General features: G+C 40.4%; 1 protein-coding gene across 2 annotated transcripts; it reads right to left on the bottom strand.

Moving 5' to 3' along the window:
• Nucleotides 1-18,259: 18,259 nt before the first annotated feature.
• CTTNBP2NL (CTTNBP2 N-terminal like) lies at nucleotides 18,260-104,891 on the bottom strand. 2 transcript variants are annotated; one of them, XM_063444330.1, is made up of 5 exons: nucleotides 104,812-104,891; nucleotides 66,865-66,972; nucleotides 30,889-31,119; nucleotides 25,360-25,467; nucleotides 18,260-21,150 (listed from the first exon to the last, which is right to left on the bottom strand). In XM_063444330.1, the coding sequence occupies exons 2-5, from the start codon at nucleotides 66,961-66,963 to the stop codon at nucleotides 19,702-19,704; spliced, it is 1,887 nt and encodes a 628-aa protein (XP_063300400.1). In that variant the 5' UTR covers nucleotides 66,964-66,972; nucleotides 104,812-104,891; the 3' UTR covers nucleotides 18,260-19,701. The 2 variants fall into 2 exon arrangements, with proteins under 2 accessions (XP_063300400.1, XP_063300401.1); XM_063444331.1 differs by lacking the exon at nucleotides 104,812-104,891 and adding an exon at nucleotides 104,734-104,748.
• Between the last annotated feature and the right edge of the window lie 39,288 nt (nucleotides 104,892-144,179).

Here is a 144,179-nt window from a genome sequence, read left to right on the forward strand (position 1 = left end):
TGCTTTAAATGACAGGTCTACTGTGAAATGCTCCATACGGCTTGGTTTGGGGAGAACTTGTCACTGTGAAATGTTGCTATCTTTCCTTATGATTCAAAGATTTGGGTTCTGCTCTTGGGTCTTTTGTGGTGACCTATAATCAAATTTGCATACTCCCCAAGTACTCTTAGAAGAGTCCAGTCTAAATTGACTCATACAGAGTTTAAGATAATGAGTCAATGGTTATAACTGTAGCTGTATCTGAGGACATTTTACCAAAAAATAATCTTACTTTGATTATACCACAGGAGCAGAATAAATCTAAAAAATGATGGTCAACAATATATGACATTAACCATATGGTACAAAGTAATGCAAACACAAAGAACTGCTGGAAATATATTCCTGTTAAACAATGAGACACTGTGGTATAGACATTGATGGTATCAAAGACTCTTCTGAAGTACCTGCCATGTAATGCTGTAAATAACCAAAACCAGTATTTGTCTGTTCCTATTGCTAAACCACCTTGCATTCACTATTGTTAGGGCCACTTATCTGTACCTCTATGTAACACTCAATCACTCACTCCTCTCTCTCTGGAAAGTGACATATATAAGCCCCTCTGATAGCCTCCTTCACTAGAAATGTTACCTTCCCCAAGAAATCATTACTTCCCATTGCGGCAATGTTAATCCTTAGACTAAACATCCAAAGGGTGATCGTTTACACTTAGACCTCAAGCTGCCCCTTAGAGGAGAGATGGAGGATGTAGTGATGGCATTGACAAATTTACTGTTGGAGATGACAGCATACCTTTGGGACATGGGAAACAGGAGATGTCCATTCTTTGCTATCTTTATGATAATGGACCTACAATCTCACTTCAGTGTTACTATATCACCGTAAAACTGATTATTTGTTTGTAGGTACATATGAACATATATATATATATATATATATATATATATATAACTGAACAAGACATTTTAATCTAAGGATCATATTAAGTTTGGATTCCATTCCTATTCTTCAATAGGTTCTATTCACTAAATAATGAGTTGTGGTGGGATTATGATCTGTCTAGTTTCAAGGCTGGTTCTGAAAACAAGTGACTACCAAAGGAAACTCCATGAACGTTGACATTTTTCTTATTTTTTTTTTAAATAGTGAGTTCTGGGAAGAAGAAATAAGCCATAAACAATATTTGAGAATTCAGAGTGTTGGAGATCTAGCTTTTTGTTCAGAAAGGAATTTTATTGGTTCCTCTTGATGAACGATGAGGTGTAAGGTAAACCTCTTTCCATTATAACATTACAACCCAGGAAGTTTATTTGTCATTAAGGAGCTAAAAAATAAATACTATATAGCTTGTAGTTTTTTTTTTCTTTTCTTTAAACTACTACTTTCCCACTATTAGAATACATGCAAAGTGGCAATGGTCCAAGTGAATTTCAAACTTAATGCCAAAGTAGCCAAACTGGAAGGATAGCTGACTTGGATAATTTTTCCAGTTCGGCTATTTTTACCTTAAATTTGAATTCCTAATAATTCTCACTTTAGTAAATAAACCTGTCTAGTGTCATTCGAACTCATTTGTTCCAGTGCGGCCTTTTATCCATAACTCCCAAAGTGTGCACAACGTATACAGACAGAAAATGTGCACTGCAGGGAGTCTGATATTCATAACTTCATCTGGTTTCCAACCGCTCTCAAGTGAACATCACTCAAGGGACGTAAGTTACAATATCTAGTTCAAAGCGCCTGGCATCTCTTTGTTCCAGAATCATTTTATGAGCATCTTCTGTGTGGTCTCACTTGTTTAACAGCAACATCTTTGCAACATATTCACACCTAACAATTTAAAGCAACAGGATCAACAGGAAAAAGCTATGACAATACTGTTGCTTGTGATTTGTATCCAAGGAAGAAAAACGTTAACGGTATAACCTCTAATTTAACAGCAGTTTGAAGCAGTTTCTAGTGCTTACAGCAGGGTTGTGATCTTTATACTCCATATGGGATGAAGTACATGGAGAATACATGCAATACATTGCAACTTGGAAGATGTGTGAGGTCGTAGTGTCAAAGACTGTAAACCATTTCAATTTTAAAGTCAGGTATATCTGACTTCTAGAAAACATACAATGACCTCCATGTGGCTATGACACACTTGTTATTTATTAAAGGGACAATGTAGGCACCCAAACAACTTTAGCTTATTGAAGTGGTCTGGGTGCAATGTCTCATGTCACTTAACCTTACAGTGGTAATTATTGCAGTTTCTGAAAAACTGCAATAATTACCTTGCAGGGTTAAGTCCTCCTCTAGTTGTTGTCTACAAGACAGCCACTAGAGTGCCTACCGGGTGCTTAGAGGACTTTTGGTCGTTTAAACTATGCTGGACGTCCTCATGCTATGTATGAGGACTTCCAGCGTCAGCGGAATCACCATAGTAAAGTATTGAATAATGCCTTTCTATGAGGAAATCCTAATGCTAGCGCGGCCTGACCCAGCACCGAGGGACATCGGCGCTGGATTGAGGTAAGTGACTGAAGGGGTTTTAACCCCTTTCAGCGATGTGGGAGTGGGTGGTGGGGCACTGCAGGATTCTGCAGTGCCAGGAAATTGGTTTGTTTTGCTGGCACTAGAGAATCTCTTTAATCTGCACCTAAACATCATACAAGAGTCAAGGCTAAAACATTTAATGAAAATTTCTAAATGTACATGAAATCTGCAACATTTCAGTGGTCACTTGAAATTAATAACAACACTTTGACTGCCCCTGAATATTTAGCAAACACTTTGCTTATTTTTTAGCAGCTCATATAGTAATAAGCAACGTTTGATACATGACGTTCCAACGTGTACTTTTCAGTCTGTTAATGCCCCTGGATCCAGACATCACAGTAGGTGAAACACACTGCATGAAAATAGCGAATTCGGAGGAAAAAAGTGTTTATATGCGTGTGGGGAGTAGATCATCTGAGCCCAGAGCTCAAGCCAGAATCAGCAAGCTTGAAAAGTTAGATAGAAGAATTTCGTGTTTCTATAATCTTCCTGTGCTCAGTGAAAAATAATAAGTTACAATTAATGTCACTATTGTGATTTAACATTATTGATATCCAACAATAGGCAGCAGGAACCTCCCATCACTCCTCAGGCCAATGAAAGATATGTTTCCTTGGCCTTGTTTAAGATATGCCTGAAACCTGCTGAACAACGATCTATGCTCTGTACTGTGCTTACTGCACTTCTGATATATTTGTGTTATGCAATGCATTGTTACAGGTAGGTCTGCCGAGAAAATTATTGTCTACCCAGAAATGTATAAAAAGGAGTAACCCTAAAAGTACTAATGATTTAACTCATGTAACTATAGACACACGACAAGATATAATCTGTAGAGGAAGCAGCTTTGGTATTTTTGGTTTACTATACTTTATAGGGTTGCATATCAGATAATGAGTTATGCATAATAGTGCACAAAATATAGTTTGGAAATTAAACATATATATTACACATCTATACCACATGGTATACAACAGAATCTGAAGTAGGCATGTTTTATTGCAGGTGTGCCCAAAAGGTAGATCCCCAGATGTTGTAGAACTACAACTCCCATGATGCTTTGCATGCCTTTAGAATGACAAAGCTTTATGGAAGCTGTAGTTTTAAAACATATTGGAATCTACCTTTTGGGCACCCCTGTTTTATAGGCAATTCATAAATAATCTCATGACCTGTCTCTCTGCATGGGGTTTGGCAATGCCTGATATGAATATCCACAAATCATACTTTCATTTCAACATAGTTTAGTCATACCAAGCCCAACCATTAATATGTGCATTGATTTACCCCCCAAACACTTTAATGACTAACCCTGTAAGCAGTGGCGTACACACAACCCATGGGGCCCCGGTGCGAAAACTGATCCGGGCCCCCCCCCCCCTTCCCCCCGCGCGAGCGCTTACTCTGCGCAGGCTGGGGCCGCAACACATGGCGGCGGGCACCTGGTCGCAGGGCTGCGACCCGTGCGACCGCGGTATGTATGCCAGTGCATGCATAAACACACACACTTAAAGGACCACTACAGACACCCAGATCACATCAGCTCAATGAAGTGGTCTGGGTGCCAGGTCTCTCTAGTTTTAACCCTGCAGCTGAAAACATAGCAGTTTCAGAGAAACTGCTATGTTTCACTGAGGGTTAATCCAGCCTCTAGTGGCTGTCTCATTGACAGCCGCTAGAGCATTTTCTGCGATTCTCACTGTGAAAATCACAGTGAGAAGACGCTGAACGTCCATAGGAAAGCATTGAGTAATGCTTTCCTATGGGCGGTTTGAATGCGCGCGTGGCTCTTGCCACGCATGTGCATTCGGAGCTGAGAGGCGGATGGGGACAGACAGATCCCCAGCGTTAAGGGAGTCCAGCGCTGGAAAAAGGTAAGTGCTTAAGACACACACACACTCTCATGAACAGACGCACACATTTACTGACAGACACACACACACATACTCAGTAACACACACACACACACACACTCACTAACACACACACACACTCACTAACACACACACACACTCACTAACACACACACACACACTCACTAACACACACACACACACTCACTAACACACACACACACACTCACTAACACACACACACACTCACTAACACACACACACACTCACTAACACACACACTCACTAACACACACACACTCACTAACACACACACACTCACTCACTAACACTCACTAACACACACACTCACTAACACACACACTAACACTAACACACACACACTCACTAACACACACACTCACTAACACACACACTCACTAACACACACACTCACTAACACACACACTCACTAACACACACACTCACTAACACACACACACTCACTAACACACACACACTCACTAACACACACACACTCACTAACACACTCACTCACTAACACACACACACTCACTCACTAACACTAACACACACACTCACTAACACTAACACACACACTCACTAACACTAACACACACACTCACTAACACTAACACACACTCACTAACACACACACACTCACTAACACACACACTCACTAACACTCACACTCACTAACACTCACTAACACACACACTCACTCACACTAACACTCACTAACACTAACACACTCACTCACTAACACACACACTCACTAACACACACACTCACTAACACACACACTCACTAACACACACACTCACTAACACACACACTCACTAACACACACTCACTAACACACACTCACTAACACACACACTCACTAACACACACACTCACTAACACACACACTAACACTAACACACACACTCACTAACACACACACTAACACTAACACACACACTCACTAACACACACTAACACACACTCACTCTAACACACTCACTCACACTAACACACACTCACTCTAACACACTCACTCACACTAACACACTCACTCACACTAACACTCACTAACACTAACACACACACTCACACTAACACTAACTCACTCACTAACACTAACACACACTCACTAACACACACACACTCACTAACACACACACTCACTAACACTCACTCACTAACACACACACTCACTAACACACACACTCACTAACACACACTAACACACACACTCACTAACACACTCACTCACACTAACACACTCACTCACACTAACACTCACTAACACTAACACACTCACTCACTAACACTAACACACTCACTAACACTAACACACTCACTCACTAACACTAACACTAACACACACTCACTAACACACACACACACTCACTAACACTCACTAACACACACACACTCACTAACACTCACTAACACACACACACTCACTAACACTCACTAACACACACACACTCACTAACACTAACACTCACTAACACTAACACACTCACTAACACTAACACACACACACTCACTAACACACACACACTCACTAACACTAACACTCACTAACACTAACACACTCACTAACACTAACACACACACACTCACTAACACACACACACTCACTAACACACACACACTCACTAACACACACACTCACTAACACTCACACTCACTAACACTAACACACACTCACTAACACACACACACACTCACTAACACTAACACTCAAACGTTTTTTTATTATTTAATCCCCCCAGCCTCCTTACCTGTGGGAGAGCTGGGGGGATCCCCTGGGGTCCAGTGGTGTTGCTGGCCCTGCTGTCACCCGGCTGGCTGGCGGGCGCGCGAGGGAGCACTGTCCCCTGGGTGCTCCCTCTTCAGCTCCCTCGCGCGCCGCGTACTGATGCCGGAGCCGGAAGATGACGTCATCTTCCGGCTCCGGTTTCAGTGCGGTGCGCGAGAGAGCTGAAGAGGGAGCACCCAGGGGACAGTGCTCCCTCGCGCGCCCGCCAGCCAGCCGGGTGACAGCAGGGCCAGCCTCGGAGGGCCCGGAGGTGGCCGGCTCCTGGGCCCCCCAGCAGAAGAGGCTGGCCCTGTGGGTACATACCTGGGTCGCAGGGCGGCCGGGCCCCCTGGTGGGCCGGGCCCGGTCGCAGCCGCGACCCCTGCGACCCTGGTATGTACGCCACTGCCTGTAAGCCAGCATGCCTCCCTTGTTCGTACCAGTCGCATCACATCAAGCCACATGTCATAGTCTGGATTATTTTCCATGACAAACATTTTCAATTTAGCTTGGAGACAAATGTATTAATGCATGAGAACCTCCCTCACAGGCAGAGAAGGAAGAAGATCCCACAGAGCCAGGGGCGGACTGAGAGCCTTTGGAGGCCCCGGGCAAAATTAGAGGTGGTGATTGGTGACAGAGGGAGGGAGGGGGTGACTGGTGGCAGCGTGAGAGAGGGAGGGGGTGACTAGTGACAGAGTGAGAGAGGAGGTGACTGGTGACAGAGTGAGGGAGGGAGGGGGTGACTAGTGACAGAGGGAGGGGTGACTGGGACAGAGGGAGGGCTGGGGTGACTAGTGGCAGAGTGGGGGGGGGAGAGGGGGTGACTGGTGACAGAGGGAGGGGGTGACTGGTGACAGAGTGAGGGAGGGAGCCAGTGACTGGTGAGAGTGAGGGAGGGAGGGGGTGACTAGTGACAGAGGGAGGGAGGGGGTGACTAGTGACAGAGGGAGGGAGGGGGTGACTGAGGGAAGGAAGGGGTGACTAGTGACAGAAAGAGGGAGGGGGTGACAGATGGAAGAGTGTGGGAGGTGGTGATTGGTGGCAGAGTGAGGGGGAGACACTGGAGGGGGGTGACTGGTGACAGAGGGAGGAAGGGGGTGACTAGTGACAGGGTGAGTCCCCATTTTCCCCTTATTTCCTACCTGTCTCTCTGCTTCCTCTGGTCTCTCCCTGGCTGCTGTTCCTTCCCCTCGCTGGCTGTGAGAGGGCTCTGTGTGAGAGAAGAGTACAGGAAGTGCTGTCACTTCCTAGCCCCGCCTTTCCCATCACACAGAGCGCTGCGTGGGACAGGAAGAAGGCAAAGAGAGAGAGGAGGTAACTCTGCCAGGTCTAATTAAGTGGGAGGGAGGAGGGGGTTAATATGCAGAGGTAGGTTGCTGGGGCCCTGCGCTCCATCAGGAGCCCCAGCAACCTATTAAAGGAAGAGATATGTTTTATTTTTCCGTTCCAGTTGAAGAGATCTCAGATCTCTGCCGGTTGGAGCATGGCTATGTGGCCGGGCCCCTGGCTATCTCAGGCCCTCGGTCCATGACCGATGGGCCGGAGTGGTCAGTCCACCCCTGCACAGAGCTTTAGGCAGGTTAAAGGTTTGGGTCCCCCTTCACTCTTACCATACAGATGGTTAATGTAGCCAAACAAATTCATGGTTATACTGTCCCTTTATAAGTCTTGGGCAGGACCAGATTAATAGCCCTTGGTTATTAATCTGGTCCTGCCCAAGTCTTCGACAGGGACAGGGGCTATCGAAGTTTGGGTCCCCCTTCACTCTTCCCATATGGATTGTTAATGTAGCTAAGCAAATTCATGGTTATACTGTAACTTTCGAAGTCTTGGGCAGGACCAGATTAATAGCTCCTGCCCAAGACTTCGACAGGAACAGGGGCTGCCTGCCAATCTTGCAGACACTGCTGTTTCAACACCCTAACATGGCATGAACGCGTCTAATGGTGTACATTTCTCTGGTGTTTCCCAGCACCCACTTGTCCACTTCTCTCCTTCCCTCCTTACTAGCAGGTGAAAGCCGGACCCGTGAAAGAATTTCCGTCCCCCACCATGGAAAAATGTTTGTGCCCCAAATGCAGCACCTTTGGTGTGACATCAACTCAACCATGCCCCTGTATGCTCCACCTTAGAGGGGCGTCACAATGTCCCACCCATATAATCTAACACACTGTCATACACAAACAAGCTCACTAACACAAGCACAAACTCATTGATACACACAAGTTCACTACACACAAATTCGCAGACACATCAAAGCTCACTACAGACAAGCTCAGTGACGCACACACACACACTGTCACTCACTGCATTCTTGTCATTTTACACTTATTAGTACCTCGATGGTGGACTGTGAAAGGTTGCCTCATACTTCTGGTTGCCATTTCCCAGGGCTCTTCCATCACTTCTTGGTTGGATGGGGCTTGGGGGTGGAGTTGGGGGTACTGGTATTAGCCAGGCTGTAATCTGGAATGCATCATTTACTTGTGTCTGTGGCCAGTATACCATCTGTTATTGGATCTGCCTAAGTGGCCCAGACAGACACAAATGCTGTTAAAGCTGCCATGGGTCCCAGGAACTGGCACTCTTAGCCACTGCCCAAGAGGCCTATTAATGGAAGCGCCAGCCATGGGCAGTAGCTCCTGATATGTAGAAACTGACAGAGAAAATGGTGAGTATATTAAGTGTAGAAGAAAGGAGACATGCCACACTTTTAGAGAGACCAAAGCAGCAAGAGCATTTGCACAGTGTGCAAAGTCAGCCTTAACTAATTTATAGTCCGCCAATCTACACAAGATTTGTTCCCCTACATCCCTCATAAGTCATTCTTTCTAGACAAAGCAAGAGCAGATAATTAATGGCAAAAAAAATAAAATCAATCAATGGGCCTATTCTATGGGCATGTGCCTGGAGCTTCAGCGTGGTTTCTTAGAGGTGTATGAATATATTTTGCAACTTTACTATTTCACCAAGCTTTGGGAATTGATCAAATACGTATCTATTTACCCTCTATGGTAGCATAATTTAGAGCACAGAGTTGAGCAAATATAAATATGTTATACATGTTGATTTTGGTGTTCAGAAATGTTGAGTTATAGAGGTTTATATATTTAACCTATGTTGATAAGAAAGTGTCAGACTACAATAGAACAATGAATTGCATTTGCCACTTATGAAACAACCATTCTAAACATAGTGTGGATTGGAAATAACACTGGAATATTTCGGAAGAAGGCAAGACATTTTCCATTCCTTCAAGTAGTGACATTTTTAACCACCCAGGTTGGATAGATTTGTTAATGCTTAAAAACTTAGCTATACATGGGGTATCTCATTTGAAAACGTATTTAAAAATATCTTATCTTATGCACTAAAATAGTTTAAAATAAAAAAAAGAAGAGTAGCTTGAAGTGTATGTATAGTGTGTTTCACCAAGGGGATACTACCATCTAGTGGTTATGTTCCGGTACTGCCATCATTTGTTTCTGGAGCTGTAGTTATTATGGTGACAGGAGCACGGTCATTACCATTTGAGAGTAAATTTTGAATGGATTGACATTCACCAGGCTCTGTTGGGACCCTGCAGTACTGACAGCCTGAGCTGGTATGTTCCAGCCTGAGCTGGTATGTTTAAATATGAAGTTTGTATTGCTATAACAGCATGCAAAAGCCTCAATTCCAGCATTGTAGTCTCATAGGAGCCACTGCCAATGCTTCTGCATTGGTACTTCTGTCTACTGCGGATCCCTCAGCGCTACCATCAGCATTCTGATAAAACCTGGGTCATTGACACGGCCATTTTACCCTGCAGAGCTACAGCCCATTAGTTCCCTGAAGCCCTCCACATTTGTTAACTGAAATTGTCAAGGCCGGGACCTTCCAAGTTTGGCCTCAATCCATGCCTTATCCTTTTGTATATTATTTTCTGTTTTATTTTTGTTTAATTGTGGATTGGTAAAAAGCCTAGTTTATTTTAATGCCCTTGCATGATCTGAATTTGCACGATTCTTCCACTGAGCACTTAGCTCCCCCCATGCAGCATTTGGCTAAGCCATATTATTTGCATTTGTGTTTAACAATTATCTCACTGTCTGACATGCTCTGTGATTGAACGATATGGCAATCTTAATATTGTCAAGCATATTTTTCTTACTATCTGACGTACTGTAGAAATAAATATATTGATTTGAATACCATGATTGCTGTTTATATATTACTTATCTGCATACTATAATAAAAATATATAAATCAGAAAATATATTTAAAATATATAAACATATATCAAAATATTGAATTATATTTTTCAAAATAATAAATCATTAAATAAAAAATCTAAACATTTTAAAAGCTCATCCAAAATTATTACATCAAGTCCCAAGACTGAATTTCTGCTTTAACATATCCTATTAGCCTTAAAACTGTATGGTTAATAGGTGCATAATATGTGAGACGAGATTTTTTTTAATGTGGGTTATATTAGGCAAGTGTGCTTAATTTGTTACATAAGCATATGGGTTACACAGAAGTAACGAGAGAGTCTTAGTTTTATAAAGTCTAAATTGCAGCAAACGTACAACCAATTTGCTAAAGTAGGTTAAACAGCCAAACTGTGACTAGAAAAGAGTTGGACAATATCCCAAAATTATCACTTTTTGCATACATTTTCCAAATCAGTTTCCAGTTTAATACAGTTGGTATTTGGGGAGTTAAGCCTTTGTTGCATATCTTTATCAAGCATCCATATCGACAGTGTGCACAGTATACTCCCTGCTTAACATTATAGTTTGACATATATACATATTTTGGTTAAAATAAAAGCACTTACTTAGTTAGACAATATAAAATGTGTAATTATGAACTATATATGAGTTTTAACATTTTATTAATTGGAATCCAATTTGGTCTACAATATTGCCCATTTGCCATGTTTGCCAATAAAAATAAACACATTGCTAAGATGGAAAAAAAGAATCTTTATTGAATAATGATGGACATATTGCTGCGGAAACTTTGCATTTCTCTAATAGTGTTATATTTACATTGTGGCCATTACAAAAGGCACTTGACATAAGTCATCGCATTAAAGACCTGACAAAAATCACATTCCACCCAATGTTCACCTAGCAGAACCAATTCCTACTTAAACATTTGCTCTGTTACTAACTCCAATACTGCAAACAAGACAAATTATCGTAAGACTTTAATAAAAGCATTTCAATTCTTATTAACAATACTTTCATGTCACCCTTTAAAGCTAAAATTCCATCTAATAAATATTTTACGAATCAGAGTGAATATCTGCATTGGCAGTGGTATAATAAACTCAGGCTTGTAGGAAAATACTATGGTACATCCATAATCTCTAAATTACTAACATACCTTTATTGTCGAAATGCAGTAATGCTACATTATTCACAAAAGTTGGAATTGTGTGGAATTCAACCTAAATGTACATTTCTTGTCCAAAAAAAAAAAGATCAATTGAAAGTATAGCTGACAAAGATTTTTTTCCCCACCCATTTTGACTAATTTGGACTAAATGTTTACATTCATATTGAATTCACCACCAGTTCACATTTTACTGAATAACTCTGGGAGGTTTTTTTTCTGATCATACTTAAAGGGACACTATAGGCACCAAAACAACAATGAAGCAGTTTGAGTGTATATCATGCCTCTGCAGTCTCACTGCTTAATTATATGCCACACAGGAGTTAAATCACATTTGTTTCTGTCTATGCAGCCCTAGCCACACCTCCCCTGGCAACGACTCACAAAGCTTGAATGAAAATATAAATGGTTTTATTTTCAATCAGACTTCAACTTGCTAGCTTTTGTTTTATCTCCTGCTTTGTAAATTGAACGTAAATCACACACATGAAGCTCCTGTATGGTCTAGAAAGCCATTAACAGAGCTGGAGATAAGAAACTCTAAATGAAACAGACTATGCAATAGAGGAAGTATAAACATTAGATTTCACTTTACAGGAAGTGTTTAGGAAGGCTGTGTGGGGCACATGGAGGGAGGTGTGACTAGTACTTCAAAAACAATGTGATTAAACTACTAAATGGTAGAGAATTGAGCAGTGAGACTGCAGGGGTATGATATATACACCAAAACTACTTCATTGGGTTAAAGTTGTTTTGGTGACTATAGTGTCCCTTTAATCTGGTAAATTAAAATGTACATCTTATTTCAGATCATGTTGTTAGCTGACACATTGAAGGTAAAAAAAATTCATTTTACAACCAACAGTTATGTTTTTATCAACATCCAAATCATTAACAAGATATTTCAACAAGATATAACCTCTGCAACATATGTAGCATTTCATGATTGCTTTAAGAAAAGTCCTTCTTTGTTATCATATTACTATGGAAACAGTTGTGTTTACTATAAGTCATCAAATGTTAATGATGGGCTCGTAGTATTTATTGTTGTTTTATCTCGTAGTATGTCTACATATCAAACATGGAAGACTTGATCACTAAATTCCAAAATTATTTAATTTTTACAATAGTTTGTCTAACAGGGAAACCTGGAAGTTCACTCTGGTATAGATAGATTTAATATAAATATGGTTTATAAATTAAACTGCATTTGTGCTTAGAAGGTAGGTGAATATGTATCATCATTATCTACATTCACAAGGCATAAACATTGGGCATAGTAATACAACAAACAGACTTGGTTGTCAGGGAATCACAAGTCCTACAAGCCTTTCCCAGACATTTTGTTTTGCTTTCGGCTAGCAAATATTCATGAGAACTATTGATACAGACAAAGGTCTAATATTGGAATACTCCTATTGGGAATAACAGTGCAACATAATTAAAAGAACTCGTTTTGATGATAAGTTAACTATGCATTAAATGCATGTAAGGGAATGACCCAAGAACAGAGCAGTTTTCTACAGAAAGCAAAGAATCCCCAACTTATTCAGCAAATATGAACAATAAAACAGAAAAATATCATCTTTTATCCAATATATCCAAACCACTTAATGAAAAACAAGCTTTTTATATGCACCATAGAAATACATGGCATTCATGTGCGTGTCCTACATTAGAATATTCCTATATCCATATATATACACACATACGTTTATATCTAGGCAATAATTTGGTTTGAAAACATAGTAACCAAAGGTGGTGATGTCATAAAAAGCAGCAATTATACAGAAAAAAAGAAGTGCGATAAAACTAAATTTGATGCCTCCCCTATATAATAATGGGTACCAGATTACTGTAGATATTAAGAGTTTGAATTCTTAACTCTTAAAGTGCCGAAAGGAGTAACGTTTATCCAATTAATGAATAGTAACAGTTAGTGCCAAGGCAAGCACACACTTCTTTGATTATCGTGAGTTGAGAGTTAACCCCTTAAGGACCAAACTTCTGGAATAAAAGGGAATCATGACATGTCACACACGTCATGTGTCCTTAAGGGGTTAAGAAGAGCAGGGGTAGGACTTTCCTACGCTTCCTTTTTGAACGCTTTGATGAGAGTTGATTAACATATATACATGAGGCTGTCTAAACCTGTTATTTATGTATACAATCGAGTGTTTCTAAGGGAGGCAATATTTGTTTAATCTCAATAATTTTTTTTAATGAGTTTAATGGGAGGTATTTGGTTTAAATAAAAAATTTTTACATCTTATCTATATTGTATTATATGTAGAGCATTTACATGTATGCATTGAAGTGGGTTATACTTAACGCAGAGGGGTTCTTAATATACAGAGAATAGCACTCTAGAAGCATTTATTTAAAAAAAAAAAATGTATCTCTCAACGAAAATTGAATATATATAATATCACAAAGTTAAAAGAAAACAATAGCTAAATCTAAGAATGCCCTGTACAAAGAAAGGATTTCCTAACATTCACCAATACATTTACAACCCCTGATTGCATTTAAAATATTGGAAATTGCAGGTATTCCATTTTAAACTTTTTGCATTCAGAAAACAATGGACTTTATAAATCAAATTCCCTGTAATTTTTTTTTTTTCAATTGTATTTTGGAAATGTTTTGTTACATTTCTAATTGTTAAAAAAAAAAAAAAAAACTTGCTCTTTTACATAGGAACATATGTATTTCATCCACAGTTTCAATTTGAAACAGTATAATTATTAGTGCTCAGATAACTAATGATGCGCCATTGTTCAGGAAATGGCCTACACCTTGTCTTGGTGGTGCTGCAATTTCTTTATAGATTTAAGGAAACATTTACATTATGAACACTGTTCCCTTTAAGTTCCCTCGTGAAAGCTGTTCATTGTTTCTAATTGAATTTAGATAAAATTATTCATAAAAAACATAACAAAAAAACAAAAAACAAACGCATAGTTGAAATGAAGCAATCATGAATAGTCTATGGTTTGGGCCGCGTTAGGGCAATTTGTATTTATATAGCTGTTGCTGAATACAACTCACGTGATCCAACTAATAGTCGAGGATTAGGGAAATGCAATTCAACAACATTCTGAGTAGTAAACGTTGACTGATTTTATCCAGTGGATTTCAAACAACAGTATCTAACGTTTGGACCATTAGTGGACTAATTTCACAATGATTCTTGTTCAGTGCATAAATAAACACTTATTGGTTAACATAAAGTGAGTCACATGTGATTCACTTATACATGATCTGTAATGTATTTTGGCTAAAGGTAAGTAAGTAATGTTGCCAAGCAGAAGTTTTAACTTGGAGACAATGGTAATCGTGTAGTAAAGATAATATGACCAATATACTTCCATAAATAATTGATGTGTATAGACATAAGGTTAGGTAATATGCTTGTATGAATGTCAAGTTTGGAAAATATGAGTCATTTGAGGGTGAGCATAGGCTAACATAACTCTTTAAATACCAGGGGATATGGGTCACTTTGCAACAAAAACAGAGAATGTGAGAAATATGAGAAAGGGCAAACTCAGTAGCTTGCCCTTTGGTTCTCAGTATGAGAAACTCAGTAGCGTGCCCTTTGGTTAGTCTCTGCTCAGGTATGAGTATGGGTCACCTGTATGGTTTTCTACGAATGTTCAGTGTTTCCATTCAGAATTTGCAATATCAACTGGGAGGGATTTAAAAAGTTACTGACACAATTCTGAAATCATTATCATCATCTCAATTAACATTCCCTTTGCATGTATAGGTCAATGACGCTGCAATGTTAATAATTAAAAAACAGATGAGAGGTGTGCAAATCTCAAACTGCAAATAATTACTGCTAGGCAGTCACATTACTAGCCACCACGATTTACTCAGGCAAGTAAAGATCAAGACATGCTATCAGTCTGATCAGCTATGAAACATTGCCGATTGTAAATCTGACTGTATATGCATAGTATAGCGAAGGTCAAGCAAATTATTTCAATCAAATAAGCAAAAGTTCAACAATAAGCTAAAAACACAAACAATGTGAACACTATGCAAAACACATTGTTTAATTATAACTTGCAATATTCCACGAAATAGATTACTACCTCTAGTGCAGTGGACACTAAACTGACTGCCCTTGACAATTTGTTTTTATTTACCTTTGTCATTTTATTTCTATAAATCTAAAATAATGAAACTGCACACATCCAAATAATGGTAAGGCACTACACAATTAATGAAAAGATGTGATTAACATTCTGGCTACTATGGATTCTTTGACAACCAAAGGGATTGAGCATCATATTTTTGTCCATGATTAGTATTAATATAGCAAGATATGCATGTTTGCTTGTAACGTTGCCTCAATTATTCTACAACTAAGCTTACATGCTGATCATATCAATATGGAGTAAAATTAAATACTGGTGAGAGTAACATAGTCAGAGATAAAGTCATCAGCAGGTCACCTGCTTGAAGCCCTAAGGCAGTATACTTGTGTTTTACAAGTTTGAGATATTTTTCGTGATGACATTCTATAAAGGGTTAAAGAACAGAAACATGGTTAAAGGGTAGCAAAGTTAGATTAGGGATGATAATAGGTGAAACTTGCTACTTTTTGAACCACTATCAATTTAATTTTAAGAAACATGTACAACTATATATTTAAGGCACTTGGGAGGGCAGAAGAGAGATATTCAACCAATTTACACATTGGTATTGTAAGTACAGTAACCAAACAGGAATCCCATAAAACTATCCACTGATCTAAGGGTGCTATATTGTACACTGGATGACTCATTGTTAAAATAGGATTTCAATATCCTTCCTTAAAAGTACAAACTAATGATACATGCACTGTGTATCCTTTTATTGCTGGGTTTTTCACCAAGCAAAATGTATATCTGTCCTAGAGTTATTAAGAATGAAGGAGCATGGTTCATAATTGTCAAAGCTTTGACATAGGATGCATCTACAAGGTTTAATTTAGAGTTACCTTGCAAACCCTTGTAGAGCAATAACGAGTTAGAAGGGAAAATACAAGAAAGTTCCACAACCCTTTCGAAACAGGTTATATAGATAATGCATAAAAATATGCATTAAAAAAAGAAAAGAAAAAAATATATATGCACGCCTTTGAATATTCCTATTTTTGTAGTATTCCCAACATATTTGATTCTCATGATACTTACAGAAGTTAAGGAGTGAAACTCTGCTCATACCTGATCTCCCAGTGAACAGTACTTCTTATTTAGATTCTGAAACAGAGATTGTGGGATAGGGGCAGGTGACCATCTAGGGGTGAAACTTTAATATGCATCAGAGTTTCCGAGGAGTGTTCCATTTCCTTAACCCCTTAAGGACCAAACTTCTGGAATAAAAGGGAATCATGACATGTCCCACATGTCATGTGTCCTTAAGGGGTTAAAGGACCAATATAGTGCCAGGAAAACAAACTAGTTTTCCTGGCACTATAGGGTCTTTGGGTCCCCCCCCACACTCAGGGTCCCACTCCCGCCGGGCTGAAGGGGGAGGAAGGGGTTAATCACTTACCTTTCTCCAGCGCTCCCTCGGCGCTGGGGAAATCTCCTCCCTCTTCCGACGTCAGAGCTGAATGCGCATGAATTTGTTTCCATGTATAATGTCAATCAAAACAAATCACACTGATACATTGGTCTTTAAAGGAACTCTGTTAGGAATAGAAACATGCATTCCTAACACTATAGTGTTATACTGTTTAGCTCACCAGCCCCCCTGAGATCGCCTCTGAAAAAGTATTAAACTTACCTTTTATACCACACCTTAGTCAATCCAATGCAGGAATAGGTTATAGAAACCAGAAGCACTACATTAAAGGAGCACTATAGGGTCAGGAACACTAACATGTATTTCTAGCCACCTTGGTCTCCTCATGCCTTCCTAAATATAGTAAAATCTTACTTGTATTCAAGTATGCAGCTGCTTACTTTGTCCCTGTTTCCTTTCGACCTACCCACTGCCTGCTGACAGAAGTGGTGGCCTGATCCAATCACAATGCTTCCCCATAGGATTGGCTGAGACTGACAAAGAGGCAGATCAGGAGCAGAGCCAGCACAATTCAAACACAGCCCTGGCCAATCAGCATCTCCTCATAGAGATGAAATGAATCATTGAATCTCTATGAGGAAAGTTCAGTGTCTGCATGCAGAGAGAGGAGAGACTGAATGTTTGGATGCATTTTAGGCAGCCATGACCCAGGAATGATCTCTAACAGCTATCTGAGGAGTGGCCAGTGAAGTTATCACTAGGCTGTAATGTAAACACTGCATTTTCTCTGAAAAGACAGTGTTTACAGCAAAAAGCCTGAAGGTAATGATTCTACTCACCAGAACAAATTAAATAATCTGTAGTGGTTCTGGTGACAATAGTGTCCCTTTAACATATAAATATAATTTTGCATCCTATTTTCCAAAAAAATGGCCATTAAGGTTATTTGCACTTCGGAAACTTATTTAGTTAATCACTAAAAAGAAAAAACAACTTGAAAAAACAAATGTTATTCTGCTGGAGATTGTTTTAGGGTAAATACTATGTAATTTACAATTCCCTCATGTCTCAAAAAAAAGTCAGCATCCTATATATACACATGCTTTTATATTTTATAAAGGTTTGCCAAACCCAGTAGCCAGTCAGACATATGAAAGTTCTTATTTTTGGTCAATATGCACTTATCCTGCACTCATGGTTTTAAACTGGACTTTTAACCTACTATGAAACTCTCTCCACAGACCTAAATACCACTCATCAGTAAAATATTAATAAATGACAGCACATATGCTGTACCTATTAATTTTCCAATATGACTTCATATATTGACTTGATTATGATATATACGGAACCTTATATATGGGCTTATTCACTGCACAGTATGTTGTAGCAGAATTAGAGACTGCTCATCTGGTTTGAGATTGATTTTGAAACTCACCACAAGTCACTTATGTTAAAAAAGGACACACCAGGCTACCTTCAGGCATCAATCCAACTGAAATGCATGTGATAGGGGTTGACCTTGTAAACATACTCTGTTTCTCCACATTCATATCTTTTTAGTTTAGCTTAAAAAAAATAAATAAAGCTACTTAGTTATACTGATTTCAGAATGGCTGAGCTACAGTTAGAAAGAACCAATTTTAAAAAATGGTTTGTAAAAAGGAAGCAAGTAGCTATAGAACGTTAAAGTTTAGAAAAAAGAAAAAGATTACGAACAGGAATATAAAAAAAAAAATAATTATTAAATGCATTTAAGTAGTGTTGGTGCCTGGAGTGTTCCTGTAATAGATCCGTTCTACATGTTTTTTTGGTGCCTTCGTACTACACAGTTCTATGAAGACCCAATAAAGTAATATTATGCTAGTCAACAACACGATCTACAGTGACACCAAGTGGCCATCACCTAAAATGCAACCATTGCTCTTTGCCAAGGTTTATAAGCAATGCCAATGTCAGTGAAAAATAATATTGCATTTATAAAACTACAAATAAAAAGTGACCTTCTTTACAAAGCAAGTATTTTAATCCGATGATGTGACCTCTAATCTTGAGTGGATTCTAATTAATGAAACATGGTCATACTTTAAGAATCACAAGGGATTATTCAAATATTGTAATCTTAATAGACTTCATTTATGGATTGGAAAATTTGGCCACCAGATTTCTTACCATGATATCCAAAACAAATACAACTGAAAAATCAGTTTTCAGATTCTTCGAAAGATCACGTCTTGGGATTTTCAGGCACGAAGTCAAACTATTTTTTTCAACCTCACATTCCGCAAACATTTTCACACTTTTGATTTCTGTATGGTTGCGTGAAGAGCTGTTTCTTTATTTTGATTTAGTTTTAAGTAAGACTAAATGTTAATTTTCTGTTTTGAGATACAATTGGTTTGAAAATAGGGAAACAATACTCCTACATAAGTAGGCAAAGCAAATAGAAAGTAAATGTTCTATACAATGTTCCTTTACTACCAAAATAAATAGGTTTGCTCATCACATGTGTATGGAGCAATCTGACATGGAACTGGCTGAATTTGATAGTTTTTAAAGTATTTAATTCATGGCTAGGTTGATGTAACACTAGCTGCCAGATGGCAACATGACTTCTATTTCTTTCACATTTGTTAGTATGCCATTGTTAGAACAGTAATTATTTGAAACATCCCCTGAGGCAGGTTGGTTGGATGCTTTGGCTGGTGGGATTGGTGAAGCTGGCGACTGAGCAAGACCTGGTTTCTTAGGAGGTATAGGTGGTGGGTTCCCTCGTTCAACTCTCGATATGGTAGGAGATTTTATACCTGGAGATACTGGACTGAGAGGGCTGGAAACTTTGATAGGGTTTGGAGAGTGGCTTCCATCACTTTTCTGGTTAGATGTACTGGCAAGGGTTCTATAGTCTGTGCCAAAAGGAGAGCTATTGGGAGGCACAGATTTACTAGATGTCTGTTGACTAGTAAAGCGAGACAGAACCTGAGTGACTGTATTGCGCGCCAGCTGTTTGGCTGCAGAATTATCTGCCAAAGTTGGGGACAAATCCCTTGATGGTGGGCTTTGTAGACCTGTAACATGTTGATCCTGATCAGCCTGAGACTGGAACTTGTGACGGGCAGCATGGAAACGCTGGTTGATGCCAACTTGGTATGAGGACTGATATCCAGGGCTGCTAGCTGTTGCTCCAATTAGGCGCCTTGACAGTACTGGGGAAGAGCATGGAGAAGATGTTAAGGAGGAGGCTGCTGTGCTACTAGGAGAAGAGGATGCTCCACTGGAAGGGAGATGTGCCACCATGTGCAGAGGAGATTCTACTCTGACTGGGGAGCTCCCATTTTCAGAAACATTATCATGGGTTGTCAACTTCTCCCTTTGATTTTCTCCTACATTTAATTTTAAAGCATGTTCATTGATCTGTACAGTTGTGCTACAATGACCATTTACTTTAGAATACAGTTGTGGGATTTTAGTCTGAGTTGAGATTGGAACATGGGATTTTGTTGGCCCGTCCACCATACTTTTTTCAACTTGTACACTTTCTGTCTGGCATGAGATGGATCTAACCTCTGGCTTACTTGTTGATACATTTGATATTAGTTCTGGAGTATTTTTAGCAGACATTTCTTGAGCCTGAGGGACATCTTTTAATTCTTGGAAGGCTTTCTTTAAGGATTCAAGTTCTACTTTTAAGGACTTGGTTCGGTTTTCTTCCCGGTTTAGTTTAGCTCTCAGTTGTTCTCTTTCAATATCAAACTCCGAAAGCTGTTTTTCAACCTGGGCTTCCATTTGTAAGCTTCTCTTTTGTTCCAGTGCTATGTCATCTTCCAGCTGGTTCACTCTAGCCTTAACTTTTTCTAGTTTCAAGTTTACATCTTCAACCCTCTGCCCTTCCTCCACTGCACGATTGTTAGCTTTTGTGCACTCTTTCATGAGTACAGAAGACAGCTTCTTGTGACGCGATTTCTCTTCTTCAATCTGAGCAGAAAGTCGTTTCTGCTCCTTTTCAAGTTTCTTAACTTGTGACTTCTCAAATTCCAGCTTCAGGTGATTCATTGTTAGGGGGGGGGGGGGGGGGGGAGGTGAAAGAGAGAGAGATTTTCATGAGGATCTATGTGAGAATACAAAATGCTGACAAATTCTTTGACATACTTTTGCATTGCAGTAACAAATAATTAAAGAGCAGTACAACCTGAAAAAGTATAACAGATGATGTAATGTATTTTGACTACTTATTGCGCTGAGAAAACATACTAAAATTATCAACCTCTGCTTCTCTGCAGTAGCTATTGTGCGAGGAGTGCCTTGGCTCAATTCAAAGTAAGCAATCAAACTGTGTTACACCCAGTGGTGTATCCTGGTTTTGTGCTGCCCTAGGCAGGACAAAACTCAGGCGCCCCCCTCCCGCCCGCCCCACCCCCATCCAACCCTTCCCCCCGCCCGCACCACCCCCACCCTTCCCCCGCCCTCTAAATACACACACACACACATTCACTTACAGATACGCATACACTAGCTAACAGAAACACACACTCGCTAACAGAAACACACACACACTAACAGACACACTCACACTCACTAACAGACACACACTCACTAACAGACACACACTCACTAGCAGATACACACACTCACACTGACACACACTAACAGACATACATACACACACACTAACAGACATACACAGACACACACTAACAGACATACACTAACAGACATACACACACACACACACACTAACAGACACACACTGACATACACAGACACACACTGACATACACACACACACACTAATAGACATTCACACACACACACTAACAGACATACACAGACACACACTAACAGACATACACAGACACACTAACAGACATTCACACACACACACACATTAACAGACATACACAGACACACTAACAGACATACACAGACACACTAACAGACATTCACAGACACACTAACAGACATTCACAGACACACTAACAGACATTCACAGACACACTAACAGACATTCACACACACACACACACACACTAACAGACATTCACACACACACACACACACACACACACTAACAGACAGACACACACTAACAGACAGACACACACACACTAACAGACATACACACATACTCACTCACATATTTAACACTTTTTTTTTTTTTAAATTTACCCCCCCCCCAGCCTCCTTACCTTTGGGAATGCTGGGGGGTTCCTATTTCTCCCTGGTGGTCCAGTGGCTGCTGGGCAGTGCTGGCGGGCGGGCGGCCGGCGAGGGAGCACTTCCTCTGAGCTGTCTGCTCAGCTCCCTCGCGCGCCGCACAGTGAGGCTGGGAGGCGGAGACGGAATATGACGTCATATTCCGGCTCCCAGCCTCACTGTGCGGCACGCGAGGGAGCTGAGTAGACAGCTCAGGAAGTGCTCCCTCGCCGGCCGGCCGCCCGCCCGCCCGTCAGCACTGCCCAGACGGTATGTCAGTTAGCCGCAAGGCTAACAAGGCATTTGCCCTGGGCGTTTGGGGGCGGCTTTTTTTGCCGCCCCCTGGAAAATGCCACCCAAGGCAAATGCCTTGTTTGCCTCGCGGCTAATACGCCCCTGGTTACACCAACTGAGCACTTTCAAGCATCGGGATGATTGGCTGTGCTTTCTTCTACCTAGAAATTTGTCTACCTAGGTAATTTGTCCACCATCTAAAATGTTTTGATTGCTTATTGTCGGACAGTGCCAAGACACTACTGGCACTATAACCTACGCCTACCAACCTGTCAAATGGACAAAAAGTGACACTCAATTTTAGGGGTGTGAGTAGGGGTGTGGCCAAGGCCAGGGCGGTTCTGAGAAATTTTAGGTGCCATGTAAATACAATGTAAAACAAACAGTTAAAATATCCATACATATTAGTGGATATTTTAACTGTTTGTTTTACATTGCATTTTAATAAAGGCATTTGGCCTCTTTCCACTGTGAGTGTGCCATTTTACTTTTTTTATTATTTTCTACCTGGCATCCGATTTTAAGTTCCAGTGAGGACTACTCCAAAATAATCCACGGTGGGGATTATACCACTTACGTCTACACATATTCCTGGTACCTTTTATACTGTGAGCACTATTGTTATCTCTTTTATATTTTTTTTATCTTCATACCAATGATACCTCTGCCTACCAACACCGTCTCATGTATCCTATAAGTGGGGATTGTGCCACTGTATGCCATTCAGACTAGAGCTAGGTCAAGCTCTATCAATTATAAGTAGGCTTTTTGTATTGTAAGGCTTTTTTATATATTTTTTTTAAATTTTAAAATATATCTGTTTTTATAATTTCTGGCGCAACCTTTATCCCCCCCCTGTTTGACTTATTAAATTATGTCAGATACAGCTGAATATTTAAGTATTGGCAGGGATTTTACTGCTGCCATGCTTTGTGCCACAAATAACTAAATTATAAGCAGCCTAGTTGATGAACTGTTTATATTTCACATTATGACATGGAAAAGTGATTGGGAATGCACAAAGGGTGAATTGTAATGGGAGGAAAAAACCTTGTTAGTAAATTATATTATATTAAGTTATGTCATCAAGAGAGGACTGAGGAGAGTTTACAAGCTTTTAAATTAAATTGTATAAGCCTTGATTCTACGTACTTGATATACTTCAATTAAAACCTTACCTGAATCAGAACACATTACAATAGAAAAAAGATCCAAATTTGCTTTAAAGTGAATTGCAGTAGCCAACTAAAGGACGCTATAGTTGGTGCTAACATATTTTGTAAATTCTGACATTTCTCCATAAAGTGCCAAAGTGTGCAGGCGCATGGTCACAAAATCGTGGGGCAATGAAGTCACCACAACATGGAAATGCACTGGATGTAAGTAAATAGCATTATTTAGACTGTAAGCTCGTTTGAGCAGGGTCCTCTTCAACCTATTGTTCCTGTAAGTTTTCTTGTAATTGTCCTATTTATAGTTAAATCCCCCCTCTCATAATATTGTATGTTGGCGCTATATAAATGGCAATAATAATAATAATAATAATTACTCATCTCAGTCAATGCCATAATAGCTTTTAATGGTACAAAGGAACAAGCCCAGAGAAGTGACAGTTCTACTTTAAAAGAATTACGGACTTTCTACAAAGAAAACAGAAGCATAACAGTTTTTATTATATATATATATATATATATATATATATATATATATATATATATATATATATATATATATATATGTATATATATATATATATATATACACACACACACACACACATATATATATTATATATATATATATATATATATATATATATATTATATATAGATTTATAGATATATAAAGAAAAGAAAAGGATAGGCTAGCAACACTATTGACTACAATTTAAACTATAGTGAATTTACATTTTAGGTCCAATATACTGAATAACTTGACCCCCGAAATTTAGGTTAAAATAGTAAACTGTGAAGAGCTGGAGAATTTTTCAAAATCAAATATATTGGCTGCAAACTTGGCATATTAAATTTGCTACTATTCAGATTTGATGTAAACTATGCAAAAGAAGAACCACAACTGAACCTCTTTAATCACTGGCTTTGTACATAATAAATAACATCTTATTATAAAACATTTTCTGCTCTTTGGTTTGTCTATATTTTTATTTCTTTATTCTACATATGAATGCCAAGTTATCAGCAACATTACGCCAATTTTCTATTTTTATTTTTAATTCTTGGAACAGAAGATTTGTATTCTTGCTTGATGGAACACGTTCACTATGGATGCAATTGCACATTAACAATAATGCTGGTCTGTGATGTAAACTTTTTCTGTAATGCAAAAATCCTGTGATCAGATAGCTAAACTATAGCTACAGTATACAATAGACTGGAGCAGTCACTTCCTTCTGCTATTTATTCAGGCTAATCTATTTCCAAGTTATCAGCAGGTCAGAGATTAGAGTGCCCCTGCTGGGTTTTGCCAACTTCACATGCTCATTTAGGAAAAGTGACCATCATTCCTTTAAAGATACCAGCACTGGGTAAAAATGTAATCTGGCGTTTGTTATTTTTTTTCAGTGTCCAGATGTTTACATTTTGTTTCTAAAGCAGCAACTACTGTAATCGGGTTTATGTTGGTACTTAATCAATAAGTAAAGTATGTGCATAATGGACAGGCTTACTTGACACTAGTGTACACATGATCCAAGAGAGCAATGTGGTACACAACATTTGTACATGGCACAGTTTTATTTACCTGTTGCGCCAGTCTCTCCCTCTCTTTTTCCAACATGTAAGTAACATCGTCACCATCAGCTGCATCTTGTGCATGCCTTCTCCTCTCCTCCTCTAGGTCCAAAATAACCTGCAAAGAACACACACAGTGGGAGAAATTATGGCACAGAGGGACAGGGCAAGAATAAAACACAATATACCACTGCATCTAAAAGTGGAGCTTGGTGTGTACTCCTGGGTTTTAAAGGACCCGCTCACAGTCACCCAGATCATTTAATCTCAATGAAGTGGTTTATGTGCAGAAGCACATAGAAAAGCACTGGATTTAATGTTTTCCTTTTTTAGAAGCATTGGATGTGCACATGGTACTCGCCACACATGCACGTCAGGTTACCAATGCTCTTCTATGAGGAGTATTGAATGAACCATTGCCGTGGGAAGTCTTGATGATGCTGTGGAAGGCAGAAAGTTGAAAAGCGCTGAAGAAGTCTCAGCACTGGATAAAGGTAAGTAGAACTTTTACTTTATTTATTTTAAAGGGAGAGGAATGGAGCCTATATCTAATAAGGGACATGGGCACTATAGCATTCAGATTATAGGTTTCTGTTCCCAAAGCTTTAGTGGTTCTTTAAGAAACAAAGTCGTGCATTCATTTATATCAACATAGTAAAAAATATTTTTTTTTTTAAAAAGCATTACACATTGGTTATTTTTTTAAAAATAATTTTAGTATCTGTAAAGCTTACACCAATAGTAGAGAATACGCTGAGAATATGCTGCCTCTTGTCTCAAATCCCCACTGTATCCTTTGGATTGTAAGCTCACGAGCAATCTAGCTAAGCACTTTGTATAAAAAAAAAACTTCAATGGCAAGATGTCAGCTTATGGGCAGGGCCCTCTCTTCCTTTTGTATTTTTCTGTATATTGTACGTCCTCCACTAATTGTACAGTGCTGCGGAATCTGTTGGCGCTTTATAAATACCAATAATAAAATAAATATCTCACAGTAAGCTTTTCCTGCTCACATGTCCTTACCACTAGATGACATTGCACAGTTGCCGTGGGTGATTGGCAGTGCTATCCTGACCTTTATCCACTATATGACCATGTTGACACCAATTCTTAATGTAATTTATACCCTGCAAACCTCTCATGCCAATGCCATTCACTACACAAAAAAAAGAGTTATTTTACTGTTTGAAAAGCATGTCATTGAAAGTCGATGTAATGTGTGACAATGTCAATTAATGTGAGGAACTGGTCAAAACAAAATTGTAGGTTAAATAATAATAATAATAATAATGGCTGCTTGTACTGAAATCCTGAAAACACATATCAGCATGTGTAAAACTGTATTTTTAGATTTTGTTAGAGCAGAGCATTTTTCATTTTATTTTTTGAGAGCCCCTTAAGGCCTCAAGGCAACACTAAAACAATGTCAGTCCTTTCAAGTTACTATGATAATCCCAATAGACTCTATAAATTGAGCACAAAGAGACACTGTGGAGGGAAGCAGAATGCTTTCATTGGTTTCTATGAGTATTGCACTACCGATATAACTATGCCCTTCATATTGATATTCATATTATCCTCTACATACCAAAGGGTGAACCAGCATCTCTCAGCACAAATATATAAACAAGAAACCAGGCAGAATAAAATTCCTTCACATCTCTTCCATCAAACACATGAGAAGGAATTTAAAATGTCAATCCCTTTAGTCACACATTAAATAAGCGTAAAAAAATAAAATAAAACAGTCTCTAGGAACTTTGCCACTCCAAAAGAATGCAATACAGAACCCCCATTAAACAGAACACAGCTTTCCTTAGCAGCCTCCCTGCTCTTAAAGGTATGCTTCAAACCTCTGAAGCTTTTCAGCTTGATAAAGTGTTTTAAGGGTTAACTTGGTATTCCCAGTTTCTCACTCTGTCAAAACCCTTAGCAAAGTGTAACCCTTCTAAATGTCAGATTGAGGTAAAGGTTCTCTTTTGCCTCTGCAATTGCCACACATGCACCCTGCTTCCCAAAACTTTTCTATTAGTACTGATGACGTCCCTGAGGTAGAGCAGAATCTGTGACGTAATGCATTGTATATTTATGTAGTTGGAGTGTTTCTTTAACACAAATATGTGACTCTAGAGAAATTATATTAATCTTAATTTAAATGGTAACCCCTTATTTGTTCAGTATGCGGAATGAAAGGTTCCACTGAAATTAAGTTTTGCCCACTCTAGAGCCAGTGTTGTGGCATCAGAAACAATTACTGGGTTACTGAACTTCAGATCTGTAAAAATATCTCTGACTAAAATGTCCATCCCCACAAATTATACACTGAATAATTTGACCCCCAAAATAAATGTGCAAAGTCTGGGCCTAGGTTAGGCCTGTGGACTCATGCTTACAATTTGAGCCTAAGCTAAGAGACAGAAGTCAACAAATACTCCTGTTTCATATGAAATTATAAATGGTTTACTTATTGTATCCTGTTAAATGGTTTAATATGGTTCCCATTGTACAGCGCTACGGAATTTGCTGGCACCATATAAATAAATAATAAAAAAAAAGTGTTTAAATGTTAACAAACAGAACATTCGTGTGTAGTTTACATTTTTACCAATAGATGGCGAGGGTGTATCTCTCCAGCCAGTCAGCTGTATTTATAATACCATAAACAGTAATCATCTGCTAGCTCTCCTGGAATTTGTGAATAAAGAGTAGATAATGATAATATAAAATAATATAATAAGCATATTTGATTGAGTGATCGTGGTGATGGCAAGCACTCTAGAAATTCAATTGCTTTAAAAAAGGTGCTGGAAGTTATAAAGAGGTATGCAAAGGGTGAAGGCATTGCGTATATCAATAAAGAATTAAGCCAAAGCTTTATGTCAGTCTCGGCCATGTATCAACAACTTTATGTTCTACATATTAGTTGAACCCTAATTTTGGGGTGATATTTTTACATTGAAAATGTGGATTTATAATCTGGCATATATTGTAATACGGCAATTGTAAACTAATTATATGTATAATATAATATATGGAAATTGAGGAGTCTGAATCCAACCCCACTGCCCAATGTAGACTGCTGAGCTTGTCAATGCAAGTGTGTCATTCCATATCTTATTGATTTAATCTACAGAATTTCGAGCCTTCATGCATATTGTATTTTTTTACTCATAGCTTTACAAAACAATAGTTGTTTTATTACAATATATATTCCTGTAAAATGCATAACCTTTTTTCAAAGTTGACTTTGAATCTTTTTTTCTAAAATCCAAATAGGAACCAAACCCATCTGTGAAGAACAGGCACACCAAAACTCCTTTATTTTCACACTTACTTTAATGTTAAAAATAACAAATAAAACGAACCCCACTTTACTCCACTTTTACCTGTAAAGAGATACCGTCACTTTACTGAAAGGAACACTAACATTCGGAATACAAATCTGAATTCCTAAGGTTAGAGTGTTCCTGTCCCTAGTAGTATTAGATTCCCACCCCCATTAGTTCAGCAAAGAAAAGGTTCAAAACCTTTTTTTTTTTTTTTTTTTACACACCTTGATCCAGCACTAAGGGCACTGCTGATCTCTCCTCTCGGGCGACGGGTTAATCTAATGCTCCTTATAGAGGTGCATTGGGAACCTAATGCACAGGCTGGGCGAGTGCCACAAGTCTTCCACCTAATGTGCCAGTACAGAGAAAGGGTCTTTAGGGTCGTCATACTGACAACCTTTAGAGGAGGACGTAATGTTCTCATAAACTGCATTGTTTTACATAGTAGCATTAAGGACAGGGACACTGCCAACAGACCACTTCATTGAAATCATTTACATTATATGCCAGGGCAGCCTGGCATACTACATAACTACAAAAAAACTATTATTCATTTTATAATTATTTTTAGGGTTTTTTCACTATTTTTTTAATGTTTATTTATTTTTTATTTTTTACATACAATATCTGTGCTATACTACTGGGCTGTGACAAAATCAAAGATGCTTTCTTAAGTACATATGAGAAATGATCTACACTTCCAATAACCATTCTGTTTAGAAGGTAATGTGGAAAAAAAAATCATATAGATTCCTATGAAACAGCATGTTGCAAAAAACGCTTCATTGCTGGTCTTGTGTTTTCTACTGAGTGGCCATGTTAACTTTAAATTAAAGTGCAATACTAAAAAATGTCACAGGATGGAGCCCTCGTGATATTGTTTTTTGTTAGGTTGTACACAACCAAAGGCATGTATTGCTAGAAGAACATAACTAGATACAGTAACATAATTATCTCCATTGTACGTACAACAAAATCAAAAGAGCAATGTCTGTGCACAACTACAATAAAGAAATAAAAAAGCAACTTTAGTGTTCATATAAGACATAAATAGCTTGAATTGGAAAAACAAATCTATGTTTTTCTATAAAAGGGAAAACAAAACAAAAAACAAGGGCTCAATAGGTTTCAGAGAGCTAACCAGAGCTGTTACTGTGCTGTTATGTTCAGTAACCATCATAAATCATGAGATGATTGATATAGACCAACCACGTGTCATCATCATAACTAGTTTTTATAAGTTTTTACAAACTTAAGGTATGTACTAACGTGGACTATGAATGCAAGAATTATCATATACCTATAGCTAGCAATTTGGAATTGGGAGGTTACTGGATGCAAAAAGCTCTTCTCTGCTGAGTAGATAACATTTTAAAAGTTCACTTCCTCTTGTCTATCTTTATTGATAATGGTACAGGTAAGTTGCACATATTGTAGTCCACAGCACCTGGTGTGGAAAAGTATTCCACCATTGTTATCCACTACAAACTCCTAAATATTCCAGGAATGTTATTGCATGGGCACCTTTGTGTATATCCAACCACAGAGGAGACCCACACAAGTCATCTGAATTTCTGAACCACAGAACATCATGTGCAGACAGGGCCAGAGAGGTGACATCATAAAGTCTTTTAATCCTTTGCATTCTTTGTGAGTGAGACGCTGACCGTGTCAGCCTAAAGTATTCATAAACTCACAGGAGAATGGAGAATCTTGGTTTAAAAAAGGAAAAACATATAATAAGGCTATACGTGCCATTAAACAAATTTAATTAAGCTACATGCTATCCAACTCAACATTAACTGACTGAGTCATATTCCTTTATTGTTCCTTTCTTTGTTATAAACTAAAAATTGTGCTGTGTCCACCTGTTATTCTGTTGAATATTGTAAATTGCACTCAGAAGCTGGTGTAGCTTTGAGTAAATGTTGGAGATACATGCACGACAAAAATAAAGAATTTAAAAAAAATAAACAAATTTAATTGCAGCAGAAGTTGTACAATTGAATAAGGTAAGACACTAGATATAATGAACATGTGGTTATCCAAAACTGCATACCAAGCCCATGACCTGATTTCAGTGACGTGAACAGGGGGTAACGAGATGACCCTAGACTCTTGAGGATTGAATAAGCCATTTCACTCATTCAGTCAGATCAAAATTCTTCTGTAGATTCCAGAAACACTTTAGTACCAAATTAAATTTTTACCTTTCTATGTCGACTTTCCGCAGCTGCTAGCTGGGCCATCATTCTCTCCTGCATGGTCTTACATTGCTTCATCACTTCCTTCAAGATGTACAAGGGATTAGAACACACCGGAGGCCTCTGGCCATTGTTTTCCTCTTTAAGGGTCTCATAGTCTCGCTGCAGGGCAAGCAAGGGGTCACTGAGATTGTATTTCCCATATCGTTCTTCGATAAACCGATCTTTATGCTGTGCCTGGAAAAACAAAGATAAGTAATTAATTGTACCAACAACCGACCATTTTATATTTATAAAATGTTGGATTTCTCATACAACCAAAAACCATAATTCCCTTTAATAATGATGGCGCATTTAAAGTACTTTAAAACTTCACTACTACCACAATGATATCATTTCAAAATGATACTCAGAATTTTTAAAGCCGCTGACTTTACAATGACGCTTGCCTCAATACACAGCTGTTTTTAATATCCCTATTAAATAGAAGTCACTCTTTCATTTACTGAAACTAACCGGTATCTGCTGACAAAGTGAGTTTATAAGTGTGTTATAGCAGAGCCAATTAATTCCATAATCAAACATTTCCCAATTGTGGTATACTTTTACTTTTCAGCCAACTTTGTTTAGTTTTAAATGGTTATTCAATGTCAGAATTCAAATGGAGTTCAAAGTGAGCTTCAAATTTAAGGTCAAAATTGCTGAACTAGAATGAAAAAAAAAATATCTTTAAATCAACTATGCATTAGATTTGGCTACTTTGGCTTAAATTTGTAATTCACTTTGGTAAATAACCCTGTCTGTAATACTTATTGATGCTGGATGAAGTTGCAATTCTGAAAAGACTTGCTGATACAGTGATATGAAGTTACCACAATGTCTAAGTAAAGCAACCATGAATAAATCACTATTATAGATGTATCGCATAGCCAACATTCAGCCATTGCACTGCAAAATCTCAAAAGGTGATGGAGCAACTTTAAATAGGGGTCTGAATTGTTTCAGTGATAACAGATATTTATGTTGTTTCCCTCCCTGGCAGCATATGAATTCCACATACTGCCAATTAGCGCTTTTCATGTACCCGCCAGAAATATACCGGTACATGGACTCTACAGATGTTCAGGAAGGCATGCCCAAGGTTGCAACACGGTTTCCTTTGTTTTATGAAAACCAGCCCAGTGGTATTTCACACTCTCTTATCTCTAGTTATAAGAGTACATAGTTATTGGTTTAGGTAGCCGCCATCTTCAAAGCCTGCTGTACGACATATAGCACGTAGACCTTTGGAACAGTCAGTAATATATTGGTGGGAGTGCTGCATTCTCCTCTAACAACTATTTCCCAATAACCTCTATCCTAGAACTTTGCTGCAAATTCCAACCAATCCCATTTTAAACAGCACCTGTATACATAAATATCGTTGTGATAAAGTTGAACTGGGGCATATTTGCATAAAATTGCTACAACAAACGTAGATTTAAGGGAATATATTTTACAGATTAGAGTTAAAACATGAAATATATAGCCATTTACCACAAATGACCAAAACCAGGTTCTGGCTCATCTGTGGTAAATAATATTTTTGGACAGGATTATTACGGTACATTATCTTAGACAGGATGAGCAGCAAGTTGGGAGTTGCAGGCAAATATTTTTGCAGACAAATATTTGGCCCAAGAACACATGTACTGTCAACTGAAGTATGCAAAAATCAGAGATGTTATTCCACATGCTTGACCCGGAGTCTTTTTATTTTTTAGTTTGCAATCTGCACAGGTCTGGATCAATGGGCTTTTCACTTATAAAGGAATGACAAATAACGAACACATTGCCCACCCATAGCCTAGAGGTTTATTAACTAAACTCTTTTTCAAATCTTCTATTTTTGGCTAAAGTTTGCAATGTGGATATCAATTCACAATTATTCAGAAAATAATTGTATGATTTCAATAAACTCACAAACCTCACATATCTTTCCTAAAATATTCTATATCATTTTATATTTCATCAGTTTGGCCTTTGCAACGTAAGCACCTTATTTACTAAACAAGTAGTTTTAATGTTAAGAGTCGAGAGCTAACTTTTATGCTATAATTGCATGGAAAAAAAAATCTCGAAATTAACTGAAATAAAAAAAAAAAATTGACTGAATCATGAAATGGTTTTCAACTTGACTTTTTTTTCTGAACTTACCATGTCGGCTGTGAATTTACCAAAAATGCATTATTTAGTGAGCAAAGCCAAGATGGAGTTTTAAATGTTTCTTAGGGTCTGACACACTGTTTATTTCCTTTGCCAAAAAGGCATACCTTTATTAATCTTCCGCAGTGGAAGTTGTTGAGTTATGAGGGTACCCCTTGATACTACTTTATCACAAATATAAATATATGTAAACATATTTTATTATTTATTCATTATTTTTTATTTTTTTTACTGCATAGGTTCCTTTGTTGTCATTTTCTAAATCTCAAAATTGTTAAAAAAATAAATTAATAATAATAATAATAATAATATTAAAAGCCTACTGCATTAAGCTTCAAGCCAATTTCAGTACATAGAGCCCTATTACTGTGAGAAAAAAAATACACAACAGTACATGCACTGGTGCACATATAAAACACTAGTGATAACTCCAGTGATACATATAAAACTGTAGTGTTTTAACGGACAAGATAAAGGTCAAGCAAAGCAGGTGCACTTTATGACTTGAAGGTCAATGTGCACATGCCATGCTCTTAATATTCCCTTATCCCCAAAACATATTATTTATTCCTCCCACACACACATGCAATACAATAATGTGATTAAACTGCAGATGAAAATTGTGCGTCATGTGCAAGATGATATCATTTTGGCCCTGAACCAAAGGACCATGAAGTATTGCCAAACAAGAGAGACTCAGATGTAGCACAGCGATATTTACTTGGACACAGCCACAGAGCACCAGCTACTTGTTCTTGGTAGACACATACACACAGAACAGAAAATTGGAGAAATTCTCAGCTAAACTGAGCTAATCAGTTATGAAATTCAAATAACAATTTGCTACAATTCCTATTGCTATATTGCCCTAATTAGATTTAGATCTCCCCTCGTCCGCCTTAAAAATAGTTCACTCACTTTTCCCCGCAGTGCAGAGACTCCCTTGGTGTTGCTGCTTGCTCCACCTCCCGCATCATCATGGAGGTGTCACTTCTACGATGTGTCCAATCCAATGCTTCTCATTGAAGCATCGGCTACAATCACTGCTTGTGCATCCAATCAAATGCATCTCATGCATTGACTCACATGGTCACATGTTGCTAGTGGCTTTCTGGAAGACAGTGTTTAACCCTGCAATGTAAACATTGCCGTTTCTACAAATCTTTGCAGGGTAAAAATACAGGACTACTGCACTCAAACCAGTACATTAAGATGAAGTGGTCTGCGTGCATTTAGTGGTGGACCTTTATGACTATGGTTAAATCCAAATGTCTAAATATCAAAATCCAAATATCAAATTTTCTTGTAATTACAACAAATTTGTAAAATATTGAGCCCAGCAAGCTAAAAAGGTATTTTTTTTAAAAGTCTTATTTCCAGATATTGGGTGTAATGCATGCATGATATGTAGGGCTAGCTTACCTTTGTTGAACTAAGAGTTAATAAAAAAAAAAGAAAAAAAAATGTAATAATTCATGCCCTTCCCTTAACCTTACTTAAGCTTTTCCGTCTGATAATTGTCAACAAGACCGGCTGCTCCACATTCTGTAGACGCCCGGCTTTTGTTTCTGCAGGTTTTATTCAGAAATGGAAACAAATTCTGAGGCCGGAGTAATGTTACTAATCTGCTACCTCACTGGTTCTATAAAGCTTGTGTAATGAGTCAAGGGGTATTACATGTGCATCAGTAGTCTGTACATGTGGTAAATATGTCTGTTTGCATCATTGTTTGTATGCTCTATAGTCTATACTGTAAAAGTCTACATAGGAATCTGTACATATGATAAGCTTGTCTGCACGTCAGTCAAGTCACTGGAGTTTGCACCCATAATGTTTTTTTAATAACAGGCCATATCTACCAGTTTTGCCTGTATAGAAATACTGGTTGATAAAAAAAAAACATAAAATATAATGGTCTGTGTGTATGCATATAAATCTTTCAGTGTTGAAGGGCATTGTGGGCTGAATTGTCAAATACAGATAAATCATTGATTTTTTTGTCTACTACATTATTCATTCTTAGCATTTAGCAATGTGCTAGGTCTGACAGGGGTTCTTAACCCAGTCCTCAAGGACCCCTGAACTGTCCAGGATTTAACTGCATTGTAGGTGGCTGGCACTGCATTGTATTAGTTGGTTGAACTGTATACAAAGCATGGCAACTGGTCATATTGCCATTGAAAAGATGCCAAAAAGTGTTTCTGTGATACGCTGCTAAACAAGGCCATCTGCACATCTGTCAAGTACGCAGGATTACCTGTACCTGTTAAATTATGCCATTTGACGACTTTGTAAGAGAGATTTATTTTTTGAAAAGGTCATTTTAGTCATCCTTTTCTCCAGCACCGTGCCGGTCTCACTGCCTTCAATAGGAAAGCATTGGGAGGCTATTACGCATATGCGCCGAAAATAAATCTCTATGGTGAACTTCAGCATCATCATGCAGAGCATGAAGACACTTAACACCAGTGCTGCAGACTGTGCAGCAATGACACAAGAAGCGCCTCTAGCGACTGCCACTAGAGGTGTTCCTAGGCAGTAATGTAAAGTCTTCCCTTTTCTTTGAATAGACAGTGTTTACATTAAAAAGCCTGTAGGGACTGACTATAGACATCAGAACAACTACAATAAGCTGTAGCTGTTCTGGTGACTATAGTGTCCCTTTAAGCATATTTATATTAATTCTTGTGCTTCAAGCTGGCAAACAGCAGAGAAGAATGGGAGACTGGACAGTGCTCTGGGATACTGGACAGTGGTGTATCCTGTTGCCTGCCTGCTGCCCTAGGCATGACAAAACTCAAGCGACCCCCCCTTCTAAATACACACACATTCACTGACAGACACGCATACACTCTCACTAACAGACACACACACACACTCACATTTTTTATTTTATTTTTTAAATTCAATCCCCCCAGCCTCCTTATCTTTGGGAATGCTTGCGTGGATTCTCGTTTCCCTGGGGTCCAGTGGGGCTGCTGGGTGGCCGGTGACTGCAGGCGGCGAGGGATCACTGATTTTTCTGTTGAGCTCCCTCGCGCTCCGCAGAGGGATGCCGGGAGCCGGAATATGATGTCATATTCCAGCTCCCAGCATCACTCTGCGGTGCGTGAGGGAGCTGAGCAGAGAGCTCACTAATCAGCTCTCCCCCGTCTGGATTGTCAGTTAGCCGCCAGGCTAACAAGACATTTGCCTGGGCATATGGGGGGGCTTTTTTTGCCGCCCCCTGGAAAGTGCCGCGCAAGGCAAATGCCTTGTTTGCCTCATGGCTAATACGTCCCTGGCACTGGACAAATGGAGACACTCAAGGTGCACTGAATGGAGAAGAAAGTTAGGGAGAATTGAGTGAGCAGTGTGTGAGGGCAGCAATGTATTTACCGCGAGGCTAACAAGGCATTTGCGGCATTTTCCAGGGGGCAGCAAAAAAAGCCGCCCCCAAATGCCCTGGCGGATGCATTGCTAGCCTAGTGTCCTGGGGGGGCCCCAAGAGCTGGCCTTTGGGTCCCCAGAGGCGGCAGCAGCTTGTTTTGCGGGTAGGCGGCGAGGAAGTGCTGAGGTGTATTGCTTATAGGAATGATGTGCAGCAGGTGCCTGCTCTTGATTGGATTACTGCTGGGTTCTCCCTGTACTAGTTTCCAGCTCCCTGGGCACTCTGTACTGATACTGGGATCCGGGAAGTGAAGTCAACCCAATATCAGCAGAGAGCTGCGGGGAGCAAGCAAGGCAATCGGTAGGGAGGCATACCAGCATCAAACCAATGGAGCTCAGGGATAAGGTTTCACTTCTGCCCCCTTTCAAGGTAAGAAATGAGAGGCTGGATGTACCTCACTGTATTAAAAAAAAAACTGAAATACAAAGTGTGTGTGTGTGTGTATGAGTCTATATATGTGGTTAGAAATGTGTGTAAGTATTTGTGAATATAAATGTTGGCATGTGCGTGTCATTTCAGTAAAAGGACGTTGGGGGAGAGTGAGACACAAAAACAAATTGTACAACTCAAGGTGGTGGTGGCAAAATACACTTTTGACTCGGGGGCCATGTGCATTGGTGCCGTGTGCCTCTGCATTTAGTTATGCAAGTGCAACAACTTTAGAAACAGTAATGGTGATTATTTGTATATGCTTACATTTTGTAATGTTTCATTGATGTATGAAAACAAGGGGTATGGGGTTCCTTCTAGTTCTGCAACTTCCCATTAATTTTAACATAGGGTCTGTCATCAAGAAGTGAAGAATACATAAGGTATTTCTGTCAGAATCATATTTTCCCAAAGCACATATGTGAAAAAATAAAAAAGACAACTTAATGTTATGAAGCCGCATATTGAATCTGAGTTATTGCTTAGCATCACAAACACATGTGATCGAAGCTGACGCATCATATTTGCTTTCCAGGTTATAACCCATAGATTGTGTCATGCTGGTTTCCAAGTTCCAGAAATGTCAGTTCAGGTCAAAGCAAGAACAAAACAATAAATAACACCAAAAACTGCTCATATGTATTGTTATTTATATTTGATTTTTTTTTTATAAAAATTGTGAAGATCTGTACAGTACAGCATAACAATGTTACAGACAAAATCTCATAACAAAATTAAATCGTTTAACTATCTTATATATTTGTATAACTTGGGCTATACATTTAAAATTTGAGTTGTGGTATAAGAGACATGACAAATTGCCATTTCCGCGTGGTCAAATAGCACAGAATTTGACACAACAATGAGTTATATCGATTATGGCGCTTGGAGTGTTTCTTTAAAGAAACATATGGTAAACATTAAGAAAGTGTGTATATTTACTGGCCATTTGTTTTGACTTTTTGAGGCATTTGACACTGATAATCATACTTCCTTGTTGAAGCACTATAACCTCTATACCTCGGGCATCCATGGTTCTTCAGTGGCCAGTGACAGGCATCCAACTTGTACAGAGCTGCAGAAGCCATAAGCCATTTTCTGGGACGCTCAGCCAATGAATACAATTCTGTGCATAGGGATATGCACAAAACTATTTTAGCCACCAGAAACTATTGTTGTTAACAACATCCCAATGACACTGCTGGAGCAAAGGGGTTAAATGACTAGTAAAGGCTCCGACCACTTTATTTTAATGAACTGGTCTGGGTGCAGTGAACTTTTAGTTGTAACACCTCTAGAGCTTGTCTGCCCAACAGCCACTAGTGGAACTTCCCTTGGAGAACTTGGTTCTCAAACAGATGCTGCTCCTAGAGCATGGCATCTTGGCATGCATGCACACGTGCCGTAGAATGCTTACCTATGGAGAAGCATTGGATTTACTGAGATCATCATCTTGCAGTAGCAGCAGTAAGACCAGTGCAGTGTCAGAGTAAACTTAATACTCAGCTTTCAAAGCCTTTAAGGGAACCTACATACATAGATGAACAATATAGCGTTAGGAATATAAGTTTGTGTTCCTACCACTATAGTGTTCCTCTAAGCTCTGCATGTGCAGCGTTTCATAGCAAAATACTACACATACAGTCTTCAAGCACCATGGCTACTTCATATCAGTAAATAAACGTAAAGAATGGCATTTATCGACTAAAATGGGTCTTTTTGTGGCATCCTCCTATTCTCATTTACATGAGTTGTCCAACAAGATCTAATTCCCAGACTTCATTACCCCTTCCTATATAGCTGACTGTATGCAATGCTTCAGCTGCTCACATCTATGCAGGAAACAGCACAATCTATACTAAAAGAAGTGATGGCCACTTGGGGCTGTATTACAGGAATGGTTCTCAGATTCTCAAAGATGGATCAATACAAATATTTCCTAAATGCTAGCATGAGGGTATCAGTGCAGTTTGTATCATTTTACATATACCAATAACCTGGTATTGACACTTGGCCACAGTTATTTCCTCTAATTATCTTGGTATGTGGTTAGATCTCCATCTCTCCTTTGGCGGACACACTAAAAAGCCATTATTTCAAACAAGGATTTCTATACAGAAAATAATTTACATTTAGATTGTCTACAAAAAACATGTTGGGATATAAATGTTAATCCTCCCTAGGCTATACATTTGTGTCGCAAACCCATTTATAGAAGCTCAAACTGTGTATAATTGTTATGTTTCTCAGTACTCCAATTTAACTTGTGCATCTGCCATTGTGATAAGCTGACTTACCTAATCAGGTGAACTCTCAAACCAGATATACTCTTCACCTTTATGGCCTGGTTCCTAACCCTGTCTCTAGTAAGCTCCTATACTAGCTGAGCAATATGTTCACTTCAGCTGTCTCTACAACCCATAATATTTGGTCCACTGCCAGCACTTTCCTTTCTATCCCACATATTGAAAATTGAATGGGTTGAGAAGCATTTTCCTACAGAGCTCTTGAACTGTGAAATAATCTTCCTGAAAATTTGCCACCAGATTAATTTTCACTGCTTTTCCAATAAGAAAAATTACTCCAAACAAGGGCTGGCTTCATTTGACCAGGGGGACAACTATAACGAGGGGCCTGATCCTGATCTAAACCTGCCCAATGTATAGCTTCACTCCACTTATACCAATACTGCAAAAACTTCAATAGAATAATAAGAATATTAAAATAATGTAGTCTATAATATATTTAGTACTGAGCAGTGAAGCAGCAGCCCGCAATTCACTCTATACTAGTGGTCAGTGGTGCAAATGCCTTGCCAGCCATCACCTGACTATTTAAAGTTATATTTTGGATTCTCTAGGTAATATATTTGAAAACTAGAGGAATCTTAAAATAATCTTCCTAGTAAATCATATTATAAATAGGTGAATTCCTTCCTATTACCAACCATTTCTCCCAGATTTGATTTATTTCTCTCACATTATTCTTTTTGGGGACAGAACATTGAATCACTATGTGACACAAATCTCACCCCACCGGGTGGAACTTCTTATATTACTGCTAAACAAAGCCCAGTCGGTTGCTGCAGACCTTTAAGAGCCTGACCGAGCCCCTGAAGTGTTGGCAATCCAGGCAGGTATCTCCCAGGCAGATCTCTTCTGGGGCTGCAGCCCTTTAACAGCATTACCGGGCCCCTTTAATATTTGCAAAGAATGCTGTGAGGAAGTAACTATCCATCACTTCCTCCCAGCTTAGAGACCACAAAGACTGCAAGCACACACAGGAGGCACTAAGAGGGAGGAGGGAACACTGCAAGCAGTCATCTGCAGACTCCCATCAGTGGCAGCCAGCCCCAGTAAGTCCCTGCAACCAAAAGGTATGGAAGCAGGAGGGTGATACATATCTAAATAACAATATCTAAGTTGCAATTTGTGAGTGTCAGTGTGTATGCTTAGGTATGTGTATGTCAGTGTGTGCATATGTGAGTCTCAGTGTGTAAATGTGTGTGAACCAGTGTGTGTGTGTGTGTGTGTGTGTGTGTGTGTGTGTATCTGTGAGTGTAGGCCAGTATGTATGCGCAGATATGTATATCTGAGCATAACGGTCTGTGCATCTGTGAGTGTCAGTGTGTATCTCTGTGTGTGCCAGTGTGTGTATGTATTTGTGCCAGTGTGTGTATGTATTTGTGCCAGTGTGTGTGTGTGTATCTGTATTTGTGTGCCAGTGTGTTTGTGTAGGTATGTGTATCTGCGTGTGTGTGTGTGTGTGTGTTTGTGTGTGTGTGTGTGCCAGTGTGTTTGTGAAGGTATCAGGTGTATCTGTAGGTATGTCTGTTTGCCAGTATGTGTGTGTAGGTATATGTTTGTATCTGTGTGTGTGCCAATTTGTGTATCTGTGTGTGTAGGTGTGCATGTCTACTAGTATGTGCCTGTGTTGGTATGTGTGTATCTGTGTGTGTACCAGTGTGTGTATGTATATGTGCTACTGTGTGTGGCCACATTTGTTTATATGTGCATACATCCCAGCATTCAACCATCAAAACTACATGCCAACACTATACACAAATAGACCTATTCATTTTCACACACACTCCATAAAAAAACATGCTTACATCGCTGCGAATAATGTTGGCACCAGGGTGGCCAAAATAATTTTTTGCACCGGGGTTCTATCTGCATTAGTTCCACCACTGTACTCATGATCAGGTGATGGGCATTGGCAACGGGATATCATAAATAAAATATAAAAACATGAAATAATGAATGGTTGCTGCCTCAGGGATATATTATGAATATGCATAATGATCCTGCGTAGTGTAGTGTTGACAATTCCACCTAATCTAACCCAGATATTGTAATTAGCATCTTGCACTTATTCATACACAAATCTTACTGCAGTGCAGGCAGAACACATTATGTGAACCTTTTTGTGCTATATATGCATTTTGAGGTAAACAAACAAACAAAAAAAAAAAGAGAGAGAGAGAGAAAAATATATATATATATCCTGTGAATTTCTGTTAGTTTTTGCCTGAATGAATTGATCAATCGGGTAACCCATCATATTATACTTTTGCAAAATGGATTTAGAAAGAAAATGTATTTTTATGTTATATTAACCAGTTGGAATGAGGCAAAAAATAATGGAGATAGTATAACAGGAGTAATAAATATAGAAAAGTCAGAAGAAAGTATGGGGATAAACATAGTATGTCTAACATGTAATTATTTAGCATTAAAAGGGAAGTTCTATTCCTTGGTATGCCTTTAATAGCTTAGAAACGTTCTCATGCATTAAAGATATACACACATACCATGCATGGACAATAACAGGGGTGTTCTATCATACTGTGCTCAGTGAGTAAGTCTATCTGCAAGGACTAAATCAGATCTACTCCCCACGCAGAGCATATTCCCGACATTCCCCCAACAATATGTGCTGGAAGATGCTTTTGTTCCATAAATAAGAAGAGGGAAGGAAATGCAGAGCCCTGGAAATGGGAGCAGCGCAAGCTGCTGTGATTTTAGAGAATAACAGGAAACTACTCCTGAGATGAGAAGTGAGAAAGTACTTTCCAGGGCCTTGGAAAGCTTAATACAAAACTACAATAAAGTGAAAGCATGAGGATATAAAATATATATAAAAATTTCCACTAGCCATTGGTGATGAGTGTGCCATGGGCCCTTTTAGCCCTGACTAGTAGCATTGGATTTGAAATGTATATATACACATATACACACAGTGGCGTAACTACCACTGTCACAGGCCACTGCGACCGTGGGCCGCCAGCAGACCTTTAGGGCCAGTGCACAGCAGAAATGGAGGATCTGCTGGGGAATGGGGGGAAATAGGGGGTCAGAAGGGGGTGGAGAAATGGAGGGTCTGCAGGGGAAGGGGGGAATGGAGAAATGGAGGGTCTGCGGGGGAAGGGGGGAATGGAGAAATGGAGGGTCTGCGGGCGGGTAAGGGAGAAATGGAGGGTCTGTGGGCGGGGGAAGATTTATGGAGGGTCTGCAGGGTAAGGGAGGGAGAAATGGAGGGTCTGAGGGGAAGGGGGGAGAAATGGAGGGTCCGCAGGGGAAGGGGGTGGGTAATAGAGGGTCTTTGTCACGCTGCCTGATCGGCACCTCAGTGTGACCGCACCTGATCTGTATGGTCACACTATCGCAGTGCCATATTGGCACCACAGTGTGGCCGTGCCTGACTGGCGCGATCGCACTAAAGGAGGAAGAGGTTACTCACCCATGCTGTTTGTGAATCAGCGGCTGGGTCCAGCGTTGGGAGGGACGACGACCGCTGCAAGACGGCGCAAAATAACGCCGCCCACAATGACTTCACTAGTGACTTGAATGAGCGTGCAGTGTGATGTTTTTGCCGCGCACGCACGTTCTGGGGTCATGGGACCCAAATCAGCCAATAGCAGGATTTACTAGGTCAGTGATGGCGAACCTTTTTGAGCCCGAGTGCCCAAACCGCAATACATGCCAACTTTTTTTTCCTTAAAGTGCCAACACGGCAATTAAACCCAAATACTGAGGTTTAAGTTTAGAAAAAACAACTCGTACTGTTGTCCGAACTAATAACTTTTGTTTTAAAAGAACACAGAGAGTTCAATGATACAAATTTTAAATAATGATATACATTATGCTGGGTGGTAGGGGTACTGCTGTGGGTGGTAGGGGTACTGCTGTGGGTGGTAGGGGTACTGCTGGGGGGACAGGGGTGCTGGGGGGTAGGGGTACTGCTGTGGGGGGGGTAGGGGTACTGCTGTGGGGGGGTAGGGGTACTGCTGTGGGGGGGGTAGGGGTACTGCTGTGGGGGGGTAGGGGTACTGCTGTGGGGGGAGTAGGGGTACTGCTGTGGGGGGAGTAGGGGTACTGCTGTGGGGGGAGTAGGGGTACTGCTGTGGGGGGAGTAGGGGTACTGCTGTGGGGGGAGTAGGGGTACTGCTGTGGGGGGAGTAGGGGTACTGCTGTGGGGGGGGGGTAGGGGTACTGCTGTGGGGGGGGTAAGGGTACTTCGGGGGGGGTAAGGGTACTTCGGGGGGGGTAAGGGTACTTCGGGGGGGGTAAGGGTACTTCGGGGGGGGGTAAGGGTACTTCGGGGGGGGGTAAGGGTACTTCGGGGGGTAAGGGTACTTCGGGGGGGGTAAGGGTACTTCGGGGGGGGTAAGGGTACTTCGGGGGGGGTAAGGGTACTTCGGGGGGGGGGGGTAAGGGTACTTCGGGGGGGGGGGGTAAGGGTACTTCGGGGGGGGGGTAAGGGTACTTCGGGGGGGGGGTAAGGGTCCACACAGCCTCGCGCGGGAGGACAGGGGAGCTGCATCACAGATCCCTCCCCCTGCCTCCCGACACGGAAGCAGAGTAGGCGCCTGCCGTTTCGGGCAGGCAGGTGCCTACTCTGCATTGATTGCGAACCTGTGGCCACGTGCCCACAGAGAGGTTACAATACAAGTGGCAATTTATGAATACAATCCACATCAATCCGAGCAGAATCCGAAGGTCTCTGTACATTTCTGACTTCTATATGACTGGTAAGTGGTAACATCTATATGAACTTTTCCCGATATATATATATATATATATTTTAGCATATATACTTTTTTTTTATCATTTTTGCCTAATAAACTGGTTTTTAAACTTACATCCAGTTTTGAACCATTGCTTTTAACCATTTGTGATACACTGTATAACATTTTAGCATACAGTTCCATATACTGTATTGCTACAATATTTCATTATTTTATTTTTATTTTTATCTTTGCATGATACAAAGTATATAATTTGGAGCAAGCGCCAGCTACCCTGTTCTATAGCAGTAATAGAGGCACTTGCACTGCACATATTGTATAAGATATATATCACTTTGCTGTTTACCGATCTCCAATCCACTTTATCTGGTTACATTTTCTTCCTTTATACATTGGTCTCGCTTTTGCACTTTTACTTCCATTCATTTTTATTCATCTTTATTTATTTTTATTTCATTCTTGCACATCTTTTCTTACTTATATTTTTCCTCATGGATTTCGATCTTTTTGTTTTCCCTTAACCCCTTAAGGACCAAACTTCTGGAATAAAAGGGAATCATTACGTCACACATGTCATGTGTCCTTAAGGGGTTAAAGGCACAGTACCAATATTTTCATATTTTTGCATGCAGTTATTGTCATTTCAATATATATCTCTACACATTTTAGTCATATCTTAGGCCAGCTCCTGGTATCTGTACACATCTATAGTGTTCTCCCATACCATTTTAGTCAATACATGTTGGCTTGCGAAAGAAGGCTGGAAGATACAGTATGGATCATTTCGCCCAGGCCTTTCAGACATTGTTGGCACTGTACTGCTCACCTCCAACCGGAGGATCAATGACCTCCTCCAGCACCACCTATTGCTCTTGTACCCATAGTATACAAGGCTCCATCTATTTCCCTCTCACCACCCCCTCATTTCGGTAGTAATGCTCAGGAATGCCATGGTTTTCTTAACCAATTCAAGTACCACTTTGAGACCTCCCCCGGCTCCTTTCCTTCCGATAGATTCAAGATTAGTTATCTGATGAATCAATTGATAGGGAAGGCATTAACCTGGGCAAATCCTTTATGGGAGAGCAACAAGTCTATCGCATATGATTATGCAATATTTCCAGCTGGTTCAAGCTAACTTTTGAGCCAGTAGGTAAAAAAAGGATGCAGAAAAAGCCCTCATGCGCATAAGACAAGGCAATCGTTTTGGATTATGCAATTGAGTTCCATACCCTCACCTCAGAGGTGGATTGGACAAACCGTGGCATTGTCATCCTCTTGTCCCATTGTACTTGGTTTTCCATGGCTAATCAAACATGATCCACGTATAGATTAGAGGAAAGGGGAGATACTACAGTGGGGTGATGGATGTTGTAACAGATGTTTAAAACCTATAACAAACGCATTTGGTACAATCAATGTTCCTACTGCCTCTCCATTATCCACTATGGTTCCCTCCCAATATAGGGAGGTAATAGAGGTGTTTAACAAAGTACATGCCGATACACTTCCACCGCATAGATCTTATGATTGTCCGATAAATCTAATACCAGGTACTATACCCCGAAAGGGAGAGTTTATACCCTGTCTCCCCTGGAAAGTAAAATCATGGAGGAATATATACAGGATGCGTTAACTAAAGGTCATATACGCAGATCCTTTTCCCCAGCAGGAGCAGGGTTTTTCTTTGTTTCTAAAAAAGAGGGTGATCTGCAGCCTTGTATTGATTACAGGGCGCTTAATAAAATCACCATAAGGAATGCTTACCCTATACCATGTTTTTCAGAACTTTTTGACAGGTTAAAAGGGGCTAAGATATTTACTAAACTAGATTTAAGGAGCACTTACAATCTAGTTATAATCAAGGAAGACATGAATGGAAAACAGCGTTTATACCCATAATGGGCATTTCAATACCTAGTCATGCCTTTTGGGCTATGTAATGCCCCCGCTGTTTTCCAGGATCTCATAAATGATGTATTGAGAGATTTTATGTATTCCTTTGTGTTAGTATATCTAGATGATATACAGATATACTCACCTGAGATAGACATTTACCATGCACAAGTGAAACTAGTGCTACAGACCTTACTCAAGAATGGTCTGTATTGTAAACTGGAAAAATGTCTATTTGATCAGAAAGAGGTACAATTTCTTGGCTATACAATAACTGCCTCAGGATTCAAGATGGATCCCAAGAAACTAGAGGCAGTGTTGCAATGGCCTCTACATCATGGTTTAAAGGCTATCCAAAGGTTCATCGGGTTTTCCAATTATTATCGTAGATTTATTAAAAACTTTTCTACGATAATAGCCCCAATCACCAATTTGACACGTAAGATGGTTAAAATGTACATTATGGCCAAGAGAAGCTATTAGTGCCTTTGAACAACTCAAGGCTTCATTTGCTTCAGCCCCTAAAAATTGAGAGGCTGCAAGGGGGGAGAAATGGAGGGGCTGCAGAGAAAAGGGTGGGATAGAGAGAAATTGAGAAACTGCAGGGGAGGGGAGGATGGAGAGAAATGGAGTGACTGCAGGGAAAGGGAGGGGGGAAAGAAATGGAGGGGCTGCAAGGGGGAGAGAGACACAAGGAGGGGCAAGAGTGGAGGGGGGGGGAAAGACACTTGGAGTGGCGTGTGGGTGAAATGAGACACATGGAGGGTCTGGGGGGAGCAAATGAGACACTTGTGGGGGGATGAGACACATGGGGGAAATGAGACATATGGAGGGGTAAGAGTGGAGGGGGAGAAAGACACATGGGGGTGCCTGAGGGGAATGGCACACATAGAGGGGCTTTGGGGGGAGGGGGAGGGGGAGGAGACACATTAAGGGGGTTTTGGGGGGGGGAGCCCAGGGCAATTTTCGCACTGGGGCCCCGGGGTTTCTAGTTACACCTCTGTATATACACACATACAAAAAAAAAAAAAAAACACACACATCAAGGCAAACGTATTGCTGAACAAAATGACAAATAATCAAACCTGACCTTACAGCAGCATCAGAGCAATTAGCACAAAAAGTCTAATTAGGGCAGGGGGGAAAAGTAATATTCAATACTAAGTGGGAAAAATAACAAGGAAAATGGGGAGAGTGAAAAAAAAAATGAAAAAGTGATACAATAAATATGCATACAGGCAATATAATATAATAATATACTTGAATGTATAAATACACCCACATAATAACATACAACAATACACACATATACACATGCTTTAAATGTATCTATATATTTTTATTACATGTACGCATGTATACACATACATACGCACACACAAACATATACCATACTACTATAACTAACTAATCAGTTAAATAACTGACCAGAAGGCTGGGTAATCCTAAAAAGATTTTTGTACAGCCTCTGTAGAAAATCTAAACATACTGCATCATTTATTTGTCCTCTTAATGACAGATAACGTGACATAGTGAAGGCGTTAGTCTAGATTATTTTCATAAAAGGAGTCTATGAGCCCCATTCTCCCAGAATGAGAAAGAATATAGCCCAAGCACAGCAAACGTTTATCTAGCACAGACAGACATACAGGCAGGCAGATGACCCACTGTCATGGCCTCACACAATGCACAGTTCATTAAGCAAACACAGGAAAATGTTATGAGGGAAATTGCAACCTTTGGCAGTGTGTGCTTTAAAATCTGGGTGGGCTAAGAAATTAAGAGCAAAGCAACACATAGCATAGTCGGCAGTGGAATAGTATTTAGATCCTGCAAAATGAGTCATTTTTGGACTTTAAGACATACCACAACTAATTTCACGAAGGCTTTTTCAAAAATATATATTTTTAAATTAGCATCTCCAAAACAGGACACTCATTTGCCACATATTTTTATTTATTTTTCTAACATCAAGCAATACATAAACTTGTTCTCATTTGTTTTTCCTCCTTCCAGTAAGCCGGATGGGTGTACACATGTAAAGATTTAACCTCCTGTGTGCTAGAGGACTGCCCAAGCTCTTTTGCACTCCTCTGGCGGTTAATGGGTTGGCAGAGGTCTGGATATACAGAGCAGAATACCAAGTGTACAGCTCTAGTGCCATAGAATATGTTCAAAAAGCCATCCGCATCAGTATATTTTTGTCACCCTCAATCCATTCTTTCTGTCTTAACTAACCCTCTAATAGAAGCATCATCTAAAGTCGTTCAAATGCTTTATGGTTAAAAATAAGCGTTGCAAGCATTTATGCCTAAAATCAATGAAATTGTCAGTGTATGTTTTACAGACATGGAACATTCTGTTTGCACCCTTAGAGACCTATAAATCTTCCAAGAACTCTAAAAATAGTATTTTCTCTCTGATACACCCACTACCAAATACAATTATACTTCAAGAAAAAAAAAAATACAAAATTCTATTCTGAAAAAAAGTAGTGTCTGGAAAAAAAAGCAGCTTTGGGTAATAAATGGATTTAATAGCACAAATTGCTATGTGAACAGCAGACATTTGGCCTATAAATCCTGGAAGAAATAACTAGACACCTCTATTCTGTGTTTGCAATAAAATCCAGTGGCAGTAGGAGGTTGCGATGTACCCTGGCCCTGGGATATGCATCCTCTGCCGCCTTGTTGAATATAATGTGTGTCATGTAGTTTAATAATCAATGCGTGGGGCTCTTTGCTTTTTTTTGTTGCATGCATCAAGCCATTACGGAAATGACAGGGTAAATGGTTATTGTTAGAAGGAAAGTATGGGGAAAATGAGCCTGACCCTGCAGTATTTGAAGTGGGCTGACAGCCAGCACTGTGTGAAAGGCGTTCTGTGCCTGCAAATGTCATTGCAGTCTGTACAAGAGAGTCCTTTATGATATAATTCATAGTAAACAGGAAGGGAGGCTAAGAGATAGGGGCCTGGGAGAGTTCAGTTAGACAGATCTAAATGGAGGGAAGGTATCGAAGATTCAGATATTACCGCTAGCCTCATGAGGATTCATTTTCTATGGTCAACCATCCCCCATGGCACTGTACATTTTAATATATATTTACAATTTAATAGTCTACTAGCCAGATGAGTACTGAACCAACCCCTTCAGAATTTAACTTCTTTTTGGTAATTGTATCAGCCAGCTTAAAACTCCCCTCTATTACTCTATCATCTCACCAAGTGGATCAGTAGTTTGAAACTCAGTCAAGTAAGAAACGTTCCACCCAATTACCAAAGACTACTAATGGCCATTACATCCCTTACTACCGTCCAGGTCTCATATATTATATATATATATATATATATATATATATATATATATATATATATCAAGGATAATTTTTACATCTCTCTCCCTCAGCTACCTCCCTCACTGTATATACGGTCACCATCTTTATTTCTTGGAATATAATCTGACTTGTCAAAACCACTTGCAATACACTTATGACAAACTACATCCAGTCATTACATTTAGCATCACATACTACACAGAATATTTTTATGTGTAATATATGCCAGTTTCTATTTTACAACAATTTATATATGTATTTACACATAAAACTACAGTAACACTGTACCAATAGTTTATATGGTGGCCTGTGTTAACAAAATATATAACAAAATAAAACTGGAAAAATATTTTAAATCAGCTATGCTTTCAGTTCTGCTCTGGCCTTAAACTTAAAATTCTCTTTGAATTCTCACTTTAGTAAATAAGTCTGTTAGTGTAAAAGGGGCGAGCAGCTCGTATTAGGAAATATGTAGCCCGACAACTACATCAGAACCCTACACTGCAAAATTAAACTGATCCCGATTTTTAGTGACACTAAACAAAAACTAAACCACTGCTTTTAGTTCCTTAATCATTAGATTTTTTGCGGTCTCCATAAAAAAAGAACTCTCATCAAAAATACTTTTAACATCAACACAAATTCATTTAAAGAAAGTTATATAAACCTTTAAATCTTTTTTTTTTCTGTCTTCTTATGGCATGGCTTGAAAAATTATGTTCTGAGTGAAACTAACAGATTGAGAGAAATTACAGCTACAGACCACTGACTCCAATTCAAATTATCTGTGTTCATATTTAATTGTGACCTATGCATCTCTCGCTCATATATATATATATATATATATATATATATATATATATATATATATATATATATATATTTAATGAAACCAAGAGGCTGTCCTCACCTGAGCATGCATACATTATAGGGTGCTGCTAGGGCTTAATGAATACATACAAGATCCAGCACGCGCGCTAATTCGCTAAATGGCAATTTCAAATCTCACTGAATGTACCGTATATACTCGAGTATAAGTCGAAGCAAATATAAGTCGAGACCCCTAATTTTACCCCAAAAAACTGGAAAAAACTTATTGGCTCAAGTATAAGACTAGGGTGGGAAATGCAGCAGCTACTGGTAAATTTCTAAATAAAATTATATCCTCCAAAAATTATATTAATTGAATATTTATTTACAGTGTGTGTATATAATGAATGCAGTGTGTGTGTGTATGAATGCATTGTGTGTGTATGAATGCAGTGTGCATAGTGTATATAATGCAGTGTGTGTGTATGAATGTAGTGTGTGTATGAATCACAGCCTTGGTGGGGGGTGGGCATTTGTATTATTTTTTTTAATTATTATTAAAATATTTTTTTATATATTATATTTTGTTTCTATATTATTATTATGTTTACTATTATTATTATATAATTATTTTAAATTATTATTATTTAATTTAAATTTTTATTTATATTTTTTTCGTCCCTCCTCCCTGCTTGTTAGCTGGCCAGGGAGGGGGGCTCTCATTCCCTGGTGGTCCAGTGGATGGGCTGTGTAGGAGAGGGGCTGGCAGGAAGCTGGTACTTACCTTTACAGCAGCTCCTGTCAGCTCCCTTCTCTCTCCTCCGGTCCGTGCAGCTCCCACTGTAAGTCTCGCGGCCCCGCGGCTCTCGCGAGACTTGCAGAGGGAGCTGACTGGAGGAGAGAGAAGGGAGCTGACAGGAGCTGCTGTAAAGGTAAGTAACAGCTCGCTGCCAGCCCCCAACAGGACCGCCGGGCTTGTAATGAGCCGGTGGTCCTGTCTGTATTATGACAATGTAAGTTTTTGTAAAACTCGTCTTATACTCTAGTATATACGGTAATAGTTTTATTTAAAAACAACTCACCTTGGCAAAAAATAATGAGGGTTTAGTTACAGTATATGATCATACAGTGCATAAGCCTGCCATAACGTCAATGTACCCCAGGTCAATGTACTTGGCAGGTCCTATCCTAGCAACCTAATGCCTACTCTTATGAGATTTATCCACTTGCTTGGTAAATACTTTCTTCTGGGACTCTCTGCAGGTCAAAGCTAAATAGGGCCCTTGAATGGGGAACATGTGACAGGGAGGGGTGCAAAACCAGGGAGTTGACTTGGACTCCCAAATATATATGTGTGTATGATTTACCAAGAATAGGGTACATTGATGTTGTGGCAGGCTTATGCAATGTATAATCATATGCTGTAACTAAACCCTCATTTTGTTGCCTAGCTGAGGCATTTTTAAATACATTTATTACATTCTGTGAGATTACAAATTGCAGTTATTAGATGAGTGAGTGCGCTGGAAATATCATCATATACAGACGCACACACTCACAGACACACAAAAAATATATTAAATGGCTAATAAATATAGATCACAATATTTAAAGAAAGCAATGCTGCTTCCCATACGTATGAACACAGACACTTCAAGTTGACAGTCTTGCTGACATCTTTAATTATGTTGTTTTTAGAACAGCAGGTTCCCTTACACCTCCTATTTAGATATTGATCCCGTTGGTGCAGTGTTTAGCTACTGGAATTCCTGTTTGTAATACTCTGGGCAGTGGCGAACAACAGATGAGGAAGTCTATATAGATGGCATTGCTGTACAATGCCTCCACCAAAATATTTTACCATTATTCATTTTAAGAAAATGATGCAATAGATATATTAAACATAATAATCAATACGTTACTGGCCACTCAATAAACTCAAAACATGTTCCAGTGTACCTTCCAAAGTAAGAATTTCAAGAACTTTTAAAGGAACACATAAAAACCAACAAAAGGAAATGGGTAAATTTAATCTGTTGTTTATAACTGTAGCATAAAAACAATTAAAGCATTGATTAAAAATTTGAAGCTTTTAAGAAGCATGGCACATCTGCGCAATTGCTTCAATGTTTCAATCAAATGTTATTGTATGAGGAAAAGAATTGGACATACTCCCAGCTTTCAGTATCATTATACTTTGCATGCGGAAACCAGAGGTAAAATAGACTCAAAATCCAATTGTCAGAAGTGCTTAGAGGCTCTCTCAATGTAGGTGTGGAACCTGCAAAATGTAAAAAAGTGTAATTCCTGAAAGATATTTATGTTTTCATTTCACGACTGCAGGGGCATCATCTATCTGCCCACATTTGGTATTTGGACATAAAATTGAATCTGTGACTTTATATGATCTATGTAATATTTACTGCTATTTGTCATGGCCACTCTGTCAACACGACTGCCCTTTTATAATGTACATGCATGGCATTTGATTTAATCCAGGCTAACTGCATTTTCCTGCAATGTCACATGCGTGTGAGTTTTCAATGGGAGCCCCAGCTCAAACACACAATACATTTTAAACTCAGGAGTGAAAAGAAATTATAGGTATAGAGGATTAAGTTAGTGAGCTCTGCCAAGTATTTTTAATGAATGCTTGATAATCCAGCAGACACATCAGCAGTGGTTTATTAGGAGGCTTTATAAATAAACAGGAAATGTGACTTCATTTTTTGAAAAAGCAGATAGTTTTACTACAAGTTTTAAAGGATCACTCGAAGAACCAAAACCAAGCAAAAAAAAAAAAAATGACAGCTGCTTCTTTCTTAAAGGGACACTATAGTCACCTGAACAACTTTAGCTTAATGAAGCAGTTTTGGTGTATAGAACATGCCCCTGCAGCCTCACTGCTAAATCCTCTGCCATTTAGGAGTTAAATCCCTTTGTTTATGAACCCTAGTCACACCTCCCTGCATGTGACTTGCACAGCCTTCCATAAACACTCCCTGTAAAGAGAGCCCTATTTAGGCTTTCTTTATTGCAAGTTCTGTTTAATTAAGATTTTCTTATCCCCTGCTATGTTAACAGCTTGCTAGACCCTGCAAGAGCCTCCTGTATGTGATTAAAGTTCAATTTAGAGATTGAGATACAATTATTTACATCTGTTTGAAAGTGAAACCAGTTTTTTTTTTCATGCAGGCTCTGTCAATCATAGCCAGGGGAGGTGTGGCTAGGGCTGCATAAACAGAAACAAAGTGATTTAACTCCTAAATTACAGGGAATTGAGCAGTGAAATTGCAGGGGAATGATCTATACACTAAAACTGCTTTATTTAGCTAAAGTAATTTAGGAGACTATAGTGTTCCTTTAAGATCACATTCGGTATCATCACGCGCAGGATGATAGTCCTGAATGTGGCTAATGCTTTGGGATTCTATGCTTATCCAGGGCTGCCATCAGAAATGTTGTTGCTCCTGACACAGCTCAGGGTCTGGGGCCCCCGGGGCCTGATCCCAAGTCCACTCACAGGGATGCAGTGTGTTTACTGATTGTGGTGTGTGTATAGTGGATGTAGAATGTGTGTAGTGGATGCAGAGTGCGTGTGTAAAGTGGGTACGGTGTGTATAGTGGATGGAGATTGTATGTTTGTGTAATGTATGAGGTGTATATTAGATGCAGAGTGTGCGTTTGGGTAGTGGATAAAGTGTGTTTATAGTGAATGCAGAGTGTGTGTGTGTGTGTGTGTGTGTAGTGGATATAATGTTTGTGTGTACTATTTGCAGTGTGTATAGTGCATGCAGAGTGTGCGTTTGTGTAGTGGAGGCAGTGTGTGTTTAGTGAATGCAGAGTGTGTGTGTAGTGGATGTGGTGTGTGTATAGTGAATGCAGAGTGATTGTTTGTGTAGTGGATGTAGTGTTTGTGTGTATTAGATGTGGTGTGTATAGTAAATGCAGAGTGTGTGTGTGTAATGAATGCAAAGTGTGTATACTGAAAGCAGGGTGTTGGTGTAGTTTTCTTCGTTCCCTGGACCTCGTACTGCCGCTAGGAAACGAGACCGGTTGTCTCTGTTCCTTGCACCTCACACTGCCGCTGGGGAGGAAGGATGGAACACTTCTCTCCCTGGCCCTCTTGTGTGAAGTTTATTAAGTCTCCAGTCTCTGGAACCTGCTGCTGGGGTGTGGGTATCCCCCACCGTGCCCTCTCACTGGCCAGTTCCACGGTGCGCTGCAAGTACTCTGCTACTATTTTCTTTGTGTGCTGTCTGTATTTCTAAGCGGGGTTTGCCCAATGTCTCTGAGCCAGAACCTAGGCTTGTACCTCTGAGATGGTCCTGGCCATGATTTCTGCTGAAGGTTTTTCTCTATAGTATGTCAGGCCATCTCTTTGTCAAAAGGCATCCTCACTGTAGCTGGGCGCCATGCTTGTTCTATTAATGAATCACAGGTTCCGTTCGGCTGGGAGGTACCATCCCAACGCTGCCACCAGTTGTAGTGGACCCCTGGTAACCCAATCGGTTACCTCCACTAATATATTCCTTCAGCCGCTCAAGAACCATTTAGAGTATGAAGAAACCCATTTTCCCCCAGTAACTGGATGAGACACAGCTCTGGATGTACAACAGTGACTGAGCTCTGTTTATTTTGTCACACATGGTTTTACATGCACAGACGCCGACATGGGGTCTCCAACAAAAAACAACAGGGGTTCCAACCCCAAGAAGCTGATGGGGGGTGGAGGATGGACAAACTGGGCTGGCAGTGTCCCTGTGGCAACACCCTGCTATGAAGGGGGACGGGGGGAGGCACAGACAAGCAATACATTTCACTTAACTATACTTTACAAAGCTTTTGTTGACCCACAGCTGCATATACAGGCACATATAAAACAGTCCCAAAAATGGCGCCGCAAGCTTGTTGGCCGCGTCAAATAAATCAGGCCATCCATCACAAATATCCCCTCATAGAAATAGACAGCGGGCACATGGGGATATGGCACTCAGTGACGGCATTCCGTCACATATCTGTACACAGGCAATGTGGGGCCCGGAACTCCCAAAACTGTCCAGGACCGCTGGGCCGATGACAACTGTCATGGTTGTCAGGCCCTGATGGTGGCCCTGTGCTTATCTATAAGATACAGGAGATTGGACGGGATATCAATGATCTCACCATCGGCGAGCAGGACTGGTATGGAATTACAGATACATTTTATGACTTAAAAAATAGGCACAGTAATCTACAGGAAAAAGAAAATGAACATTAAAAATATATAGTAATAAAAATACATATATATTTAAACATTACTATTTAATTAACTTTAATTCATTAACACAGTGTTTAATCATTGAAATGTTTTCATTACTGCCACTGTTTTTAATGTTTCCCTGAACTCTACTCTCTGTATATGGTATGTACTGAGCAGGGCTTTAAGCCAGTTCTCATAAGTCAAAATGTTTTGTTTCCATAGTAGTTTTATGACGTTGTTTATTACTCATATGGGGATAAATGTGGACATTCTGAAATTGCTGGTGTAATGTGTTCCCGGGAAAAGAAACATTTATATAATGTTTGCATGTTCCAGATCACTAGTATGTTGAATATTATGATCTTGCTCAGTTTTGGATATTGGTAATTCCATAGGTAAACTAAAGGCACTTGGGTAATAATTAAAAAGAAAATTCATGCACTAGAAAATCTCCTCCTCCTGGCTAAATGTTGCAGGCTCTAGACACTGTCACATTCAGATCATGACAGTTTCCACATGAACACCCATTTACTAGGCTTTCCCTCTACTCATGTTTAACCCTCTGACTATTGTAGAAATAATCCCTGGTGTATTGGTAAAATCAGCTTTTGTCCTCACTAAATGCAGATAGTTGGCAGTTAGGAACTGAACCTTCTGCTGCCTTTCCTCCATTAACCAGTGCTGGAAGGAAAAGGGAAGCAAGTCAGCAAAAAATTATCTGGTATTCCCACCGCTATCCTTTACACCTTGATTGTGCCATCTACATCAGCAGTACAAAACATTAAAGGGACACGCACTACAGCTCAATGAAGTGGTCTGGGTGCCAGTTCCCCCAGGCTTTAACCCTTCAGATGTAAACATAGCAGTTTCACATAAATGTTTACATTGCAGGGTTTACATTGTTTACATTGCAGGGTTAATCCAGCCTCTAGTGGCTGTCTTCCTGACAGCTGCTAGAGACGCTTCTGCGACGCTGGATGCGAAAATCGCATTCAGCGTCCAGAACATCCATAGGAAATCATTGAGAAACTTGGGAGCTGCCATCGGCGGGGGAGGAGAGGTCACCAGCGCCGAGGGAGTCCCACGCTGGATTAAGGTAAGTGGCTGAAAGGGTTTTAAGCCCTTCAGCCCAGCAGGAGGAGGACACTGAGGGTGGGGGGGACCTAGGGGTTATATAGTGCCAGGAAAACAAGTTTGTTTTCCTGACACTATAGTGATCCTTTAAATGCAACCACTGTTACATCCCAGGCATTCACTAGTTTGTGGAAGTAGATTAGAACGGTCAACAGGTGCATCGTTGAAAGACCAGTTTTTTGGCTAAAATCTAATGTGATGCAAAATCGAGACAATGTATCAGTATAGGAAGAGTACTACTTAAAGGAACACTATAGTGTTAGAAACACAAACATGTATTCCTAACGTTTTCGTAACTTTTTATTCCAGTCTGCTGCTGCTGGCTCTCCCCCTTATCTGCCTGCTTGGCTGACACAACCAGAGGTGATTGTCTCAGCCAATCACATAGGAAAGCATTGGATTGGATAAGAATGTCAAAGAGGCAGATCAGGGGCAGAGCCAGCATAAGTCAAACACTGCCCAGGACAATCAGCATCTCCTCATAAAGATGCATTGAATCAATATATATCTATTGGTAAAGTTCAGTTTACATGAAGATGATGGAGACACTGAATGGCAAAGCTGCACATTGTGCAGTACTGCCCCAGTAATCACCTCTAGTAGCCATCTGAGGAGTGGCCAGTGGAGGTATCCCTAGACTGTGATGTAAACACTGCATTTTCTCTGAAAAAAACAGTTTTTACTGCAAAACGCCTGATTATACTCACTAGAATACAATAATCTTTAGTTGTTCTGGTGACTATAGTGTCCCTTTAAGAAACAAGTCAGTTATGTTAAAACCATCTTACTTTCATACAGTGTTATCACAAACACATTTGGGGATATACCAGCAAATGCTAGTATCAACCCTTGAAAGTTAAAAAAATGTATTTAAAAAAAAAAGAACAAAAACCAAACCAAAACTACACCCTATATTTTAGTCCTTACTGCTGTTTTTGTTTCAGATCATTGAAAATGGTGGCAGTGGGGCTCCTCATTGTCATGAGATCATCCATGTCACATTTCCAACCAGATTAGGCAATTTCTTTATGGGTAGCATTGATGGTGTTGCCCGCTTGTGACATATGCCTTTTCATAATGGAAGGATACAATACGTCACTTCTAGTTCACATCTACCGCATCATCCCTGGGACCTCTTTTCCACATGTTTTTCGGTCAAATGGATGATGTGGATCAATCAGTGAGTCTCTAAACACATAAATAGCATTCCCTGTCCTACAGCCAGTTCCCTGTCGTGGTTTCCTCTTGGTTTCAGATTAGTGTGTTTATATTATATTTTCTAACTTTCTTGACTTTGGCTTGTTCTTTGACCATGTGTACCTGTGAAGTCCTGACCTGGCTAGTTTCATTATTCTCCCGTATCTCTGTTACCCTGATTTTGGTTTATTATATTATGGTATATCCTTTAAGAATTTTCTCTCTGTCTACATTTAGCCACTCTATTTAGTTTTCCAATGTTCTGTATATACAGAAGAATAGACAGAAATTTATAGAGAATTAAAATACGTTCAAACTTGTTGTGCATTTGTCTGCACTGTACAGTATTTTCAATTCCTAATGAGCAGAAACAATTTACGTGTTAATCCGAGCTCACATGTGCAGTGTAGAGCAGTGTCTGAATTATAAACTGAGAAGGTCCAGGACTGGCTGCATTGCACGGAAAAGTGAGACAAAGACGCCTCAGTTTTTGCTGAACTGGTCTTTATGGCTTTTTCCTTGTCAGTCTGTCACTTCTGCCTTCGGCCACAGCTCCAGGTGCTGATGAAATCACTGCCTAGCACACTAAGCACTTCCTATTCTGCAGCTGGCTGGGTTCCTCCAACCCCCAACCTCCTTCTGGATTCCTCCTTCAAATATGACTCCTAGTCCTAAATGCTAAAGATACCTTTACTATTTCATTGCCAGAAAAGAAACGTACAGACTCTTAGCTTCCAATTGAACTGAATAGAATAAAGAAAAATATTTCCATGCTACTGAAATTCTATAATTTAATACTACTAACATTTTTTTTAATGTTAAAGGGGCATGCAAAGCACTAAACCATTAAATCTGGTCATGGTGATAGATTTTATATATATATATATATATATATAAATGTATAACTTAAAGTCATAAATACAGTACATCGTAGTGAGAGTGCAATATGTACAAATGCAACCCATAACACAGATCTTGACCATGACCATGTAATCCACATCAGAAGAAACTTCTGAAAATGGTTTGAACTGCAGTTACACTCGGGGAAGGGGGGGACAAGACAGCACCTCCTGGCAGAGACATAGTGCCACTATGTATAAGTCTTGTAGTTTAGTGAGGTCTGCTCGCTGTACAGAAATCAGTGAAGGGTTATATCCCTGACCAGTTTCATGCATCCATAGGCTGGGCTCAGAAAACGGTCATTCTGGCAAACACGACCCATCTTCCTGCTAAGCTGTGGATACAGAGAATTCTGTTGTTATCTAATCTTATATAATTATGTGGAACTCCCGCTCTATGTATTTAATTGCGGCTCAGACTGCCTCCAATACTTGTGGTACTTAGTAGTCAGACGGCTAGCTTAGTGCTCCGGTCAGTGGTAACAGTCCCGCACTGTAGAAACATCTCACACCTCTAGCCCACTAACACTCTCTGCAAGCAGCAGAGCAAAACCTGTTTCGTAGTGCAAGAGATCAGCTGTCCTGATTAGTAACAGAGTAAAAATATTAGTAGGTAGTGAGGGAAAGAAATAAGTGATGCAAGGAAGTAGGAAGAAAGGGGGAGGGGAGTTTAAGTGAGGCAAGGGATCAGGAATAGGTGTTAGATGGGTAACTGGCTGGAAAAGGAAGAGGTCCCAGGTCGCCTTCCCCACCACCTTCTGCAATCCGCGTCATGCCCGGGAGGGGAACTCTTATGTCACATTGGCAGCCCTCATGGTCCACTAGCCCATCTGTTCTCTTGTACTCAGGAAAAACATCCACTTTCTCCAAACCTCCCAGCTGCAAAATCTAATCATATTAGTAATGATCTACTTTTAAAGAGGTTGCACAATTAGTTTTTTTTAAATATAAATTTTCAGTGTCACATAATGAAGTTGACCAGGTTCTAATGAGTTCAATTAATACATGCCATAGTTTTAGATTGCAAAAACTATAACATACAAAGGGGAACAATCTCACAAATCATGAGAGCATATGCCACACCGACTACACCGACAAAGAGGATAAGTGATTACAAGTTCCTGCTTTCACACAAAGTTTCAAGGAGACATTTTATCTCAAATGGACAAATTCACATTAGGCTCTTCTGAGGCTTATTAGTATCAAAATTCTTTAGCTAAAATTGAATATAGAACAAGATCAATGTATCTTATTTAAACAGGCCTTTTTCTAGGTTAATCTCATAAGAGCAAATAAGTAATGATGGTCCAGGCACTCAAGTTCAATCCAGTGGGCAGATTTATTGGAGCAAAATCAATTGTTTGCTCCAATTAATTTTGTTTCAATAAATCTGCCCACTGGATTGAACTTGAGTGCTTGGGCCATCATTACTTTTTTTGCAAATTACATTGTGAGGATTGGCCAATCTCAGGTCTGGTTGCACCCTGGGACCCAGGAGAGTGCGGTATCCATATTGGTAATTATAATCTCATAAGAGCAGGCATAAGGTTCCTAGGGAGTACCTACCAAATATGGGGCACATTGACGCTGTGGCAGGCTTATGCAATGTATGAGCATATACTGTAAACCTCCATTATTTTTGCCAAACTGAGGTGTTTGAAGCTGGTGTTTAGTAAGTGCGTGCGTGCATGCACTGAATCTTGCTTATTCATAAATAAATGTTACCAATTTCAATTCACTTACATTAACAAGTTACAGCATTTTCAGGTGCCAAACACACTGCCAAAATCCTTGAAACTAATGGGATGTAAATCTGTCCCATGCATAACAGATGCAGAAGTGGCCAAGTCAATATACTGCCTTAAGGGCCACTGCTGTGTGTCAAATGTAGTACAAGACCAAAACAAACCCCATTTCTTACAAGTGGATTTAAATATTTACAGCATTGAGCCCTTATTAAGGCATTTAAATCAGCTTGGAGGTTTAATCTTGGCACACACGTCTTTCTGCGTTCCGCTAAACAGCTCAGAGTTTTGGCTGCAGTCCTACAAGTCGCCCAGATTGGTGAGTCAAATCCTTCAATAGCGTGCGGAGAAACTTGTAAGAGGTCAGTTTTATCAGTATGTAAACTCAAATCTCATCCATCAAGATAAACTGGAGATAACCGTAAATAGTTAGTGACTTATTTGTATTGCTTTGTTTCTCTTTAAGCACAGATATAAAATGTTGTATATAGTTCTGAACCAAGATGCTGGGTTTTACTCAAACTTTCTCTAAATTTGTTACTTATTTTTTCTGCAGATCAGTCATTCCTAGATGCTTGTTCTCTTGCGAGCTTGAGGGTAACTGATCAGCTGACATTACACCGGGTATGAATGTAAACATGTATTGCATAAATTATATAGAGACTCTGGGGAAAAAAAAATATACACCAGGTCAATTTAATGCTGACTTTCACAAGGTTACATGTGTTTACTGTCTGGTCTTCGCAGCAAGGTTTAAGTGACATCACTGAAACTAAAACCATAACATAAGTTGCCCCGATGGAACTCATCTATTCACAAGCCAGTGTGTAAACTCTTTTTGCCTTTTGGTGTTTCTCTAGTCTAATAAATGTGTTGGCTGCATTTTGCAGTAGTATCATAATGAAAATGTATACAGCTGATGCGGTAAGATTTGCACTCTAACACTCCAAATGCATTCCACTTACTTAAAGGACCACTATAGGCACCCAGACCACTTTAGCTCAATGAAGTAGTCTGGGTGCCAGGTCCCTCTAGTGTTAGTCCTGCAGCTGAAAACATAGCAGTTTCAGAGAAACTGCGATGTTTCACTGAGTGTTAATCCAGCCTCTGACAGCCGCTAGAGGCGCTAGAGGCGCTTCCGCGCTTCTCACTGTGAAAATCACAGTGAGAAGACGCTGGACGTCCATAGGAAAGCATTGAGAAATGCTTTCCTATGGGCAGTTTGAATGCGCGCGTTCGTGCACGGATCTTTCCGCGCATGCGTATTCGGCACTGACGTCGGAAGGAGGAGGAGAGTTCCCCAGCGCTGAGGGAGCCCAGCGCTGGAGAAAGGAAAGTGGCTTAAGGGGTCTTAACCCATTCAGCCCAACGGGAGTGGGACCCTGAGGGGGGGGGGGGGGGGACCTAATGACCCTATAGTGTCAGGAAAACAAGTTTGTTTTCCTGGCACTATAGTGGTCCTTTAAATCCACAAAATATCTAAAGCTTCTTTCGACTGCAGTTTAATTTGCACCATTGTGTGTGTTGCTACATATTTCAGTACTCGTTGAAGCCAAGAACAAAATACTTTACAAACACCAAATTGCATTTTTATAAACAGTAACAGCTGTGATACTATTATAAAAACCTCTCATTGCAGGAGAGCTCCTCTGCCTTAAAGGAACACTCCAGGCACCATCAATTCATTGAAAACAACTTCAAGGGAAAAGAAGCTGCCCTACATGAACACTTTTTGTCTAGTGCTTAAAGGGACACTGTAGGTGCTCCTTTTTTTTTATATAAATTCTTTATTTATAATTTTTCAAGACAGGTAGTTCAAACATCAAGGTATACCAAAGGTAAATATGAAGTCAGGAACAAAATAGGTACATTGAGTGCACTGAGAGACAGCGTAGCTGCAGTAATTCCCTTAACGTAAATGAATAAGTAAAATAAATGAATCAGGGCTAAGGGGAGGGGGAGGAGGAAGATGCACGTCTTCATTGGATAGGGGGGAGAAAGCTCGGAGGGGATAGAAATGTGTCTGTAGGAAGTTTTCCTTTCCATTTTCTTTTTTTCTTTTTTTTTTTTTTTAAATAAATTCTTTATTTCTTGAATTTTTAGTTTTACAGAAAGGGAAAGGGCCATACAGTTTTGCTAGTGGTTGATGTAAAGAAAGGAAAGGCCTTGCGTCTCACAACACTGCTTGTTTTCTTATGATGTGTAGTGAGGCCACCTGTAGCTCCCCGTAGTTCTTTTTCTGCATCCCTGGAGGGGGGGTGGTCGCCTGTTGCTCCATTATGTTGTCTGTGCAAGGGCTTAATTGGGGCTTGGTGGTACACGTCCCCTGGCCACCCCTGTAGGTAACCTACCTCTCCCTCCCGAAGATCCGACCGAGCAGTGCATGATGTGATGAGTGGTCCTTGTTGTTCAGCAGGCAGGGAGCCTCCGGGATATTGTGTTGGTTTAGGTGTCCTGTGGTCACTTGTTTGTATGTGTTGTGTTGGGTGTTGGCCTTAGGGGTTGGGTAGGAGCGGGGGGTGGGGGTCGGGGTGGTGCGGTCAACCCCTAGCAGAGTCGGTGAGCATGATCTTTTTTTCATGTTACTATATGGGGGGAGGGATGAGGGAGTGCTGTTGAGTCGGCACTATGGCCAGTGTGGGCGCCGTGTTTGGGGTCCCCTTGTGGTGTTGTCCCCCTTTTAGGTTGTTGGTGTTTTCGTGTCAGTTAGGAGTGGTGTGTTGTGCTTGGGGTTTGGGTTTCTCCTTGTCAGGGTTGTGTACTGTGCTCTTCCCTCGCTATGGGCTGGGAAGGTAAGGTGGGGTGCGGTATGGGTCCTGTTGACTATCCTCGCGTGTCTGGCCCCTGGAAGGAGGAGAAGGGAAAATGTAGGGGGGAGTGGAAGTATGAATGGGAGGAAGGGAGGGTAAAAGGGAGAAGGCAGCCAGGGGAGAGCGAGGATTTGTGAGTGAGGTGGAAGAGTGAGAAGGGAAAGGGAGAAAGAGGGGAAAGGGAGAAAGAGGAGAAGAAAGAGAAAAGGAGAAGAGAAAGAAGAGAGGAAAAAAAGGGGGGGGGGAATTGGAGGGAGGATGGTGGAGGGACAGAAGGAGGTTAGGTTGCGCCTCTCCCTGCTTTTTACGACTTCTCGTCGGTTGTTTTTCATGCCTTGTCCTTCATGGATTGCCAATAGTCCCTGTTGGAGGGTTGATCTGTGCCACTTTGGTTGGCTGTCCCATTAGGGATTCAGGGCTGTCTGTCGCAGTAGTACAAAAGAAAGTAGTAGTACAAGAGGGTTCGTGGGAGGGAGATTGCTAGGTTAGTGATGCGTGTATGTCTGTTCCTGGGTAATTAGTGTCCCAGAAGTCACTGTAGGCTCTCTTACCATTTCATCCCATTAAATTAGTTATAGTGCCTGGAGTCCCTTGGAAGTGTCACTCCATTCAGTGGTGCATTGAATGAGTGTTCCTGGCTTCCTATATCCTTGCCCCTACTGGAGTTGTGGCTAAGGAAGAGATTGCACACTTCCTTCTAGCCATACTGATTTATACCCCCAATGGGCACTGTGATAGGCTAAAAGAGCTGACAATCAGCTGGCAATCTCTTAGAACTTTGAATGAACACTTCAGCATTAGATATAAAACCCTTTATTTTTAACACTGGAAGGTTCTACTGTTTAATTTTATTTGTGGGCTCGCTGTTCCAAAAAAAAAAAAAAAGAGAAAAAGAGAAGAGTAGTTGACTTATCTCTAATCCAATAGCAAGAACGTCTTCTCGCAGCTACTCTGAGGTATCCTCATCATATTTCTCACTGGGGTCCTATAGCAGCCATTGTGCTGCTGTAAAAGAATGCTTCACTACAAAGCATTCACTTCTGCTTTGTGCACATGCTCAAAAAGAGTAAGGAAGAGCACCATTCCTGCTTTTTGATTGCCTGTCAAAAGAATTTATTAAAAAAGTGCCACTTTATCTTGAATTTTTTTATAAAATAAGGTAAAGAGACACTTGATTAACCCCTAAAGAACTTCAACAAGCTTAAGTGCTTTAGGAGTTTGGGATGTTCCCTTAATGTGGGTTTAGGCAACTCCCTGAATAAATACATACATAAATAATAATATCCCAATGAAATTCAACAAGCTGATTCATTAAGCCAGGAAGCATGAAAAGGTCAGGTGATAGCAGAAGTATATACTAATAAGGTACACATGAAACTGAAAAAAATTAAGATCAATGTGTGCAGCGGTCGTAAAAAAAGACAGGAAAAACAATGCTAATTAGCTTATTGAGTAAAGAAGGTTTTTGATCCACCCATTCTCTAATCCCTGTTCTGTGTCAACAAGGAAGAAGCCTGTAGTGCAAAGTTCTGATAGGCACATAAGGAATCCAGTGCAGATATGTAAAAGCAGTAATCTATAAAATACCTTATCATGACTACACTTGATGTGCATTCATGTGGTTGGCATGCTTCTTTAAACGTGGCTAATTTAGCGAAGACTTTAACACCCTATCATTAAATACGTAATGTGTGAATATGAAAGGACATTCAAAACAAAACAAAACAAGAAAAGCAACATGGTACAAAGAGTTTATCTTTGAGGTAATCAATTAAATAAGTGTGTCAGCAAAGATAAGTTGTATTAGGCAAGATCTCTGATGTCTGAATTGAAGGCGCACTGAAAACAAAATCTGGAAAGAAAAGAAGCCGCCCTACATGAAAACTTTGTGTGGTCCTTAAAGGGACACTGTAAGCTCTATTACCATTTCATCCCAGTGAATTAGTTATAGTGCCTGGAGTCCCCTTGAACTGTCCCTCCATTCAGTGTTAAACCATTTTTGAGACCGCTAGCACTGAATGAGCGTTCCTGGCTTCCTATATCCCTGCCCCCACTGGAGTTGTGACCAAGGAAGAGATTGTACACTTCCTTCTAGCCATACCGATTTATACCCCCAATGGGAACTGTGATAGGCTAAAGGAGGTCAGCTGACAATCTCAGCCAAACACAGCTGCCCAATGCTGCTCAGGCTTATGGAACTTTGAATGAATGCTGAAACAAAATCTGGAAAGGTATTTAATCTCAAAATAATATCCCATGCCGCGAATGTATAAAAGGCACTGACAATGTCAAACAATAGACCAAGCTTCACAGACACAGAAAGTAATTGCTTTAAAAAAAAAAAAAAAGTGATTGGGAGACAAAGCATACAAAACCAGGATTCCTGTGGAAGGGGGGGATGGGGGGGGAGGGGAGGGGGATGTAATAAAATCGAAGTTGACTTTTCCCATATTATCTACGTCATGGCATGTTTGACTTTATGGAACGCTTCAAGTGCTATAACCACTACAACACTTTAAAAATGATTACTGTTCTAAAATAGATTGTCAAATTACAATAGGACCACCAGGGCACTCCTGGCACCATAACCACTACAGTGTTCATGGCATCTTGAGTGTCCCTTTAAAAAAATCCTTTTGTTATTTGCAATATCTGTTGCCATGCTGGAGGAGCTGTACTGATGTGAACATCATCTTTGTGAAAGACATTAGGACTGAGTTTTGTGTTGTCACGCAATAGCCAGGTAATAGAGAGCCATTTTAAATTCCCACACGCAACCTATGGTAGAAAGATTTCTCCTTCGCAATTTTCCAATGGGAAACTACAATAATACCTGCATGCATACTCCTAAACAAATCCAGTAATTGGTAATATGAACAACACAATAAAGTAAAACAAACACTTAAAGGACCACTCTAGTGCCAGGAAAGCATACTCGTTTTCCTGGCACTAGAGTGCCCTGAGGGTGACCCCACCCTCAGGGACCCCCTCCCGCCCGGCTCTGGAAAGGGGAAAGGGGTTAAATCTTACCTTTTTCCAGCGCTGGGCGGAGAGATCTCCTCCTGCTCTCCTCCTCCGATCCTCCCCGTCGGCTGAATGCGCACGCGCGGCAAGAGCTGCGCGCGCATTCAGCCGGTCACATAGGAAAGCATTCATAATGCTTTCCTATGGACGCTTGCGTGCTCTCACTGTGATTTTCACAGTGAGAATCACGCAAGCGCCTCTAGCGGCTGTCAGTGAGACAGCCACTAGAGGACATAGGGGGATGGCTTAACCCATTCATAAACATAGCAGTTTCTCTGAATCTGCTATGTTTATGAAAAAATGGGTTAACCCTAGAAGGACCTGGCACCCAGACCACCTCATTAAGCTGAAGTGGTCTGGGTGCCTAGAGTGGTCCTTTAATATCAACATGTTAGCACGTTCAAGCAATTCTGAAGTGCAACATATAAATGGATATTCCAGCTCTTCCATCTCTAGATCCCCAGATGCTGTTAAACTACAACTCCCATGATACTTTGCATGCCTTTAGAATGGCAGAGTATCATGGAAGCAGTAGTTTTAAAACATTTATGACTATGGGTGGTAGATCCTCACATGATGCAAAACTACAATTCTCATGATGCATATGAATGCTAAAATATCAAGAGATTTGTAGTTTCAACATCCATAACAAGTATTTGTGTATTTGCTTTTTTTTTTTTTTTTTAAATGTTTTGCCAGGAAGAAAATCTCCAAGTATGCTTTTGGCATTATGCCTAAGTTATGTGTTTCACTTAAGATATAGTGCTTATTTCATTTAAATGTTTGCAGAACATACCTTTATTGCCTCGATAACCAGATCCCTGGCTTCCAGTTCCCCCTCTAAGATGCTCAGCAGTGTCAGCAATTCTGGTTTGCTGAGTTTTTCTAGATTCATTGTGTTCCCCTAAAAATAAGGAAGTAGAAATGAGATAATGCGTGTAAAGATACAATAAACACGTGACATGAAAAGGAGATTATTCATATAACGAGAAGCTCAGTCAGTCAGACACTCACTATAAATATACTGCACCCACTTCCTCCCTGATTTAAAACATTTAGTACAAGTAACTCCTAATTAGTCTCTAAAACACAGTAAGTCAAAAGATCAGGCTTTCAGCTATTAACAAACCCCCATAAACATTTTCCACTGAAAAGTGAGAGTGGCTTGCAAAGAAATACCTAGCATGGCATCATGAAAAAGATCATATATTAAGCAGGGGAGTGCTAGCCTTGGGGGCTATTTTACCAATCTACTCGTTAACATCAGAGGTAGACACAAGTACACAAACATATTAGATTTGTTGATAGACATTCAAGAACAGAATAAAAAGTACTATGCACCTAGACATTTAGATGTGAAAAGTTAATAGAAAGCAGCCCGGGGAGCAATTGCCCTGCACAGTTGACACTTGGACATCACTAATCAATATGGGAGATCTCTCTTACCAGGGAAGCATTTAGAAGAAATTCTGAATATTTTTTCAGCAAACTAATGCTATTAATCTATCATGCCAATGAGCATTAAATGCATAAACCTGGTATTTCATGCCAAAGAGGAGTAAACTGATAACATTTGTAGAAGGATCGCAGGTCCTTTCCATGGTGTTCCATTGTTATTGATTACAGCAACTAATTTTATACCTGCATGAGGCACTTACTTGTTTTATTTGTAATCTGTTCTTAAATGTCATGTGTTGGACGCAGGCAACACATGTAAACTAAAAAAAAAAATCTGAGTGACTTTGACAAGGGTCAAACAACACCTCACAAGACTTGCCATTCTGGAAATGCTCGGATATGGTTGTCTGATCTAGGCAACCAGGTCAGAGCATCTCTAAAATGTCAAGTCTTGTGAGGTGTTCCCGATATTCAGTAGTTAGTACCTACCAAAAGTGGTGCAAGGTAGGAAAATCGGTTAACCGGCATCAGGGTCATAGGAGCTCAAGGCTCCATTGTGCATGTGGGGACGGAAGGCTAGCAATTCAGGTTCTCACACAGAAGAGGTTCTGTAGCTCAAATTGCTGAAAAACTGCTGGAAAGGTGTCAGAATACACAGAGCAGTTTGCCATGTATGGGGCTGGGTAGCCGCAGACTGGTCAGAGTGCCCATGATGACCCCAAAAACACCTTCAATGGGCACGTGAGCATCATAACTGGACCATGCAGCAATGGAAGACAGTTGCTTGCTCTGACAAATCACATTTTTTTTATGGGTATCCTGCACTTTATTTATCCGTTCCTGATACATGCATAAGGGTTGCCGCAATCGGAGGGATATTTACTTATTACGGTATATGATGTTCTATCCATTTTTTTGGTTTCTACTTGCAGGTCATCATCGTGTATACAACACTGATGCACTTGTTGACAGCAATTAGTGCAGTATGTACACTGGAATACATACTGCCTTATCAATACATATGAAAGCATTATAACACATTTCAACATTAAGTTTTATTCTTGAAACAGACCTGTTGGTCTGTAACTTCGGTGCACAAGAACAGTACACCACAGTACATTGTGCTTAAGTAGCACATGAGCACATTGTATAATATTAGTCAAACCCTGGGCTGATTTAAATATGAATATACTTCTGGCTCATGGCAAGCTAAGTCTGTTAAATAGTCGGTATGTTCAATTAGTGAAGGGAGCTCCAATCAATTCTGCTGTGGCTTGCTTTTCAAAATAAGAAGTATGGATTTGCAGAGCAGCATAAATGGATTGTACAAGCTATTTATGCAACTCTGCCATCAACACTGGGGACGGATGTTGAATTTTACGATAGCCGACAGAAAACGAAAGGCAAGTCTGACACATGTACTTTTTGTTGATATGCACAGGGAAGTTTGCCAACAACACTGGCTTAATTAAAATCTCTTTTATTGTAGTCTGCTATGCATGGAAAGATCCATTTCATTCTTTGAGATCAGTTTAATAAAACTACTATAATGCATACAAACCCCCACCCCCCCCCCCCCCCCACCCCCAAAAAAAAAAAAAAAAAAGTATGCACGAACAACAATGCAGAGTCCTCTAGAGTATTTGTTGAAAATATATTAGTGGAAACTTTCCTAAGGTTTTTTCCCTTAGAGTCTGGTAATTGTAAGTAATTAGATGGTATTTTGGGACACATACCTATACTACAATCTTCATAGGTGAGATGACTAGGAAACCAATGAGCAATTGTCCCCTGGGCTAAACGCTCCAATTAGGTTAATTAAGGCACACCAATTTATTTTATGACTGGGGAAGCCTATATGCAAGTGAATATAGTAATTGAGATCTGCCCATTTTGTTTTGTTACACTCTATAAAAGCTATTATACCTCATTTTGTCCACTAAATTGTTGTATGAGCCTTCTATGATCTATTGATACACTTCATATATGCATAGAAACATGTGCCCTTTAACATGGAACATGCACAAAAGTACCATGATATTTACACACATTCAAAAAATTAAGCCTCAACAAAAGCAATCACATGCCCTCAATTTATCTTACATTTTGATATTCTTTAATATATCATTATGGTTTTGGAGCAAAAAATTTGAACATTTTCCCTAGAGATACACATTCAACTTAATACATGTATACATGCCCCACTTACTAATCCACATAGACCTCGATTTAATATTTTTGGAAAAGCTTTCAAAATTATCACAATCAAAAGCTTTGCAAATGATTTATCTACAACAATTCACCTATACTTAAAAGGTCACTTCTACTTTGCATAATTTTGTAAATACATTATCCATAATGAACTGAAAATAGGGGTTATTACATACATATAATTTTACAGGGTTCTAAAAGTCATATGATACAAAGTTACTTTCCACTGCAAGCCTTGAGGGCCCATGGCACACTAACCAGGGGTTATACTAGTCAGATCACTCATCGATGGCTAGTGGTAAGTGGAAATTTTGACACACACACACAATATATATTTTTAGATGACTGTACAATGAAGACTTCAAAATTCACCATATTTCCCATTGATTGAATAATTAGATTGGGGAGAGGGGAAACAAAAAACTGAACCCCCGTTTGCAATAAAAAAAAAAAAAAAAAAGAAGAAAAAAACTTTTATTTCCCCTTTTCAAGCACAGAGGCTCCTACAGCTCTGCTCAACACTCGACCTTATGCGACATCATAGGGGAGCAAGGGGGACCTAATGTGAATGCGTGGCAAGCGTTGTGCACACATCAACCCTTTCCCACAGGAGAGCATTGCATTAATTGCTTTTCTATGGGCTTCCGCATCACGTGCCCGAGTTTTACTTTGTGAGTGTAGCAGAAGAGCCTTTAGTGATGGTCAGTAGAGGTAGAATTAACCCTGCAAGGTAAATATTCTAAAAAGTTGCAATGTTTTACAGTGAGGGTTTAAAAGGACATTACTAAAGCACCCAGACTTCTTCTTTGAGAAGTTCCTTTAACATGCACTGCTGCTTTAAATGTAATCTTGTTGATTTAAAAAATATACTCCATTACCACAAGCTATCATCAAGTGTAACAATGTGAACTACAAATAGGAATTCAGGATTAAAAATAAATAAATAAATAGACTATGTTGCTTAACTACATGCACACACCACTGAAAGCATACAAAAAAGGGCTCACCATACACCTGCTCATGGCGGCTAAGACGCTCATCCCTACACACTGAAAAAACACAAGAGTACCCAGACATCTATAACATGGAAATGATGACGGCCTCCCTGCATGGACGAGCAGACAAGTGTGCGCTGACCTGGTACCCGTGGATGGACTATGTGGCCAGGGGGGCTGCGGCAGCGGGGCCGTGTGGGGGGGGGGGGTGGCGGGGGGGGCTGCGCCTGCTACGGGGGGGCCGGGGACTAACACAGCCCTGACCCACACGAACAAATGGACAACTCTCTGCAACCATAATAACCCCTGTCCCCAACACCCCAGACTGAATAAGGACGTAGCACCGACATACCATAACCCAAGACTGCTGAACACCGCACCACAACCTCAGCCTGACACGGGATGAGACCCAGGGCATAAAGACACAGAAATACTGGCATCCCATGCTACGAAACAAAGCGTTGCTCACAAACCCTGGGCCATCTCAGCCACATACAACACACAACACCACCAACACAACAAACTCCAGCGCCCGGCACTGAGACAGGGAACCTGAGTCCGTACTATCCTCGACACCTACAACGCGAGGTGCTACACCACAAAGGGTACTAAGGCAAGGGAGTGGTGGGAAGCATGGCCAGGGGCCCATGGGCTGACTAAGGAATTCACTCAGCCCATGAAAGGTGCACCCAATACGCAATGGTGTACGTTAGGGTACCAAACAGACAAGGGTAGAATGGTCACAATAGGGGCCTAGATCCGGCAATGAGGAGTTCTAACACACACGACTCACAACAGGGATAATCACTGAGGTTGTTAAACTAAATTACAAGTATAATGCAGTATCTACAAGACATCGTATGACAGAGACGAACTATTCCCACACATAACCTCATCTACACAACCATGACAATAACGACAGAAGTGGAGGATCCTGGGTGGGGGGAGGAAGGATAGGAAACACACAGTTACATGCACTATCTTTAAAAAGGATGCTCTGTCATCCCGATACAAGGGGGTACTCGGCCCTTTAAATATCCCAGAGGCTCAATTTCATTTCTCCAGGGGTTCTCACACTCGTCGGGAACACATGCCCGACACTCGATCTAACCCCGATGTGAAGACCTGCAGTGGTTATGGTACTGCAGTCTATTTTCTTCACACCCGATGATTTTCTTCGGTACGGAAAGCATACACTACCCATTGTATCACCTAGTATAACATACTTAAGAGGACTAACCTAAGCAAAGATAAACAAGTAGAGAATCAACATGTATAAAGAAAACGCCACTATGCACCATCATTTCTTTACAAAATGTACTGTACTTCTGCATGTAACAATTCTTTACATATCAATAAAAATTTGATTGACAAGAAAAAAAAAAAATACATATATTTGCTGGAAGGACTGTAGGAATCTTTTTTTTTTTTTTTTTTTAAATGCCAACATCTTCCCTAAACTGCCCATCTTAGAACAAGTTTATTTTGGAACCTACATCCTAAATTCATTATTTCTCCCGCTGTGTGTACAGAGAAAAATACGTTTTGTGCAATATATTTGCAATCATGCCAGGGATAATTAACCAATATGCGAGTTCATGCCCATTTTGGCAGGCGTGGTAGTTGTTGACATACTATAAGTAGAGGAATGAAATCTTACATTACGATCCACCCAAACTGATTATTGTTAAGCATTCAATGGGATAGAAGTTCAAAGCAGTTATTCTGGACAAATCTTGGACAATGTCAGTGATATTTATAGATCTAGTCATCAAGATAAATGCACATTCCCTAGCTAAGATGCTCTCAAGAAAGATTCTGTTAGTATCTCGATAGGAACCCCTGTCACTAGCTGCAATTTCCTCCAATGTCAGAAGCTATAAGCAGTTTTGTTGCTAAAACATGTCTTATAGAGGTCAATGTGATTCACGCTTCTTGTGCCCCATTTTCTACTTTATTTGGAGGTGTGAAAAGTCAGAGAAGCAGGCAGTTCCTTGAAAATTCTATTGGCATAAACAAGTACACCAGCATGCACATTTCTGCATAGAATAAAGGGAAATCCAACCCTGGGAAGGATGGCCTTATAGGACAATTCATGATACATCCATTTAAAATTGCCACTTGGTGGTTACTTCTGATGTATGGTCATTTCACATAGGAATGGACTGTATTCTGGCTCCCAATCATGCTTTCAAGGAAATACCAACCAGATAGAGCATGAAACTATAGAGCTCTTACTGTACTGGCCCCAAGACGATCATCTTCCCATTCAACACGAAGCATCGTTTGCTTTTTGGAGGAAGTCTGACAGATGCAGTAGCTGAACAAAATTCTCTCTCTTTGACACATTATCAATAGTTTGAGGCTCTACCACTTCCCATAGGTTAAGGGGAACAGTATTTTGAGCAGCACATGCCCATCTAAGTTAAAAATATCTAAATACGGAGCATGAAATACATTTATCCCATGCATACATAGATATAATCACTCCCTGCTATAATAGACTAGGCATAGTCTGCTTTCTTAATAGCACTGTGGTTTTGCTTTAATGACTACATCCAGTATTTAATGACAAACAGTTGGGAAACCACATAGTAGCTTTATGTAGTAGCGTCTGTATCAATTATAGTTACGAGGCTAGACTGAGTTAATACAGAAGACCTGGCTGGTAAGACTATAAAAGTGTCAATTTAGGCTTCCACAACTTTTTCCAAGCATGCTTAATGCAAGCAAGCTAGTATTTTCTTATCGTTGTCTGAAGTAATTGTCTGCACCCTGTTCACAAATAATCAAATTGAAATATATTCATATTTATTTATTTTCTGTATTGTATATGGTGTTATAAATGTCCCAGTGCTGTGCTTTAATAGGCAGAAAACGGTTTTCTACTCTTTAGAGTAATACTACCACCATTTTTAAAAAGGTGTCAGTAGTTTATACTGACAAATATTTTCTGAAGAAAAGGGTTGTGATCCTCTGTAATTGAATAATTACTGATCTAAATGTAATGACATCACGAATATCCCATTATACTATTAGGGCAATTATTATAAGTAATACGACTATTGAAAATGACAATCATTTACCCTCTAGCATGTAAGCAGATTGAGCAGGGCCTTCAACCACTCCGTTTCTGTGCGTCCATTTGTCTGGTTACAATTACGTGTCTGTTAGTCCACCAATTGTACAGCGCTACGGAATTTTGCTGGCGCTATCTAAATAAAATAATAATGTTACTAAGTAGAATTTGCTCATGAGTGTATAGCAATGCTTCTACAATTTTTTAATAAATGTACTACTAATATACCATCAGTTGCGAATACAAAGAGGACTCCAAATTGTGTTGGGTCAGATCCAGTAATAAGAACTCAACTTTGTGATAAAAGACTTTGTGATCACTATATTCATGAAAAGGGTGAGCGGGAAGTGAGTAATCTTAGGCAACACAACAATTATCACCACCCACATCCAATCTAAACTAGCTTCCAGGTCTTCTCATGATACCAGTTACTCTTGGCAGGAACCATCACCAACTTATTTGCTAAATGTTTTTGCAGAGTTCACCTAAAGGGCCAAGTCCTAATGAAGTTATAGAGGGTACGACTTGGCAGAGCCAGAAGCAATTTGGACAATAGTTAATTTGTTAAGTGCTATTTACCCGAGTTCAGCTTAAAGTTCACCTGAATTACTGTCGAACTGGCCAGAGCTAGTCATTTATCTACAGAGCTAAAATCTGTGACTTACTGAATAAACCAATAATAGTGAATAGGTCCTTACATTCAGCATGAGCTCCAGAGCTTTTTGTAGGATGCTAAAGAAGAGGCATCTGTGTTCATTTGCTGATGCATGCTTACAAGGAAGTGTAGTTTTTCACTGAAAAATAAAGAGTGGATTTGTTCATGTTCCGAATAACGGATGCTGAATGAAGTAATTTGCTGCAGGTCGGATGAACACACTACATTTTGTTCATACCAAAAGACCATCAGAATAACAGTATTTTAAAATAACTGATATATACCAAAGAAATATAAAATCTAATCAAAACCCGAAAACTATAAAACTATCTTGAAGAAGTTTTGTTCTAATAGCATGTCCCGCTATTGTTCATCCTACGGCTTGATTTGAACAGAGGGATTCCCATCAAGCACAAATCTTTCTGGGGTGGCATCTACAAGAGTCCTATGTACCCATTTAATTTAACAGTGGTCTTCACTCTGAACAGCTTCACAATGATAAAGTTTGAGCACTAGTTATTGTGAAAATACAGCGCAGAAACCACACTGTTTGAGTTGAAGAATATTCCATTGAATGAATACCTAAATCCTCCTAAATGTAGGATCAAGTGGATGACAGCAAAGATAAATGGAGTGACATAAGTTCTATATGGAACCCTTTTGTCAACTGACTTTAGAAAAGAGACGTCTTTTTTGGCAGTCACATACATATTTGGCACAACTTATGGAACCTTAGTGCTTAGAGATTTGCATACAACTGATAGATGCACACAGACAGCTAAAGGACCTACTCTCCCAGAAACTCCTTCACATGATCCGAAAATCCAACAGACACTTCTACTAATAATCCAATAAATGCGACAGACTCCTGGCACGCACCCTACAACAAAAACAGAGACCACTAGAGGATAAAGAGGATAGAGGATAACATTTTAATGCAAGACTGGCATAATGCCAATGATGAATGTTCTAGGAAATATATGACCAGTTTAATTAACTAACAAAAAAGATCTTTAAAAATATTAGAGGAAGAAATCAATAAAGTGGAGATGGATATATCCACACATACAGAACCTAACGTAGTAGAAAATAACTACATAACTACAAGATTCTGAAGGACAAAATAAAAGTGGTAGATGAAAAAATTTCCAATACGAAATCCACTAAATTTAAGAGAGATCAAGATGATTATCAAAAGGGAAACCAAAGCAATTGGCCCAGGTCCAAAAATGACCATAGACAATCTAATAATCATTCTACTCAAAATTATAGAACCTCTAGACTTCCTAGTTTTCGTCCAAATAAATCCTCTGGACGACATCTTTCAAATTCTAATTCCAATTTTTATTCTAACTTTTCTTCCGATCGAGTTTCAAAAGATAACTCTAATTCCATAGATGCTTCTAAATTCCATTCTCAAAATCCAAACAGTAACCAATCAAGAAAATCCCCCAACTATTCTAGATATTCCAAAGGAAATCAAGAAGTTTTTTTAGGCAAGGAGCGAGACCAAAAATCAGATCAGACACAATATTCAGTCCATACACAAAACAGGTTTCAAATGCTAAAATCTCCTATAAAAAAGAGACCACACATAGAAGTGGAAAAGGAAGACACTCCGCTACATCTTTCATACAGACAGACAGAATTAAATCACTCTGCAGGTATGTTTAATTTATCAGACAGTTCTTTCACCACAAGAATTATCACTATTAAGGAAGGGTTTAAAATTCGCCCCTGCTTCCAATTGTAATTCTTTCAATTTGTATTTAGACAATCAAAAATTCTTAAGAAAACTAACATTAAAAAGATTTTTTTAAGGGTAAAAAATTAAATTCAAACAATGTCGAACATTGTGAAACCAATCCGGTTTGTACAATGAATAATGATAAAGATGTTCCTTTTACGGAACCTAAGATTATACATACTTCTTTAAAACCTAAATCGACTTTTTTTCCATGGACAGCGAAAAGCAAATTTTTGGAGGAATTCAATGACTTAGTGCAGGAGGATCTAAATAAAATAGCAGATAGTAAATTTAAACCTAATCTCACTCAAAAAGAAAAATCAGCATTAAAATTTTTAACAGAGAATCAAAATCTAATTATAAAAGAGGTGGATAAAGGTGGAGGTATCGTTATTATGAATAAATCTTATTTTTTGCAAGAGGCATACAATATTCTTAATGATTTAAATACATACCAAGTTTTGGATAAAAATCCTACTTCTGAATTTTTGGTGGGACTTAAGACATTACTAATAACAGGTTTGAATAATCAAATAATAAATTCAGATGAATTTAAATTCATCTATAATCCCAACTGTCAAGTGGCGGTCTTTTACTATTTACCAAAGATCCACAAGAACGCAAAAAAACCTCCAGGCCGTCCTATTATAAGTGGAATAAATTCTCTGTCTTGCAATTTATCCGAATATGTGGATTTATTCCTACAACCATACGTCCCTTTACATAATACCTTTAACCCCTTAAGGATCAAACTTCTGGAATAAAAGGGAATCATGACATGTCACACATGTCATGTGTCCTTAAGGGGTTAAAGGACCACTCTAGGCACCCAGACCACTTCAGCTTAATGATTGGGATAGGGTTAACTAATTTTTTTATAAACATAGCAGTTTCAGAGAAACTGCTATGTTTATCAATTAGTTAAGCCTTCCCCTATTTCCTCTAATGGCTGTCTCACTGAAAGCCGCTAGAGGCGCTTGCGTGATTCTCACTGTGAAAATCACAGTGAGAGCACGCAAGCGTCCATAGGAAAGCATTATGAATGCTTTCCTATGTGACCGGCTTAATGCGCGCGCAGCTCTTGCCGCGGGTGCGCATTCAGACGACGGGGAGGAACGGAGGCGGAGAGGAGGAGGAGAGCTCCCCGCCCAGTGCTGGAAAAAGGTAAGTTTTAACCCTTTTCCCCTTTCCATTTTGCAGGATTTACAATCCATATGTTGGAAATCTTCATATTTTTTTTTGGATCAGATTAACAATAATGATTACACTTTAAAATTTACTTCTATGGTGAGTGATTCTTCTATTAATTTCTTGGATCTAACTCTATATATAGAACATAATCAGTTAAAAACTAAAACATATTTCAAACCTACGGATTGTAATACAGCAATTGAATGCTCATTATCCTCCTTGGCTGGCCAACATTCCTAAGAGTCAGTCAGTTCACTCGACTTAGGAGGAACTGTACAGAAAATCAAGTTTTTTTAGAACAATCTACAATTATAAAACAAAGATATATAGATAAGGGCTATAATGTTAAAGCTATGGAAAAATATCGAATTGGAAATATTAAATTCCGACAGATCACTCTTTTTGGAAAATAGAAATGGAAATGGAAATGAAAATGAAAGCGAAAGAGAAGTGGAAATTGATCACACTACTCTTCAACTTAACCCGAGAAAGAAATTTTTATGTAATAAAAATATAAATAGGAATATAAATAATAATAAAATATTTGAATTTGCCTTTATAACTCAATTTAATTCCCAAGCAAAGAAAGTAGAAAAAATACTTCAAAGACATTGGTATATCCTAATGAAAGATGATATCTTGAAACATGTGTTACCAAAATATCCAACAGTAATTTACAAAAAATCTACTAATTTAACAAATAAACTAGCACCCAGCCTACTCCCCACAATACCTTCTTGTAATAATGTCCTTCAGACTCCAATAAGTGGCTTCTATAGTTGTGGCCGTTGTTCTACACGCAAGTATCAGAAAAGAAAGATCATTGATTTTGTAGGGACTTATACTAAAAAAACTTACAATATAAAAAAACATGTTCATTGTTTTTCTACTTTCGTTATATACCTACTACAATGTGGCTGTGGAGCGCAATATGTTGGCTGTACATCTAGAAAATTACATGTCAGAATTTTGGAACACTTTAATAATATTAAGAAAAATAAACTTGATCATAGTGTCCCTAGACACTGTAATTCATGTCCCTCTTTTTGCTGGAATACATTTCAAGCATTTGGTATAGACTCAGTCCAGTTGGGCTGGAGAGGAGGAGATAGAACACAAGAATTAGTCAGAAAAGAAGCTTTATGGATCTTTAATCTTAAAACTTTACATCAAGAGATTGACCTTCAAGGTCTCATCTAATAGTATGTTCTACTTCCCTTTTTTGAGGGCTACTTTCTATAGGCATACTCATTTTTTTCCTCCATTTCTACACACCAATAGGATTTAGATGGTTTACATAACTTCCTTTACCTTTGTTCTTTTTCCAAGATTTTTATGTGTATGTAAATAGATTTTTATGTGTATATGAAAAATCCTTTGGGTGTGTTGCATCACAGGATGTTTATGATCATATATTTTTATTTTATGTAGGTTTATATTTATATATATATGTGTACATGTGTGTATGTGTTTCACATGTGCATACGTATTTGTTATATATTATATCTTTGGGTGTGTTGCATCACAGGATGTTTATGATCATATATTTTTATTTTATGTAGGTTTATATTTGTATATATATGTGTACATGTGTGTATGTGTTTCACATGTGCATACGTATTTGTTATATATTATATCTTTATATTATATCTTCTGCAAGATAGCTCAAGCCGTGATTTGTCATAAGTGCGATGATTATGGCTTACAGCTTATGAAAACCCCAAACCCACAATCTCAGTAAATTAGAATATTACATGCAATCAATAAAACAAGGAGTGTACATAGAACAATATCCGACCTCTGAAAAGTATAAGCATGCATATGGACTCAGTACTTGGTTTGGGCCCCTTTTGCAGCAATTACTCCCTCAATGCGGCGTGGCATGGAAGCTATCAACCTGTGGCACTGCTGAGGAGTTATGGAAGACCCAGATGCTTCAATAGCGGCCTTCAGCTCTTCTGCATTGTTCGGTCTCATGTCTAAAAGTGGAAGGTTTATCAAGACTAATGGAAGATCACAGGAAACTACTTGTATTATTATTTACATAGCATCAATGCCTTTCTGATGCTATGTAGCCTCAATAGAATACTAACAAAGTTGTTTTACTGAATTTGTTTTAAAGGGACACTCCAAGCAGTGTGTGGTAACGTTGCTTGACATATTTCTGTAATACATATAACCATTTAAGAAATTGTCTCAGAGATAATTTTATGACTTCCAATCTCATGGTCTAGAGATCCCCTTTATCCTATTATTTATATATACACACATATCACTACTACTACTAGGTCATTCATCTGCAACTTAAACAAAATGCCCATTTAATAAAGTACTGTTTGCATAACCCACAAATAAGGTTAAGAAAGCATATGAGGAATTTGTTAGTAAGCACATACTTTGAACAGACACAAGCACAAGAAAAAAAGGCTCATTCATGATATTCATGGCACATAACAAAGTATTTAAAAAATATGCCTAAGTGCCTTTCCGTCAGTCTGTTAACAGAACAGTTGGTACTTTAATCACTGTTTGTTTTTTAGATCAAAAGGACTTAAGGCCATAACAAAAGAAAAGAATACTATAATAATATCTAAATGAAATCTAACAAATATATGAATGGAAAAATACTTTGTAAGTAAATGGCTGACAGATTCTCAAACTTTTTAGAGTGTTTTTATATAAACTGGACATGTGGGTGATATGAATAGCTTGCATTTTACATGCATTATAAGAAAACAAAATCTGCAATATATTTATAAATCATAAAACCCCTAAGTAAAATTACAATACCTGTAAAGCATTTTTCTTAAATATGCACCTCAACCAGTTTTTAGGTTAATTTCACACAAAAGCTAAAAAAAATTAATGTGTGCTTATCTTTATATATGTTTTGTGGACCCGGGACATATTTGAAAACGAGAGAAATCTCAATGTAACTATCCTGGTAAAATATTTTATAAATAAGTAGATATAACGCTAATTGTAGCAGTGTGAGAGTAAACTGAAGTGAACATCATGAGGATGGAAAATATATATCCAGTTCTACTGATACATTTGGGGTTATTGGTGCCTCCTATAATGGCGGAACGATGGTGCAAGCATTTTTTTTTTTCTCTGATCTCCTGCAACACAAAACTACAAATGTTTACATTACTTTTGGATGAATACCTGCTCTGTGGATGACTGGTATGTGTGTGAAATAACAAGATTTTTTAATTAAATGGGGATTTTTCATATAATAATGGCAAGAAAAAGAAAAGAAAAAGATCTAAAATGCTGGAAACGCTGCAAATTCCTGTTTAAAATGCATCTAAATCAAACTAGACTTTATTTCCTACTAACTACCCAAGCCATGACATATTACACATGCTGCATCAAATAGAATTGTCACTCAAAGGATTACCTAATCTACCTCCCCCATTCCATGTCCATCCAAAGCTCCTTATTCCAGTTGAAGCTTGCTACTGGCACACAATACACAAAAAACTCCTCTGAGAAAAAGTAGCCTAAGGCAGAAGGCTTAAAAATAAATATATCAGCAACCCCCAACTGTTCTGTCTGTGAAAGTTTAAAGTTGAATAGCATGGATGATAAATCATGTGTGTACATTTTCTTTTAGAGGTGAATTACAAAAGACACAACCACATGTAAATAGACAGAAATGTAATGTGCATTCAGCAACAGAAAGAAAAAATGTGCTCTATGGATATTCATACTGAAGTGTTAATTGGATGCCAACAAGCAGCTGTTCATAACATTTTAACTGTGTTTATTACAAAAAATAGTGCGTTGACAACTAAGTATCAAATGTTGGATAGCAGAGTTCTATTTTTTTTTCCAAGACATCACGCATATTATTATTTATAATGTGCCAACATATTATGTTGCCTCTCCCCCCTCCAGTCCACCCTGAATGCCTCTGCCAGGCTAATCCACCTTACCTATCATTCCATATCTGTTTAATCCTTCTGCGAGTCCCGTCACTCGCTTCCCATTCACAGCAGAATTATATTTAAAATTCCCAACCTGACCTACAAAGACTTTGCGAATGCTGCGGTCCTCACTAATCAACAAATATACTTCAGCCCACCCCTAAGATTTAACACTGACATCTTCTATTATCACCTCTCCCATTGCTTGGCACGCCGAACTTCCCTCATCCAGCACCAACCCGCTGGAATTTGCCATAGCTTGCCTTCCTTTATGCCCTCCCTAAATATATTCTTGTTAGGGAAGCCTATCACTCAACTTAGTAACCAACGCATTCCACCTAACCAATAAATGCCCTCATCTCACTCTTTATTCACATAATTCGCCCCGGCGCCTCCTGCTTTTCTATCTATCCATGTAGAACATCTCTAGTAGTTTAGCATGTTTTCTTTCACTTCTCCCTCTCCCTTCTCCTTCACTTTTTGCTGTGGGTCCTTTAAGATACACAGCACTCGGAAATTACAGTTTTAACCCACTACCACATGACAGGGAGATGATGCAGAGAGAGTATCAAGAAATGAAATGCTCAGTGAGCACCGGGGAGATGAGAGAACCATTGTTCATCTGACCTCCCAGCACCTCTAAGTGTCAACACTGTCTAGCAGTGTGCCTTAAGTACAAGTACATGCCCCAATGGGCTTTGGGATTTTGGGAATTAAGCTAAAAGCTGAATACATGATCCTAGTGGGCTAAATTCGGCCTAACACAATAGTCATTTTAGACTTTTTTTTCCATGTAACTCAGCATCCAAAGAGATTAACCTGACTATAGCTGCAAGTTAAATACACATTAAAATATAGCGTTAAGAATACAAACTTGTATTCCATATTATATAGGGTCCCACTGTTTGCAATAAAAAAAAGTTTAGTATCATGATATGGTCATATGGTTTTTATGACCTGCACTGCTTCGAGATAGCCCAATACTAGTGAGTCTGACAACTGATTTTAACATGATCACTGCTCAACTTACTACTCAAACTGCCTCAAGAGTTTCTCCTCAAATGTTGTTGAAGTAACAATGTTTCTTGTACACTCATGTTTTAGTTGGAGGGGAGATTGTCAAACTCACTTTGGAAAGTCAACCATAGCTTAGGTTTTAGGTCTTCTTGCAACACTGTAAAATAATTGATCCTAGATAATAAAACCAGCTTAATTGTTAATGTGTACTATTTGTTATGCTGTAGAAGTGAGGCTATTATTAGTTTATTACACTACCCCGCATTCCTGTTTTGTTTGTGTTTGGTGTTAAAGTGTCTACAGCAAGCGTTGGAATCCAGGTCAAAAGGTTGACTCCTAAATGAAATATAGTACAGAATGTTCCGTATACATATAAACTTTATTTCAGAGAAAGTACAGAATAAAACATAAAAACATATTTACATTTGTATTGGAAATACTTATTCTGAGCCAATCAGAACACAACTAGAATCTATACCATGGTCACTGATCAGAGAAAGTATTAGTAAAAATTTGAGAATGGCAGCTATAAACCTCACACTTCCTGCAGAAATTAGCATAAACATATGCAATTTTCATATATTTAGAGATGCATATTTGAACATATCTAAATGCGTTTTTATATGGATCATTGTGTGCATAAATATCACATTTCTATTAATCACAATTAGATGGTGTAGAAATCAAACAAAAATACTTTATGTCAATATACTACCTATGTAATTTTATATTCTCCATCTTGCCAACTATAGCGTCTACCACAAACCCCATCTAAGTTGTCTAACAGATAGATCAGTGAGAAATACTCTGAATTCCTAAGTACCAGAGTAAAGTGCTTTGCTAGTGAAGAAAATCCCGTGGTAATATCAATTAAAACTATGAGCATCTATGTTTCCCTGCCAAATTAAATAGCCTCAGTACTAAACAAACCTTGGGATTTAGAAATGCGATACTTTAAATACCAGATTGTTAATGATTTTGTTATGCCCTGATGCAAACATCTCGGAGCCAGAAGACTCTTATGGAGAGATAGATCTAACAGTCACACAGCATGACTGTTTAAATTACCTGTTCCACCCCAAAGGGGTTCGTCAAACACAAACTTCCCTTTAGTTAAAAGGTGAAATTTTCCACTAGATGTAGTTTTAATTGACTATAGCTATAGCAGGTTTTTTTCCCTACTAAATGTGTTTTCTATATACATTGTATTCTTAACACTATTTTGACATACTAATCTGCAATATAAGATTCTGCTGGCATTGCATGGTAGCCATTTTGTTTTGATAAACATTCTGGAACACTCTAGCACTCAACTATAATTAGGCAATTAAATCTCCCGCATCTATAGAATTCCTTTAAAAAAAAAAAAAAAGAAACACAAATAATAATAAAAATAAAAAAACATAAAAAAAAAAAATCAGTGTTAGATTGATTTTAACAAAGTCCCCCAGTATATATCTAAACAGAGGATCGGGTTTCCATAGCCTATAATATATATGGAAAAAGACAGTAGTATCTGTGGTTCTGTAAATGTAAAAAAAAAAAAAATTAGTTACTTTCTTTTGATTCTCACTGTGCATCCTAGAAAAATAATTTTAGTAGATTTGAGGTTGTATTTAATAAACAGTGTTGAACAATGGAACGGGCTATATTTAATTAGAAGGCATAGTTTGACAAACACGAAATATTTGTCTTTCAAACAAACACTGGCATGTTAATTGCTCAAACATCTGAAAACTAATTAAGCGTTAACATTTCATTAGTATTAAATAGACGCCAGCGCACTTTCCCACAAACACATACAGGAAAGGCCAACACCAGTCAGGGAAAATATGCTGTTAGTTTTAGCAACTAGATAAATAAGCAATATGCTGTTAGTTTTAGCAACTAGACAAATAAGCAATTTCTTTATTTTCATTTTATTTGGGGGTGGGCAAAAAATGAGCCCAATGTACTACTACTAGAGACTGCTTTTGATTTTGTCCCAGCTTGAACACCTCCACATTTACACAGCACTACAGGAGCTCTGTACCAAGTTCATTACAGAGTATAATAACGCTTTGTTAAAAATGGACAGAAATGGTTGTAAGCTCATGGGTAGGGTTCTCAACTACATTTGTGTAAGTACGTCTAAACATATATTAAATTAAAATGTGTTATCGGAGCCTAATTCAATTGTGCATTGTCTAATAAAAACAAGTTGATAATTGTTTTGTTTCTATTAAAAGGAACACTCTGGACACCATAACAACATCATCAAAATGACGTTGTTTTTGTGCTAGGAGGTCCCTGGCGCTTCCTTACGTTCACACAAGATTTAACCCCAAAGTCTGCTAGGCAGTGCAATTTATCTCTGCCCCAGTCCACATCTGCTTTCATAAATTCTTCTAAAGGAAGTCTCAGATTGCTGCCGGACAGGTGTGCCACAGAAGCCTTCCATTGATTTAAAAAAAAAAAAAAAGTTTGAGAAAGGTACATTCCTTTTTCAAAACTTTCTATGAATGGAGAGCTACCGATTGGCTTAGACCATCAGCTGACCAGTCTAAGCCCATCAACGGCACCCATGGCCAGTATCAGTCCAAAACTTCCTTAACCCCTTAAGGACCAAACATCTGGAATAAAAGGGAATCATGACATGTCACACATGTCATGTGTCCTTAAGGGGTTAAGTAAAATAAAAAGGGGACAGAAAAAATGGTGCTGCAGAGCAGACTTTGGGGTTAAACCAATGGTGAATGGTTTAACCCTTAGAGATAAGCAAGCCCCAAGGACCTCCTGGTATCTTAACTTTATTTTAATGAAGTTGTTCTGGTGCCTGGTGTGTTCTTTTAATTTCTATATGACTACTGCAATTAAATAGTTCAAATGTGCAGGTAATTTTTAGGAGTTTTGACAAAAATATTTCAAGTTGAATATTATTGTTTGCTGAGCCTTTAATGGCAGTCACAGAATCCAAAATCTGCTACACGAAAGTTTATGAACTATATAAAAAAAAGATCGTCCCTGCCAGGGTATGTAACCAAGGGTTCATTGACCTTTTTTTAATTTATAGTGCCTGAAGTCCCCTGGCACAGTCCATCCTTTTTGCATTAAGCCATTTTAAAACAACTGAACGAGAGTTCCTTGCAGCCTGGCCCCTCTGTGCTTCTCTCAGCAAGCATAAATCTAATCAGCAAAGGGTGGTGGTGATTGTCTGAGAGTGTTAGCTGGTCTCTCTTAGCCTATCACAGCTGTCCATTGCTAGTATTAATGTATATGAATAATGCAGGGTGAAAGCTTTGCCTTATCAATCCCTCTTGCGGGGGATATACCAGGACCCACATTTAACTATTCGAAAATGGTTTAACACTGAATGGAGGGACAGCACTATAACCACTTCAATGAGATAAAATGGTTATAGTGTTTAACCCCTTAAGGACCAAACTTCTGGAATAAAAGGGAATCATGACATGTCACACATGTCATGTGTCCTTAAGGGGTTAAAAAGTGTTTAAAAAGTGTTTAAAAAGTCCCTTTAATTTCATTGTAGAGGGAAGTAAAAAAAAAACTCTTCTGTTGAGATCCCTTGTTTAATTCTAAATAGTTGCTATGGGGAAATTTACTGAGAAGCCCTATACTACAGTCTATATGTTGTTGCACTTGCAGCCTCTGTGTCATCTAACATCCACCCTTTTCTTGGCTATACGTCAAGACTCAAGAGTTTCGGTTCAGCACTTGAGACAATCTTGCATCAGAGCTCAGGATTTTACAAGCATCACAGCAGTGCCAGCCACTCCACACCTACACCCACACTACAATGAATCACACAGGTAAACACCTGGTCTGCCAGATATATAGGCACTTCCTATTTCTGTGCGCGTTTCAATCTGGCATAATTATGATGTGTGTGCATCTCTGTTACCATGTTGTTTGATTGATGTGGCTTTGCATAAAAACATGAACTAAAACCAGCCATAAATCACTAGATTTGGATACTATTTACTTTTAGTGTCCTATAGTGGTGGGTACCAGTTGTGGTACAAGAAACTGTGAAACGTGGTTTCTAAATAATGAATGCTCCCCCCTTCTCCCTCCCCCACACACAAATCAACAGCATAACAGATTCCACATCCCAGCAAACAAATAAGGGGATTCAGTTCCACCATATGGCCATATTGTGTTAAGCCTACCACTACTTCACAGAGTTGGTTTTATGACACGTCTGGCGAATGTCCAGTGATCATTTTGCACAAAGTGTACGTGTGTGGCATCAAATATGCTTACCAATGAAATAAACAGGGGAGTCTAGCGAACCATGACATGTATGAGTTACTTTTTTATGCCAGTCAGTTAATATTTAAGGTTTTGTTAACCTTGGCAGCACCTGTGACAACAAAATAATAGAACACAAACTTCCACAATATTTGTTTCTCTGTGGTTATCAAAGAATTACTCCAAGCACCACGACCACTTCAGATAAATTCTAGATCAAACCATAATTATCTCTTGTGAAGACAATATGCCAGGGCAGAAGGGGGCTTGTAATAGTTGACTATTTACAGCACTGGTGGGATGGAACTGGGAATGAACAGGTGAAACACAGTAAGGAGTTGGATCTTTAGATGAAAGCCATTAAATCAAGGAAAAAACTTTCCATCTCTTACGTAGTATTAATTCCTATGTCTCAGGAAATACAGCAACTACTTAAAATTACAGTAATTGAAATAATCAGAATCTTAGCATTAGCAATTTGGAGAGTTCTTATGTATACATGATAAACAAGATTAAAAGCAGATGTACTGAAAATTGCTGTGAGAGTAAAATCAGTGTTCACAGGAGAACCTTCGTCCTCTCTAATTCTTACGTCTTACTTTCAGGGACATGGTTTAGTATTTTTCCACTCTCGCTCAACCTAATACATGCTACGTACGACAGAGTTACACAGTTTAATACCTCCCAACATTTTTCAATAGGAGACAGAGGGACACTTTAATTTTAGGGGCATGAGTATGTGTGTGGCCAGGCGGTTTTGAGACTTACTAGTAATTTCTGTAACTAAAATGTAATTTAGAGTAAGAACAATGTTTTTTTTATTTACACAGACAGATTCCTAAACACATTTGTGGTAGTTTAAAGACACATTACTGTGAATAGTATTGCTTTGTATTAGGATACAAAAATGGGACCAAGGGATTTGGGACCAAAATAGGGACGAACTTTACTAAATAGAGACACTTGGGTAGTATGCAGTTCTGTGTCAAATACCGGATTTAAGGTCAACATCTTATGCATCATCAGTGACTTATTCAAATGGACTGGTAGATAAGAACAATCAATAGTGATCCAATGTGATTTCAAAAATGAATCACTAAAAACCACTGCATCTGGATAAAACAATTATACCAGGCTACGAAGATGAACTTCTACTATGCTATATCTTTGCACACCCACACCTTCAGGTCCATGCAGGAAGCACAGCTGAAACTCTCCCCGCATGGTTCTTGTGTCTACTGCACAGCCGCAAAATAACCTATTGATGCACTTGCGCTGTTCTGCAAGGGGGCAGTTCCCTGTTGTGGGAAAGCACGGAACTAAAATGGGAAAGACTTTTGAAATCAGGACGGTTGTGCCAAATGTGGGACTGTTGGTAGGCCTGCTTTAAAAACACCACATTTTATATTTAAGTATTATATCTAAACTTAGAATAACAGTGGGCATCCTGGATAACAGCCAATCAAGAGTTCCCTGTTTTAGTTCTTCAAAGGGACACAAAGCACCAAAACAACCTTGAGACATAGACCTTGTCACTTTTTAAGACAATGTAAAAGGTGCAATTTGGACATTTGTTCAATATTACACCCCTAGAAGATATCGGGCATACATACAGCAACTAGAGGCGATACCACTTTGAATACATTTTATTTCAGAAGGTCTCCATGTTTGGTATCATCTCACACACAGCATGACAAACTCCACTTATGCACACAGAGAAACACTGAAACCAATGAAAACCATAAAAGCATTGGATTGGTGAGGTGCAGGGATTTCCGCATCGTAAGTCACCAATGTTGCTGAGAAGCATTGGATTGGACGCTGACCACCCATGATCTGGATGATCTCGCGGAAGGCAGAGCTAGTGTGCGTACTTTCCCAGCATCAGATTATACATAAATGTAATGGATTTTGTATTTTATTATTATAAAAGGGGCCTGAAAGGATCGCATCTAACGCATCTATCTGGAAAGTCATGATTTTCTGTAATACCACAACCATTCAAACACTAGGATAGTTACATAGGCTATAATAATTAAAAAAAAAATGGTAAAACATCTTTAACCCCTTAAGGACCAAACATCTGGAATAAAAGGGAATCGTGACATGTCACGTGTCCTTAAGGGGTTAAGTGTATATAGGCTTATGGGTAATATATGTAAATATAAATCAGGACTGCATGCCAATCATTATTGCTCCGCTCAAGGCATTTATTTAAGCATTTTATATGGAAGTCTGATAATTCTCCACTAGGATTAAGGAACAGTGGCCTCATATGGTTCTCTATCACAGCTACTGGTAAAGCTTCCCCATAAGCAGAATGAGTATCAAGAGATGTTATTAAATATATATATATATATATATATATATATATATATATATATATATATATATATATATATATTTGCACATACATACACACACACACACACACACACACAAATATTTATTCTGCATCTAGCACTGAAAACACATGCATGTAAATCTTTCTACCCTCTTTTTTTTTTTTTCCCTTCTGAAATTATTCCAACTTAGTGAGTGCTAGATCTAGGTATGTAGCTCTTTAAGACAACATGGCCAACATGAGCATGTTGTGTTCATTGCTCAAATAGAGACTCGTCAGCTATGACTTATACATCAGGCCGACATCTATTGCTTTGCAATAAACCACAGAGGGTTTTTTTTTTTTCCAATCTCTTTTTATTGAATTTTTTTTCATATCAATGCATTTTGGGATACAGAAGAGAAAAAGATGGTCGGGGAGTACGTAATCATACATTACAGCCATATGTGTGGGACTGGGTTGTCGTATGCGTCCCCGTAGCCAGTCCGAGTGCATTGGTATTCTGTCAAGTGGGTATAGTTAGCTTAGGGAAATCAGTCGCTAGCGTGTGTATGAAGGTATGTACCCCATTTGGAGTGGTGATGGCGGGCTGTCTTCTACATGTGCCCCTAACCAAGGGGGTGTCGGGGGGGGGGGGGGGGGTTGCGATCGGTCTGCGGTTTATGAGTGGTGTCTGCACCATTTAAGCAGGCTGCATTTTATTATGTTGTCACGTAACTGTGTCCGTCTGGTGTGTGTTATGTCGCCATGTCTGCTATGCAAAAAGAATAACTGGGGTTAACTGGGCTGAACTTTCGGTGCTTGTGCCTCATGGGGTAGGTATGTTCCCTTGAGAGTTCAGGTTTCTAGTTGCCGGGTCGGGTGTCGTTGAGGGCACTTCTGCTCTGGCTCTGGGGTGTCGCTCAGGTTGGGTCTGCGGGTTCTGGATTCCCAGGGCTTTGTAAAAAGTAGATGCCTCAGCCAGCGATGAGAGTTTATGCACAGTCCCTTTATGGTTGATCACTAGGAACCTAGGGGATCTCCAGTGGTATTCCACTCCGGTTGCTCTTAGGTGGCTTGTGACCGGTTGCAGGGATCGTCGCCATTGCAATGTGGACCTGGTGAGGTCCTGGTAGAATGTGCCCCTCGAAGGGTAGTGGCGTCTTGCCCTGTCATCAGGATTCCTTTGTTCATGTGAAGTGGAGCATCGGACTATCACGTCTCTCGCCACTGTAGAGGTGGGTCCGACAGCAGCCGGTAGGCGGTATATCCCGTCTATTGAAAATTTCTTGGCATGGGCCTGGGGCAGTATGGCGGACACTAGGCACCTCACATAGTGGGGCAGTACGTCCGGCATGATTGTGTCCGGGATCCCTCTGATTTTCAGGTGGTTGCGCCGTGACCTGTCATCAAGAGCGGTGTAATGGAGTGAGAGGGCCTGTTGGTGTGTTTGCATGGTTAGAACTGTAGCTTGGAGGTCTGAGAGCCCCTGTCTGAGTGTTGCTATGTCTTCTTCCGAGGCCTTCACCCTGGTGTCCACTGCCTGAATGTCTGCTTTGATACTTGCCACGTCTGTCGCCAGAAGCGTCTTAAGCTCTTGGACCAGATTACAGAAGTCCCGCTGAGTGATGGGTGCCGATCCCTCTGGGCTCTCTGCAGTACTAGGTACCTGTTCTGGCTGGGGGTCTGGTCAATATACTCCTCAAAAGGGTTAATATTTGAATTGCATATAGTTTCTTTCATGTTTACAAAATTGTGCTAGCTAGGATTGCCACTTCAATGTCTTTTTTTGTGTGTGTGCTTGTGTGTGATGTTTAAATATGTTGAGCAGGAAATCTTGAGAGCTCAAAGAGTTAAATCAAATAAAAAACTTGTGGCCCTTACTTTAGGATCACAGCTGTGATCATTATTGGATTTCACAAAAGGAGCAAATGGAATCCATACACTACTAGGTATAATACAATAAAAAATTCAGAAGTATCAAATAATGTCCAAGTGCCAATCAAATGTTATGTAAACCAGAGCTACAATTGATTAGTGCATTAAACACAAAACAAAATCAAGAAAACATGTTCATAATTATTTGGACTGGATTTCATGCCTCTGGTGTAATGTGGACCTTTACGAACACAGATGAGGCTTTCTTAGATCCATGCGGCTTACAAATTAAATATAATTACAGGACAACATTCTAAGAATGGAACACTGACAATGGGAAACAATGATGGTCTTATGATTTTGACCAGCAGTCGAATGCAACAAATTACCCCCTGTACACAATATAACAGGGTATTTATTGACAGGAAATTAACAATCAACCCTGCCAAGAAGAAGCATCAATGCCATTTTCCAGACCACTTTATTAACAAACAAAAAGCGTATTCCGAACTATATACCCCAATATATAATCTAAAGCATATTTACAAACTTGTGACCTAAGATATATTTATTAGTTGATTTAGAAAAAACAACCTAAATTTTTCCCTCCAAAGTTTTTTTTTTGCTTACTCTATTTCTTGCCACTCTCAGGATCTTTTGTTTACAAAAAAATGTTTAGTTTACGGTTGGTAGTAGCAAGGTCAGATCAACAGATTAGGGGGTACTGGTGCTAAAGCCTTGCAATATGCCAAAATTTGTCTAACTATTGTTTTTCTGTTTGTGACCTGCTGCCACCCTGTAAAGGCATTAACAGTTTCTATCAATGATCACTGCACATCTATGTACGCACTGACATCTCCTCTTGGGACGCAGAGTCTTAACATAGGGTGCAGTCAGCTCTTTCAACTGAAGTGCAGGAGAGTAGATGAAGTGTCGCTTAAGACAGTGGAGCTGCGGCATAGGGAAGATCTATGGAAGATGACTAAGGTTGTGTGTAGCCTGTCTGCAAAGGTTTCCCCCATCTTCTTTTTGTTTCATTTATTATGGTGACCCCCCTATTCATTTTTACTTTAGCTACATTTAATCTGTACCCCGATTAACAATTGCTTACTTCCCATGAGTCTCTTTTGAGGAGGAATAGTGACTGCTGCTGCTAAATAAGAACACATGGGAGGCATTTAGGGCCCAAATGATTGTCCCCATTTCTATCAAAATGAATCTTGTTTTCTAGGAACCATATTATTGGTGTGTCTTAGTGTATTACAGAGCACACCACTGTACTTCTCATAGTAATGTGTCCATCTGTGTATATAAGGTATATTGCTTTTGTTTTAAACTACATTTTAGTTTCATAAATTATTAATAAGTCACATAAAATTTCTTAGAATAATCCTGTCCCTGGCCACTCCCCGCTCACACTCCTAAAATTAAATTGTCCCTCTTTGTCCATTCGAAATGTTAAGTGGTTTGCAATTGGTAGGGCCCACATGTTTCCCAGGTCCATTACTCATAGAAAGACTATGCACCAATCTATGTATATACATTGCACACAATTTCCACTGGACCCCCTGTGCCGCATGGGATTGGGCTCTCTGCCATTTTTATTGTTTGCTCTCTAAATGGCTCTCTCTGTTCCTCAGCCTGCTTCGGAAGATTTAGTTTAAGACCTATGAAGTCCTTAATCCAGCAGTGGGTGGAAACATTGTTCTTCAGTCTTGTAATATTTTATTTTCTTACTGCGGCATTGTTACTGTTGCTTGTGTAACCATCTCAATAAAAAAAAAAAAATGTAAAAATCCAAATGAATATATTTTCACATTTTCCAAAAAGTCCCAAAAGCAGACAGGATTCTCAAGAGTTCTAGGCTCCAATCCACCATTCCAGGATTTTTCTCTGGTGCCCTGCTTGCTGCGATACTACGTGATCCCAAACACTTCACTAGCTATGTATGTATGGGTAGGCTAGCTTGACTTGCTTGACTGAGAAGTTTCTTTTACAGCAGGTCATGTCATCAGGGTGTAGAGCTGCATTATTGGCAAGCACCCATGGTGGTCCTATTCCAACCTTGGATTTGGGAAGTTGGCAAATATGCATTTTTAATTTAATGAAACGCTTTATGTGACAAGAGTACACTATTACTTGTCACATGGCAACAAAGTTGGCTACTTATATATTCGTTCCATTTTCTGTGGTTTAGAATTTGTTTTTGGAGTCATATCAAGTTTAAACCAATCTGATATCAGTGAGCGGAGAGACATATCAGCATGCAAATATTAGCCAGGCATGTAAATGATGCAAATAAGTTGCTATATCTAGTAGACTTCACATCATCATAATAAGATGCTTGAAAAATAATTAACTCTTTCATTTCCCTTAACAAAGTGCAATATAAATTAAAGTTTGATGTATTTTAATATCTGTAATATAGATTTTTTTTTTTTAAATCCTAATAGTCCACTTGCCAAGATTTTTCTTGGCTTAAGGAAGAGTTTACTGATTTTCAACATAAAAAATAAAATATGGAGGGTTAGCATATTGTTGTGATACAAGGTATGTGTGACGGACCGCCTGGCACCATAACCACCGTAAACCCCACAGCCAGCGTTACAGTTTGGTTGAGGTCTCGCTGTCCTCCACCCACCCTGGACCCAAGACCAGGATCCAGCTTTCAGTGGGTAGACCTCTCCTAGTCCAGAGAGTAAAGCAGGATGCTCTTACAAGAGCAAGTGTTGTAATCCAAGGGAGTATAGCAAGTATAGCAGTGCCCAGAGTAAATATAGCTGTCCCCTCAACACGAGACGAGGCTCTATGTTGAGGGTGAAGAGGAACTCTTAATGGCAGCCACAACTGGCCTTATATGCAAGCCCCCATGCAAGGGGTTTCCTAATACATATTCCAGGGGCCTTCCCCATTGGATCCGAGAGAAGACTACAGTAAAAACATACACATGATTACATTGGCTCTCAGGCACTGGACACTCCCATACAAAACAGGGTAATCCCTACCCTGTGACAGAGATAATTGAGTCAGGAACTGTACTAAACTCAATTATCTCCAGGCACAAAAAACACATTTTTAATAACCTCCCAAAAGTACCCCCAAGACACATGGAAACCCCACAAGAGTCACATCCCCTGATAGCCCCGATCTGGGGGACCAACATATCCAAAAATCACCCAGTTCCATGCACTCGACGACCAAACACCGCTGTACGTGTTCACGGCTAAAGATGGCCGCCACCACGTGTTTGCACATACAAACGAAGACCACCCAGCCGATCACCCATTAAGTTGCGGTTTAGAGGTGTTAATAGGGGTAATGAGCTGCACACTCCACTTGATCGGTAACCGAACAGAATAAGTACAATCTGTTAGGTACATCTCATGTACCGAACCTGGTGATTTAAAAAGGCATGAACAGTGCCTTTTAACAGTCCTGAACAAGGGGCCATAGTCCTGAGGCAAGAGGCTGGTCAGCAGGCCCCTCCAAGAGCCGTGGTGAGGTTACTTTCGTTCTAGGTTTGTAAAAAAAAAAAAAAAATACACTTCAGGAGTTAAGGGCTTTCATCTTCAAATATTGATATAGAGGTCCTCAAGGGAAAAAGTTTGAATAGGAAATATGGTTGCAATAACGAATATCCAGTAATGGGAACATTTCTTGCTTTAATTTGTTACATGGGACAAATACTTCTTTGAGAACAGAAGTTGATGTGAGAAAGAATACAAGGCGCAATAGTCTTCGAGTGCAAAGATATTATATCCAGGGTCTGTGCGCATAATGGAAACTTCAGCCCTATGACTCTGGGTCAATACGAAATTGAAGGGAAAATAAACAGCCTCAACTCCATTCATGCCTAAATATAGCACAGTGCCATACGGTTTCAATCACATCCAAAAATTGCCTACAAAAATGTTCTAAAGCTAGAATTTATCTGTGACAATGGACAAGGAATAATGTGTGATGTCGGACAGATTCAATATACATAGATGTGAATTCACATACAATATTATGGAAGGAATTCGCAAACTGATTATTTGTAATCGAGATCTTAACTCTATCAGCTTTGATTTTTGTAAAATATAGACCAGGGCTGTTTGGCTTGTTTCCCCAGCTGTAGTTAATACGACACCCATAACTCTGCTAATTTAAACAATCAGGAACATTAGGCAAGTAGACAACATACCCAAATATTTCATCTGGTGAAAGTGAGTGTTTCCAGAAAAGGTGTGCAAGTCTGTGAATCATTTACAGTAAAAATTGTATTAATTTCTGAATCATTTTATCATTCCAAAATACATTAAAGGGTCACTGCTCAATTCACTGTAATGGAGGAGTTAAATCACTTTTGTTTCTGTTTATGCAGCCCTAGCCACGCCTCCCCTGGCTGTGACTGACACAGCCTGCATGAAAACAAAATGGTTTAATTTCCAATCAGATGTAACTTTAAAAAAAAAAAAAAAATTCACTTATCTCCTGCCCTGTAAATTGAACTTTAATTACATACAGGAGGCTCCTGCAGGATCTAGCAAGCTATTAACAGAGCAGGAGATAACACATTTTAAATTAAACTAATTTACAGTAAAGGAAGTGTAAACATTAGATGACTTTTTACAGGAAGTGCTGAAGAAGGCTGTGTAAGTCACATGCAGGGAGGTGTGACTACGGCTACATAAATCTAGTGGTTTAACTCCTAAATGGAAGAGAAATCAGCAGTAAGACTGCAGGGACATGGTCTATACACGAAAACTGCTTCATTAAACTAAAGTTGTTTTGGTGACTAGCGTGTCCCTTTTACTCCAGTTAATACACATTACAATATAAAAAGCAATCTCTGTTCACTTATCTGCTCCAAACATTATCAGTTAACTGAAAAGGGAACATATGGATTAGAAAGATGGATCTTTCAAAGAAAGCACTTGAGAGGTATATCAATGTTCTAGACTGAAGGCAAAAGCTTCAAATATATATCATCCAATAAGAACTTCAAGCTAATAAAACATTTGCTTCCATAGAATATGAGAGGACAGCTACCTCCACATATATACCACACACACCATAATCTGTATTGAAATTAGTAGTTTTTAATTTTTAAATTCAAGATGTACATTTATTTTTTTTAAAGACTAGGTTACATCACAACATTAAGGTTTCATAAAAAAAAATATAAACTGTTAGCAATTTTATAAAACGTTGATGACTAAACAACTGTTTGTGATGTCACTTGTTACAGAGAAGGGTGAATAGTACAGCAGTACGTTTAAAAATATATTAAAGAACAAATACCAAAAAATACATAAAAATGCTGTTTTTGCCATAAGTTCATGGTGTTCGACTAATATATATATATATATATATATATATATATATATATATATATATATATATATATTCCTTTCTGATTATAATAATAGAATTTGAGCTCAATGTGATTTCTGAACATCTCAGCCAGTGACTAAAGTTTAACACTGAAATATATACAAAAAAGGCACTGTTTCACATAGTCTCAACACAGACACTCTGGTATACATAATGATGTGCAACTACAATTAAATCTAAATTAGACTCTACAGCTATATGTATATTTCCAGGTTATGCAGCCAGTCTCAATCATATACTGAGACTGTTTGCATTTTTCACTGTTTTTGGACACTACACAATCATGAACTAGATAATTCTAAAACCAAACTCCATAAAGGATTCTAGAATGTTCTAGAACACTGACATGGGAAACCATTTATTTCTAATTATCTGATATGATGGTTATTTATATATAATTCTCTCTTTTTTTTATTTCATTATTTTTTTTTTTAATGAATCCATTTTTAAAATATATTGTTTATTTATTTTGAGTGGTACATAGTCTAATTGGATATGAGGCAGGTACGGAGATCAGCAGCCTTCCAAGGAGAGTTTCAGTAACACTAACTCCTGGCTACATATATGTCAATCTGATGCATACGAGTTCGGTTCAATAACCCAGAATGCTATAAATAGGCTATGATTCAGAATATACAGTTCCTGCAGATGTACAACTAGAAGCTGACTCTACCACAAGAAGAAAAGGGCACCGAGAAAGGCAGGTGCTTCACTATTCCAGATATAGATGGAAAATACTGATTATGGGAATAGATTGTACAATTAGGTAACCGTCTGTGCATATCTAATGAAGTCCATGCATTAGTAATTCTCAGCTCTGATCCTCAGGGAACCATAAACAGCCTGAGCTTAAGAATATTCTCTCGTGTATTGTGTTTAGTCAACCAGTGACTTGGTCATTAAGTCCCACAAGTGAAGTCAGATGTACAAGAAGAATTGACTTCTTGCAGATTTGTAACAATGCATATGCTCACTTTAGCCCTTTAAAAAAAAAAAAAAAAAAAAAGCAGTGAATATTGCTTGCTGCATTGTGCTCTTTGCAGACCATATGGTAATCTTGATTACTTTCCTTATTTAGCATTAGCAGCTCAATCATACCAAGCAGCCATAAAATCAATAGAAAGTTCACTTTGTGTATAAAAAAAATAATTCACACATATCCTAATCAAAATGTGAAGTTATTAAGTTACTACTTATTGTAGTGGTTATAGTGCAAGCCCTCCAGTTTTCAAGCAGCTTGGCACAATCATAAGATTACATGACAGCATCCGGTCAAAAAAAGATTTTGTTTTGCCACAAAAATATAAAATCAATGTGACAAATAGCTGGTCAACACAGGCAAATAGAGGGTCTCAAACAAATATAATACCAATAATGTCAAGCCCCAATAGGGGACCTTACTTAAAAAAAATGAAAAAAATTACCTAAAAATCACTTTAGTTAGAACTGTTAAAAGTTATCAATTGGAAGGGAAAAACAAACAAACAAGAAAAACAGAAATGTGTAGTGATAAGTAAATTACGTAACTCTATAGAATAAAAAACAGAATAAGGGAGTAACAAATCTCTAAATATTGAAATGAGCAAAGAGTTGGGTAAATTTAAACAGGTTAACAGTGTTTAGCCATTACAGAATATACAAGCTCCTAACACAGTAAAGGAGTTTAAGCATGCGTGGGATAGGCATAAGGCTATCCTAACTATAAGATAAGGCCAGGGACTAATGAAAGTATTTAGAAAATTGGGCAGACTAGATGGGCCGAATGGTTCTTATCTGCTGTCACATTCTATGTTTCTATGTTTCTATAGATTGAGACAATGTAACTAAAGTATCCAGATTTTAAACTGGTAAATATGACACAGTATCTAATTACTGAGGAATTTCCAATAGAGTTGTTGCAGTGACTGCACAAAAAAATAAATACCATCAAACCCTGTTTCTCCTAGAATAAATGGAATAAAATGAGAGGAAAGATGACAAAGGTAAAACAGTATAAAATAGGGTAACTAACTGAATGTGATCCCTTATACATACAAATCTCAGTTCATCACTTAAGGGTTAATTTAAATAGATTATAGCCACTATAAGGTTAGCAATATTTAGCCATAAATGCAGATTTTACATCTGTTAGAATATAACAATATCTAGCTAGAGATGAAATTTCAGTAGCAAAAGTACCAAAGTGTACAACCTTGTGTCTATAAAGGTGTGACACAGTATCTAGCTAGAGATGAAATGTAAGTAAGTAAATCTACATAAAAGAGAGAGAGAATCCCAAAGCCTATTTTTGAGAGGTTAAATTAGATTTGGTGAGAGGATGGGTAAGGAAGACAAAGCTGGGAATAAAGGGAGTCTCTATATACACAATCTCAGTCCCTTAGTATTGCATGGTTAACATCTTAACTCCTTAAGGACGCATGACAAAAATATTCCCTTTTATTCCAGAAGTTGTGTCTTTAAGGGGATAATAATAGAACTGCACTCATCTAAATCTCTCCATACGTAAACTCCTCTTTTCTAAAACAATAAAACTCTCACATAAAAAAAAAAAAAAAAAAAAAACAACAAACATAAAAATTAAAAAGGTTGACACACGTTTTGGCAGGGAAAGCTAAAGTGCATGTGCGGAATTGGCTCTATCTATGGAGGATTACAAGGTCTCGGGAGTACAGCCATGATGCAGAAGAGCACCAGCCATTAGATAAAAGGTACCAACACGAGGTGTTCAGATGAGTTATACTCATATTTTCTGCACCTCCCTCCCGCCTGGTTCCTTAGCGGCAATGTTACCGTGGGTGTTTGCAAATGGTGAAAAATTCCCAGACAGTGACAGTTCCATTTTAAAAGGACACTATATGCACATTGCAGTGCTAAGACTGCCTCTAGTGGCTGTCTACCCAATAATCTCTAGAGGCACTTTCTGCCGTTTGAGTATATAAACTAAATACTATATCATATGAGAATGCCCGAACACACACACAAAAATACATATAATTATATATATATATATATATATATATATATATATATATATATATACACACACATATACACACACACACACTTTTTTTTTGTGTTCGGGCATTCTCATATGATATAGAATAAGATGGGTTGTAGAGATGTAGCTTTAGGAATAATCGGTTGAGGTGTGCATCTGATATTCCAATGGATATGGATTTGACATAGCCATATAAATAACCCAGGCACTGTATACTAATACTCAATCTGCTGCACACTGATTAAGGAAAGGTGACTGCACTGCACCCTCATATAAAAGTCCCCCAATTTATTAAAACATAATCTGGCAATACTTAGAGTGTGCAAAACATATGTGGAAGATTGTAGATATATTTAGTCAATATGGATGTCACAGAATTTAATATAATTTCACTCAAATTATATGGCACGTCTATCTGAAATAATTCAATGATTAAAAGGTTAAAATGTCACTTCTCCCTATATTTAAAGTCTAAATATTAATAATGCGCACATCTTCTATAAATCAAAACCGATGTGAACAAATATATTTTCTAAAATCCACAACATGTTTTAGATTAGAAGATGAAAGGTCCGTGGTTTGAATCTCTTTATTGCCCAGAGGTATTCATTTAAAAACTGGAACACTTTAAACCTAGTGACTTCATAGCATTCATTTCTATGGGGTAAACTCTGTCCCAAAAGCAACCTGTGTGATTAGTATTCTTGATGTAGCTTTAAAACATTTTTCATAATATTTCCTGGTAAGTTGCTTAAATAGGAGTATAATTTAGGGTGACACAGGCTTACTAGGCATATCTTTGTCACAAACACAATGAAGGTGTAGTTACCAAATTATGTAGGACATTCTTCTCCTATTATCCTGAGTAATTGAGTATTCAGTAATTTTGGATTCACCACACCCTCCCTAGATTTTATTTAATTTAACTCTTAATACATAGACCAATGAAATGAGGTGTGGTCCTACCTTAGGAATCTTTCTAACAGTTCTTTTTATATCTATATAAATTTATTGAGACAATTTTTACACCCAATTTTCAGGTAATACAGTCAATTCTCCTAACGTGTGAATAAATGAAGTGAATGAGCAAAATAAAGACTGCGCTAGGCCTGCAACAGCTCCACTACAGCCTACTGAAGGTGTTTGGTTTTTTTTTGTAATAAAACACATATGGTAGCACTATCCTCAACATCCATTGCTAAAAGTGGTGCTGAAGATGATCCGAACAGGATACAAGACACATCTTAACTTCTCTTTGAAACTCAGCCAATAATGTGTATATGACATTTGTGAATGGTGAAGGAATGGGACATAAAGTAACTATTTGCTGTGCACTCTATATTTTACAGTGCTGCCTAGGAATTAAACATGGTGGAACTGCATATCACTCAAAAATAAATTATAAAGCTAAAGAACTCACAGTATACCAGATAGCCACGAGAGGGACTTCTGGATCATTATATGACTTTTGGTCCCCTGACTGATGCTGGACCTCCTCAGTCTATGCATGAGGACTTCCAGCATCACCGGAATCCCCATAAGAAAGTACTGAATAATGCTTTCCTATGAGGAAATCCCAAGGTGAGTGTGGCCATTGCCGTGCATGCGCATTAGGTCTTCCTCATGACTGACAGGGAGGAGAGAAGGCCGACTCGAGCCAGCGCCAAGGGACAATGGCGCTGGACCCAGGTAAGTGACAGGAGTTATTAACTCCTTCTGCATCATGGAGGTTGGGGGCAGGGCTTAACAGAGGAGGAAGCTATACTGCCAGGAAAACGAGTTTGTTTTCCTAGCACTATAGTATCCCTTTAGGATAAAGCTGACTTTGCACACTGTGAACACTCTTGCTGCTTTGGTCTATCATTGTGGCATGCCCCCTTTCTTCTACACTCAATCCCATAATTTTCTCTGTCCCAGACTGCATTCCTGAAGTCTCTGTTAAGCCCACTAGTAAGAAGGGATGGAGAGGAGTGGACAATTGTGTGTTGGAGACACCAGGAAATGGATCCCAAAAAGTGTAGATTATGCACATCATTAGATGCATTTACACCGAACTCAGAGCACTCAAACAGCTCTGTCTATAAAGTACACCCTTAGTTAACTGGCCTGCCTGATTGGCAGCCAGCCTGTCATGCATTGACACCAAACTGACCTTCAAATTCTTTGGGCTGACCTGCACCTTTTTCCAGGTAGGATTACCCCTTTGAGCATTGCCAGTGACATGGTTTGCAAATTATGTCATTTGCCCATCTCCTTTTACCCTGCCCATCAAAATACTGCTTCACAGAACGCCAATGTTGGGGGGATGTGGATTTGGTTTGGAGATGAATGCGAGATATTAGCATAGCATTCTTATTAGTGTTCTTCTGTTTTCTGTTGAAAAGATTCTGTAATTAGGTCCATCAAAATTGTCAGCACCAAGCCCAATGGGCTCTTAATCCAGCCCTGACAGTAAACATTTCAGTTTCTAAAAAAACTAAATTAAAAAAAAAAACGAATAAAAAACCCGGCAATGCTTTACATTGCAGGGTTAAAAGAACAGGAACAAAGCACCAAGACCACTTTATTGGTGACTTTAGTGGTCATTTAAGGGTGTTCATAAAAAGATGTGCAAGTGTCAATTCACTGCATAGAATGTATTTGGCATTAAAGGGTTCTCTGGTAGGATTACTTTAGAAAGTTAACATTTTCACATTCCATTTGTCATTCCTGATTCCAGCTGATAGGGAAAATAGCTACAAAGAGCTCTAAAAAGCCAGGAACAGATACACTCATGTCCTTAGCAGGAAACCTATTCAGGAAAAGGCTGTGCTTTGCAGTCAGGGAACTGACCAATTTTCTTTTAACTGCCATTAGGATGTGTGTGGTCATAAATAAATATTGATTGTTAGATAGACCAAAAGGGAGCATCTAAACTCACTGGGACCTAACTGCATAAAGTATAGAAACATAGAATGTGATGGCAAATAAGAACCATTTGGCAGATCTAGTCTGCGTGATTTTCAAAATACTTTTAATTAGTCCCTTGCCTTATCTTAAGTCTATGATAGCCTTAGGCCTGTCCCACACATGCTTAAACTCCTTTACTGTGTTAACCTCTACCACTTCAGCTGGAAGGCTATTCCATGCATCCACTACCGTCTCAGTAAAGTAATGCCTTCCTGATATTATTTTTAAACCTTTGCCCCTCTAATTTAAGACTATGCCCTCGTGTTGTGGTAGTTTTTCTTCTATTAAATATGTTCTCCTCCTTTACTGTGCTGATTCCCTCTATGTATTTAAATGTTTCTATCATATTCCACCTGTCTCGACTTTCCTCCAAGCTATACATGTTAAGATCCTTTAACCTTTCCTATCCTGCAATCCATGAACCAGGTTAGTAGCCCTTCTCTGAACTCTTTCCAAAGTATCATTATCCTTCTGGAGATACGGTCTCCAGTACTGCGTACACTACTCCAAGTGAGGTCTCACCAATATTCTATACAATGGCATGAGCACTTCCCTCTTTCTACTCCTAATACCTTTCCATATACAACGATGCATTCTGCTAGCATTTGCTGCTGCTCTATTAAATTGTCTGCCTACCTTTAAGTTATCTGAAATAATGACCCCTAAATCCCTTTCCTTAGATGTTGAGGTTATTAGGGTATCAAATATTCTATACTCTGCCCTTGGGTTTTTACGCCCAAGATGCATTATCTTACACTTATCCACGTTAAATGCCAGTTGCCACAGCTCTTAGCATTTTTCTAATTTACCTAAAACATTTGCCTTGGAACATCAACCCTGTTGCAAAATTTAGTATCATCAGCAAAAAGACATACCTTACAATCAAGACCTTCTGCAATATCACTAATAAAATATTAAAGAAAATGAGCCACAAGCCCTTTGGTACTCCACTGGTAACTAGACCTTGCTTCAAATATACTCCGTTGACTACAACCCTCTGTTCCTGTCATACAGGCACTGCCTTACCCATTCAACAATATTGGAATCCAAACTCAAAGATTGCAGTTTATTGATGAGCCTTCTTTGTGGAACAGTGTCAAAAGCCTTACTGAAATCTAGGTAGGCAATGTCTACTGCACCACCCCGATCTATTACTTTAGTTACCCAATCAAAAAAATATATAAGATTAGTTTGGCATGATCTCCCTGAAGTAAACCCATGTTGTCTCTGATCTTGAAATCAATGTGATTTTACATCTTCAACAATTATGTTCTTTAACATGGTTTCCCATCAATTTCCCCACTACTGAAGTCAAGCTTACTGGCCTGTAGTTGCCAGCCTATAGTTTTCACCATCTTGAATCATTACCCCAAAGTATCATTGCTCTCTTAAACCAGTGATTTAGCCCATGCAAGAATGAGACCCAACAAATGTTTATGCAGTATATATATTCTCTAGAGATATATATATATATATATATATATATATATATATATATATATATATATATTATTTTTTTTTTAACTAGAGAATGTTTTTATCAGTTGAATGGACATAAAATAAAATTTTAAAAAAATTGGTACATTTCAACAAGTTGTGGATAATATCATTATTCATTATTTCAGCATTTTACTTTGCAGGGATTCACAGAAAGCATTTCATAGTTTACATTGGGGATACCTGTCTGCAATACTTGTGAAATTCAGTTTGGACCTGACAATCACTTGTACTGTCATGGTCCTATAAATCATTTGCTCTGAAACAGTCCTAGAAGGTCAGCTTCTCATCTATTCGTCATGTCTACCAGGTTCTTACCATAAATCATTGTCCAGTGTTATATTGGTTCTACAACCAATATCTTCAGTTTACAGACTTAGTTGACAACAATGTTCCCCTCAAAACCAAAATCCCTTTACAAAACAAGTTTCCTTACAAGTCACAATTTGTTAAACTATACATTCAAAGGTGACCAAACTTATTCACTCTAAAATTGTATTGGGACACACTACTTTTATACAATAATATGAACTTTCATTTTCTACTAAATCAGTTTAAATGTGTTTGTATGTGTGTATACATACACACACACACACACACACACAAAAAAAACTCTTATTATACAAACAGGGATAACAAAAAGAATAAGAGATAAATTACAATGTACAACATAATGCACAATAGCTGATCAAAGCAAAATGCCAAATAACACAAATACATCTATAAAAACAACAACCCACCCCCCCTCAAAAAAAATAAATACTTTTAATTTGTTAAGGGGGGGGGGAGATACAATTAGTAACTGAAAACAAAACAAAGTTACACACATATCCAAATAGTGCCTACAAATCACACAAAGACAGTAAAATTATCATTAAAATGCATGTGTATGAGGAGGGTGGATGGGTGAAGAGAAAAGTCAGCATATTTCTAGTATTCTCCTCATCAGAAAGGTATTTGTTAGCTTTTAGTCCTCTTTAGTGTTCCTGTTACAATGTTCCCAGTCTAAATATCCTTTAGTGAGGCAGGGCTGTTCTCGTTACAATGTTCCCAGTACTATATACACTGCTCTGGTACATTCCACCTCCCCCTCACTCAGTATCAATACACAGAGGTCCAGAGCTGCCTGAAGAGGCCAATAGCTGCTCCCTCGCTGTATCCATCTTACCTGCAGCTCCCACTCCCACCCGGAACGCAGCCACTCCGATTCCACGCAATAGATGTGAAAGTAAAATGTGCTCCTTACCCTTCACCTCCTTTGTTGCAGAACAAGGCACAGTCAAAGCAAGCAATCTCCACTAAGGTTTCCTCCCAGCTCTGTTCAATCAGGACAGCCCTCTGCCTTCCCGAGCATCATGTAAACAGCTTGTGGATTGGCTGTCCTTGGCCACCCCAAGTGATTGGGCCATTTTCACAGGGCTGGGATAGGCCACATTCATTCCCCTTTGCTAAGGTTCTAAACCCATTCTCTGTCATTCTGTGGGCTGAATACAGCTGACAGGGAGAGAGGAAACAATAGGCGCAGTTTGATTTTTTTTTTTTTTTTTTTTTTAATTTACTCTCTCCCTCCCCCTGCCTCACCTCTGTATAATTACATATCCAGTCACCGTGACAGGATGATGCCATACGGTTTAGAAAATAATACAAAAAAGCTCTGTACTTTGCATAGCGAGGAATGGACAGATGAACAAATATAAGATTTCTCTAAACTTTTTGAAATGTTAATTTATATATACTGCGTACCAAAAACGTGTATTTCTCTGAAATTCACACCAGACATTAGAGATTGGTCATTATTTTTCTTTTTTACTTTTTTGTTGAAGTAAAAGCTTTGCAAGTGCATCTGTTGCAGTAAAATAACTCCTATGCTGCTTAGCCACCCAGTCGAGAAGGCAACAAAGAATTATAAGAGTTGTAGCTTTAGGCGATCTGCTTTTTAGTATGCCTCCCCTCCTAAGTATTTTGGTGCAAGTGTGTCCTTAAATTTGTGTTTATTGAGACAAAGATTCAGAGTTAATCACTGAAGAGTGAATTGTTAGGAACTGAAAGTGAATTTTAAAGTCACTGAAGGGAAAATATAGCTGACTTTTAGTAGAATTAGTGTAATTTGGCCTAAAATGTAAAATGCACTTTACATTTACTGAATTACTGAATATCCCCATATTAGTGAATATTAGTGAATAACCTTAAAGCAGAGGTGCCCAAAAGGTAGAGATCCCCAAATGTTTTAAAGTTACAGCTTCCATGATGCTTTATCATTAAAAGGGCATTTTAAAGGCATGCAACGCATCATGGGAGTTGTAATTCTACATCTGGGGATCTACCTTTGGGGCACCCTTGCCTTAAAGGAACATTCCATTGTCAAAAAGCAAACAAAACATTTTTTGTAAATCATGATTAATTAGATATACCCCAAATCAATCAGGCCTACATTTTGTCACTGGGGGTATATCTAAAAACAGCTTGCAAATGTTGCATACCTGCTGTATGCAGTCTTTTCCACGCACACCAATTAGAGGCTTCTGACTGCTTAGCCTGTGAGCTGGAGTCAAGTGCCAATCAGACAGCCAAGGATGTGTTTCTGCTCTCAATATAAACATTCTAATTTCTGTTGAACTCGGCATCCTTGTAAACTGTCACAAACAGTACAAACTCCAGACACATAAAGTACTTCAACAAGCTGAAGTGTTTTATGTGCTTGGATTGTTCCATTAAAATTGTTATGTGCTTTGCAAAAGTAGTTTAGAATTATTTGTCCCACTTTTTGAATGTATGAGGGAAGGTGATTTATGTTTTTAGTAGTTTTTATTTAAGGTTTGGAGTTATGTACTAATAGCAACTATAGTGCAAATGCCTCCAAGTAAAGCAATCAGAGTGGAAACAAATGGAATGTTGCTGTTGTTGTTTGCTCTGATTTTCAACTTTGCCCAAGAATTGTTTTCTATTTATCACTGTCCCTTTTTCATGTTTTCTTTTCACTTTAATCAAGGGATTGTTCCTTTAGAAATGTGTTCATGCTTACTATTGGCACATCTTCTGATACCATTGATGGAGCTGCTTCTGATGCAATCATAACTCACTGGGCAGGTCACTGGTGTTATTTCATAAACCTTTATAAATTAGTGGTAGTCTACCTCTACCTTAAGGATGGAGTGACTTGCTCCCAGTGTGATAGGATTCAGTAGTAATTTAAAGGGACACTATAGTCACCCAGACCACTTCAGCTCAATGAAGTGGTCTGGGTGACAGGTCCCTCAGGTTTTAACCCTTCAGATGCAAACATAGCAGTTTCAGGGAAACTGCTATGTTTACATTTGGGGTTAATCCAGCCTCTAGTGGCTGTCTTCCGGACAGCCACTAAAGGCGCATCTGCGACGCAGGAGGCACATTTTGCCTCCATCGCGCAGAGCGTCCAAAAGAAAAGCATTGAAAAATGCTTTCCTGTGGACACTTTGAATGCCCGCACGGCACTTGCCGTGCATGCGCATTCGGCTCAGCTGACGTCGGACGGGGGAGCTGACGTCGGAGGGGGAGGAGAGGTCACCAGCGCTGAGGGAGCCCGGCGCTGGATTAAGGTAAGTAGCTGAAGGGGTTTTAACCCCTTCAGCGCCACGGTAGGGGGACCCTGAGGGTGGGGGCACCCTCAGGGCACTATAGTGTCAGGAAAACCGCTTTGTTTTCCTGACACTATTGTGATCCTTTAAGGCTTGCTCACCCCTCTAGAACTACCGCAAATACCCACTTACTTAATAAACCTTTTATTTGCTACTCCTGTTTAGTACAGAGTATGTCACAGTGAATAGGGCCAACAAAACAACCTCACTTACAAATTACATGGACTCAGACCTCCCAACATTTAAAGTTGACAACGATGTGAGGGTGATTGTGGCCATGAGCAGGACTGCTCTGAGAAGTTTTACTAATAAAAATGTATTCAAATAAAATGTAATTTAGAAAAGGAACAATGTATCTTATTTACAGAGTTATTTCAAAACACATTTATTATAGTTTAAAAACACATTATTGTGAGTATTATTGCTGTGTAGATCAGAAACACCAACAATATAGAGCTCATAGAAAAGAGGGACATTAGGATGGTAAAGAGGGACATGGAATTTAGACAGTCCCTCCTAAATAAGGACACTTGGCAGGTATGAAAGTCCTGGAAACATCATGTAGGAATGATTGTCCATATTAACTCAATTGCTTCTGCTCATGCAGATGTTTTTTAAACACCCATTCATGCAATAAACCTTCCATCTCAACCTGAAGACACTCTACTGTCTGGTGAAGGCTGGTGGTTAAGTTTAAATGACTGGGCTTTTTTTTGGCATGAAAATCTTACTCATCTCTGCGGGGATGGTTATACTCACACTATATGGGTTTGACTGATAGAGGCTGCTGGAGATTTATGGTACGATATCAAGAACCCCTGCGACTTTCATTAGTGTGATCTGCACAGCATTCACAGGGATGTTTGCATGCCTAAGTGATTAAATCTATTTTTCAAAACTCTGTTGGCAACTATGTCTCATATCACCTGCGGAGATTTGCAAAAACTTCAGTATCATGCATATTCATAATAGTCTGGCAGGTCAGTTAGTCTAGGAAATATCGTACATGATCCAACTAGTCCTGGAAAGCATTGAGATTACCTCCCCCGGCTCAAGCACAAACCCATACAGGGCTGTCTTGCCATGGCTCTGCACAATTCCTGCTGCCTCTTTTCTGCAGTACTCTGCAAACAGACACCCCAACATATTTCTCCAGTTGCTTTTAATCAGCAGAAGAATGATGCTCCAAGGCAACCCTGTATGCCAGTGACTGGGCAGACAATTGCCCATTGCATGCCACTGAACTTGTGTCAGTTCTAAAGGATGATGGGGGTTCTAGTTTGGAGGACTACTCACTTATCTAAAATATAGCAGTGCAGAAGATGTAATTTTATTGTGTCAGTTTTTAAAATCTATTTGTTGTCATACTGTTAATCAATTATCTATATAATGCATTAAAAGCTATGTGTGTGGAAAATTTACATAGAAACGCCCTTTAAACTGATGAATTAGACAAGTTAAAGTGACACTATAGTCACCAGAACAACTACAGCTTATTAAGTGTTCTTGCATGGCAAGACCACTTACTATTATATCACATATATATATATTATTAAGTTTTATTGCATGGCAAGACCACTTACTATTAACTCACATATATATTATTATTCTTATTATTATAGCCAAACTTACAACTGTAACGGACCGTTTCAGCAGACAAGGGGTTAAAATCCGTTTAGGCCGATAATCCCCTTTTCAAAGACAGGCACAGCTACTGTAAAATCACCAAAACTCACAAATTGGATAAAAGTGAATGCACTAAACTCCCGAACTGCATACAAGGGAATAAGGTAGCACTCCAAACTCCCGAACTGGAACCTCACGAATAGCTGCTAGCAGACGAACAGGAAAAGCTCCCAAGCGGCTTACACTCCTGGCAGTCAGTCCTTATCAGCATACAGTGAATCCCCCCAAGAACGAGACAAGGCTCCGTGTTGAGGGTCAAGCAGTAGTCTGTTTATTGAGGGCTACCCGCCCCTGTATTTGTGCAGGTCTCCCACCTGGTGGACACTCCCCTAGGGGACCAGATGGAAGACTGTAACAACGGACAGACAAGTAGCATTTCAGGACATACAGAAGTAAAACATCCCCACAATGCATCCTGGCTTCCTCCCCTCTGTCCTGGAGAAGTAATTCAATTATCTCCCAGGACAAAGGCAAAACTCCATTACACACGTGGGGACACAAAGACAGACTATCACTTTAAAATACACAAAGTTACTTTATGCACATAAAACACATACATGTAACATATCCCCAGATAGCTCAGGTCTGAGTGCACATTATTAGGAGAATGGCACTCAGACCACACGAATACAGTTTAATTGCCATGGAGCCAGAGTCTTTAATTACACTAATATGCTCCATGGCATGGCTATCTGGGTTAAAACATTCCTCCAACATAAAATACCGAATTTACATGCATTCGTTAAATCCGTACGAATTAGAACCAGGGGCGGGAGGTTCAGCGGTGCCTGCACGTAAAAGTGTCCGGGTTTGGTGCATGAAAGCCGGGCAGAAAAGCGCTGGCTGCCCGGGGAACCCCAGAACACCGCCATCTAGCGGCCGCTAAGTGTAACCGCGGCCACCCAGTAACAATCAATTAAGCTGCGGTTAACCGCCGCTTCAGGGAGGTAAATGGAGGGCACACTCCAGCTTCTGGGTGGCCAACTAACGGCGCCTGCCGGCTCCCCATGGCTCCGGGGAGGCTGAAAAACGGCTGTTTGTTCGGTAGATAGAATCTACCGAACGGCTGTGCAGAAAGGGAGAAATAAATCCTTCTGCACAGTAAAATTAACCCTTTAACTGCCGGTCCATAATCCAAAGGCAGCAGGCGGGCAACCAGGCTCCTCCAATGCAATGTGGCGAGATTGGTCTCGTCACAACAACCTTAACTCCTCCCACATAGACAGTAATATACCGAAACGTGTGCATTGTTCCCGATCGGTGTGCTATTACTTTGTGGAACGTTTTGCCTAATGGTTCACGAAATATTGTCGTTTTTGTGGCGAAATTTGTCCCATAGGAATGAATGGTGGAATGTTCAAAACTGGAGTGGGAGCTGACAAAAGCTAGAGTGTAAGCGGAAAAATCAGGACATGATTTCTAAACTGCCACCACTCCCTCATTTTCAAGCCCACCTACACAAATCTTATATCAAAACGTTCAGCTATCCCTGCTGCCACTAAAAATGTTCACGGCTAAGTCATAGTCCTGATAGTTTTCACAATATGACCATTTGTTTACAACTCACGCCGTCCATTGACATTCATTGAAACGCCACTCTAGCCACCTCAAATTTGAAGGGCAATTTCTAAACTGCAACTGTGCCTTCATTTTTTTTTTTTTTTTTTTTTTTTTTATTTGACAATTTTTATTGAAGTTTGTTAGGGGTACAGAAGAGAAAGGAAGAGTAGGGGAGCAGTGGCAAACAGTTTACATATCATATACATCTTATCTTGTTATCATTTCACAAGGATATTTATCCATAACCCATTAATAAATAGTTTCGTGATACTATAGATATTTTCACTATTTTGTGTTACCCAGTGCCCAGGTGGGCTCGAGCGTAACCCTGTGGGGTGTACATTCGTTCGTGCTTGGTTGTGGCAAAGGGGTTTGCATTTTTAATGTCCGTATGCCACTAGGAAAGGTGAACTTGGAGATAACAGAAGAAGAGGGGGAGGGGGGGGGGGGGGTTCCCAGGTGTGTGACCGCTGGTGGTTTCTTCTGTAGGGCATCAAGTTTTCTTGCACATTTGTTGTGGAGTTGCATCCTGATCATTGTTATTCATGATACCCATAATTGTACTCATTAAGCAGTAGGTTACAAGTTTATATTTTTGAGGGGCACAGCTGTCGATTCGTAGTTATATGTCGCTATTATCTCAATTGGGGGGTTTAGCTTTGTTATTCATGTATGTTTGCCAGGCTTCCCACGCCTGTGGCCAGACTTTTTTACGATTCTCTGATCGTCTGGCTGCTAGTTCGTAACGTTTGGTTATGTCTATTGTTTGTATACATTCTGATATCGTAGGTGGGATAGTCGATTTCCAATGTCTACTGATAGCTGTCAGTGCTGCTAGAAGTATATGGTAAGTTAGATATTTTTGCCTGTTCAACAACCCTGTAGGAAGCAGTTGGAGGAGGTACGTTTCTGGTTTTTGGGGTAGTAGTATTTTTGCGCTGTCTTGTATAGCGTTTGTTATATTAAGCCAGAATGGTTTTAGTAAGGGACAGGACCACCAGATGTGGAGCATCGTACCTTTGTGCTGTTGGCATCTCCAACAGAGGTCTGATGCCTGCGGGTATACTGTTTTTAAGCGTGTGGGTACTAGATACCACCTATATAAAATTTTCCGGGTTAGTTCGATATGTGATATGCATTTAGATAGTGTGGGATGTGCCAGGAGGATCTCTTTCCATTGTTGCTCATTAAGAGCATATCCAAATTCCCTTTCCCATGCTCTGATAAATGAGAGTTTTGCGTGGTCTGTTGGAGGGTGCATCGTTTGATATAAGATCGATATCAGTCTTTTGGGGGTTGAGAGACGTGAACATATTTTTTCTACCAACGTCAGCTGTAGCCCCTTTACATTATGAGTTCCTGTCAGAGTTTGCTTGTGGAGCCATGATTGTAGCTGCATGTAGGGGAATGAAGCAGCCTGAGGCAAATTATATGTGGTTGTTAAGTCGGTGAGATGTCTAAGTGCATTTTCCCGAAGTAGTTGGTGTAGATGTATCACTCCATGCCGGTGCCACATGGCATAATTGAAGTTCGGTATCATGTAGTGCAGCGCTTTTATAGGCATGGCGGGTGATATTTTGCCCGTCCATCCCATAGTGCGGCAGTATTTGTCCCATGTGGACAGAGTAAGGGCTGTGGTCGGGAGCAGTTTAGTCATGGTTGGTCTGTGGTTTTGGGGGAGCCATGCTAGGATATTAATGGGTATGTTTTGGGAGTGGTGCGCCTCCAGCGACATCCATTGGGTTGGGTGATCTCTGTTACAGGCCACTAATAGGGGGCTTAAGACGGCTGCCCTGTAGTAGCTGTCTAAGTTGGGCGCTCCCATTCCCCCTTGTTTACGTGGCATGTATAGTGTGCTTTTCGCTACTCGTGCTTTTTGTTTGTTCCATATAAAATTTAATAGCACCTGTTGTGCCTCTTGTATAAATTTGTATGGTAATTTTATGGGTAATGTCCTAAACAGATATTGCAGTTTGGGTACTATAATCATTTTAATTGCAGCAATTCTTCCTGACCAGGACATGTATTTGCTCTTCCAGCTGAGCAATAAATTTTTTATTTCAGTCAGTTGTTTCTGATAGTTTGTTTTGTAAAGGTTTGCTAGGTTTGGGGTGATGTTAATTCCTAGGAACTTCAAATGGTCGCTGCGCCAATCATATTTGAAGGTAGCACGTAGGCTCTGCAAGTCCGCCTTTGGGATGTTTATCCCCATTGCTTGTGTTTTGCTTATGTTGAGTTTGTAATAAGAACACTTGCTATATTGGGTCAGTGTTTGGTGAAAGTTGGGTAAGGATATGTGTGGTTGCTCCAAAGTCAGAAGGATGTCATCTGCGAAGAGTGTGAGTTTGTGTTCCTCTCCGTTGCTGATGATGCCGTGAATGTTGGGATTATCTCTAATAAGTTGTGTCAGGGGTTCCAGTGATAATATATAGAGGAGGGGTGACAGTGGGCAGCCTTGTCGCGATCCGTTGGTGATGTGGAATTGTTTGGAGCTAAAACCTCCATTAGTGACTTTCGCTGTTGGCCTAGAGTATAGGGCTCCTATCAGTTTTAAGAAAGTGTCTGGGAAGCCGTATTTGATCAGGACAGCTTGGAGGAAGGGCCAGTGCAGCCTGTCAAAAGCCTTTTCAGCATCAAGTGACAGCATGATGCACTGGGCCCCGCCTCCGCGCCGCCCCTGGAGTAGATCTAGGACTTTTCGGGTTCCGTCTGCCCCTTGTCTTCCACTAACGAATCCTACTTGGTCCTCATGGATTAGGGTTGGGATGATGTTCGTCAGTCTGTTGGAGAATATTTTAGCCAATAATTTAATATCTGTATTAAGCAAGGAGATTGGTCGTAGGTTTTGACTTTTAGTGGGGGGTTTCCCTGGCTTGGGTAACGTAGCTACATGTGCCATCAGCATTTCTTGGGGTATATGACCTGTCGTGAGGACATGATTGAAGGTTTTTTCTAAGTGTGGGGTGAGGGTTGTCGCCATTGTCTTATAATAGGAGTTCGTGAGTCCGTCTGGTCCCGGTGATTTGCCATGGGGAAGTGAGTGTATAGCTTGTTGTATTTCCTTTTGTGTGACTGGGTTTTGTAGTATCGATATTTGTTGATTTGTTAATGTTGGGAGTGAGGACATTTGTAGGAAAGTTTGAATTTCCTTATGTGTGGGTTGGTGGAGGTTAGGATCATCTTTGAGATTGTATAGTGTATGATAGTAGTCTGCCATTGTGTCGTTGATGTCCTGTGGGTTATGAATCTTGGTGCCTTGGGTCGAGAGCAGGAATGGGATTTTAGCATTAGATTGTTTTTGACGCAGCAGGGCCGCTAGATGTTTGCCTGCTTTATTGCCCTGTGAGTACGAGGTTTGTTTCAGTTTATGTAATATGTGTGCAGTTTTGGAGATTGCTGCATTGTTAATGCTTGTTATAGTGTCTTGGATTTCCTTTGCAAGTTGAGGAGTGGGATTTGTTATATTTGCTGCTGTTTTGTCTCTCAGGGTGCGTAGCATATCCAGGTGGTCCTGCTGCGCTTTCTTATTGAGATAGGAGGCTCTGCTAATGAGAAGCCCTCGGATGACCGCCTTATGGGCTTGCCACACGGTGGTTGGTTGAACCTCTGGTGTATCATTTATTTGGAAATACGTTGACAGGGCTTCTGTTAGTGTTTTGGAGAATGTCTGGTCATTTAGGAGCGAGTCATTTAATCGCCATGGTGGCCGTCCTCTATGTTGGTATGCCTCGGTCAGCTTTACCACTGTTGGGGCATGGTCTGACCATGTGATATCTTTAATTTCACTGTCTGTCAATCTAGGGAGTAATGTGCCTGTTAGAAAAATGAAGTCTATTCTGGAGTATGATTTATGTACGGCAGAATAGAAGGAAAACGATTTCTCAGAAGGGTGGTTTAATCTCCAGGAGTCGTAGAGACCGTAGTCCCCCAGTAGTTTAGTAATAGCTTTGCTTTGTGACCTGAGCGTTTTGTGTCTAGATGTTGTGGGGTGCAGAGTAGTATCCATATTCGGATCAAGGGGGTGATTTAGATCCCCACAGAGAATAAGTGGTGTGGACTGGGTAGACGGGAGTGCAGAGAGCACTTTGTGTAAGAAATTGCGTTGGTGAGTGTTGGGAGCGTAGAAGCTGACTATAATATATTGCAAGTTATTAATGAGACAATGCAGTATTACATATCTCCCCTGTTTGTCCTTAGTTATGTTTAGTGTTTCAATTGTTAAGGAGGAATGAAGAAGGATTGAGGCTCCTCTCGATTTAGAGGAGTGGGTTGCGTGATATTGATGAGGGTAGTGTTGTGTGCCGAGATTGGGTACCCTAGAATTGACAAAGTGGGTCTCTTGTAGACATAGGATGTCTGCCTGAATTTTCTTAGCTTCCTCTAGCACCATACGTCTCTTATGTGGGGTGTTCAATCCCCTGCAGTTATGTGAGTATATGTTCATATGATGGGTAAATGATACAGAGTGCTCGTTTGCATTGCCGCATTGTCTCTAGAGGAATGCGGTATGAGTAAATTTTGTTTGGCGTGCTCCATGGAGCGCACCTGCGTATTTGTGATGTTATACCTGGGTTCGGGAGTTTTAGGAGGGATGTGGAGAGGGAAGGGTAAATAACAAAGTATATACAATGAGACCCAAATGTGGGTCATGACATTGTGGCCTCGTGCCACGGGGGAAGGACGCTGCGTCGGCGTCTCTGTGTAAATGGCCGTTGGGCTCTCTTGGTTATATTTTGGTTGTGTCTCCTCAGATTTATGGAATATATATTGCTCCATTGTGTTGGTTGGTGTACCTTAGGGGAGGGTGAACCTGTTACAGGCGAGGGTTTAGTGGAGCGTTTTGCAGCTTATCGCTCTAATCCTCTACAACAATTTCTCCACCATTATGTTTGGGTGCTCGGTGTTTTACTAGCACATTGCACGCATATCCCAGCTCAAGGGGGCATACCACGATGCCGTCGGGGTGTGGGCATCATAGTCCCCCCGGGCAGGGCCTGTCAGCTATGACATCCTGTGTGCGCGTGACGCCACAGGTTTATTACCTTTTTGTGCTCTCTTTGCATGCAATCTGCCCCCTATCTCGGAAGGTGTCCATACTGAGTGTTGTGGCAAATATGTGCCTATTGAGCATTTTTGTGGGGGACCGTTATTCCTTATCAAGCATTCAGATACATTTTATACATCAGTTTGAACATATTAGCCTGTTTATCATCACAGTCATATTTTACCTTTCTCAGTTATGGATTACTTTCCTGGAGCTTATCTAACAGTAGTGGTTACCGTGATGGGGTGGCTAGCTGGGGCGCCCCAAACTGCTAATCTCGGTTCTGCCTATACCATATAGGTCTCCCTTATTACTCTATATTTAGATTCGTAAGGGGCCCTCACCCACCAACATCCAATAGGGCATGTACAGTATATACAGTATATATTAGACATGTTAGGGATATATTGCTTAATCAAAGCAGATAACTTCATATAATTTAACTAGTAACTTATAAACATAAATTTAAGGTAGGTGATATCGTCTCACGTGTCTCCGGTAATGGCCTTAACGGCCTAGGTCTCTCGATAAGTTATGGAGATTTGTTCCGCGCCGGGACTTGGCGCCATTCCGGGGTCAGGCGTTCAGTCGGGCCCGCTTGGGTTGTGGAAGAGTTCGATGGGAGCCCCCATTCTCGCAGCAGTCGGGTGCCTTCATCCGGCGTGTGGGCCAGTTTGAGCTCGCCATTCTTGGTGATTAAAAGTTTGGTGGGGTATCCCCATCGGTACCTGATTCCGGCACGGCGCAGCTCCTCTGTCACAGGGTGGAATTCTCTTCTACGTCTGAGGGTCGCGGCGGATAAGTCAGCCAAAATCTTGATCGTTGCATATGTCGCAGGCGGTTCTGTACGGCTTCTGCTGGCGCGCATCACTGCCTCTTTGATATGGTAGTAATGTGCCCTCAACAGTACATCCCGTGGGACGGTGTCTGGTAGGTTTCGTGGTTTGGGCACTCTATGTATTCGGTCAATTAAGAACATATCCGTAGGTATGTCAGGGGCATACGCCCGCAGTAGGCCCTGTACATAGGCTTGTAGATCATTCGGCGTGATAGTCTCCGGGACGCCTCTTAGTCTGATATTATTTCTCCGTGAGCGGTCTTCAGCATCCGCCATGCGTGCTTCTATCGTTTCAATTTTTTGTTCTAGCCTCGTTACGTGATCGGCCATGTCGTTGTGCGCGGTGGCATACTCGCTTAATTTAGTTTCCACATGCGCGGTTCTGTTGCCAATGTCCTGGACTTCTTTGCGGAGCTGTCCTATGGAGGTTTGCCATGTTTGGATAAGTTTGTCAGCCATAGTTTTCATCGCTTCATCTAGGTAAGCTTTAGTCAAGTTCTCTTGTATTTCGCGAGCTGTTCCTGCAGTCAGGAGGTTTCCCGCCGTTAGGTCGTCGGCGCCATCTTGGGCCGGGCCGCGCTCGATTTCTGGATGGTTTACATTTTTATTGGTGAAGAAGTTTAGTTTTTCAGCTTTCTGTGTATTCTTCTTCCCTTTTGTGTTCGCCATTTCGTGTTTTTTGGGAATTTTCTGGGTTCTGGGAGACGATGTCTTCGGATTTTGAGAGCCCGGGTGCCGGAGCAAATTCCTATGCTGCCAGGTTGCTCGGCGGTCGGCCACGCCCCCCTGTGCCTTCATTTTTAATATTTCAGAGACATACTATGCATCAACATGTAGGTCTGGGTCTTGTGATTCTCACAATATAAAGCTCTTCGTTGTAGGATTTATAGTTTTTAAAACTACGACCGTTTGAAGATGGCAACCGCCAGTGAAGTGAGCTATTTGGAGCAGTTTGTTTTTATCCACTCTTCTCTGCCCTTGCTGAAGAGTGAGTTGCCATAGGAACCCAGGTGTGTGAGCAGCCAGCAGAGTGTTCTGGAACACAGAGGCTACTAGATGAAACACATTCTCTAAACTGCTGTCATTCCTACAGTTTTGATAACACAAAAGTGAGCACTATCACATTTAATAAATATATTTCGAATCACTCCAAATAGTTACTTTACTCACTCCAAACACTCCACACAGTTACTCTGCCCACTCCATAAAGTTACTCTGCCCAGTCCAACCTTTCCACAGTTACTCGAGCCACTCCAACCACACAACAGTTACTCAAGCCACTCCACCCAGTTACTCCGCCCACTCCAGTTGTAGACTACTGGTGGAGGAAAGAACACTTCACACAATTTCCCCAGAAATTGTAGCTTTTATAGTTACATAGTTACATAGCTGAAAAGAGACTTGCGTCCATCAAGTTCAGCCTTCCTCACATTCGTTTTTTGCTGTTGATCCAAAAAAAGGCAAAAAAAACCCCATTTTGAAGCACTTCCAATTTTGCAACAAGCTAGGAAAAAAATTCCTTCTTGACCCCAGAATGGCAGTCAGATTCAGTGGCGTACATATCAGGGTTCAGGGGGCGCGGCTGCGACCGGGCCTGGCCCACCAGGGGGCTCGGCCACCCTGCGACTTGGTATGTACCCACTGTGGCCAGCCTCTTCTCCTGGGGGGCCCAGGAGCTGGCAACCTCAGGGCCCCCCCGAGGCTGACCCTGATATCACCGGGCGGGCAGGCAGGCTGGCGGGCGCACGAGGGAGCACTCTCCCCTGAGTGCTTCATCTTCAGCTCCCTCGCGCACCGCACTGATACCGGAGCCGGAAGAGTGTGTGTTAGAGTGTGTTAGTGCGTGTGTGTGTTAGATTGTGTTAGTGTTAGAGTGTGTGTGTTAGTGTGTGTATGTGTGTGTGTGTGTTAGAGTGTGTGTGTTAGTGTAGTCCCTCTGTCCCAATTTAAGTCCGGGTAATTAAAATCTCCAAAAATTAAAGTGTGTTTTAAAATCATGCTGGCTCTGCCCTGATCTGCCTCCTTGTCAGTCTCAGCCAATCCTATGGGGAAGGCCACCACTTCTAATGATGTCAGCAGAGTGCTTGTTTTTCTGAGGCAAACAGCATGCAGAGTTACAGCTTCAGGCTTGAATACAGTAAGATTTTGCTATATTTATGGAGGCATGAGGGGCCCAGGGTGGCTAGATGGTAGGCATGTGCATGGGTTCGGCATTCCGAAATTCGGAATTTTCACAATTCGGGACTTCGGCAATTCGGCACTTCAACACTTCAGAACTTCGGCAACTTCGGAACTTCGGCACTTCAGCACTTCGGAACTTCGGCACTTCGGAAATTCGGCAACTTCGGAACTTCGGCATTTCAGCACTTCGGAACTTCGGCACTTCAGAACTTCGGCAGTTCGGAACTTCAGCAACTTCGGCAACTTCGACACTTCGGAATTTCGGAATTTCAGAACTTATGAATTTCGGGACTTCGGCACTTCTATTGCAGCCGCTTAGTAGATAACTCCCTAATTCCCACGGTATTGGTCTTTCAGACAAATTTACTAATACTAAGTAAAAATTACTTAGTATTAGTAAATTTTGCCCTTTGGAATTTTCCCACGCTGTGTAATTTGACTCATAACTCTCTGATTGGTTACTTAATCCAGGGCCCCCACCCACTGCTCTCATAACTCTCTGATTGGTTACTTAATCCACCAATCATAGTGTTATGAGTCAAATTACACAGCATGGGAAAATTCCAAAGAACTTTCCCACGCTGTGTAAAATGACACAGAGCACTCTGATTGGTGGATTTCAAACCAACCAATCAGAGTGCTGTGACAGGTAAATGTAGAGACTTACCTGTCAGTCTCTTCATTTACCTCTCAGAGCACTCTGATTGAATGGCTTAAACCCACCAATCAGAGTGCTCTGAGCCTAATTGCAGGGCGGGGCAAGGCTTTATAAGCCTTCCCCCGCCCTGCAGAGCTCAGTCTACGCAGAGCCCTCCATGGGTGAAGAAGGATTATTATTTTTTTTATTTATTTTTTTAATTCTTTATTTTTGGCAGTGCAGTAGTGAGTACATCATTTGGCAATGACATGAATAAGGTACATCGATAATATACAATAGACAGTGTTGGTTTTTATAAAGATTTAAAGCATACTGCACTGTTATTTTATGGTTAAAGTAGCGTAAACAACATTTATGAACAGAGTAGTTACATATCTCAGCTTGCATGTCTTAACCTCCCACAATGACGGCGTTTACTTTCACTATCTGGGCAGAAGGGGAGACAACACATCTGTTTGAGGAGCTGGCCAGGCTTATGAGGCGGTTAATGTTAGGCACATGTTTCAAACACAAAATCCAAAAATACAAATATAGGATAACTGTGAATAAACATGCTGGATTGTCCAGTCTAACCCTAGGGACGTGCGGCGTAGGCCGACTAGGATTAACATAACATGGGCCTGAGGTTCGGAGACACTAGTGGCTCGCTGAGTTCATGGATGGTATGCTAGGGCAAAGGCCCCGAGCTTGCTGAGGTGATTGGCTGCCTGTTAGTTTAACTTGACAGGGTGCTTAAAGTATAGGTGTTGTCCAAATTTAGTTCCCCCGGGTTCAAGCATGATAATGCTTGAGGGGTTCCGTCTCCTTTCCCTCTTTTTTTTTTTTAATGTATTTATATTTATATAGCAGCCCTGAACATTGTTAGTAATAGTAAATTATAACCAGAAAAACGTTATGTAAGTAACGAATGGGTGTTCGGTCTAGCGGTTAGGTAGTGGGAGAGTCAAGGTGGTTCATAAGTGTGCCAACGTTAACAAAATGCTTAATGCATGATACACCATCACCGATATAGCTACACTAGTTTTTACTAGCAGGATAGTTGCATGGTTGACCTTCTTAGTGTGATGTGCGCACATTTTTAAATATAAACACGTTCGGTAATTGCAGACACAAATATTTTTAAATGTATTCTTTTCCAACAAAATGTTAATTTTTGCCTAAATGAAATAATGTTTCCTATGAATACTGAAACAGAAATACATTGAGGCATTACTTTCAAGGACCCAATAAACACAGCAGCTTCTGGAGGAAAGTGAGTATATATTAGCTAGTTTGTACCATGACAGATCATTTTTATCATGTCTGTGCAAACCCTTATTATGATTTAACTTTTCCGACTTGGCTAGTACTTGACATTATTATAAGCTTTTTGCCCTTTATAACCTTCATTAATGTTTGGTTGTAAGGTGTTTTATAACTGCTATGTGTGTGTTAATTTTTGCCTGTTTGTTGCATTTAAAAGATATGTGTGTTAGTATAGAGCTGTGGCTAATATACTTCAAGTTAAGCAGTGGTAGGAATCTGTACGTAATCAGGTTATTTGCAGTTAACAGTCCTGACTCAAAAGGGTCTGTGTCCCGTGCGTGCCGTGGGCATCTGTATGGGCTGCTCAGCTGCTACCCTGTAGTGGGGAGCTGCAGGTGTACAGGTGTCTGCCTCCATCCAAATTAAAGTTTCAACAATAAGTAGGTTGTAACAGTAACCAATAAGCAATAGGGGTAATAGGGGTTAAACATGTCATCAACGTTTGACATTAGGCATGGCATCAACATTTGGAAGCGTTAAACACAGTTCAGTCAGGGATTGATAAGCTGTGTGTCGACTGTCCCGACCGCATCTTGGTAACACTTGAGGGGCGGTTTAGCGTATGTTCGGTGTAAATGTTCTGGCTGTCTCGACAGGTATTCCGTGTGGTCGTCCGTCACTGTTCAAGTGGTAATAGTAGCGTATGGGTCGGGTGTGAGGCCTTGTGGGATGAACGGGACAGTTCTGGTTGGGTCCCATCTGTGCTGCGGGGATACTGGGCTCTTCCGGCCTTTTGGGTGGAGGGAGTCCATAGTTAGGCCTAATGATTGTAGAAGTGGTGCCGCGTCACACAAGTCCCGTACCTGATGCGAGTTAGGTCCCTGTTGGACTGTTAGGGTGTGGGATGGTCGCCAGCGGTAACTGAGGCCCTTTTGGCGGAGGAGGGTGGTGAGTGGCTGGAGGGACCGTCTCCAAGCCAAGGTGCCGTTGGAGAGGTCGGCGTAAAAACTCAGTGCCCTGCCATCAAATTGTAGGGGCGTCCTGCCCCGCAGGGCGTCCAGTATCGCCGTTTTGTCAGTTCCATTCCGGAAAGCGACTATGGCGTTCCTGGTGGTCCCAGCGGGTGCCTTTAGTGACTTGGGGACCCTGAAGAGGTAATCTGGGTGAATGTGATCTGCCTGTGCGGGTGGCGGTATCATCGCGAGCAGGCGTTTGACGACCTGTGGTAGTTCTGCATCTGTGGTTTCCTCTGGGAGCCCCCTGATTTTCAGATTGTTACGCCGCCTGGCGTCTTCGTTCTCGGCCATGCGGTGTTGTAGCTCCTGCACAGTACGTTTGAGTTCCCCTATGTCCCTGGTGTTTGTTTTGGTTGGGGTCTCCATTGCATTTAGGCGGGTTGTTACCCCCTTTAGGTCTCCCCTCAGTGCAGTGATGTCCTTATGGATGTCGTCATGTTGGTCAGCTAGTATTTGTTTAAGGATCGCCACTGTCACAGGTGTGGAGTCCGGTGTGGCGTTGGTCGGTGGTGAGGGCCGTCGTGCTGTGTAGGCTGGTAGGTATTCCTCACCTGAGAGGTCGTCAGAGAAGTCCGAGCAGCCTCCGTGGAGTGCGGCCATGTTGGCTTCTTTGCGCCTCGGGCCTGCCTCCACATGTCTCCTATGGTGAGTCCCGGGTTGTTTTTCCCCGGGTTTTTTTTGTTTGTTTTTCGACCCATGTTGTTAGGGTGTAGGCCGGGGGCTTCTGCCGTGGTTCAGTTGCCGGTTATATGGGTATTTGTCAGGTTTTTCTTGTTTGGGCCTCGGAGCTCCAGAGTAGTGCGACCGCTTGTCTCGGCTGTCAAGCTCCGCCCCGGATTATTATTTTTTTGTGCTCGTTTTTTTTTGTTTGCTTTTTAATTGCGTCGGTTATTATGTTTTTTTATTTGGCCTTTTTTGGGGCTGAAAAAAGAAGATTTTAGAAGAAAGAAAACATCGAATGGTAAGTTATTACTATTTTTTTTAACAGGTTCTTAGTTAAAGGTCCCCCCTCATTATTTTTAGGGTGAGGGGGGTAGGTAGGGGGATCATTTGTTTTGGGGGGGAGGGGGTGACTAGGGGTTTGGGGACCCCATGTCACCTGGGGACGACAACATTTTTTTAGGGCCCCCACCCGCCGCTCAGGGGTGGGGGAGGACAATAGGCCCCCCCCTATTGGTATTTAGGGCCCCCACCCACCGCTCAGGGGTGGGGGTCAGGGGGGAGGACATTAGGTCTCCCCCTTATTAGTATTTAGGGCCCCCACCCACCGCTCAGGGGTGGGGGCCAGGGGGAGGACATTAGGTCCCCCCCTTTTTTTCTGTAGGGCCCCCACCCACCGCTCAGGGGTGGGGTCAGGGGGGAGGACATTAGCCCCCCCTTATTTTACTGTAGGGCCCCCACCCACCACTCAGGGGTGGGGGCCAGGGGCGAGGACATTAGGTTCCCCCCTTATTAGTATTTAGGGCCCCCACTCACCGCTCAAGGGTGGGGGCCAGGGGGAGGACATTAGGTCCCCCCCTTATTTTACTGTAGGGCCCCCACCCACCGCTCAGGGGTGGGGGCCAGGGAGGAGGACATTAGGTCCCCCCTTATTAGTATTTAGGGCCCCCACCCACCGCTCAGGGGTGGGGGCCAGGGGGGAGGACATTAGGTCCCCCCCTTATTATAATTTAGGGCCCCCACCCACCGCTCAGGGGTGGGGGCCAGGGGGAGGATATTAGGTCCCCCCCTTATTTTTCTGTAGGGCCCCCACACACCGCTCAGGGGTGGGGGCCAGGGGGGAGGACATTAGCCCCCCCTTATTTTACTGTAGGGCCCCCACCCACCGCTCAGGGGTGGGGGCCAGGGGCGAGGACATTAGGTTCCCCCCCTTATTAGTATTTAGGGCCCCCACTCACCGCTCAAGGGTGGGGGCCAGGGGGAGGACATTAGGTCCCCTCCTTATTTTACTGTAGGGCCCCCACCCAGCGCTCAGGGGTGGGGGCCAGGGAGGAGGACATTAGGTCCCCCCCTTATTAGTATTTAGGGCCCCCACCCACCGCTCAGGGGTGGGGGCCAGGGGGGAGGACATTAGGTCCCCCCCTTATTATAATTTAGGGCTCCCACCCACCGCTCAGGGGTGGGGGCCAGGGGGGAGGACATTAGGTCCCCCCCTTATTATAATTTAGGGCCCCCACCCGCCGCTCAGGGGTGGGCGTGGGGGGGCAATTGGTCCCCCCTTTAGTTTAAACGCGCGGGTGGGGGTTCGGGAAGGGGACTTTTTTTAACAGTGAGCAGCCACAGGCTGCTCACTGTTTAATAGACATACCCCTACTCGCGGTATAGCGAGTAGGGGCATAATTTACTAATACTAAGTAATCTTTACTTAGTATTAGTAAATTTGGCTGAAAGACCAATTTAGGACTTTCAGCCTTTTAGTAGATAGCTCCCTAATACCATGGGAATTAGGGAGTTATCTACTTATTCATTCCTGTCATTACATTGACTGGCTAAGTAACTTACATTTTATATGAATGTATGTAACTTGATATGTTTGTATACTTTTTTTATTCAAAATTGTATACAATGTAACATTCTTCTTCATTCACTGGGTCAGTACATTAGTACTTAGGCAATACTGTGCTTCGGAACTTCGGCACTTAGGCACTTTGACACTTCGGAACTTCGGCAACTTCGGCACTTCAGCACTTCGGAACTTCGGCACTTCGACACTTCGGAAATTCGGTATTCGGAACTTTGGGACCTCGGCAATTCGGCATTCGGACATTCGGGTACATGTTCGGACCGAAACGAATTGCACATGTCTACTAGATGGTGGCTTTAACACTATAGGGTCAGGAATACATGTTTGTGTTCCTGTCCCTATAGTGATCCTTTAATAACTTGACAGTTTAACTTCCAGACAGCAAAAGGTAAAAATCGCAGCATTCTTCAAGAGGAAGAGAGAATGGGAAGAGTGGAGAATATTGATTTGCTAGATAAGCACCTTCCTTTTCCTTTTAGCCATGCTGCATCATGGTCAGCCCTGCATCTATCTCATTCAGCTCAAGGGGCTTTTAGCAAGAATGTGTCGATGCTGCTTACATACGGCAATCGAACACGTGGCGACAGCAATCGTAAGCCGCGAGCATAATGAGCGGTGTTTGGTCGACGAGTACATGGAACTCAAATCAGACACTCAACGGCATGAACACCGCTAACTACTTACCTTTCACGGACGTTCGGCTGTTCGAACAGGAGTCGAACGGCGTTCGTTAAGAATAAACTCCCGAACGAGAGACATGAACTGAGACTACTACTGGAGCTGTACGTTCGGTATTTTAGATTTCACTTAGAATCCCCGAAGTAGACCGACCGCACAGGCTGATTCTCTGGAACTGTTTTGGGCATGAGAACATGCGTGCAGTCGGTCAAAATGTGACTTCCATAGAATTCCGAAACCCCTGAACTAATCTAAATGATTTTTGGATATGTTGGTCACCCAGATCAGGGCTATTTGGGGATGTAACATATTCTGGGGATCTTATGTGTTTTTTGGGTACTTTATAAAATATGTGCTTTTTCTGCCTGGAGATAATTGAGTTAATACAGTATCTGACTCGATTATCTCCCAGGCAGAAAGGAGGGATTTGTATATGGGAGTGTCATAAGTTTAAACACTGTTATTATTGGCCTGTGACTTTGTAAATCAGTCTCCAATAAGGTCCATATGGAAGTGCCCCTTGCATGGGGATTGTCATAAAAGGCCAAGCGTGGCACCATTAAAATCAGTTCTCTTCACCCTCAACACGCAGACTCGTCTTGTGATTGTAGGGAACAGCTATACCAGCTATAATCCCTGCTCTTGGGATCACTCTTTGGATTGCTATAACCACTAACTCTTGTAAGAGCTTCACAGCTATACTCTCTTGGAGGAGAGGTCTTCCCACTGGGAGCTGGATCTAGGAGTTTGGTTCATTGTGGGAAGGGACAGTGAGATCCTAGCCAAGCTGTGGTGGCTAAGGGTCTACAGTGCTGATGGTGTCTGGTGGAGTGCTTGGAGTACTCATAAGCACTAGTAAGCAGCGATTGGCGGAGGTACTCAGTTGGGGTGCCAGGTGGTCTTCCACACATATACACAGGGCCCCTCTCTGTCTCTTTAGAGATATCTTTGCCAGAAGCTCAAAGAAGCAAGGTGAAGGGTCAGTGTAGGACCCGCTTAGGGGGTCTGCCTTGATGTTGGCAGGCGGGCATTCCCTCCAATGGCCATTGGAGTAACTAAATGACCTCCATTTGTCTAAATATACATCAGGATTAAGGAGAGAGTGCAGGTAACTTTTAAGGGTTAATAAGTATATAGGGGTGTATATAAAAAATAGTCCTCTCTGTCTCATTAGAGATATCTTTGCCAGAAGCTCAAGGAAGCAAGGTGAAGGGTCAATGTAGGATCCGCTTGGGGGGGGGGGGGTCTGCCTTGACGTTGGGTTAGAGGTAGGGAGGCTGATTAGATTTAAATAAAAATATAAATAGCAATTTGTGAGAAAATATGTGTGTGTGTATGTGTCTCAGTGTGTGTGTGTGTGTGTGCGTCTCAGTCAGAGAGTGTGTGCCTGTCGCTGTATGTCTGTCAGAATGGGTGTATGTCTGTCAGTGTGTGTCTCAGTCAGAGACTGGGGCCCGAGTTTGCGTACGGGGAGGCGATCTTCCATGCAAGGGGGAAGCTGCTGCACAGTGGCGGAACTAACGTAGAGTGGGCCCTGGTGCAAAAACTTTTTTTTTGGGTCCCTGAAGACACATGCCGATCGGGGGTCCCTAATTGCATGAGCCACTCGATGGGCCCCGGTGTAACCGCAACACCAGCACTAACTGTAGTTCCACTGCTGCGCCTTCCTTACAGCAGGCAAGCCACCTTTTAACGGAAACTGGAAAACCTTTTCAGGAGATGCAAGATAATTTTTCATGGTGTTTAGAAGGGGCTGTGGTGAAGTGTGTGTATGGTGGAGTCTGTTTATGGTGTGCTATGTTTAATTAGGGGCTGTAGTGTGAGCATGTGCTCATGTATAGGAGCTTTTGCGATTCTGTGTGTGCTGAAAGGGCCTGTATAGTGTGTGCGTGTGCATCTAGGGGCTGGATTGTGAGTGTATGTGTATTGGGGTTGCATTGTGTGCTTATCAAGGAGCTGTAGTTTATATATATATATATATATATATATATATATAAGAGTCAGTGTGTAATGGGGTAAATGTACTGTATGTGGGGGTTCATTGTCAGCATTGTCAGTGAGAGTGTACTGTGTTCAGGGGGGGTGTAGAGAGTGGGATAAGGACGAGCTTTACAATTTTTACTTTAATAATTGTTTTAAAAAAATAAAAAAAAAATAAAGAATATTCCCGTTTCCCTGATCTTACCTTGCCAGGAGGGGTGGCACAATCAGATCCGTGGTGGTTAAGAAGGCTGCCTATCCATCGGGTACAGGGGAGGTCACGAAACCAGAGGTATCTCTCTTGGAGCTGTAGCACTTATACAGACTGACCCATATATACACAGACTGACCCCCCCACACACAGACTGACCCAACACACAGACTGACATGGTCCCCTCTGCCTCCCCCCCCCCTATTCCCAAGCACCGCTACTGAATATCAGTAAATCAAACCAGAACCATAATTTTCTTTTTATAATAATAAGAAAAAAAATAATTCAAAGACAGTCTGTATTACACTTTTAAGTGAAGTTCTGAAATTTCAAAAATAATTTGTAGAGCCATCTTCTTGGATTGTTAATGGACACATTTAGAATACTTAATTCAGATCAAAGCTTTGTGACCCCTATCTCATCCTCTCAAAATATACCTTCTCTATCTGTTACGAGGTGACGTGTTCATGTTTTGTTGACAGTCTTGAAACATGCTCATCCCCTATTTATTAACTTATCAGGCATCTACAATAAGACTGACAAAACAACTGAATACCATAATGTTTTTTGTACCGATTTTATCTGCAGAAAGAATGTGCAGGATGAATCGCCAGGATTCATACCTCTCACATTCCTGTAAAGAATGTCCAAACCAATTTCTGTCTTAATCAAGATATGAGTCACTCTCTGGTTACATCTCACACTGCTTCTTTGCAGTGGTTGTGGTACTCATGTTGTATAACAAAATAAAAATGTGGACACCGTTTAGAAATATGAAGAATTAGGATTCCAGTCGTTTTCTAGGAGTCCACAAAGAATACGTTTAGCTCCTGATATCTATAGGAGAAAAAAAAGTAACAATACAGTTACATGTAAGCATGTTTTTGTATAGAGTAGTGTGTGCATGTAGGGGTGTATTTGTGTACAGTGTTACTATTGGAATGCAGTGGTGTACTTGTGTGTAGTGTTTGCAAGACAGAGCAACTCCGTTGTGTAAATTAACGGTGTCTGTACATTACAGAGATCAACAATATTGAAAGGAAGATGGAATATAGCTTTACAAGCCATATCTAAATGCAGATCTTAGAAGAATCATGTGACAAATAGTAGCTGTATAATATAAGATGGTATTGGGTTAGAGTAGACAGTGAGATGGCACGCTATGCAAGATAAGGCAGCGGTTGATTGATGAAGGAAGATAAAATTAACATGTTTACATAAAGAAATTTTTTATAGAACTTTTTCCAGGTCTAGAGAATAGAGGGAAGTACAAAATAGTGGTAATAGTAGCCAAACCCAAGCTAATATTGGAATGGTATGTTGGGTTGGAATCTGCCTCATATTTATTGTGATTGGAACTTTTTTTCCTTCATAGGATTTTCTGATACCTGTTTTACTGGAGTGACTCTACTTCCAGTAATGTTTTACTTGGGTTCTGTAACATGAGACATATTTACTCTCTGTCTTTGTTAAATCACAAACAGTAATTTCACGGTGACTTTATCCAATGCATATAATTCTGTTTACTTATTACATTTTTATCGCTGAATGTATTGCAATCCTTGCACAATTTTTATGTTTTTTTTCTTCAGTATTTAATTAATTTAGCAGCTGATATGCAGCTGTCAAAAATTGAAAAAATAAGGGGTAATGCAGCCACAAACCGGTCAGAGTTCCCATGATGCCCCTGTACACCGCTGAATGGAAACAGAACTTGCTCATGGAACGATGGAATGAGTTTGCCTGGTCTGATTTTTCTTTGAGATCAGGTGAATGGCCTGGTGCGTTGTTTACCTAGGGAACAGATGGCAGCTGGATGCACTATGGAAAGAAGACAGGCAAGAGGCAGTGTTATGCTCCTGGCTTTCATGTAGCTGTTGCTTTAACACGTACCACCTACCTAGCGGTAGGTAACCCCTTCATGACACTGGTGTTCCCTGATGGCAGTGGCCACTTTCAAAAGGATAATGCCCCCTGCCACACTGCAAAAAGAGTTTGAGGAACAGGACAATGAGTTCAAGGCGTTGCCATGTCCTCTAAATTCCTCAAATCTCATTTCGAGCAAAAAAAACAATTCATGGAAGCCCAACATCGCAATTTGCCAGACTTAAAGGATCTGCTGCTAATGAATTGGTGCCAGATACCACATAACAGGTTCAGAAGTTAGTTTTTTTTGTAAATCTTTGTTTTATTGAGGCATATTAGGTTTCGGGTACAGAATAAAGAAGGGAAGACAATAATAAGTTGTACAAGTCGGGAATGTCACATCGCAATACATATTATCTTATTCGAGATTCGTCAGCCTCATTTTTTTTTATGTGAAGAACAAGTATATAACGGCATAACAAATTTAACCAAAAACAGTGCCTATCTAGGTAAGTTATTAAAATAAAGAGTCTGTAAGCTATATAACACCGTAGGCATGCTGTAGGCGATTAAATCGACAGGTTGAAATAACATGTATAATGGATTAGTTAAGAGGGTAGCTTTGCAAAAACCATACGGTTAATCTTGAAACGTGAGTGGCTTACAGGTTTAGTCAGCAAGTTCATTGCTTGTCAGTCTGCGGGTTAGGCAGGTGGGTGCTCGGAACTATGGCTAGGTGCGATCTTGGTCGCTGAAATTAAAAGAATGGGCGCAAGCATAGAAATATGGTTCTACGTCTGCCTAGTCTACTGAAATCCGAGTTAGCTTAGTTTTAGTCTGGATGCAGTAGCACAGGGGTAGGCAACCTTTTAGCAGCACTGTGCCAAGATAGGATTGTGATGTCCCGTAGCGTGCCGGTCGTATTTTTTAAAATTGAGGTGTGTATGCTGCCGTATTCCGCTTGTGTTATTTTTACTGCAGTTGCTTTGTATTGTTGTATTTGTGTGTATATGAGCTATTATATTGTATATGTTCATTAGTAGTCTACGGTATTGTGTATGATACCTATGAATGTGGGCTGTGTATGAGGGCTGAATGTGGAATTGTGTGTGTATGGATATGTCACATTGTGTGTTTGGTAGTGTGTGGATGTGGATTGTTAGCAGGTTACGTTTGTGCAGATTGTGTGTAGGTTTGTGTGTGGGCTGTTCGTTATTATTCATTTCTGTGTATATCTAGCAGTGTGGGTGGCTTCCCTGGGTTCCAGTGGGGACCAGGCTTGCCAGGTACAGGTCAAAGACAGGAGCTGCAACAGCAGCTGCAGGCTGCTCTACTACGGTGTGGATTCCCATTCACAAGTGCTTGGAGGAAGTGATCTGAGATCACTTCCTCTATGTGCTGCAATGCATAAATTGAGGATTGTCCTTCACAACCTCTTCGTATTAGCAGATATCTGAAGTTTTACTGGGACTCCTGATAGGCCAGAGCCTGTTTGGGTCTAGCAGCCTTGAGTGCCGTGCAAAGACACCTTGAGTGCCGTGCATGGCACTAGTGCTGCAGGTTGCCTACCCCTGCAGTAGCAGTCCAACATATTTACCCCCAGTAATATGCCTATTTGAGCAAGTCAGGGGTGCGTCTCTTACGATTACAGCGGAAAGATACTGGGAAATGCCACCTGGTGGCTGCATGATTAAATTACACAGCTTAAATAACTAGTAAAAACTTAAGTGTAGTAATTGGTAACGCAAAACATGAGGACTATCATATCCCTTAAGTAGGTTGCTGGGGTAATATTGCGCCATGTTGTAAGTGTCCGTCAGCTTGTGGTCTGGCCTATTATTTCTGAGATCTTGGAATCATTCAGCCGATTCCGGTCAGGATCAAGGTTAGTGTTGGATGGAGGGATGGTCGGTTGTTCAGCAGCGGAGGTGTCAGGTGGGTAAACGTGAAGGAGGATTGAGTGCGGTGTGAAGCTTCTCCCCTTCTCCAGGCTTTACATTGGGCCCACACCTTGTGTCCACAGACTCGGGTACCTCTCGGGGCCGGGTCTTTCCCATTGTGGGCGCTGTGGAGGGCCCTGATGGTTCTCCGCCGCCGGTGGCGGTCGACCCTCCTGCGGTGTGGTCGGTGTTTTGGAGAGATTCTCCTGTTGGGCCCCAGCCTAGAAGGGCACTCCGCCAGTGAGTATATGGCGGCCATGTCCGGGGTCTGCCCTCTCCGGCTCGCGGCCTCCCGCTTCCCTACTACTGCAGGTTGGTTGGGGGTTCGTTGTACTTGCCGCTGCTCCAGTTTCTCTGAAAAACTGTTCAACAGAGCATCCAGGCGTTCGTGAAGGGGCTGAGTGGATGCAGGCTCTGCATTAAGGGTTGTGGTCGCTATTTTGCGGTATACAGCTTGCTGGTGCAGAACATGCTGTGGAGTGTCGTCGGTTTTTGCATCGTTTGTGGGCTGATGATACATACTGATGGGGACCGGGATAACCCCCGCCGGTCCTGGGGGGGGAGGGAGGTCCGATATTGCGGGTGCTGTGAGGTTTGGTGAGCTGGGAGAGCGGCCGTCTCTCTCCAGCTCTGCGAGATGTAGTCCTCGACCCTCCGCTTCAGCATCACAGCGGGCATGTAGGCTTTCAAGGTGTCCCCCGGTACTCCTGCCCCTGTGTGACACGGCAAGGTGAACTGGGGTGCAGGAATTGTCGATTACCCACTGATTTCTGCCGAAAACCGGGCTCAGGCTCAGGAGCTCTCAGTAAACGTGTCTGTTCAGCTCCCCGGTCAGGCTCCGCGGTTCAGAAGTTTTTGTGTCCATGCCTCCATGCATCATAGCTGTTTTGGCACAATGGGATCTACATGATATTAGGCATGTGTTTTAAAAAAAAAAAGTTTTTTTATTTTGAAAAGGTAGAAAGAAATGGGGGTACAGAAAGTAGAAAAGGGGGAGGGGGTACAAAATGATACCAGCCTCTGATCTTATCACATTGTGTAACATTCTTTACATTGTTGAACATGCATACATTGGTAATTACAGTATTGAATATGCATACATTGTTGTTTACAGCCAACCAACTTGAATCTATTGTTAAGCATTATTATACAACTGTCTATCTTTGTGCGTGTTTACACTGAAGTATCTCGTAATGTGTATCTGTGGGTGTATCACCCTCGCGGATTGGCCCTCTACGAGTATGTTGGCTTCTGCGGCTTACGCCTTGATGGTGTGGGTTGGGGCTCATCTAGTATTTTTTGGGGTATAATAATGTGAGCCAAGGTTTCCACATTTGTCCCGTTCGTTTTGCTTTCTCATGGGAATCGGAAGAAAGTATCTCATATCTATAATATTGGTATAATTTGTCTAGTAGTTCCTTACGTGAGGGACAGTATGTGCTTTTCCAGTGTTGGGCCAAAAGGTTCCTAGCTGCTAGTATAACAAGGGAGGCTAATTTCTTAGCCGCTTTCTTCCACGTATTTGGGAAGAGCAACATGAGTGCCACCAATGGTGTGAGAGGTGCCAAGTAGCCCTGCATTTTTCTTAATATTTGTTGGACCTGTAACCAAAGGGGTCTAATCGTGTCACACTCCCACCAAATGTGGGTCATAGTGCCCTTGTCTGAGCCACATCTCCAGCATTTGGGGTTTATTACTGAATATATTTGATGGAGTCTCTGTGGTGTCAGGTGCCATCTATAAATTACTTTTTTTGTGGGCTTCTATATGTGAGAGGCATGTGGTTTTAATGTTGTTGCTAATCAGTTTATATTGCTTTGTCATGATATTACTTTAATTTAAAATTTTAGTAATATTTAGCAGATGAAGGAGATTACAGCAATTCCTAAAATGACTTACATATTTATTTTGAAAGGAGCAAAGAGAATGCCTTAGTTATTGCACGCCACAAACTGTAGAAGAAAGGTGACTTAGTCATTTACGTTGAAACCAAGTACACACACCTGTTGATGTTGATTTAAGAAAATTCTAAAAGAACAGCTTGAAGCAATTTCTAAATGTGCCACAAAACAGGAAACAGACATCCGTGAATCCAAAAAGGCAATATGATCACTGCATTGGTCAAGTAACTATTACTATTGCTGCCCATATTAGTTATCATAGCCTTGTTTATCCTTATTAACTGAAACCATCCATACAAATTTTGATGCATCCCTTGAATTTCAATACTTTAACCAGCAACATATTTCCACTAAGCCAACAAGACTCAGGTCTAATGTGGTGGCCTGGAGGGGGAAGCAGTCTGCTGTTCCTTTTTTAGTTTAAAGTTCCGGAGTCAAGCACCAAAAAAACCCTTTAGCTGAATGAAGTGGTTTTGGTGTATAGATTACACCTCAAGTTTCACTAATAAATTATTTGCTGTTTGGGATTAATCCACTTTAGTTTTTTAGCCATAGCCACATTTTCCCTGGCATGACATACACAGCCTCACTACACACTTCCTGAAAAGAACTACCGTATATACTCGGGTATAAGTCGAGTTTTTCAGCACATTTTTTTTGCTGAAAAACCCCAACTCGTCTTATACTCGAGTTAATGTCTGTATTATGGCACCTTACATTACCTTTACTGCAGCTGCTGTCATCTCCCTTCTCTCACCTCCGGTCCGGTCAGCTCCCCTGTCAGCTACCCTGTCAGCAACACTGTAACACACACACTACATTATATACACACACACTCATACAAATACACGCACACTCTGCATTATATGCACACACACACACACTCTGCATTCACACAAACACACACACTCTGCATTATATACACACAGAGTGTGCGTCTATAATGCAGAGTGTGTGTTTGTATAAGTGTGTGTGTATATAATGCAGAGTGTGTGTTTGTATGAGTGTGTGTGTATAATGCAGATTGTTTGTATGAGTGTGTGTGTAATGCAGAGTGTGTGTATATAATGCAGTGTGTGTTTTGTATGAGTGTGTGTGTGTGTGTATATAATTATAAAAATCACAGCATTTCATAGCCCCAAATTTTACCCTCGACTTATCCACGAGGCATAGCATATTTCACAATTGTTGGTCACGATACATGAGATCGACTTACACGAGTATATACGGTATTCATTTTATAAGTTTATGCTAATTTAGAAATTCTTATCTTATCAAAGCAGCCTCCTGACAGATTTTAGATAAAGTTAGATAAAGAAGAAGTCAAAACTTCACAAAAAGAAACAAGAATTTAGCACATTTTGATACCTATTGCAGCACAACGTATTTTGGTCATAGACTTTGCAAAATATGCAGTGGGAACGAGGGGGCAGGCCAGTGAAGTGATTGCATCACTGGCTCCACCAAAAGTTGAAAGGGTACAGGTAGGCATGAAAAAAAAAAAGTTTGTACCAGGAAAAAAGGAGATTTATTATTTTAACTACTGCACTTGCAGAAGAGGTAGGGATTTAGCTGCATCATTTTGAAAACTAATAAATAGATAACTTTAAAATATGCATATGAGCCTAGAATCTTTTGTTAAGTGACACTACAAGCTCCATACTCACTGAAAATATTATGGTGCTAGGAAGTAGACTTATGGACAAATTATTTTTTACCTGCAACAAATAAATCAAATTCATGTTGATCTATGCATGAACTAATCGATCCATTTGAGATTTACATGATGTAATTAGACTTTTTCACTTACTCATGCCAAATATTTAATTATCAGTAACTAAAACCTGTAAATCTGATCAGTGCACAATTCTGCATGCAATGTTTCCTGGATTTTAAAATGTAAAGTTCAAACTAAAGTTTACTTTAAATTTAGCTACAATCAGATTAATATCTGGAATATTAAATACTAGCGATTATTTATTTAGAAGCCAGTTTCGTGAACTAAGAACGAATTTACGTGAATATAGAAGATAAGAAAACCTGAAAATTGAGCTAAATTGGAGAATTACCCAAACAATATTTTTGCCAGCTAATTGTTTAGTGAATAAACAAATTTATTTCTAAATTCTCATGTTCTCACTAAAGTGTTTTTTTGTTTACTAAAACTGGGAATTACTGGAATTTCAAATAGCCAGCCAAAATACCTAAGCAGGAAAAGTGGCTGAGTTGGAACATTGATCCAATTAGACTATTTCGGTCTAATCCTGGGCAGTTTGTTACTATTTCTAGCTTAGGGCTATATCTTTTTTTTTTGTGACAAACCTGACTCCGATAAATCAGTATTAATATATATGTGAAAATAGTTAAGCAATTGCCAGTCATTTATTACAATATAATGTAGCTACACTGAACAACTCATTGGAGTTAAAGGACCACTATACAGGGAGTGCAGAATTATTAGGCAAGTTGTATTTTTGAGGATTAATTTTATTATTGAACAACAACCATGTTCTCAATGAACCCAAAAAACTCATTAATATCAAAGCTGAATATTTTTGGAAGTAGTTTTTAGTTTGTTTTTAGTTATAGCTATTTTAGGGGGATATCTGTGTGTGCAGGTGACTATTACTGTGCATAATTATTAGGCAACAAAAAAGAAATATATACCCATTTCAATTATTTATTTTTACCAGTGAAACCAAAATAACATCTCAACATTCACAAATATACATTTCTGACATTCAAAAACAAAACAAAAACAAATCAGTGACCAATATAGCCACCTTTCTTTGCAAGGACACTCACAAGCCTGCCATCCATGGATTCTGTCAGTGTTTTGATCTGTTCACCATCAACATTGCGTGCAGCAGCAACCACAGCCTCCCAGACACTGTTCAGAGAGGTGTACTGTTTTCCCTCCTTGTAAATCTCACATTTGATGATGGACCACAGGTTCTCAATAGGGTTCAGATCAGGTGAACAAGGAGGCCATGTCATTAGATTTTCTTCTTTTATACCCTTTCTTGCCAGCCACGCTGTGGAGTACTTGGACGCGTGTGATGGAGCATTGTCCTGCATGAAAATCATGTTTTTCTTGAAGGATGCAGACTTCTTCCTGTACCACTGCTTGAAGAAGGTGTCCTCCAGAAACTGGCAGTAGGACTGGGAGTTGAGCTTGACTCCATCCTCAACCCGAAAAGGCCCCACAAGCTCATCTTTGATGATACCAGCCCAAACCAGTACTCCACCTCCACCTTGCTGGCGTCTGAGTCGGACTGGAGCTCTCTGCCCTTTACCAATCCAGCCATCTGGCCCATCAAGACTCACTCTCATTTCATCAGTCCATAAAACCTTAGAAAAATCAGTCTTGAGATATTTCTTGGCCCAGTCTTGACGTTTCAGCTTGTGTGTCTTGTTCAGTGGTGGTCGTCTTTCAGCCTTTCTTACATTGGCCATGTCTCTGAGTAGTGCACACCTTGTGCTTTTGGGCACTCCAGTGATGTTGCAAATATGAAATATGGCCAAACTGGTGGCAAGTGGCATCTTGGCAGCTGCATGCTTGACTTTTCTCAGTTCATGGGCAGTTATTTTGCGCCTTGGTTTCTCCACACGCTTCTTGCGACCCTGTTGACTATTTTGAATGAAACGCTTGATTGTTCGATGATCACGCTTCAGAAGCTTTGCAATTTTAAGAGTGCTGCATCCCTCTGCAAGATATCTCACTATTTTTTACTTTTCTGCGCCTGTCAAGTCCTTCTTTTGACCCATTTTGCCAAAGGAAAGGAAGTTGCCTAATAATTATGCACACCTGATATAGGGTGTTGATGTCATTAGACCACACCCCTTCTCATTACAGAGATGCACATCACCTAATATGCTTAATTGGTAGTAGGCTTTCGAGCCTATACAGCTTGGAGTAAGACAAAATGCATAAAGAGGATGATGTGGTCAAAATACTAATTTGCCTAATAATTCTGCACTCCCTGTAGTGCCAAGAAAACAAAACTTGTTTTTAGGTCCCCCCCACCCTCATGGCCCCCCTCCCACTGGGCTAAAGGGGTCAAACTCCCTTACCTTTCGCCAGCGCCGGGCTCCCTCAGCGCTGGGGAACTCTCCTCCTGCCGATGTCAGCGCAGAATGCGCATGTGCGCATTCAAACCGCCCATAGGAAAGCATTACTAAATGCTTTCCTATGGACGTCAGCGTCTTCTCACTGTGATTTTTCACAGTGAGAATTGGGGAAGCGGCCTCTAGTGGCTGTCAGTGAGACAGCCACTAGACACTGGATTAACCCTCAGTTTAAATATAACAGTTTCTCTGAAACTGCTATGTATTCAGTTGCAGGGTTAAAACTAGGGGGACCTGGCACCCAGACCACTTCATTGAGCTATAGTGGTCTGGGTGCCTATAGTGGTCCTTTAATTCAATGAATAGTGAATTGTGGGAAATTAAAATACAAATTGTAATATTTAGGCCAAAACAGCCAGATTTGAGAGAAAAAAAATCTGAATTAGAGATTTTTTCCATTGCCCAAATATTGTAATTCAGTTTTCAGCTCATTGTTTTATTCTTCATTGTATTTTCTTTATGTAGCACAGATTACCTGTATTCCTAATATTTCGTTTTGACAGTGTTGAAGTTGTGAGTTTTGAGGTGAATGAGATCAATGAATAGTGCATTAACTGTGATTAGTGATGTCTCGAACGGTTCGCTGGCGAATAGTTCCTAGCGAACATAGCTTGTTCGCGTTCGCCATGGATGGCTAACATATGCGATGTTCGGTCTGCCCCCTATTCATCATCATTGAGTAAACTTTTACCCTGTACCTCACAGTCAGCAGACACATTCCAGCTAATCAGCAGCAGACCCTCCCTCCCAGACCCTCCCACCTCCTAGACAGCATACAATTTAGATTAATTCTGAAGCTGCATTCTTTTTTTTTTGTGTTTGTGTTTATTATACATTATCCTCCATAGCCAGTAACCTGTGTTTATTATACATTATCCCCCCATAGCCAGTAACCTGTGTTTATTATACATGATCCCCCATAGCCAGTAACCTGTGTTTATTATACATTATCCTCCCATAGCCAGTAACCTGTGTTTATTATACATTATCCTCCCCATAGCCAGTAACCTGTGTTTATTATACATTATCCTCCCATAGCCAGTAACCTATGTTTATTATACATTATCCTCCCATAGCCAGTAACCTGTGTTTATTATACATTATCCTCCCATAGCCAGTAACCTGTGCTTATTATACATTATCTCCACCATAGCCAGTAACCTGTGTTTATTATACATTATCCCCCCACAACCAGTAGCCTGTGTTTATTATACATTATCCCCCCACAACCAGTAACCTGTGTTTATTATACATTATCCCCCCATAGCCAGTAACCTGTGTTTATTATACATTATCCTCCCCATAGCCAGTAACCTGTGTTTATTATACATTATCCCCCATAGCCAGTAACCTGTGTTTATTATACATTATCCGCCCATAGCAAAGTAACCTGTGTTTATTATACATTATCCATCTATAGCCAGTAACCTGTGTTTATTATACATTATCCCCCATAGACAGTAACCTGTCTTTATTATACATTATCCCTCCCATAGCCAGTAACCTGTGTTTATTATACATTATCCCTCCAATAGCCAGTAACCTGTGTTTATTATACATTATCCCCCCATAGCCAGTAACCTGTGTTTATTAAACATTGTCCCTCCCATAGCCAGTAACCTGTGTTTATTATACATTATCTCCCCCATAGCCAGTAACCTGTGTTTATTATACATTATCCCACCACAACCAGTAACATGTGTTTATTATACATTATCCCTCCCATACCCAGTAACCTGTGTTTATTATACATTATCCCCATAGCCAGTAACCTGTGTTTATTATACATTATCCCTCCCATAGCCAGTAACCTGTGTTTATTATACATTATCCTCCCATAGCCAGTAACCTGTGCTTATTATACATTATCCCCCCATAGCCAGTAACCTGTGTTTATTATACATTATCCTCCAATAGCCAGTAACCTGTGTTTATTATACATTATCCTTCCCATAGCCAGTAACCTGTGTTTATTATACATTATCCTCCCATAGCCAGTAACCTGTGTTTATTATACATTATCCCCCACAACCAGTAACCTGTGTTTATTATACATTATCCCCCCACAACCAGTAACCTGTGTTTATTATACATTATCCCCCCATAGCCAGTAACCTGTGTTTATTATACATTATCCCCCATAGCCAATAACCTGTGTTTATTATACATTATCCTCCCATAGCAAAGTAACCTGTGTTTATTATACATTATCCCTTTATAGCCAGTAACCTGTGTTTATTATACATTATCCCCCATAGCCAGTAACCTGTGTTTATTATACATTATCCCCATAGCCAATAACCTGTGTTTATTATACATTATCCTCCCATAGCAAAGTAACTTGTGTTTATTATACATTATCCCTCTATAGCCAGTAACTGTGTTTATTATACATTATCCCCCATAGTCATTTATCGTTGGACCTAGGCAGCATGATGTCTTAGGCCGGCCCAGAGAGTGAGTGAGTGAATAATATAATATATATGTTCAGAAACATATTAGTAATATATGTAAATCGGTTTCATGCAAAGAGGGTGAAAAGGTATTAAAGAAAAACACACTTATTGCATCAAATTTACAAAGCCAAACTTTTAAAAGCTTTTAAAAGCTTTCCTCATTTCTTTCTCGGGATGAGGAATATATCGGTTGTAGAAATCGGATTTCCATCTGCCCAATCTTTTAATAATATGCACTGGAGTGTCAGTGTTGAAGGAGACCGAAGCTGCCCCTATTCTAAATGAAAGACCCGAGACATGGATACAACCCAATCTTAGGAGTAGTGTTCTGATGTAGAAGATGAATTTAGCCATAGTCAGAGGGATTCAGTGAGAGTAGTGGTGAAATGTCTGTGGCATGACTGAGCGTGGGTAAGTAAGAGTCAAGTATTTTAAGTGGGCACTAGTTCTAGGTGGGATAAAGTGGTATAGCGGATGGATGAGTAGTTTGGTTAGTTTTAGAGATTTGTAGAGAAAGTATATAGTGATCATGATTTTTAGCGATATCCAATATTTTTAAGGTGGTCTCAAACAAACATAAAATGCTATATAAAATTTGTGGGAATATCGAATAGTCGTGTACAGTAAATCAGAGAGGGCTCAGAATATCGAACCATCGATCGGTAACCTGGATGAAGTAGGGGGTCTATCTGTTTTATTAAATACGCGGTAATATGCTTTTAATGGGATAGGACGTTAGGAAAGGTGTGTGATTGGGCTAAGTGGTTGTGGCTGTATTTACCTTGGATCACTCCTGCCTCCACACGAGCCGCATGCGGCTTGATCTCCTCTTCTGACTTAGCCGCGTGCACTGACCGCAGTGATCGGTCACGTGGCCTGCCTGGCACTAGGAGCACGGCTCGAGTCACAAGCTCGCTCTTAAAGGGGCAGTGGGAGCCAAAAGTTGATTCAGGCTCCCATTGGCCCACGTCATTCCAGCACCCCCACACACGAACGTTTTGCAAATGGGGAGTTTGCAGTTGTGCAAATGGACTGTTTGCGGTTGTTTGCGGTGCGTTAAGCGGGGAGTTTGGTCTGTCACTGTGAAGCGGGCGTAACCCTTACACTACCTGATCGATACAACATCATACCTGATGTTTTAAAGCACGTTATTCCAAACAATTTAGGAATGTTAGGTGATTTATGCCCTTTATGGATTAAAACTACGTCAACTACGTAATTTTCCATGGGAGTTTTGCCATGGATCCCCCTCCGGCATGCCACAGTCCAGGTGTTAGTCCCCTTGAAACAACTTTTCCATAACTATTGTGGCCAGAAAGAGTCCCTGTGGGTTTTAAAATTTGCCTGCCTATTGAAGTCTATGGCGGTTCTCCCGGTTCGCCCGTTCGCGTACATTTGCGGAAGTTCGCGAACGGAAAATTTTATGTTCGTGACATCACTAACTGTGATTTAAAGCGGCACTGTCATGCCGAATCCCGTTTTTTTTTTTTACCCCCCCCTCCCACCTCCACTACATCCAATTGACCCCCTAGTCACCCCCAAATATCCCTAAGTCCCCCATATTACCTCTTTTTTAATCTTTATTTTCTGCCCCGATCTAAATTCAGGGCTCCGCCATTTTTGTGTGGGTAGGTGAAGTCCCTGTGGGACACGTCATCTGCCCACACTAGATAGCGCTGAGATTCCCGCACATGCCCAGTGAAACACTTGGATGTGCGAACGGGAATTTCATCTATTCATTCATTCCTCAGACAGACAAATGAATGAATAGAAAAATCAAATGAACAAACAAACACTGAATATCAGTGTTTGTTTGTTCATTCAGTTTATTACAAGGAGGGAGCTACCGGCACGCAGCTCCCTCCTTGCAATATGTAAAGATAGAAGCGTCATGGGAGCAGTGCTCCCCTCCACTTCATAAGCCCCCCAGGTCCCCCTCTGACTCTATGGGGGTCAATATGACCCCTATAATAGTACAAGGGAGATTAAAATCTCCCGAATGCCCCTACTCGCTATACTGCGAGTACGGGCATGTTTACTAAACAGTGAGCAGCCTGTGGCTAAATTACAATAAGGGGGCGGACCTATTGTCCTCCCCCCTCCCCCACCCTGAGCGGCGGGTGGGGGCCATGAAGATAATGAGTGGGGGGACCTACTGTCCTCCCCCCCAGGCCCCCACCCCTGAGCCGGGGGTGGGGGCCATAATGATAATGAGGGAGGGTGACCCACTGTCCTCCCCCTATGCCCCCACCCCCCGTGCGGCGGGTGGGGGCCATAATGTTAATGAGGGGGGACACCTACTGTCCTCCCCCCTGGCCCCCACCCCTGAGCGGTGGGTGGGGGCCCTAAATAAAGAGAGGGGGCACCTACTGTCCTCCCCCGTCCCCCACCCCTGAGCGGTGGGTGGGGGCTCTAGATAAGAATGGTGGGGGGGACCTACCGTCCTCCCCCCCAGCCCCCACCCCTGAGCGGTGGGTGGGGGCCGTAAAAAAAACAATAAGGGGCTGGCCTACTGTCCTCCCTCCCTGGCCCCCACCCCTGAGCGGTGGGTGGGGGCCCTAAATAAAGAGAGGGGGGGGGCTACTGTCCTCCCCCCGACCCCCACCCCTGAGCCCCAAAAAAGGCCAAATAAAAAGACATTATTCCCGTCGATCTTAAAATAAAATAAAAAACCAGAGCGCAAAAAAAAAACCCGACAAAAAAGAAAAAACCCGAGCGCAAAAAAATAATCCATCTTCACCCATGGAGGGCTCCACGCAGTTTGAGCTACGCAGGGCAGGGGAAGGCTTATAAAGCCTTGCCCCGCCCTGCAATTAGGCTAAGAACACTCTGATTGGTGGGTTTAAGCCAATCAGAGTGCTATTTGTCATTTTACACAGCGTGGGAAAGTTCTTTGGAATGGTAGGTCCCCCCCATATCTTTATTTAGGGCCCCCACCCACCACTCAGGGGTGGGGGCCAGGGGGGAGGACAGTAGGTCCCCCCCCTTATTGTTATTTAGGGGGCCCCCACCCGCCACGCAAGGGGGGGGGAGGTTATTAGGCTTTTTTTTTTTTTTTTACAGTGAGCTAGACATGCCCCTACTCGTGGTAAAGCGAGTAGGGGCATATTATTTACTAATACTAAATAATCTTTACTTAGCTTTCAGCCTTTTAGTAGATAACTCCCTGATATCGTGGGAATTAGGGAGTTATCTACTAAGCGGCTGCAAGATGCAGCCGCGGCAATGAATAGGATCGGAGTTTCATTCATTAGAATGAAATTGCGATCCGAACAAAGTGCCGAATTGCGTTCTAAAACAAACGAACATACTGTTCTCATTCAGTTAGAACGCAATTTGGCAGTTTCGGCTAAAATGACAGGAAGCATCGCGGGAACACAGAGGAAAGGTAAGAATTATGGGAAAATTGCTCTGACCAGCGGAAATGAAGCACACTTTGCTCCTCCGCTGGTCAGAGCTGGTCAAGCAGAGGAATCCTTCATAGAAAACTAAAGAAGACAGGAAGAAACGGAGAACAGATCCTGAGAGAGGGGGAGAAGAAGAAGAGATTGAGGAAAGGTGAGTTCGGCATGACAGTGCCGCTTTAAAAGTTTCTTTAATCGCTAAATGCTCTTAGCTGTTCATCCAGTCTTTAATCAATGTGTCATGTCATGAAATGTTTACTAATTTGAAAGACATGAGAAAATCAATAAATTCCACATTTGCGGCAACTTAGACACAAAGAAATATGAATGTGTCAATTCATAGAATGAGCAATTAGTGGGTTGTATTTACTAAAACAGAAATTTTAAATAGGTGACATCGAAAATCTCACTCCAAATTTTTTTAAATTTGTATCTTTTGGTATAAAATGTATAATTTAATTACAATTCAGCTCCTATTATGCATTTGTCTTCCTAAATGGATTCTATAGTGCCAGGAATACAAAACTCCCCCTCCCTTATGAATAAAACCTTTAATTTATTTACTTACCTTGTCCCAGCGCCAATGTCCTTCGGCGCTGGTTTGATGCTTTGACCCCTCGGTGCTGGGTCGACGCCCCGCTCCTTCCTCTTTTTTTTGCTGTGCCTGCACTTGATCTCGTGCATGACCCTTGTGGAGACAGTCTGCCATATTTGGTCTTGCGTATGACTGTTGGGGAGACTGTCAGCCATATTTGTTTTGTCACTGTTTTGTTACTGTTTTCATGCCCAACTTACCGGTATTTAATATCTCCATGTTTGCCAACATTTCAAATTCAAAACTGAATATATATTCTCCATCTATATATATTCTCCTTTTTGTCATTCGGTCCCCTTTCAAAAACGAATCATAATAATTTCCTTTCTCGCATGCGTGCTATAATAAAGCTGAACCCCTGAGAACTTTTTGTGTGTCAATTCTCCACAAGTCTCGTTTAATGATACAATTTTTTATACAAGTTTATATAGTTTTACACAAGGAAGCTTGTGTAGGTCCATTAAACAAATGAACACATTTCATCTATATTCGACAACTGGTGAAGAAAAAGAATACGAATAAAAATAAAGTTGTTTTTATTTCAGTCTAAATGCCATTGTTTTCGTTCTTATTGTAACTGAAAAACACTACCCTTCACTGTAGTGCTATTCAATAGGTGAACAAACAATAGAGTCTGCATTCCTTCCAGTACAGATGATACCGGAGAAACTGACGGAAGCCAAGCACAGAGAGATGGACACAGGTTTCTTCAGGAAGGAAGAGATTCTTTATTGGATCACCGATCGGGACTCAGAGGGACTAGCGTCACCAAAATACAGCAAGTTCTGAGCCCCGGACAATAGTGCAGGCTCCTTATATAAGTACATAACTCCTCCCATATTAAGCTCCACCCGCACATTCTCTTAACCAATCAACACAAATAAGAATTAACTTCCTGCTTGACCGCATGGCTTGTCCAGCACAATGGAGGAAGGGGAATACTACATCCTGTATTCTTGCACATGCTCCGTACACTACTGATCGTATCTTGCCTCGTGCAACCAACTGATCGATACGTCAGCATATGCACGTACACATGCCACGTGGTAATCTCGGCCTACTAAATTTATTTTTACCGAGATTCCACCA

The sequence above is a fragment of the Pelobates fuscus genome, chromosome 1 (genome assembly GCF_036172605.1).
Source record: "Pelobates fuscus isolate aPelFus1 chromosome 1, aPelFus1.pri, whole genome shotgun sequence".
Lineage (NCBI taxonomy): Eukaryota > Metazoa > Chordata > Amphibia > Anura > Pelobatidae > Pelobates > Pelobates fuscus.

Bases quoted from the DNA above. Each gene is read 5' to 3' on its own strand.
- CTTNBP2NL (XM_063444330.1), bottom strand. From the start codon at position 66,963: ATGAATCTAGAAAAACTCAGCAAACCAGAATTGCTGACACTGCTGAGC. The intron at 31,120-66,864 runs GTATGTTCTGCA...TTGTTTTTCCAG, and splicing joins TGGTTATCGAGGCAATAAAG to GCACAGCATAAAGATCGGTT. The intron at 25,468-30,888 runs GTAAAAATTTAA...TGTTCTTTGCAG, and splicing joins CGGAAAGTCGACATAGAAAG to GTTATTTTGGACCTAGAGGA.